Here is a 104,340-nt window from a genome sequence, read left to right as displayed (position 1 = left end):
AAGCATGTAAACGCGATAACTCAAATAAACGCAATGATTTAAATGTATTGAATTCCGCAAGTGCTTTTGGAACTACAAGTGTAGTTCTGTGTTAAATTTTGAATTTCATCGGTTAGTAAAACTGCGTCTAAAACACAAATTCAATTTTTGATACCATTAGCTGCATGCCAGTGAATAATGAATAGCTGCATGGCAGTGAATAATCACCAAAAACTTTTGCCTAGGATCACAAGGTAGAATCAGTAAAAATGCCAAATTCGCTCCAAAGGTATATAATACTAATTTCATATTTATTCTATACCAATCCCATACAAGGCGTTTACTTGCATAACATCTTTATTAGAGAATATGTGAGAAAATTTTGGAAGATCGCACCCTCTGGTCTTTGATAAATTCATTTTTACCTTCACTAGTAATTCTCATAGGGGATCTTTCGCTGTTCCTTCTCTGAGGTCTGGGACCGCTGGACCTCATGGTAAGGTCTCGGGTTCGGAACCAGAGGATTTCAGGTTTAAGACTGGATTTCACTGAAGAACAGTCATGTAAACGGGTCTGGTGCACGTTAAATTCGTCGGGGACAAACATGCTCTCACTGGTGTGGTGTGGAAGCTTGGACAGGGGGATGCCATATCAGGTGTCCCGAAATGGCCCTAATATTGCTTTACAACGGGACGTTAATATAACTAAACTAAACTAAAACCAAGGAGGTCTAAAAATAAGAGGAAAGGGCAGTGGTAAATAAATTTTGTTACTGAAACCCTAATATTATTTTTGGTAACTGCATATTAACCGCACACTAGCGATAAATCTTTAAAAATGTCATTTTTATTTCAACTAGCTATCCATCTTCAAGAAGACAAAGATTTCATGCCATGAAATGATATTAATTCGAATTATACAAACTTGTAGGTAGAAGAAAAGATTTTGACTATGCCGATGACATGCAGTTCAGCCTACAGTTCTCCCATAGTATTTTTACAGAATTTCCTCCACTAAAGTCCGTAAAGTCACTGGGTTCGTTTGTAGTGGGTGTATGGTGTCACACAGTCAACAAATCTCAGTAACAAACGACGACTTTATTAGCACGAAGTCACGAATACACAGACAACAGTTACACATCCGAGACGAACAAATGCAATACACAGCAGGGCTTCTAGCAAACAGCAGTACGCAAGTAGCGCAACAACGATAAGCAGCTCAATGCGCTCAGGGAGAGAAACCGTTCTACTATTAACCAAAATTGAACTCAAAGATTGACTCCAGCTCGGTCTCATGGCCTTTTTTAGCTCCCAGGACACGACAGAGAAGGTTCTCGAAAAATACGGTATATCTCGCCTCAATCGCCAAAATTCTTGAAGATTCCAATATTATCTATTTTATCGCTAAAGTTACAAAATTCGTCGCCAAATCAAAACAATCATCAAAATATTCATCTCTTCCTCCAGAGAACGTTAATGTTATCGAAGACGAAAACCAAGACACAACGGTACTGGAAATAAAAAAAATTGGCCTTCCTCCTGATGATTTTGGACAGTCATCTATACGAAACACTTCTTTTTTCAGTTGAAAGAGACGACCACCTACATATTTTCATCACTATGTTTTTGAGTTGATTTCGATTTGGGGGGGGGGTGAATGTAGTGATACATATATTATATTTGTTGTAGCAACACTTATTTATGTAACGACTTTTGGCATCACTGTGTGTTGTTTGCTAACGATCGGTTGCTAACGTTGCATTCTTGTCGATTAAAGCCGAGTTATGGCTCTTACAATGTTAATCTACTATTACACATATCAAATTCTAAGTAAACCATATCCAACTTTACTTTAGTGAATACTATTTTTAAAATTTGATAATTATTTGCATTTTAGAAAATTTTTGGATAAAAAATATTTTTTAAAATTCAATTACCGACTATGTTAAATTCTAAGTGTACTTTTTGGAAAAGCTATACATATTTTAAATAAATTTAATTGTCATAGAAAAAATTAAATCTTCAATGTGCATACTAAGTACTAAAAACATACTGAGAAATCTATTACTTATTTTACTACTATTTATTTATACTATTGTTTATATTACAAAAATTGCGATCTGTATTAAATAAAAACTGTAATCGATTTTGTACGCAGTACATTAATATTGAAATATTCAATTATGCTTTTAATCCAGTTTTAGAAGATTAGTATAACCTGCGTGGTGTACAAGGAAAGAAATGAACATTTTTAAATAGAAAACGCAAGCGATTAGTCTTAAAATATTATGCATAAATCGTATCTCGTTTATAACAATTGATTTGTTGGAAATATAAAAATAAAATGTTCACACTGCAACGATGACGTTTAAAAAAAATGTTTTTCAGCAGTAACTTTGACATTTAATTAATTTCAGTCATGTTCCATATTCTAAAAAAATCGCAATGAAAGTCTGTATTTGTAATGTCTCTTATAAGTAACTGATTATAAAATTAGTGAAGTTTTGTTTAATTTACCAGATAAAAATAGAAAATTTCATTTAATTTATTTAGTATCGTGATATTTAATACCATGATAGTTTTCCCGTTAGTATCGTGATAGTTTTCCCTGGAAAATCAGTGAATTACCAATATAGGAAGAAAATGAAATAAAACTGTGATACAAAGTCATATCTAGGATATTGACAAAGACAAAACCGCAAAAGAGCAACCTGTTTACTTCGGAGAGGAAAGACAACCCATTAAAACTATGGGTGGTTGGAATTGGACGGGTTATTTTTAACAAACGCAATTAAAAGAAGGGTAAGGCAGTTTTGAGTTTTGCTCATCGAGGGCCGTAGTTAGAAGAGTTTTTCAGAGTTTGGATTCTGTAACCTAAAGGTTAATGTTAAATATAAGAGTTTGCAGTATTGTGAGTGAAAAAATAAATAAAAAGAGCCATGGATTCCAATCAACCCGAAATCACAAACGAACAATTCCCCATGTTGACATTACATGATCGAAAGTTAAACCGGCTGACCTACGGAAGATGAAAGAAAAGGTCAGAACCAGGATGTTGAGACTCTATCTGAATTTCATTTCATTCAGTCGTTTCTCCACTAATAAGATTCAAAGATGTGGGATCGCAATGTGAAATAATCCACTCGCTGTTAATCTGACTCCATTTTATTCTCTCTTGAATCTACAATTCTATTTACATGTTCTATATATACAGTTATACTCTGTTTCACCCTAACTTGGCAGTAGTGTATATTCTAGGCATGCCGAATCGCAGTCGTCATCAGGGGAACAGGGTTACTTTAAAGTACAAAGTTACTAGAAATGCAGATCGCTGGCGAAACTTTATCTCGCAAATTTTTCGCCAAATAGTAAATATTTATTTACTTTATCATATTATCACTTTATCATATTATCACTTATATTATCCTTATTTTCATTATTTTTTCAATATTATTGACCAATTATTTTAATAAATCATTAAAGTTATTTCATTTCGTTTCACCGTTTCTCAAAAGAATACAATATATCTTTCAATATTCTGTAAAGCGTAGTTCGGCTAATGTTTTTCGAAAAGATATCTTTATCATCGTTCACATCTTTTAAAACTTTATCTAATGTTGGGATCTCATTTCTGCGAAAAAAATGCATGGATTTTTCGTCAAATACAGAATAATGTAAAATCATCATATTTTACAAGACCTGAATGTTTATCTACTGAGCCAGGTCGCTTCTTTCCAGGGGTACTTAAAGGATGCCTTTATTTCTTTTTTCAAAGGGAAAACTGTTCATTGCGAAACATCTTTAAGATGCGAAACTTTATCGACGATTTGATTGATAGAATCTTAAGGGTTTTCTCGGAGTCGAGAATAAACATTTAATATGTTGTTTATTATATGTTTTTGTTGGTTTCACTCGTCTTGAAGGTGTGCACAGCGTAGTCGGTGAAAATACTTTCTCTTTTTCAAACATTTTAGAAGTTGATAGAAATGACGAATCGAATAAATATTCACCAAACAAAACTAATAACTACTAATGCGATTAATAGGATCAAAAATATCAGCTGCTAAAAAAGCGAGAATAAAAAATTACGAAAGATGATAATGGTTGCGAACTGAATGAAGTTGAGTTGGCGGAGACGTAAAAGAAAAGCGCGCCAAATATTGACCTTGAAGACCGGTTCTAGCTAAAGTGGAATTCATTATGTCAATCTAGTTTTATTCGTTCGCTTTATTTACAAAATACTTAACATATAAGCACTTCTAACTTGAGAATAATTTTAAATACATATTGATAAAAAAAGGATTTCTGTAATTTATAATGTTATTTGATAAATTTCTGTGCATTTTAACTATTTTAAAGTCGGAATTGATGGAGAACTCCTTTCTAACGCGGAGCGTCACATTTTCTACCTTTTACAATACTGCCAAGTTAGGGTGAAACAGAGTATAGTTGTTTGCTTTGCATAGTTGCCATATACAAAAACATACATTGGTTTCGCGAGCAATTAATTCTGATTTTAGAGTTTTTAAAGCAAGTTATAGCTCTAGTATGATTAAAGTTAAAACTAGTTTTTAGCCAAAGGCGCTCGTAACACAGGAAATATTCTTCTGCTCAGAGCATCCATTCTCCCATCCATTTAAAGAAAGTTAAAGAATTGATTTGGGACTAAATAAAATCAATTACTTTTACTTTTTTTTAGAGTAGCAGTGTCCATTATTACTAATTTCATGTTGAGAAGTCAATTTTTGGGCGAATTTTTTTCCTCTTTTTTTTTTCAGAAGCGCAATTCTCAGTAAAAAATATTCAGAAAATTTGATATTTGACTTAGTAATTATGTTTCAGGTATATAGTTTTTTTTAATCGGTACGAAATCGTCTTATTTTAAATCATTACACTATAAATTTTATTTTCGTTATGAAATATTTTTAAGATATTTTTGTCTGCTATAAGTTAAGAATTTCAAAGCATTCCATTTGCACAAAATAATTTCCAAATGTCTTATGAATCTAATGTATCATAAAAGAATTTCAAAGCCATTATTTTGTTTTTAATCTCTATATGTTAATATACAAAATCCTAATGCAACTTTTTTCCGTGCATTCTTGTATAAAAGAATTTTTTTTTTTTTTTCATTTCAGATTCATTTTGAATTTCTTTATAAACATTATGAAATAATAGAAATAATTCATGTGCTTGAAAATTCACATATCTGTTTAAACTTATAAACGAAACCAAAAATGACAGAATGCGTGAATTTTATTCCAACAACAGCGCCTTTACTCATATCACTGGTCTTAGACTATTTCAGGTCCCTTCTCCCAACAGATGCTCTCTGCAAATTCCAAGTTTTTTCGACAGTAATTGGTTATCAATCATTGATATGCCGTTTCGTCAACTAATTTTGTAGGAACTCAGAAGGATTGAACTCGTTGGAAAACGTTCAACCAATCATATAAAACATTTGCCAGTAAATCTATACTTATATAAAGCCCAATATGTGTGTGTGTGTTTTGGCTCTCTACAGGCCAGGCCATTTGATCTACAGCTACCAAATTTGGTACATGTATACCTTAGAGGTCGGGAATGTGCACCTGGGGTCCCTTTTTTGAATTTTTAATTAGAATTTTAATTATTAATTGAAAACTAACTTTCCCTCCAAAAAATCTTCCATTTTCCCCACCGCCAAATGAGCAAGGCTTCATTTTTTTTGTTTTGTTTTTTCCAACAGTAATGAGGTTAGGGTTAAAATTTTTCGCCCGATTATTTCAAACGATTCTGTTTATTTTCTTAATGTTTTATGCATTTAAAATTAAACATTGTTAATTAATCCATGTTTCAGATTCATTCTGAAGTACCTTTGAATTAAAATAACACAGAATAAAGAAAATTAAAAATGCCTAATCTGCATAGCGTTACCCCAACTGGCGTTGAAAATTCACGCATGCGCATTGTGTTCTGATTGTTGACAACGGATTCAACGGATTCGGACTTGATTTAAATTATTTTTAGGTTAGTTGTGTGCTTTTGTAATTAAATTGTATTTATGTTAGTTATATATATTTTTTGTATATGCTTATAGTTTTAAGTACATCGTTTTTTAAGTAGTTTTTTTAAACCTGTTTTCGACCGATTATTTTAAACGATTCATTTTATTTTCTTAGTGTTTGATGTATTTAAAATTAAACATTGTTAATTAATCGATCTGTTCATGATGAATCTGAGAAAATTTTGTTGACAAATTCTTGAGATATTACATAAATTAAAAAAGATATTCTTTAGTGCCCATAAAGTTTAGACGCTCAATGACTCTATTATCTGTTATTATATTATAAAAAAATGCTTTGTTCAGTAAAAAATATTATTATATTAATTGAAAATTAATTCTTTCCACTTTAATTTAAAGCATAAATTCTAGGAGAGCTAACAGAAAATTAGAGAGATACATATTACGTTATGACTGAAGGCCTTTATAATATTATGAGTGAATGATATGACTATCAAAATTTGTAGTTTTAAAATATTTTGATGAAGAATCTATTAAATTAGAAATTGCGTAAAATATTTAATTATTACAATTTAAACGAACATTAAGATTGGCGAACCAGCTGGTCGTAAAAGGCGGCTAGTAAATAAATAAATAAAAAATAAATACCTCGATATTTTGTGTTTTTTATGTTAGTCATCAGGAATGATTTAATTTATTTTTTGCTTAAGATATAAAAAAGATTTTTAGTTTTTTGTAGTCAAAAAAATGAAGAGAAAAACTTTTTTCCTATTAATTTTTTTATTAAACGTTTATTGACGCTGACTAAATTGGATATTTGAGGGGTAGGAATATCTTAGATGATATTCTTTTCTTTTTTTGTTGTTGTTAAGTTAAATTAAAGAAAATTATTATTATTTTTATTTGAATAGCTTTCAGTTTTTAGTAATCCGCATAGGAACAACAAATAGTATAGACAATATTAACGAATTTAACTCATCGGACTTTTTAAAGTTTTCTTAATACTATACAAGAACCAAATCTAGGAAATGCTTATATTATTTAAATTATGTATTAAATTAGGGTAATTTTATGTCCTATGCAAATCATATAAGTGTAACTTACGGGCTCGGTTCGAGTTTTACACTCTTAATGAAAAAGATAAACCATAGATAGTGTCATTTTTACGAATTCCGCTATAAAATTGTTTATAATTTTATAGTCCGGAAAAAAATATCCTGCAGAAGACATTTTTTTTCCCTTGAAATTTCTGTAGATGCACTGAGACTCATGGGAATTACTTTCCAATGGATTACCTTGTTAAAGGATAAAATACACAAAGATAAGAGGTGACTTTTATAAATTGCGATCTTTAAAACCTTTATAATTATAATATCTATATAAGCGAAATAATGTATTAATTTTACTGTTATTTTTTTTTTATTTCCTAAAAGTATATAGTATTGCGGGACACAAACATCGTATTTATCTATGTCCTATAAGATACCGGTTTTTCAAACGTTTTCTATGAAACATGCTAAAAATTTTACAATAGACATTTTTTTAAAAATGCAGAATTTATTTTAATATATCAGAATATTAATTTGAAGGTATTTTAGTCTCGATAATAAATATTTTATAATTAATGGAGTTTTATGATTTTGTAATATAGTTTACGTGCGTTTCTTTTATTAAAACTTTCTCTGAAAAAATAAAATACAATTTCAATAAAAAATAATATGTAGACAATACAATCTAGAATATACATGATTGGCATTCGAAAGCCTGGTTGCAACTCTTTTTCAGCAATTTATCATCTTTTATTTTCAGAAATTTCGATTCGATTTTTTTAAATCTTTAGTTTAGATTGATTGAGACTCAGTAAACATTACTAGTAATTTCTTGAAATATTTTTTTTGCAAATTTATGCGATTATATTTTCGAGTCTAATGACTGCAGTTCTTTTTTATAATCTTCTTGAACACTGTAGACAGAGGAAACAAAGCAGAAAAAATTTTATACTAAATTGGTAATTTATTTAACTTCATTTAAATTAAAAATATTCTAAAGAAAATCAGTTTATTTCAAAAAGAATAAATAAGTATTTATATTCCGAAATCCACGAAATTTAATAAACGAAACATTTTTTCTTTATCACTTTGTCAAACATAATATTGATGATATGTAAACAAAAGTATTGACATATGCTTGATGCTTGACATTTAGATTTTCTATTATACTTTAAAAAAATATTTACATTTGAAGAAAATTCTGTGCATCACTCAAGAGATTTTTAAAAATCCATGAAGAGAAATTCATCATTGGCAATTTATTTAAAATGTCTCTTTTATTTTTTAAAAAAAATGTAAAATAAGCTATAAATCGGTTTTTAAAAAATTGGACAATCATTCAGAGCAGCTGAATTCTCTTGCTAACCAGGCACAGAAAACTTAATTATGCGAATATCAAATCGTTTCAATTATGGAAAAATAGTAATCTTGGTGTTTATATCCATTTAAGAATATCACTTATGAAATTTTTTTAGAGCATTGAATATCTGCAGAAAGTTGTTTAAAAAAAACAATAAATATTTTTCTGTGGCGACTTGAGTGCGAAAGAAATCTTGTTTTCGTGCAATGATCTTGTGATTGGATAAGGAGAGTTCGTACATGACTCTTTGTGAAATGGGAAACTCTTTGCATGTGATCAATAGGTTCTGCCGCCCGCCACAACTATTTGTGGGAGGTCTGTTCCAGGAACGTCCATCAATGTGTAAGGGACTTTCCTTATGCATGATTGAATTCTTGTCAATGTGTAAGGGACTTTCCTTATGCATGATTGAATTCTTGTTTGAGAGCTTCCATTGGACAGATCACATCGATTGTTACTTTCTATCGTGTTCCAAGACTTATAATCGAAATATTGACCAGTAAGATCGTATCAATCACACCCCTCTTTGAAAAGTATTGATCACTGGTATTTGTGACTTTTTGATATTCGTTACGTAATAACTGTTGGTAAAATATTCGTCATCCCTGCTCTATATAACTATAATATTGGTTCAAGATGAAATAGATTATATGAAATAGTAATTTTCTAATATATATATATATATATATATATATATATATATATATATATATATATATATATATATATATATATATATATATATATATATATATATATATATATATATATATATATATATATAAGATTTTTTAAATGTTTAGATTTCATAAAAATTTTCATTACTTGTTATTTTGCATATGAGCTCCATTACCTCTAAAATTTTTTCCAACCCCGTTTGGCATCCAAGTTGGTTTGTTTGTGAAATGAATTCATGTCGTTTATATTCCGCAAAAACCGATCATCGGTGAATTCAGTTTTGTTTTTCGAAGTAATGGCTAATTGTGAAATTTTTTAACTGTGTTGAGGAAAATAATTTTTTGGGTAATTTCTTACATTTGCGGTTATTATACTAACTAATTTAATGGCTGATTCACGCGACTTCGAAGCTTCAAAGGAAATTTTATATGTTAGCTTTAATCAAACTGCAACGTATGTCTTGCTTTTATTATAATGCCAATGTGTTTATAGTTTTATGAAAGTGTGCAAATCATTGTATAAAAATGTTGTTTTTGTTGATATGCCTTTTATTTGCATTTTTTGTTTGGTAAATTTAAAATTTGAAAATTTTGAAAACCTTCCTCAAAAAACCAAAAAAGTTTTATATTCGAGTAAAAAAATCGATAAAATTAAGATTAATTTGTATATGAAATCATTTCAATGAAAGCTTTCAATTAAATACTTTACATTTTAATATAATGGGTCATCAAATTATAAATACTTAACGAATTGGAAAACATGACACAGTGTGAGTCAATTTACTTTTTCAACCGAATTTTGACAATTTAAGAAATATGATATTTTATATATAATTTATATACTGTTTAAAAATAAAAATTGTAAATATTTGTATTAGACATTAAAACAAAATGACGTAAAAATCATAGTCAAACAATATAGTTTATGCGAGATGTAAAATGAGAAAGAGAGGCGCATGAATATTGATTCTCTGGTTATGATGTATAATCCAATTCAGAAGAAGCAAAAGTCACAAATCGTTATTTTTTTTTTTTTTTTTGAGATTTTTTATATTATTTTAAAGGATTAATAGAAAAATTTTAAGTGAGTAAAAAAGACTATATATTATAATTTTAGATTCGTAAAATTTTTAAGCTATTAACATTAGGAATTAAAATATAGGAGATTTTAGAAGGCAAAAGATCTTCGATTTTTGATATTTTTAAATAATTATTTTGATGTTATTAGGAATGCTAATAGTTAAAATATTTGTAGTTCAGACAGTGAACCCTCTATTTTGTTTATCATGATAGTATATTTTACTAAAAATTTTTTATTTAAACTGCTTTCTTTTATTTTTAAAAATTGTTATTTAATTATTATTATCGTCATCATTATGTTTTATTATATTAAAATATACTTATATAAATAAAATGTAATGGAATCTTTAAATGATATTTTTATTAGGCAAATATTATTTAAAGATTCCATTTATATTGATTTATCTTTATTATTATTGATGAAATCTAAATTACTATCTCTTCCTTGATATCTCCTCTTGTAAAGATTATTGAATTTAATTTCCCATCAACAAGAATAAAAATAATTTGTTCAATTAATTAGTTATAACTAAGGGTTAAGTAATGGCATCCAAAATTTTGCATTGTTTTATTCTCTTATTTGGTTATATACATTGTTAAAGCTAAATTATTTTAATACTAATATAGTAAATATAATGTTGTTAATAACAGTGTAATTTCAAAGCTTGCAGTAATATTAAAGCTAGAGATTTAATCTCATTTTAATGGCATAATTCATGTTTTTATGCATGTGATAACTATTGAAAGAATTCCATGAAATTGAACAGTGCTTATCCTAAATGTAGAATTCCAATATTTTTTTAATAAATTCTGTTAAACTGTATTGATTATTTATCGATATATAAAGATTTTTTGGTTGCACTTAATAACATATAAATATTGGTGAGTTGCTTTTGAATAATAAGTCTAAAATGTATCTTTTATTCATGTTTTCTTTTTACTTATTCATAATTGAAGGAAATAGTAAACCTTAAAAATCTTATTTTGTGTTTAATAAGTCATATGAGATTAGATACAGCCATTTTCATGCTATAGTACTGAATGCATGAAATTTTTTTTGAAAGTTTAGAAAGGATTAGTTTAGTCATAAATCAATATGATGTTTAAACTAATTTTATTGCACTATATGTTGAATCCAAATATATTTTGATATTTAATGTAATTCAGATTTTAAGATTTAATTATTTGGAAATCCAATATTTGTGTAGTAACTATGTAAATGATTAATCATAAAAAGAAATCCAAAAGATGTCATGTTTATTAAAGCCAGTGTTGCTAATGTTGTCATGTTAAATATTGACTATGTTCACTAATAATATGCAGTTAAACCTAACCAATGGCATGTAATCATGCCAAAAATTCACTTATACATCTAGTTAATATAAAAGTACTGGAAATCGTAATAAGTGAATTTTTCATTGTACTTGGATTTATAGCAGAAGAGTTTGTAAAATGTATAGCTATAAATCTCATTTCATAATTTTAATAAAAGTGGTAATTTTATACATTTGGTTCTTATGTTGAAAATTATGTTGTATTTTGTTATAATAGATTATATTAGCAATTAAAAATTCTATGTCGGTATCTTTATTATTTTCAAATTAAAATATCATGGCATTAAAAAAAAATGTAAATCTATGCATATCTCACCATTTTTAATTTCTTTCAATTTGATACAATAATTAATCAGCTCTCTTTCTTACTTCAAAAGTTAAAAAGTTATTTCTCATTTTTAACTGCTAAAGATGTCTTGACTGTACATGTATATATTTTAGTTTTCCATTTATTAACATAATTATTTTATTTATTCCAGGATTACATACATTGATAAATATTTATGTGCTTCTTATTTTATTCTATGATGAAAATCGGATACAGATTTAAGTAATTGTTAATCGCATTCTGTAACAGCAATTGAAAATCTGGTTACAAGTTAATTAAAAAAATTAAATTTTATGCTGCATTGAGTATAGATTTAAACTGTGCTGAAACTTACCTTTGTGTGGCAAATGATGTTTAGTTGGCAAATGTTTTTCTCTTCGTAATGGACCTGAAAAGCTAATTTTTAAAAAATAATTCTGAGAAAACAGTTTTTTTTTTTTAAATCTTTTGTCTTGATTTCATTGTTTTATATATCATGAGAAACAATGTAGCATACAAAATTGGAAGGCAAGAAAAAGAGGCTGTGAGAAAGTGTTCAGGGCTTACACAATTTTAGAAAAGGAATTACTGAGTCAGTGTTTTGATTTTGTGTGAAAAAGAATAGCCTGCTGAACACAAAAATTTAAGTTACAGTGAAGACCAAGTTCGACAAATCAGGAAATTATTTTTAGACTGTAAGTTAATTAGAAATTATTACATACATATGTATATATACATATATATTATACGTCTTTGTGCAACTCTAATTTCTTTTAATACGCCTGATTAAGCAAAAGTTTGTCCTAATCCTCTCGTATCACTCTGTACGAGTTTTTATTATGCAGTAGATATTTCTATTTGATTCTACATAGTTCTACTTTTGGTTTTAAATGCATATATTCAGTTTTAATTTTTTAAATCTTATTTTCAGTGGACTCAATATTGGATCTAAAACTGGATATACTTCATATGATTTAAATACTACTAATGAAGTAATCCCTACATTTGATTCTCCAAGTAAGTTTTACTTCTTATTTATTATTTTTTTATGTTTAAAATGCTATTTTAATTTTTTGTTCTTATTTTGAATATTAAATTTTTATTATTAGCTAATAATTTATTTTTAACATTTCTATTTTTAATCTTAATATTTACTTAATTTCTTTTACTTTTGATCTTCTATATTATGTCATTAGTATTACCTAGTTTTTTTTTTTTTTTTTTTCAAAAATTGTAAATTTATTTATAATGGCAATGTAGGAATGTCGAAGAAAATTGTTTATAGACGTGATAACTGCATGCACACTTTGAGCATCTGTACGGATGTAATAAATATATTCTGAGTACTATTGTACTAATTAATTTTACATTTCTTAATTCATTGTATAAATATTTGCTGTTATAAAATTTTCTTGTATAAATTTTAAATTTTTTAAAGAACTTCATTATGAAGATTTCAGTTTAATAATTTCAGTTTTTTCCTTCAAATGCAAATGTTTTATATCGCATTATCATAGATTCAAGGTTTTAATTCTTCAAAAATGAATTTCGTGGAACAAGAGATCATTACGAAGTGCTGCCCATCTGTAAACATAGGCAAAAACTACCTGTGCATATTTTAATCACTAATCACTCCTCTTTCTTGCTTCAGACACCTTTTTGAAATAGGTTCGAATTTTTAGTCTACTCCCTTCAATTTTTCTACTCTTGCTTATTCTGGACTATGAAGTGCTATTTTCGGAAAAGAAAGATAGAAAAAAAAATCAGCATTGTGTTATACTAGTATTTTAAGGTGATAAAATTATAATTTTGGTAAGATACATCTAAAATGTGATTATCGCAGTAAACAAGTTTAAAATATATTGAATAAATATTAATTTTCTACTGGAACAAAAGTAATTAGTTTTATTGTTAGAGATAGTATTGTTATCCTCAGGCTTCGCTGTATTAATACCTACACATAAAGCCTTGAATTTTGTTGAGTTGAGCCTTAAGTATTCAAATATACTTCTTGGCCTTAACATCTTATTTTAGATGCTGGCTGCATTAATATCTCAGTAATAAGGTTTGCCCTTGAAGTTTGTTCTGTATTTTGAAATTGTTTGTAGATTGCTTGTTCGCATGAATAATCTTATTTTTAGATATAAATTTAAAAAATATATATTTTAGCATTTGTTTAAGATAAATGATATTTAATGTAATTTGAAAATAGTGAAATTGATTTTATATTTTCTTTGCTGAATTATATGTGTGTGTATTATTTCAAGGCATTTACACAAAATCTATATTCAGACATGAAGATAACTTTTCATATAGAATGAGGAATAGAACATTTATGATGTGTGTGATGATCTATGTTCATTTGCATTCTAGCTGTATCTTTTCTAGTACTCTTCTTTACTTTTATGACTGAAGCTTGGTGGTTCTTCTTCCTTTAAAAAAAGTACTCAGGTTTAATTTTTTATGCTCGCTAATTTCTAAAAGGATTAATTATTAAAATTTGAATTATCTTTAAGGTGATGGTTTGCAGAATGAGGCATTGCAGAGGTTGGTAAAAGACCTGGTAGCATTGCAAAAAGTGAAAAAACCATTGTTTAGATAGGTGAACAATGAATATGAAGCAATGCAGAAGAATAAAGAATCGTTAAGAAATAGGGATATAGAAAATATTTTAAAGCCAAGTAAAATATACTGGTCTTTAGGTAAAATGGTCATGAACAATACTTTAATTCACCACTTTTCAAAAAAATTAAATGATTGTATTCTAGACAAAGATTTATCTGATTTTCCAACTTATTAATGCTTAGTATTAAAACAGAAATAATTATGATAATGATAAAAAATAAAAAGAATATTAATTATGAACTTTAAATACAGTTAACTATAACTTATTATTTAATATTTTCTAAATAATATGTATTGTTCTTTACCTTGAACTTTATAATGAAAACATCATTGCTATGACCTGCAGTGGGAAATATAGTGCTATTTTGACTTCTGCTTTGAGAATTGTACATTTCCATATTGTTAAAATATGTTGCTGGTACAAAAGCTAGACAAGAACAATTTTGATTTTTTGAAAAACAAAAAAATTGTTCAATGATAGATAAAATTCTTTTTCATATTTTTTCAATCATTTTATGAACAAAAAAAGTGAGATGTGTTGAGATGCTGAACTGCAAGAACTTTGATTCAATTTGATATTAAAGGTGTAAAAAAAAAAAATCTGGTGATTTGCGCATGATAAATATTACATGAATATTTATTGATATTCAAACAAGGAATTTCTTCTCCCTTTACAGGAGCATATCTTATTTGAAGTGGAATTTCATAATTTTATTTATTTCTATAATTCTGGTAATCAAGCTATGTACCAAATTTCATCTTTAGAGTTTTTGATTTTGAGTTAATTTCATATATACTTGTTCACATCCATACATATTTTCTTCTGCCGATTTGACCATTTTGTTTAAAAGAAATCTACACTTTCAGTGTAAAAAGCCATATAGCAAATTACATTCTTCTAGCATATTATATCTTTGAATTCACAGACAAATGAAAATTGAAAAATTATTCGTTTAGACTCGGAGATTTAGTACACAGGAATTCATTTAAAGTTTGATATAGGATATTTTGAATTGCAAAATTTTCTGTACATCGCATACAAAAGAAATAGAAGAATTGCATCTCAGATCTTCAGTTGGAATTTAAATTTAAAAACTGAAGACAAGATATTATAGACATTGCATTTTTTTTTTTTTTTAAATCTCTTGTAAGGACACTGTTACATAAAGGTTGAAATTACTCATAATTTAAAATTCATCAATTATTCTATGTTGTATTTCGATGCAATTAACTGTTAGTGACAGTTTGATCTTTCTGGAAAATTGTGCCAGATATCTAATAAGAATATTAGCCCTTAAACATTTTGATGTTAGGAATTACTATTCGAATGCAAAAAGTAGCATTGCTATAGACAGAATTGAAGGAAGGAATCCTTTATAACCAGAATTTCCATTGTCCTTTCTATTGTCCATTATATTTACTGAAAAAGGTCAAAATGTTTTTGTTTGTTTTTTTTTTAAAGAGAAGAGGAAACCAATTTGGGATTGAGTTTGTTTATTATTATTATTTTTGTTTCATTATTTTTTTTTATCCTTTTTGTCAATTATTTCAGGAATAAGGAAAAGCTGTTATGTGAATTCTGTCAGTCAATCTTTTCTTATTGTATAGTTTAGAAGGGTGAGGAGGGGCAACACAGCTAGCTGTCAAAGAATCTTTAGCAGACCCAGCAGGTGGAGATATGACTTCACATTACTTGGCTCCAAAACTGAAATGTTTTTTTAATATGTGGTGAAATAGTATTTATGTAATTCTTACAAAGAGATTTCAGAGTTGTTTTGAGAATTAATCCTAGACAGTAAGATTTTTACAAGAAAATTCTCATGTAAGCCGACAAAATGCTCTTAATTGCATTTAGCATTGCTCCATGCATTTTTGTTTATTTTAAATGTCTAGTTGATCTCAATATGTATAGTCTATTGTTTGAAGAAGTCTTCAACAATCTTTGCCAAGGAAGCATTAAATAAATATGCAAGCAAAGTGAATGGATTTATGCGCTCAATTTTAGAATTAAAAAATGGTGATTAAAAACAGATATGTGGTATCATAATGCAATAATCTGAGAAAAAAAATTCTAAACCAAGATTTTTTTCACAGAAACTTATTTACATCATTATAAACAAAATAACAAAAATTTCTAACATTCTGCTGTACACATTTTGTGTTTGGTGGAGTGACGAAAATTGCAGCATAATAGTCGGGGTATGAATGAACGGCCAAGGACTTTAAAGCTGAAAAAAAGAAATATTTTTTAACTAATGTTTGATTGCTTTAATTTCTTAATTAGGATTCATATGATTTTTAAAATTTTCCTCTTCTAGTGAGGTGAGCTGCAGCTATTATGTAAAAAAAAAAAGAAAAAGTAAAATGGTATTTTTTGTAAAAAAAAAAAAAAAATGGAGCTATAATTTTAAAACATATTTGTTAAAACTATAGAGCATAAAATTTGTATAAAAGGAATGCTAGTATTGTATATTTTGTTGCAGAAGTACTAGTTCTTATTAAATTTCTTTAATTTCCAGTTAGGGAAAAAAAAATTTTTTTTCAAGACAATGCATCAAGAATGTAATTGTAATATTGTAAGTGAAAACATTTGTTTTTTTTAAATGTATATCTGTTTCTTAGTGCACCATTACCGGAGCAGAAATGTGGTGGGAAAGTTTGGATATAACATTCCAGCTAAGATTATTTCCTATTCATTAAAGCTATATTAAATAAATTCAGTAAATTCGAAACTTTTTTAAAAATTTGAATAAAAAGACAAAAAGTAAGTTACCACACATGAAATTTTGATTTGATTAGGTATTATAATTGCATATCAAGTTCTCAAAAAAAAAAAAAAAAAAAAACGGTACATGTTATTGGATTGGTTGTGATTTGAATAAATCAGGTATTCTTCAAATTCTGCATTTTTAACTCCAGAATTTCTGGATTTGTTAATTGTAAAAATATTCCTCACTTTTTGTTTAACATCAAAAATAGTGTGAAGGAATTAATTGGAATGGAAATGTTTTGACTTTTCCTTAACTTTGGAATCCTTAAACTTTGGAAAGTAGGCAATGAAAAATGAATTATTTCCATTAATAAAAATGCTTCTTTTTTTTTCTTTTTCTTTTTTCCTTTTTTTAAATACATAAAAAAAAAGAAATTCTCGAGACATTAATAAGAAGTACTTAAGGAATTTTTTCAATGAAACTTAAATATCTTACCAAATTCTGTATATATGAATATTGTTTGCCGTTGTGTACCTTCCACACTTATTAATAAACAGGTTACTTATCTAATATGTGAAGGAGGATTACAATAATACTGTCTACATTTAAATCCGTCTGTGATCACATTGAGCTTTTCACACTTAATAAAAATGCTTAAAACTATAAATTCTAAGATTTTGATCCCACTCTACCCTAGAGAAAGAGTTTTTAGCTTCAAAAGCCACAATTTGTAATAGCGGAAAAAAGGATTCTTTTACATACATATTGGTATAAATTTTTACTTGTGTAAGGACTCCTCTTAGATACAGCATAAATATTTGAAAAAAAAAATTATATAGACATCCTCTTTTTTTTTTCTGTAACTTTATGTACATGTAATAATTGATAAAATATAGCTTAATGAAGACTTTGGAAAAAGAATTTTTAAGTAATAAAAAGAGCTAATGTATACAAGCTAAGCAGATTTCATTATACTTGGATTGTTGTTGCCGTCCCACTGTCAAAAAGTCTACAGAATCTTTCTGATAGTTTAAAGACAAATGAAATATCGGCATGCATCTATTAAGAAAGTATTTTTTAAACTAAAGAGGAAAAAAACGTTAATTTTTTTTATTAATAAATTATTTTTTAAGCTCCCCTTCCCACACACTGACAAATGCTCACTTTTTTCTCTCTCTCTCTCTCTCTCTCTCTCTTTTGAAATATCAGAATGCTACAAATAGGAGTGAAGGAATGAATGTCATTAATCTGTGATTATTGACAATATTACCTACTTGTCAGATTGATGTAAGAGAACCAAATCTTATAGTGGTTCATTATTTTATGTAGCTAGTTTAGATTGCTGCTTCATAATTTGGAAAAAATATTGTATATATTTTTTCTTATTTTAGAATGATATTAATAATAAGCATTTTGTTTTGCTTAATATATTTTTATTTTTAGTATTATTATTAGATATTATATTTTTACATAAAAACTTATACAAATTGTTTTCAAACTTTGTTTTGTTCTTGTTTCCCCAGCTGATATTAAAGATGTACGCATTGTTGAAAGAGTCTTTAGTACAAGTCTAATTGCATATGTGCAACTCGAAAAACCTAGAACTTTGGTTTTGATTCATCATGTGAAAGGCCTTGTCATTATTGAGAAATCATTTCCAAATACAATTCTGTCTGTCCGAATGAATAGAACAGTAAGTATTTAATCTAGTTTTTAAAACATTACATTTAGACATTAATAATTGACTTTTCTGCTTCCAACTGCACAAAAACAATGTTGTTATGCGTATACTTGCTGCTTTAATTTTTTGTTACTAAAGAAGATATAGATATTACCATAGGTCCACCAGTTTGTCAAGAGCTGCACTAGAAGATTTTGTTTGAAATCCCTGATCAGAATCAATCAATTTTATTATTATTATTACCTTAAGAAACTTAAATTTATATTGTTAGGAAATTCTCAAAGTGGGTCAAGGACAATGGTGAGGCAAATAAATCTCCTGCTTTGAGTGAATAATTAGAATCATCTCCAAACTTTGCAGCAAAATAATTCTTGCCTTACTTGGGTGTAAAAGTAAATGCATTACAATACTGTGCAATTTAATTGGGACAAACACAAGAAGTTTCATCTTTGTTGTTTAATTAATAGAGGTTCACTTACATGCACGATATAGTAATCTAGTAGCAAATGTGTTCTCCTGTAGGTTTAATGAGATCTTGTACGCATTTTAATATGGATTCCACTAATTTATAACATCCATTTTTGATGTCATGAAAATGAAACCAAACTTTTGTGATATTCTCAATCACATTTCTCTTAGTTTTACCATCAATTTTACTCGCATATTTCTTAACAGTGCTCCAGAAATTTTTGATGAGATTTACATCTGGGGAATTACCAGGCCAATCCAAAACTGTTAATGCCTTTTCTTGAAAAAAATTCTTTACCACCTTGAAATATGGTTTGGAGCAATATCTTGTTGAAAGACACGAACACCACCAGCAAACATTTGCATCAGAGGCACAATTTTTCCTTCTAGTATTGAAATGTATTTTTTAGAGTTCATCATCCCTTCAATTGGTACTAAGCTGACAGGTCCTACAGTTGTAAAATGACTCCAAAATATCTGCTTCTGAGGGGCTTAACTTTTTGAATAAGATATTGTTCTCTGATGGGTTTTCCAGCACTTTGTCTTACAATTATTGATTGAATCCCTTGCACAAAAAAATGTTTTGTCACTGAATACAACCTTCTTCCAGAGTCTTGTGCAGTCCAGAATTGATATTTCCTGGCCCAATACAAACGTTTTCTCTTCATTGCAGGTGTAAACAACTGTTTTTTTTTTTTTTTTTTTTTCTTTTTCTTTTTCTTTACTGGTTTCCTACTCATTCCCCTGCTTCGAAAGCCTTCGTCATATTGTTGATGAATCAGTGCTCACACCAGTAGCTAATAATTCTCTCTGAAAATCTGTACTTGTTTTGAGAGGGTGCATTTTACTATTTTTTACAAGAAATTTGTCAGTCTGAGGTGTTTTATTGCGTTTGTATCCACATTTACTCTTTCGTTTTGGAGACACTGTCCCAAACTTAATTTGCTGATTAATAATCCTTGAAACGCTCAGTTTTCTTACTCCAGCTGCTGCAGCAATATCCCTCACTGTTATTGAAGTGTGCTGACTGAGGATACCAATCCTAGTCTTTTTCCTGGGAGTGATTATATAAATTTCTTTAATGTGCATTAGAACTAGACAATTCACACATTCAACCTCCTGCAACAACTGAAATACAACTGATGGTAAAATGCTCTACATCTGATGATCACATGGTCAAACAAGTATAGACTAGTCAAGAACAACCCTTTTTTTGTAAGAAAATGCAGTTGAAACCGGTTTGAGGCAAAAAAGTCCCGAGAAATGAAGAAATTTATAAAAATGGAGTGTGTCCCAATAAATTTTCACAGTACTGTATTTTTTTGTAATAACATTTGCATATATATATATAATATAATATATGCACTAGATATGATTTATAATGACAATTTATTAGAATTTATATAAGGTCTAATGATAATTTTTTCTTTCAATATCCTGAGATGATAGTTGAAAAAGTATATAACAACTACAAATAAAGTTTTGTCCCTCTCTTTATCTGAAAACTAATGATATTGAATTAACATATCAGCTTGGCATTTCATTCATTATCAATATGTTTTGTATTAATACTTAAAATGAGATTTTCAAAAATAATTATTAATTTTAAAAACATACTTTATAATTTCCCCCTCCCCAAAATATTATTAAATCTTGATTAGTATGCTGATTTGTAAAATGTTTATTTTTTTTCTGAATGTATTAGTTTAAAGCCTTAATATCAGATTTTTTATATGAATATTAAATATAGAATTTCTTAAGAACACTGATCTCTTTAGCATACTGTTATCTTTAATGTGATAATTATGTTGTATTATAAGATATCTTTGGTTCATATATCTCTCTCTATTTATATATTACAGAATGTAGTTGTATGCCTGGAAGATAGAATATTCATTATAAGCATTAAAAATTTGACACAAACTATACATGAGATTACAAATACCCAGACAAATGAAAAAGGCTTGATAGCTTTAACCTATGGTGAAGAAAAAAAGCCTTCATTCCTTGCCTATCCTGGGAGCTCAACAATTGGAAATGTTCAGATTTTTGACACCATAGGAATGGTAAGTGTTTAAGATTTTTAAAAAATATTGAAAATCAGTTTTTAATATAAGCTTGTTGATACCCTTCCCCCCCCCCATATTTTGCACATCATCTGCCAAAAAAGTTGTAGAAGTTTTTTTTAAAAAAATACTTAATTTAAAAAATATATATATCAAACTTTCTTTGTTCTAGACTGTTATAAATAAGAAATTATTCCCATATTTGTTTGCAGTGTTTTTATAAAAGTCATTTTACTCTATTAAACTGCACACCTCTTCAGTTCTTTCACTCATTTAAAAATATAATTACATCTATTTGTGTACAACTCAATTTGTGTACACAGATGGAACTGCTTAAAAAAATAAGGCATGTAATTAATTAATAAACAATTTATTCAAAGGTAATATTAGTCTTGATTATATGGGATTTGAATTAATTCTTGAAGCCTTTCATTGAAATTAAATAAAAAATTATCTATTTTTTTATTATATTTATATATAATTGTAATACATATATCCTATTTAGTTTCCTTAATAATTGCAACTTTCGATATTTACTGATATTGGATATTTTTTTAATTTTTGAATAATATAATTATTTTTCTTTTCTTGTATTACAAAGCTGAGAAAAGCACTAAAGTTCCGAGATCAGAAACCAGTTATGTGTCCAATGAATTAAAAAGATTTTATATGCAACTTTCAAAATCTCATTCCTGAAATTGTTCTTATAAAATCTCGCTTTCTATTTCTGTTGTCTATATTTGTAAAGGCAAAGATTTTATTATTTTTTCATATTTCAATATTCTTTATTTTAATGAAATGTGCCAGAATTGATTTGTTTAGTATAAATATATTTTTGTGTTTAAAAGATTTTACATGTCTTGGTTCCATATTTGTCTCTTCTAAAAAAAGTGGTGCCATTGGTTATAATTTTGAGTTTGATTTAGATTATTGAAATAGAGAACAGTGGTCTAAATATTGCCGCATTGAAAAGAGACAATTAACTCTCCATGGCCCAATGGTCATAGCACTAATCTCTTAATCAAGAGATCGTAAGTGTGAATCCCGCTAGAGACAATGCAATTCACAGTCTGTGTAAATATTTAATTCCTTGATATTATGTTTTCCTTTATTTCATGTTCTGGAAGATTCTGGACATTTCTTTAGTTTACCAGACAAGTGTTCTGAACTTTTATTATTGTCTCCAGAAAAGTATTCTGGAACTTTCCCTGCTAGTATAAAAGCAGAAGATCTGTCAGTCACTGTGTTCTCAGTTCAGAGTTGGGTTAATAAATTGGTTTATCTCTACTTCTTATGTGTGTCATTGAGTTCCACACTAAAGAACCTACGTGACAATATAACTGTGACAAAGTTTGTTCATATTTATTTTTTTTAAATTAATTGCAAAGTAATTTGCATAAAACAATTATAATATTTAATCAACATATTTGACACCAAATAAATTAAGAGGAAATTTAAGTTTAACACAATGCTTATGAACTATATCAATCAAGTTTTATCTGAATTTCTCAAAACTATGAGAAAAATTCTGATTGAATTAATCTTTACAGAGAAGTTTATTTAAATATTATGCTTTTTTTTATATCTGAGGGTATTAGTGTAGAAAATTTCTATAATTATAACAGTCTATCCATGGTATTTTAATATTTTTACAGCATGCAAAGATAACTATTCCTGCTCATAATTCTGCACTAGCTGCTCTTGCTTTTGACGAAAGTGGGGAAAAAATAGCTACAGCATCGATTAAAGTAAGTGATTAGCATTTAATGTTAAGTTTGAATTGTATGAAAAGTGGTTTTCTTTTAAAAATTCTTATATGGAGTTTATACTATATCATAACTTTAAAGATTATATGATGCTGAGTAATTTATTTAAGCTTTTAAGTTCAGTAATCTTACTGATGTTATCTATATGTCAACAACCTAACATTGTGAATAATTGTTCTGAAACAAACCTGAAGCCCCATTCTCATAGCTCGTGTGCACCTTGCATCTGATGCATTTTACCGTCTTTCCGCTCATTTGTGGTTTCGATTGATATTTGATGCCTTCATTTTACTGACAGTTTGTAGGAAGTTCCTGACTGACGTTCACAAGCGAGAGTAGTCCCACAATGGGTCAAATAGCAGATTTATGACCATTTCTATAAAGGCAATGGGCCTGGAAACGAGGCTTTAGAGTTTCTGGGCTTATCTACATATTTTGTTCAGTGCTCAAACTTATTCCGACTATGAAATCACATCTTAGATATCATAAAATCATGTCATGTATATAACAGTCTAATATGCGAATTTGGCATACATGGATTTTTGTTTGGTTCTCATGTTCCCCAGTTATGAATCCATGAAACTTCTTTCATCTGAGGGCATTGAGTGAATGTATGTATATGGAATCTGTCTTTTCTTCTAGCGCTCATAATGTGGGTGAATATTATTTTGTTTTTATGCTTACACAATTCTTATTATAGTGCTGGTTCCTTTGTTGCATAATCATACTAAGAAAATTTGAATTTCACTAGGTTATTGATTAAATGTGTAAGTGGATGGTTTAGGAGATTAATTATTTTCATAAGATTAATACTTAATTTATATTTATATTTGTTAACAAAATTATTATTACTTGAAATGGGTAGACAAATTTACTTCCTTAGCATGTATACATATATATATTTTTTTAAATATGCATGCTTATTTTTTTATCATTTTATTCATAAAAATCATTGATATCTATTTTTAAAAAGTACTCAAAATCAATGTATATATCTTGTCTTTTTAGGGAACTGTGATACGCATATTTTCAGTTGCTAAAGGAGAACAATTGTACGAATTTCGCCGTGGTGTCAAAAGGTAAATTCTTTGAGATTAAATAGAATGCTACTAATTTTTATTTATAAAGATATTAATTTCACTTTGTTCGAGTTTATTTTTGATGTTAAAAATATCCATTTTGCAATTACATTTTAAAGCAATAAAACTGGCATCTTATACTCGTATGTTTCTCCATACAATGTTTGATGATGATGTTTTCAATTGTAATAAGCTACAATTAAAGCAACAAAAGTGGTATCTTTACAATATTCAAATTTTTCTCCATTTTGGATTATCTTCATTAATAGTAAGTCTTAATATAATACCCGGCATAATAACACAGTAAAACAAAGGTGTAAAGTTATCTTCATTGTGAGCAGTCTTAGTAGCTCTGTAGAATAGAGAGAAATAAAGTACTAATAATAGTTTCAACAATAGAATATTTGAGTTAAATTTCATGCTGAACACAATATTTCATTTGTGAAACATTCATAATGTGTGTAAAAAATATTTAAAAAGTTAAATAAAATAATAAATGTGAAAGCAATGTGTTTGTCATTAAATAAATTAAGAACTTTTAAGATGACATTGTTTCAACATTGTGAAATATCTTGATTACCAAAATTGGAACTAAATAAAATAGCAGATTAAAATTTTGATACTTTTAACCTATTTCCATGTCATCTATTCTACATTTCTCCCACATATAGTTTATTCTGATTATCTTGATAAATTAACAGGAATTTATGAAGACAAGGTTCAAAGAGAATATAGATTTTTAAGTAGATTCTTATAGGAAGACTACCTATTGCAATTATTCTCATGACGGAACTTCGGGAAATTTTCTGCAGTTCTTCACTGATCATAATCCTTAAAACCCCAAACCACCCTTCGTTCAAAATTTTATATATGTAATATGCATATAACGCTCTGGTCATAAGTAAATTTGTGTGGATTTTAACCAGCTTAGAATATGTTGTTAGAAGTGTAAAAAAAGCTTAGAGTTCGTAAATGGACCAGCTAGCTTAAAAGATGCAGAAATGGTGGGGAGTTGGAATTTTCATTTCGCTATAAGTTTCTTAATATTAAAGATAGAAAAATAAATCAAATTAGCAACTCATTAAGATGAACAACTTTTGTATTTAAAGTTTTTCAGTAATTGCAAGATTTTAGAAGTTAGGGGCTAAAATGTAATTTTCAAGCTCTAATTTTGGCTCTTTCTGTTATTAACAATTTGTCTTACCAGTTTTAAAAAAAGAAATAAAATGTCTACTTTCCTTTTATTTCCATAGTTTAAATGTACGTGGAGTCAAGATTAAAAGCTTGAATAAAGCTATTGTAATTAAATAAAAATTAAAGGAAAAGAAACATTTAATAGTAACATAACATAAAAATGATCAACTTTAAAATTTCCAGATGCTACATTTATATATATATATATATGGTTCTTTATATATATTTTTATATACCAAAGATTCATATAAAAGTTCTGTATTTTGTAATTATAATAAAGTCTGTAATTTATAACTATTTTGTATGGCATTGGTGAATGCCATGCAAGGTACCTGTGACCTTATCCAAGGTCTATAATTTTATGCAGGGAGTCAGGGAAAAATTATTTGGAATGTAACGAAAATGTTCTGAAGACGCCATTACCGCTGGTTTTTGTCTAAGGATTGAAAGGAATTTGAAAATAGGTGAAAAGGAATCTACTTTTTCCTTCTAGCTTGCAAACAGGAATTTAAAAAAAAAAATTTCACCAGACATAGGTAACATAATCATGTTTTAACTCACCAAAATATATAATCTTTTTTTTTTTCTTTTCTTTTTTTTTTTTTTTTTTTTTTGTTTGCTTACTTAAACCAAAAAGTATTTATGTAACTTGGGTTGAAGGTGTCAGTAAACACACTTTTTTTATTCTAATAAAGATGGCTTTTTTTCCCCTTCCATTTATTAAGCAAAGTTTCTCTGTTACTAATGTTATTTCAATAAAAGTACTGGCAACTTAAATGTGCTCTATGTATTTCATTATAAATCATAATCGTTGAAAATTTTAAGATATATTTATAATGAATATTTAAATGTATTTTTAGGTGTGCTGAAATCAATTGCCTTTCTTTTTGTAAAAATCCGGAATTGCTGTGTGTCTCAAGTAACACAGAAACCATCCATATTTTTAAATTGACTCCTTCTGATGTTCCTCAGTAAGATTTTTTTTTTTTTTTTTTTTTTTTGCCACATCATTGTATTAATTAAAATGCATAGTTATAAATAAATATTTTTGTATTTTTCCTCCTTTGCAACTGCACATTTCCATATTATTCCATTTATTATTATTATTATTATATTTTAAATAACATAATATACATGTTATGCATATAAAAATATTTTAAACATATTTCTTGAATCCCATTCTTATATAAAATAGCTAGCTAAAAAAAAGGAGGGGGGTCTGAATTTTAGCTAAAAAATTAAGAAAAATGCTAGCATTTTCCCTTATTATCTTCAGAGCTATTTTTGTACCAACATAAAACAATTTTATATTGCTTTAAAATTCATAAGTTAATATTTTAGGTATGCTTATTTTATTTCTTGCAATTTTCTCTCTTTTTAAAAATTTTTTTTACAATTAATCTTTTAAGGCTTTAATTATTGCATTTATAGATGTGCATTGCAATGATGTTAAATAATATTTTGTTCACATTATTGCTGATTAAGATATAATAAATTATTATTAGTTTTAATTGTTATAAAAAATCTTAAAAAATAGTAGAAAACAGATGACACAACTATAAAGCATTATCATGCTACAATGTTTCAAATTAGAGGATTAAATCTCCTGTGGCCTTTGTGGTTCCACTCCAAATATTTTTTTTTAAAAATTTAAGGAATTTTTCACTACTAAATTCTTTTGCAGATTAATAATTCATGTATTAATTGATACCTTTTTTTTAATAAAGTAAAGAAATAGGGTTTCCCCCTCACTTTCTATAAATTTATTTATTCTGCTCTGTTTTCTAAGGATCCTAATTTTTGTTATATATTTTAATGATGTGTGAATTTATAGAAATTTCTATTAATAACATTTTGAAATTATCTCCACTGCTCAAGAAATTTTAGAGAGAACAATGCATTGATATCTTAATAAAACTTGCTTTCCCAATTTTAAACTTCTAAAGCTTATAAAGCTTCTTAAAAATTTATCCTCTGTGTAATATTAAGAGAAATTGCATCTTAATGCAAAGAGTATTCAAGTTAACAAAAGTAGCTATTATTGATATGATGTTGCACTATTTTTTAAATTTTTTTTACCCTTGCTCTTAAAATAAAATGTCTTATGTCTAATGGATGATATGCAAAATAAAATGCCTTCTGCATGCATATGTTTAAAAAATATTGTTCCTTTTCAAAACAAAAAAATTGCTGTTTTTTTTTCCTTCTTACTAAAGAAAAAATAGTTTATTCATATATATTTGAGAAATAGTTATAGTAGCCTGCATCTTTTCTTATTTAACAGTAAAAATTTTAAAATTTGTAATCTTAGATAGTTTTATTTTCTACTTAAATATTGTGCTCTATTTAATTTGCAGGCCAGCAGAGGAAGAAGAAACAGAAGGTTGGATGGAGATGTTTAATCGATTAGTCACCCAATCTGCTAAACTTCTTCCTACCCAAATGTCCGGCGTTCTAACTCAACAGAGATCTTTTGCTCATGTACATTTACCCTTTGTCTCCAAGTCCACTATTAGTGCCATTTCCTTGTAAGTATCTCTCAACTTCATGGCGCTATAGTTTCATTTTCACCTCTTACTTGTGTGTTCCAATCCTGAAGATCATGTCTTTTCTAGGACTAGATAAATCTGATTCTCTTGAATACTTTTGGATGCATCTAACATTTAAAAGATACATCTGAAAATTAGTTTTTCTTAATGTATTAAACTTGACATTTTTAAAACAATTTTCTTCAACAGCATCAGCAACATTCCTTATGTAGTGGTGACATCACTCGAAGGTTTTTTGTACATATATGACATTAATATGGATACTGGTGGACCTTGTCAATTAGTTAAACAATACAGGTGAGTTTCTTCTAGGTTTTATAAATAAATGATATATTTGGTAAAAGATTTAGTTTTAATTTTTTTAAAAAATGAAAAAAATGTGGTACAACATTTAACCATCTGTAATTAAATAACCAGAAAAATGAAATATGATTTATTTTAGCTGATATGAAGTAGATTTCATTAATATTTAGTATGAGTATTTAGAAAGCCCATATTGTCCTGTTTCATTTTATCTACTGATTTAATATATTGAAGATAAAATGTGCAGATATTAGTGTTAGATATTTATTATTTAATAGAATTAATAAGACGATGCAATAATACTATGAAGTTAAATAGGCTGCAGTAATAAAAATTTAAAAAGAAAAATAAACATATTATAATTGGCATTGTTAAATTGGTATGATACGATTCAGGTGCCCCTTTTTTATTATTATTATTAAAGATGGACTACAGAAAATGATGATTGGAGAAATCTGAAATATACGCTTAATGTTAAAAAAATTGATGTGAATGTATGTAATATGAAATAAAACAATATAATATAAAATGGAGCATACACACACACACACAAAATTATTTCTTGAAAAAGGAAAAATGGATTAAAATCATTTTAAAATTATAGTAACTAACTGAACAGTAATATTTGGAATTATGATCTGAATATTCATTTAATAATAAGATGCAAAAATGCATAATAATGAGAGAAGTCTTGCATTCTAAGTATTTATACAGTACACTCCCGAATATCTGTCCTAATGTAGCATAGATTTTATGCTGTTTAGTTAACACAAAATTTGACATATTTAACACAGTAAGAAACAAGATTTTTATAAACTCAAAGCAGTATAGACTGAATTTTACCGACAGATGTCTAACTTTTCTAAAACCACCAAAATCAACTGTCACTAGGAAATATTCATAAGTGATCTTTTGAAAATGGACTGAACTAATTTAAACTCCTAATATATTTTCATTGATTTAGAAATATATTTAGAATATTGTTAGAATGTTAGATTTATGTAAAAACATTCAAAAAACACTTTTTCTAAAGATGTGTTTGGGGTTACTAATAAGTTGAAGTATCTTGTTGTTTGTTGAATACAAAGAATTTGTTTCATATTCTAAAAAATTAGGAGGGGTCAAAAGGACTCACTTTAGAATAAATTTATATTATGAATGGGCATTTTATATTTTTAAATACATATTTCAAAAACTTCATGGGCTGTAAAGTTAGTTAAAATTTATACTGTTTCAAATCGGTTTGCTCATTAGAATGTCTTATGAATCTATAAAGAAAAATATGTTATTAGAATAAAAAATATTAATGATTTCCACTTATTTGAAAAATGAACAAAAGAAAGTAAAAAATAAAAATCATTGCAACTGCAAATTTTTTTAAGGGGAAAATAAATATGGTAGTGCTTGATTCCAAAAGATATGTTATTCTTCAATATTGAATTCGTATTGAGAGATTATTAATCTATTTTTTGTTAATTTCTTTTTTAAAAAAACTTAAAAATTAAGAGCTATTGTTATTTTAATATGCTTTAATTTTAAAATCGCAAAACCTTTGAATGAAAATACTAGTCATTTCATAATGTTGAATTAGAGCACTATATTACTTATTTATTATACCTGTGTTTAATTTAACAATTTTTGGATTTGTAGGTTGGAAGGACCTCCTCCTAAGACTCATCGTTCACCCGATAACAACCATAAAAAATATGCTAATTTGGATAGTCAGAAAATCCAAGAGCATTCATTAGAATTGGATGACAAACTACAACTTGGCAATGGTAAGACAGATATACTTATGAATAGTTTTGTTTAGTTTTTCATTCATAAGTAATGGAATTTTGTTTTTCTCAGTAGTCCTTTTTTTTCCCCCCTTTCCCTTTTTTTGTTTTCATTGCTGAAAAAACAGTAACAGGTTCTGGTATTTTAAAAAGTCTTTCCTTCAAATGATATTGCATAGGTGCGACTAATTTCAAACCTATGTACATGCTTGTTGATTCTTGAGAAGTTTCAATAAAAATTATATTTAGGTTTTGCAAACCTTCAATTTTTGTGTTGTCAGAATGCCAGCTTTCCCCCTCTGATGCTGCATATAGTTAGTTATATATAGTGTCTTAAAAAGTGGAACAAGTGTTTAAATTTCTTAAATATTGTAATTAGACATATACTTCCAGATACAAAGTTTCATTTAAAAAAGTGAATAATTACAAAAAAATTCTTTGGCTTTTGTAGAGATTGATATTCAAAGGTTATGAAAGCAAATTTTTATACGACCTTCTCAGTAAAAAAGTACTTATAAATAAAATGCTTCTACACTCATTTATAAATGGGCATGCTGCTAATTTCAAAATTTGAGATATAAAAAAAAAAAGGCATATTTATTGACAGAGACCATTTTTCCCAACCTTATATTTTCATTTGAATGAATCCTTCATTGTTAATTTCAGTTTATTCACACATCACAATAAGTTTTTAAAAGAGAAAATCGGAATGATACATTTTTTATCTCGTGTAGAATTTAAAAAAAGATTACATCTGACTTCTTATAACGATCCTGGGAATTCAAAAAACAACATTCATTAGATATTAATCGGAAAGTATTTAATTATTAATCAAAGTGATCATAAAATTTCTTCAAAATGAGCACCTTTAATGTTTATACAAAGTTTGCATTCTTCTGATACTTGCATATATATGATCCAGTTCTTCACTTATGACAACAAGTCCATTTTCGATTTATTGGTAAAAGTTCTCTACATTTATGAGGGGCTCATTAAAATAAGCATGGCTCCATAGATCAAGAGACATCAAGTCAGATGATCTAGATACAATTTCAATGGGTGTTTTTAAGTCGGTCCACCTACTAAAGAATTCTGCATCCAACAGTTACAACTTAGTTGATATTTTATGATAAGTACTGTCTTAATTGCAACCACACTTGTGGAAATGATACCAAAGCCAATTCACCTGTTTATTCAGACATTGTCCCATTCAAAAGTTACTGAATGTATCGGACGCCATTCTGCTTACTGGAATAAAATATAAAGCCAGTTTTTGAAAATGCATTTGAAATGCACATTGCAGGGAATAAATGATGAATCTCTCATACGAAGGATGAATTTTATTTTTTTAAGAGATTGCTTTGATAATGATACAATCAAAAAGATATTCATTTTCACATTGTATTTCTCATAAAATTTCATAGATTCTACCCTATGATCATATTTTATTTGTAACTCACAAAATCCGGATATTTATGATCTAAATATGGCAAAAATCTATTTCTTATAGTTATATATGAATCTATTGTGATATTCCTTATAGATATGTTATGTTTCATGATTTTATAGTGAGAATGTATGTAGTGGAACATGAATGTTTTGGGACCAAAAAATAATTATCTTGTAGAATGCAAATTATCATGTATATGCTAATTAATTAATTTTAATACAAAATTAATTTTTCAAGTCATCAGATTTTGTAATTCAGAATTTATTAAAACTACTTATTTTATTTGTTAAAGACCTTATTATGTCGTTTTCCTTTATTAACATTTTTTTTAAGTCAGCAGTAAAAAAAAAAAAATTTTAAAGTTATTATATTGATAAAATGCAATATTATAAATTGTAACATGCAGACATTTCTTTGGCGACACACTTTATTAAAGGGATTTTAACACAATTATTTTCTATTTTTATTCAAGAGAACACTAATATTTTTATTATATAAACTGAAACTTCATTTCAGTTGGAGTCGTTTTGATCATTCAGTGTGTTAAAGAGATGCTATTTATAACTTACAATAGCTATAAATAAATAATAACATTACGATATATTGAAAAATATCATTATGTGTTGGACGATATATTGCGATGATGAAGTTCAGTCATCACCCAGCCCTGTTCTTAACTTACTGCAGTTATAGCAAAAAATAAATTTACATTTTTGTGTGAGATCTGTTTGCAGTCAAAAATCGCTTTATTAAATAATAAGATTTGTTTGACTTATTACAGTTTCTCCTGGCCCTTCTTCCAATGTACATAAGTTGAGCCAGGCATTACAAGGTATAATATATAATTATTGATATTCTTTAATTTTTTTCTCTCATTACTTAATATTTATGAATATATTGCATGAAATATTTTTATAATCAAAACTTATAAGGAAGTGAATCTAAATATAGTCACAAATATTTAAATATAAATATAATTAATCTTTCATTTCCTTTATATAACATTTTAATAAGTTCACCATGTGTTATTGTAACTGCAACCAATAATTAGCAAAAAGAAGTAATCTTTCATTATTATGTATTTTAAAAAATCTCTATCAAAAATGTTTTCATATAATCGCATTCTATTTAACATTCATACGGTAGCTCGTAAACTGAATTTGCCAATCCAAATATTTTTAGAGTAATAAAATAATCACATGATATTGTTTTATGCATCATTCTTGAAAGATCTTAATTATTATTAAAAAATAACCGCTTATTAAATTTTTAATTATAATTGGAATTTTTCCAAATTTGTCTTGAAAATGTTGACGTTATTTTTTTCCCTTTTAATTCTGACTTTTGCATTCTTAATTTGAATAAAAGAATTTGCAATTTAAATTGAGTAACCTGATATATCTATCGTTCTTTTCAGATGAAAATTTGGAATCTAATACTACTGAAGGTTGTTCCGAAAGTTTTCCTAAATGCGATGGCCCTGACACAGACACATCTCAACAGCACCCGGATTATGGAAATATTAATGGTTGCAATGGTGTTTTTGAATCTTGTGACTATTTTAGTACTGTAAATTACAGTAATGACTCTAATGATGCATTACCCCCGATACTTACGCAAGTTGAGCCATGAATTTATACTGCTTTTTCTACTTCACTTCATTGGTGACTTTATAACTTATGATGATCAGTAAAATTGACAAGTTACTGTTCTGTTCTTTTTTCATTTTGTTTCAGTTTTTAACAAAACACCTTTCATTGCTTTTTGTTTAAAATACTTGTCTTTTTTATATGCATTTTATAGTAAATAAAACTGTAATTACCTAGTAATAATTTCATAATATGCTATTAGTAGTTTTTTAGTGATTATATAAGCCTTCTACTTAAATCATTTAAAGAAATTGGTTGGTAGCAAAAAATCAATGAAAATATACTCTGTTAATTTGATAACCACTGTTGAGAGTGTACATGACTTTTTTAAATTTATTCACTGCCAAATAAGAACAAAAAAAACATTTACAGACCCATTAATATAGATGCAATATAAAAAAAGGATTCAGTTGTTTTCTAAATTCATACATCATTGATAGTTGAAATTTTTAATGTGACTGACTAGTTCACTAAGGTTACTGTAAGAAAAAATTTCAGTAAAATTTTTTATACATTGCTTGGTTTTAATGGTAAAGTGTTTCAAAATTGTTTTCCCCCTTATTATGTGTTTAAATTTTGAGACATAAATGTTTATTACTATTTTAGAAATCTTGCCCTTATTTTGTTCATTATCCTATTGCACCTGAATAAATCACATTGTCATCTCATCTAAAATTTGAGCTTTAATGCAAAATGGTTAATGCAAATGATTAAATACCATTTTACCCAATAACTTGCTTATTGAATTGATCCATGCTTTTATAATTATTGAAAGCACTCAATTTTTTTTTCATAGTAAAAATTTCATTATTTTTATAATACCTTAAGACAACTTCTATTTAATGATTCACCAAAATATTTTTTGCACTAAAATAACAGAACAAAACTTCAAGCTTGAAAACCAGTAATATGTTTTCATACATCCAGTTATATTACAGAAAAGAGTAGAAATGTACAAAATGTTTAAAAAAAAAAAATTATAATTTCTTAATTATTAAATGAATTCTTATCTGTAATTACCATAGTTAAAAAGAATTATTTTTTCAATAAAATCTACTAAAAATGCAAAAAAAAAAAAAAAAAAAAAAAAAAGCAACATCCAGGATAAAATATTTATTGTAAAAATGAAAGCAATTTGAATTTTATCAAGATGAAAGTTATTGTCATAAAATACATGAAAAACATCAAAAAGTTTCTAAAATTAGAAGAAAAAAATTGTATTGCAACTAAATTGATATTATAGAAAACACTTTTTAATTTTCAATTTGTGTAAAATTATTTTTGCTTATCATTTCAGTGGTTATTGTAGGGAAAATGTCAAAATCTCGCTTAATTTTTAAATGACTAAAACTTTTAAAGAAAAACGCACAGTGGTGAATATTCTGTTACTTCAAACTGTATTTAGGCCACATTTAGTAGTTATAGGGTAGACAGTCTGGCTTGTGGATTCCCAACAAACACACATTTTTCGTTATTGTAGCGATTCTGGACAGAGAGAGAAAGAGTATATAATTTAGTATTAACTTATTAAAAACAATTATTAAAAGGAAATTATATGTATTATATGAGGTTACAGTAGAGGTTTGATGAAAAATAAAAACTTGTATTCAGAATGTAAAATTAAGGTTAACTCTTCCAAAAGTTTTTAAAAATTTAATTTTAAAACACTGAGTGTGAGAATAAACTTTTTCTGTCATGTATAAATCATTTGTAATGAATATAAATTTTCTAATATTGAAATATAATAATATTTGACGAAACTTTTCTGAAGAATTTATGATGAACAGATGAAACAATTCATAGAATATACAGCTTTGTGTATCTTTCTTCAACTAGGAATTTCATTTGATTATACATGTTATATTCTATGAGAGATATGTCAGAACTATTATTTAACAGAAGTTTTTAAGATTGTAGTTTCTTTAATACTTTAATAAAATTTGTCAATATTGACAACTAAATCAATTTAAATTAATGATGGGAAAAAATTTATTCAAATCATTCAAATAATTTTATTTCACTAAAAAAATTTGTTTTATTGTCAAAAAAAACTTTTTTTTTTTTTTTTCTTTTTTTTATTTCCATACAAAATTTTTATCCATATCTATACAAATTGGTCTGTAAATAATTTTTCAAATAATAATTGGATATCACATTAGACTTTCAGTTAGTGAAAAGACCATGTCTGAGAAAGAGTTAAAAATTAATATAGATCTTAATGAAATTAGTCACTGGCATGCACAACTTGGTAATAATAAGTGCATATATAGCATATTCAAGTTATAATACTCTTAAAAACGTTAAAGTTGGCATTCCTTTTTTTAAAAAATTATCTTTTGAATATTATGTTTTTTATGAAATATTATAATGCATATATTTTTTCAGATGATATTTTTATGATTTAAAATGTTTAAATCATTATTCTTGAAAAATATGAAAATATTTTGGTGCTTGAAGTATAATATGTACATTATTTATGATTTATAAAATATTGAATATTAATTTTTCAGTGTAAGATAAGAATTACTAAAATTAGATTACAAAAAAAGAAAATGCTGCAAGATTTTTTTTTTTTTATACATAAATCTCAAATTAAAATATTTGAGAAGCTTTTATAATATTGTCTATGTCTATATGTCTGATTAATCGAAAGTAATTTTGTGTAACCGTTTTATGTATTGTTTCTAGTATTATAGCTCTAAAATTAGTTTCTCTTTAACTAATTTTTGTGTCTTTTTATTTTATGTAATTAAATCTAAATTTCAACATATAATTGAATTACTTTGCTTCTTTTTATAAATATCTTTCTATTCATTGGCTTATAGTATATTATAATTTTTCATTCATAACTGTAATACGTGCTTTGAATTATTTTCTATTAACTAAGCAAAAATTTGTTAATTGTAAAATTTGTTAACTGTTTTTATTGCAAAATAATATACATAGCTTTTGTCTCATAAGATCTTTATATATATATTGGAAAGAGAAAGCACTTTATTTATAAATTTATCTTGCATATTTAGAAAGTGGAAACTTCACATAGCTTAACATTGTAATGATACTATTTTTATTATTAAAAAGCATTATAATCTTAAATTTGAAAATATTTATTCAAAGGAACTTGAATAACATAAAGTATGAATGTTATGAAATTATAAAACTTTCTTGAAACAAAAATGTTAAAATAACAATATGAACCCAACATACCTTTTTTCATCAAGGAATTGTAGGATTTATTTTGTAGTACATCTGTCTACAAAAAATCTGTCAAAAATGGTTGTTATATTACATTCAGAATTTTCATAGCATTCATCTTTGTGACAGAAATGTGAAATAGATCTCTTTGCATTCCAAAGGTATGTTTTTGGTAGATATTTGAAAAAATACAGCTTGATTTGGGATTCTGTATATTTTTTCTACATCTGTGTGGTATATAATTACTATTCCTAAGTATCTCATTCTGCAACAGCAAAGCAATTACTTTGAAATATATATTGTGCTAATGTGGAATTTATTTTTTATACCTTGATAAGCATTGTCTGTAAAATACTATTTCTTGTTGACATATTTGGTTTGGAAATGGTTGGGAAGTTATGAATATCTTCACATTAAATTTGTATATACAAGATTGCTTAATTTTTCACAAGTGTGAATTAAATGAATTTTTAATGAAGCGAAATTTGCACTTAAAAAAATGCTAAGAGCTTTTGTAAATGGAATCTTAATAAACTATGAATATTTTGGAGAAAAAAAAGTTTTACCCCCGTCCCTTATTATGTTTTTTTTTTTTTTTTTTTTTTTTTTTTGACATTATAGAATTTGTCAAAAAGCATATGAAGATTAATTTATTACTTAAATCCTTCAATTATTTTCTTTAAACCAGTTTAGTTTTATTAATGCCCTATTTTGAAGATATGAAGAATAAATTATTTTAGGATGTAAAGTCGCAGAGGAAAAAAAAAAAGGATCCACCACAGCTTTATTTTGGCATTGTTCATTGTACAATCGTAAAAAAATAACTTAATGTACTTTTAAAGATTTTTGAAGTAACAATTTCGTAAGGGGTTGTTTATATATTGAAATAAAAGCAAACTTCAAAATTTCCAGTGGCATTCCAGTCTATTTTTCTCATCAAATTTTAAACTACATCAAAAGTTATTCCCCGAAACCAAGTTTCATTAGTTTAGGTCTTTTCATTTCAAAATAAAGAGTTAACAAAATTTTAACCTTTTATTCATATCTTAAAAACTTAAAGATATTGGTCTAAACTCTTTCTTTTATGAAAATGTAAGTATTCTACACATTTTGCAAATATATTTAATATGAAAAAGTAATTTTTAATATGTGTAAAATAAAAACAAAATTAGAATTGATAATTTTTTAAAATTGCAACATACTTAAATTTTGGCAAAAACATTTTATGGAGTCATGCAAGTTTCAGCTCATTCTTATGCACTGATTTCCCATTGCATTAAGTTTTCTCTACTTCTAAAATAATCTGCATTCACAAAATTCAAAACATTGACAGATTTTTATGGTCTTGAAATGCTGTGATCATGCATTTGTTGAAGCCAATATTGTTTTCTACTTGTTGTAATATAAAAATATATTTAAAAATTCATCAGTGGCAAAAACTGTGAAATAAAAGTTTAAAAAAAATTCCATTCTATTATATTTTATTAACCATCACCACTTTTAAGCATAGTGAAAAATCTGTCCTTGTAATAAGCTAGAAATTTTATTCGTCAGCTCATATAATGTCACTTGCAGAAAGTAACAAATTCTTTAAAAAATGGAAATTTTATTTCTTAATAAATATTTTGTAGCATTTAACTTTTTAATCCTACAAACATTCTGATGATTAGGAACTCCATGTTTCCTAACTCATGTTTAAGTGTACAATATTTATTTCACAAGTCTCAAATTTCATAAGATTAATCTACTGTAATTATAATTATTGTATATAATAACATATGGAATAAAAAAATTCAGGCATCAAAATGTTATTTATTAAGCATTTAATAATGCTATTCTGTAATAATATATTATAATTGTAATTCTTCTTATGGATTTTAATAATCTATTTAATACAGTTAAGTATTAAATTCTTCAATGCCATTTTAATTAAAGTTTGTTTCCTTTAAGCAAATAGGTTCTAATATGAATTTTCAATTTTCATTCAAATTGGATCTTAATAATAATTTAAATATTTAAATGCAATTAAGATAACATCAATATTAATTAAGAAAAGCAAACCATTTTTTTCCTCCAATATAAATGAAAAGTTGTCATTTGCATTTAATTGAAAGAAGAGCATTGCAAATGATATTTAATTTATTCAAATGTTTAAAATGCAGAAATGACTTCCAGATTTTGCCAAATTATACAATCTTTTGGTATTTATTCAAAGCTTTTTAATAATATAAACTTTATAACAAGACTAGATTTGTATATTATTTTTATATTTATACTTTGATATTATTTATTTTGTGATAAATATTAAGTTGTTTTATAGCAATATAAGTATTACCTATGATTGCTTCAATGTGTAATATTTCATTTTTACTTCATCGTATAAGTATAGAGAAGATTATGTTAATCATTAAACAAAAAATCATACTCAAAATTTTGATTACTCTTCCTTTTGGACCTTTTAAAAAACATTTTTGCCAATATGTCAGTTACAAAGATAACTAAAAAAAACGCTTTGAAGTAGACAAATGCAACTTCATACACGATCTTTTCAACAAATGTGCAGATTTCTATTGTATGTTGAGCAAATTCTGTTCGGAGGAAGTCTGTCTATCCGGTTGTTTGAGTACAAATGGATTCAATAATTACAAAACTCAAAGATCTATATAATTAAAATTTGGTACACAGGTTTGACATCTGAAATAGTTTCGCATAAAATTTTTCAATCAAATCCGAGAAGCAGTTGATCTTTTGTCTGTCCGTACTTTGATGCATGTAAATACAATGATTCAAATGAATGAAGTTTATTATATTGTCTTGCGACTATAATTATAGTTAAACTTTGTTGTGAATTGGTCTGCAAAAATACACCCAAAACACATATTCTCAATTTGGATTCGGTAAAAATGTTAGATTCATGTCAAAGGTCTGTGCTTTGTAATTATCACCAGATCTTAATTTATAACTACTTTGCATGGTGTTAGTAAATGTTGTTCAATATATTCTTGGCCGTATCCAAGGCCAACACTTTAAAATGGGGATCTGGATTAATTGGAAGTTATGCCATAACGTTTGGGAAAGCCTGTTCCCATTTGGTTTTTGTCTAACGAACAAAAGGAATTTGAAAATAGTAACTTGGATGAAGAGGAATCTATCTTCGTCTTCTAACTTGCTGTGAGGAATTATTTATTTTGACTGTACATCATAATTTCAAATTGTGACCAGAGGTTGTGCTAATATACCTTTATTATGTTAGTAATAATTATTGCATAAATATATGTCCTGCATATAGATTTGAATTACTTTAAAATTTATCCTATACTTTTAAGAAATTTATATCTTTTTTAGATATTCGCATAGTCTTCAACTGGTATGATGGATTGGGACTAATGTAAATTGCAATTACGGATTTTAAATATATATTCCACTTTACATATCTGTTTTGAAAGTGGAATCAATTAAAATAAAATAATACCATTATTTTACTGAAATAAAATTTTAAAAATTCATCTTTATTTGTTAATGAGATACATATTATTTGTTTTATAGTATTGATTTGCTCACACCATATTTTTGTTTTACATTCCTCTACATATCTGAATTAAATATATTTTTACACTTTTAAATGGTAATTAACAATTCATAAATGTTATACTACAAAATAGAATGTTATCTAAATAGGCAATAGAAAAAAAATCAATCAAGCAGTTAACATTTCATCTAAAATCCACTTCATCTCATAAATATTACTTCTGCACTCATAACTTCACCTTAGAATCGGAATATACCGAGTGGTTAAAAATAAATCTCTATTTGAAGCTGTCTGCAGCTTGAAGGAAAAATACGAATGACATAATAAAAATAGTTGAAACAATCACCAATAGATGGCACTGCCAGTTTCAAATGCCTTTGTAATCATCAATAAAATCAAGGAGCCATCATTTCTGCGAGTAACGTGATACGAGATTCCTCTTAGTTTGCAACATTTGCTTGAACTTGTGCATGCGTAATCACATTATCTGTAACATTTTTCAATAAATTAGGAACACCATCCAGTTACATTTTCATTCTTTATTCTTGTATTGCACATTATACATTCAAACTCCATCTGGCGGCAATTGTTTGATTATTCCATTCTTCTTCACCCTTGTTGATAAGTGTACTGATTATTTCTTTTGATTATTCCTTCAACAGCTCCAAACAGATACTTATTTTATAACCACCCTGTATACAAATTTGTTTTTTTACACTTTTAATGTGATCGGTTTAATGGTAATATAAATTAAAATTTAAAAACAACCATATAATAAATTATACTATGATAAAATAAATTTATTTCTCAACAACTGTACACCAATTTCCTTCATCATGATAGGAAGATACAATTTTCCCACCACATTTCAAAACAAGAGATTCTAGTTCTCCTTGCTTAAATACGTGGTAATATCTATGAACTTTTTGATTATTTTGTGAATCCTTCGATACTTTAGTCCATGGAACTAGGATATCTTGTTGTCTAAACCCAGTCCTATTTTTATGGACAGGTAAACAAGCTGAGTCACAAACTTTGATTGACTCAGTATCTTTTTGTGAAATATCATTGCTCATTTCTGACTGTTGCTTAATGTATTTTGAAATACCCTGTTCAAAGGCCCAAACATATATCAAAGCTTTTCCTTTTGGAGTCAAAACTCGCAGAATTTCTTCAATGGCTTTCAGTCTTCTTGCCTACAAAATTAATAAACTATATTTGATCACTTTAAAAAAAAAAACTAAACTTCACTTATATCAGATTCTCCATATTTATCTCGGAATCAAAAATTAATCGATCTACGATTAAAGAAAAGGCAAAATTCATGTTTTAATTTAATTATGTAAGTGGAATGATTTTTAGATTTCTAAGAAGTTTATAAATATCTGTTTATTTTGAAAATGAAATTGGTTATTCCTTTTGACATTTTCATTTAAAAAGTACCGTTATTTGTAATGTTCACAAAATTACAATATGGGTGTACCATACTATTTTTTAAAACTAAATACCATTTGTAAAGAAAAAAAAGTTTTTAAACAAAGCACATTTTAAGTTAAATATATGTTAATCAATTAGAAAAAATTACTTCAGTTGACATATGATGTATCACAGCAATGCAAATCACAAAATCAATTGATTCACTCCTGAATGGCAATGCCAAACAATCTGCTACTACAGCTTCGACATTTCTCTTGGAGCAAAGCTGAATTAAGTTGTAGGAAGCATCACATCCTATCTATATATATATATAAAAAAAATGGTGAGTTAGTTACTGACTGAAGTCCTTAAATACATATAAAATATTAAATGGTAGAAACAGATCTAATTGATCTATACAATGTTTCAAAAGTCTTAGTAATGATGAGCATTAATCTCCATATGATATGAGGTTGTAAAAAAGCAATATTGTGAAACAATTAAATGTAAGAATAATACAAAAAAAAGGAAAAAAAAACTTATGAATTTAAAGAATAAATTGTAAGCCTCATCAACATAACTATCTTTGTAAATTTAAATGTCTCATATGGCAGTATTGTAAAAGAAATCCTAGTAAAAAGATTCTAATCAGAATTGATGGTACTGTTATACTAGATATGACACATCAGGACAAAATGCATGCATGGAAAATTCGGTGAGTGTGCTGCCACTCTATGGAACCAATCGGAATAGGAAAATGCTTTTTAGCACTTTGAATCTTGAGCTAGTATCATTCTATAAAATTATTTTTTATTAATTAAATATATTCTATCACCTTTTAAAATTTTTACAAATAGCAATGTAACAATTAGATGGCTTTGCAAAATGCTAGTGGCCCTGGCTTGAGATTATACAGTTTACATAGATACATAAGCATTTCTATTATCCAATCATGTAAGGTGAAAAGATGGTAAAATAAATGGCTAAAATTATTTTGATGTTTTATAATATTTTTTGTTATTACATTTATTTCATTAGAATTCCATCAAAAAATTATGATCCGAACTAAATAAAGGTATGAACTTGCACATTATATATTTATATCATCCATGAAAGATAGTTCAGAAATGATAAAAGATTTGATTTTTGAAACAATAATTCCCTATCAAAATGTAATATTTTCAACTGAAGCAATTCAAAACCCTGAATTTATATTCAGGGTATCTGAAATTAAAAATTAGAATGCTGCATTATAAGAATAAATTATAATATATGTGAACTCCCTCAAATATCTCAAACTCTTAAGCTATTCTAAAACTTTACATGAATTGAAGGCAGATTATGTCAGTTGCCCATTAACAATCTCTGAAGCATAAAAAAGACTTGAGAACAATGCATTTCATTTTTGACAAAATTCAACTGATTTATGCCTTTTGGTAAATACACTGGAATTCAGCTAATTCAAAACTTTGTTGGCAAAAATAAGAATTCAAATTTTTAAAAATTGGATCTAGAAAAAATATAGCAGTGAAAGCAACAACTTTTAGGCTAAAATTATTAGCAAAGATTCATTTTAAATTTTTGTATTTAATTTAATTATATATATATCTTGTAAATAAAATAAGTAATTTTAACAAATAAGCAATGTGCAGACTAAAGTTATTTATCCTACTCCCCCCCCCTTTCTTTTTTCTTATTTTTCATTTCAAATCAACCAAAATAATTCAAATTATATATGCTTTATATTATTACTGGAAAATATATGTAAAAATGCAAGAATTAGCCAAGTTCCACTGTATTTGCCTAGTTCTTAAAATAATCTTATGCTTTTCTAAAATCATATCAAATAATAAAATTGAATTAGAATAAACTGTATACTTCAAAACATCCTGAAGTGAGTTTCAAATTTTTTCCATTTCCACATCCAACATCTAATACAACACGGCCAGGGGGAATATCTTTCAAAAAAGAAGCAACTTTAGGCCATGGTTTGTACCTTGTGTTACTAAAATGATTAGCAATCACTTCATACACCTATCAAATAAATTAATGATGCAGTGGTTTAATAAAAAAAGGATTTGCTAGAAAGATATCTTATTAAATTCATTTTTCATATAGATGATTCAGTCTCAAAAGAAACCAGTGCCATATTAAAAATATTTATTGTTAACTATGATATTCAAAGAAATTCTTTAGTTATAAAAACAATGGAATGTCACAGCATCAATTTATTTCATTTGTGTTTTAAGTAGAATAAAATATCAATGTTACATTTGAGTATAAATTTTGTTTTCTCATTATTGTCAATTTTTAATTCAAGTTGATTTTATTTTTTAAATTTAATATTAAATAGGAATATTGTTTCACTTTTTATTTTTATTTTATATATATAATTTTTTGGATTAATCAAGGTTTAATATTCAAATTTCCAAAAATTATTTCTGCTTCAAAAAGTAAAATATGTTGAAGCATTTATTTATAAAGCTTACCTCATTTACATATTTATTTTCTAATTCTTGGGCCTTTTCATCATTTACAACATCTTTAAGATCTGACCTGTAAAAAAAAATAAAAGCTTCTTTTAATGAATTAAAACCATGAAGAAAATCATTTAGTATGCAAATCTAGAAAGCACTAAAAAATGGGAAATAGCAACATCATGGAGAAGAAATAAAACAGAAAAATTCTATTAAGTATGGTAAATGATTTAACAAAAAAAAAAAAAAAAAAAAATAGAGAAATTTTCAATTGGTGAAAATGCTTAGATTGTGGTTTCAATCAGCAATTCATCATATTTTTGTTTCATAGGACAGAAGTCACTTTATTATTTTTTTCTGCAATTTCTTTATTTTGTATCATTTAAATTTTACTGTTAATAGATCACTGTTTGCTTCCATCTGATTTTAAAGTTAAGTTTTAATTTGAGTGTCCATGAACAGTATGCATAGAGAAGATCTTAACGCAAAAGAACAAAAATCAGCAAGAGAAAGAATTGTGTAATGGACAGCAAGACAAAGCCAAGAGAATAAAAATTAATTATAGGATAGCAACTTTTTTATGCCAGATTGTAGAAAAAATTTAATAAGCTGTGGTCTATAGATTCATAATATTCTCATTTCAATTGGCTAATATTTTCTTATAGCAATATTTTTATTTGTAATTGGTATTGCATTTTTTTTTCATCTGTTAATGGTTTCTATTTGTTTCAAGCTGATTTTGCTGATTAGTTTTAATTTTTATGTTTATGAATATGACAGACAGAGAAAATATCACTGCAAGGAAACAAAATTTTTAATATAACTATATATATATGCATTTAAAGCTATTACAAATAATATATAATTATATGTGTGTGTGTGTCTATGTATGTATGTATAAAAATTCTTAAGCCAATGTACACACGATTTTCTTCTAAAACTTTTTTTAGTTAATATGTGATAATCATATACAAGACATTGTAACAGGATAATAGTCGCTAAACAAGCACATCTTCTAATGAACAAGGAAGTAGCATAAAATGAGGAAATATCCAAGTGCTGGATTTTTTTTAATCAACATTTTCTTCATAATAAAAGTATTAATTCAATACAGAGAATAGACTTTACAAACCTATTCAAGATTCAGCATAACAAAGATATACTTTACAGATTTTTGGTATATTTAAATGACTGAAAAAGAAAAACACCATTTTGGATGTAAAACATCAAGCGAGAATGCCTTTTATCAGGTCTAACAAACCTTCAAATTGAAAAATTTTAATGAACATTAACAAAAATTTTATTTAATTTATAATATAAAATATTTGACAGTAAATATTCCATTCAATAATTCCTCTATGATTACATAAGTTCATTTAATTTGGGAATAAAATAGTATAAATGTTATAAAACAAAATATTTTTATTTCATTAATATCAATATTAAAAATTGCATTCATAATATTGATTGAATAAAATACAGCATTTTAATCCTGCTATTATGAATTAATTTCGAAAAAATATTTTTAATTATCAAAAATTCCTTGAAACTCAACAAATTTCTTTACTTTTTAGAATTAAAATTAAAAATTTTAGTTTCAAAAGTAAAATTTCTAGTTAGCTTTTTTTTTTTTTTTTTTTTTTTTTTGTAATCTTTACAATGATTGTGATGCTTGAGTACTGAATTATTTCCTTAGATCTTATTTAATAAAGTAAGGTATTCAATCAATATTTTATTTTACAATGGTTTTTCTGAAATATAGTTGAAAAGTATAATCCAGTTAAATATCCAAAACAATTTTAGAGTGAAAAGAATCAAATTAATAATTCAATACAATTTTTATGCAACCAACTGCTGACAGCAATTTGAAAAAAATAGATAATGAAATGCTTATTATTAAAAAAAAAATTAACTTGATTTAATATTTTTATATCCCTTATATTTTTATTTTTAAAATTCAAATTTAACATTCCATATTTTATTATTTAGATAAAATTAATTCAATTTAAGAAAATTCCAACTTTAGTGAAAGGAAAATACAGGGTGATTCAAATTAAAGTATCCCCATTTGGGGCGCCCTGGCGTGAGAATCAATCGACATAACACCTTCGTATTTGGAGGATATACATTTCAGGCCATAGGATATTGATTGGTGCAATAAAAAAAAATAGTTTAAAAAAAGGCCGTTAGGTGAAATATGGCGCTGCGATCGGTTTAAGGTAATGATTATGAAACATGACACCAACAATAAAGGACAGAATACTAGGTAAAAATGTAATAAACTTTACTACACAACACAAACTTTTTTTACTACAGAAATTACAATGATAGTAATAAATGAAAGACAGCAAACAAAAATTTCACAGATGGTTTTTAATGTGACTACCTTGCTTCGAGCTAACATGTTACACTGTGTTATAACATTATTCACAGAGACATGTAACAGATCGGGTTCGATGCTGTGTATGTGCAAGAGGATCTGATTCTACAAGTCTGCCAGATTTCCTATGTTTCCTCGATAAAAGTAATCTTTGAGGTAACCACAAAGCCAAAAATCACAAGGAGTTGTCTGGTGAACGTGGAGCTATCATTTAGGAAATGAACGACTTATGCGATCCTCAGCAAAATGATTCACAGCAATTGTTGAACTACACATGCTATGTGAGGAGGAGCACCATCCTGTTAAAATAATATTGTAGTGAGGTAATCACGCTGTTGGAATTCTGGAATGACAAATATTTGTAACATATCTCAATAACGTGCTGAGGTTATGGAACAGGTTGTTTATCCCTGTGGAGTGATTTTCTCAAAGAAAAATGGCCCAATCAAAAAGACGGCAGTAAAGCGATCCAAACAGTAACATGCGGTGAATGTAAGGGCATTTGTTGAACTGGTGATGATTCACAGTGGGTCAGATATGGCAGTTTTCGGTTTCATTGTTCTACACATGAGAAGGTGAACCTCATCAGTCCATAGGATGTTCCACAGCCAATTCTGTTCCAACTCCATCCATGCCAAGAAAGATAAAGCGAACGTTTCACGTACATCGTTATCGGCTCGTTTTAATTCTTGCAAGCGATGGATCTTATACGGATAGACTTCGAGTGCTATCCGCATGCACCTCCAAATTGTAGTGTATGGCAACTCCAGATGCCTTGATACGGCGCGAGTACTGGATGTCCCTGCTGTGTTCGAATAGGCTCGCTCAACGAGAGAGGTTGCGACGTCTTCAATCACCTGCGGTATCCGTGTTTTATGTCCACGGCTTGTTTTTAACAACAAAGCTGCCTGTTTCCGCGAAACGTTTGATCATTCGCTACAGAGTACAAGGTGCTTCTGGACTCGTACGTAAAAAGTTCTGCCCTCCGTATAAGCGAAACGCTTTGGCAGTTTTATTGCTGTTTTGGTAAAATAACTTTAGCAGAAACTCACGCTCTGGGAAAGAGATAACCATAGTCGTGGCCTCAGAATATTCGGAACCTGTATGCCCGGCTTTTTATCCGTTAAGAACGACCTTTTGTTCGCCTATTATGTTCTCCAATGCAGCTTGTATTGCTGAATATCCGAATTTTCATCCAGCTAGCGAAAGTTGTGCGATAGTGATGCAATAATGTGGTTTATTACAGATACCTCGTATTCTGTCCTCTATTGTTGGTGCCTTGTTTCATATTCATTACCTTAAACCGATCGCAGCACCACATTCCACCTAGCGGACTTTTTTGAACCAATTTATTATTGGACCAATCAATTTTCCATGGCCTGAAATGTATCCTCCAAATATGAAGGCGTTACGTCGACTGGTTCTCTCGTCAGAGTAACCCAAACGGGAATACTTTAATTTGAATCACAATGCATTAATTTGTAATATTTTTAGTTGAATTCAACAATATACAGAGTATTTTTAAAATATTATTTTTGGGGATTTATAAATACTTTTAATATGTAAAATGTGTGTTCATATGTATTTTTTCAATTGATATGAATGATTAAGTGAAGAATTGCTCCACATTTTTTTTTTTATATACTCTAGAATAATCTGATAAGTTTTCATTTTCAAAATATTTGGCACAATTTTTTATAGAATTTTCTTTTGATACATGAATGGAAGATTCTAAAAAAATTTCATGCTTACATATTCGCTTTTTCAGAATCGCATTGTTCTGGAAATCCTAAAAATAAACCAAACATTAATCATATAATGTAATACAACCTGAAAAACAAGAAAATTTATCATTAAAACAGTATTTATGGATAGTTTGTACAATGTTTTGTTGCAGGTAATTCATTTCGATAGTAATATTATTCTAGTGCATAATAGTATCTTAATACTAGAGAAAGAGTTTCATAAAATTAATCAATTTTCATTTTATACATGTATAATTTTATAAAAAGAGTATCTATTAATGGTGTTTCAATTGATTCATATTCAGTGGTGAAACTTTATATTAATTGTTTTCATCACTCGTGCTACAGCATGATTAACAAGATGCATGGATCCCACAGAGGATCCCTAATTCAAAATTTTACAATTAAAAAGATACCTTTTATTGTCCTAGTATCCAAAACACAGAAATAAATAAATAATTAAAAGTCTACAAATTTTAGGGAACTTGCAGATTTATAAATAATATCCATTTTTAAAAAAGCAACTACATTATTAAACTTTCCTGATGGTATTTTTCATCATTCTTATCAATCGAGTTAGTGAATATAAAATAAATGAACTTTACTTGAGTGACTAAACACTCCATGGTAGAAGAGAGGCTATGGTAACGAGCAATATTATTAATTCCCCATTCCTTGGACCAAACATTGGATTTTTGAAGAAGCAATAAATATTTTTCCAAAAAATGAAAGCTTAAAAGAATGCCTTTTATTTAAATGCAAACCACCTCCTTTTAAATTACAGAATCTTGTATAATCGACGAAAAGAATGATCAAGAATTTAAAAAATAAAATATTGTTAATCCATAATATTAATTAAATCTTTTAAGGGACACTCTCTATACATTACCTGGGATCCATACAGACTAATTATTTTTTAAATCATTAGGCTCAAATGCAGAACTATTTCAATGGACATACTGATACATTAACCCTAAAATTTTCCATGTTGTCAACTTGTTTCTGATTAGGTGTTCAGTTTTTTTTTTTTTTTCCATGTAATGAAATCAGTTGATTGAGTCAGTTATAGAATTCATTCTTTTTTAATGAAATTTTATTTTTGCTCAACTTACCACAATGACAAGCTCCTTCCCTGATGAGTCTAAAAGTGAGTGACACTCGAGTAGTTCGCGCACAGAGAGTGAGTGAGCATTTTTCACCATCATCTGAAGGAATGACATCTGTTTTTCTTGGAGTTATACTGAAAATAAAAACACAGTAAAATGTGCTGATAAATTTATATATATATTTCACATTTTATTTTATGTCTCCTTTTACCACTGTCTAAAAATAGTATATACATTTTTGAAAACCATTCAAGATTAATCAATAAAATAAATATTTATCCTAATTTGATCTGACAATGGCTCTTAATCAAGTAGTAGTTAATAAATATTTGAATTCAATTAAATAGAAAGTTTTAATCTGAAAAATATTTTACATAAAATGTCATCATATATTGAAATAATTTTTAATAAAATAAATACCCACTGTACTTACAAGATTTTCTTGAAGTAAATATTCCAGAGCATGGAAAACATAACAAAGTAAAGAAAATAATTTCTATATGATTCTCCATATCAATATGAACAAATTTTGTTGAGAGAGATGCTTACTAGCGAACTTAATGATTTCAAGAAACCTTAAGCAATGCCAGATCCCATTTCAAATTAACATACCTATGTTTTAAATTATTTTCGTCGTCTAAAAATTCACAAAAATATTTTATTTGGTTTATAGTAATCAATTGTCAGAAATTTCAGTTTTATCAATCATCCTTCAAAGGCAGCAGTTTTACTTCAATGAAATTACAATTACTTTAAATGAAATAAATTACTTCATCAAACAGTTTTGATTCTAAATAATTAATATAAAAATCAACTAATTCAAATAAGTTGAAAATATAATTAATATAATTAAACCATTATAATTTGGGCAACCCAGTTGATAACCAAAGTTAATTAATATTAAATATATTCTACCCATGTTTCCATTGATAGCGACTTTCTCCTAACATTATAAGGGCACTTCTTCTAGGAAGTAGAACTGGGATACTTCTTTTATCAGGTCCATAAAAATCCATAACCACCTGTAAAAAAAAGCAATTATATTTCAAATTTGTATATGCAATCAACATTATAATAATAAAATTAATTCATTTTTAACCATACATGGGAAGGAAAATATGGAAGCCATAATCAAGTATTCATTCTTCAACAGAAAAATTCTACTTAGCAAGCTGAATTATTTTTTTTTAATATCTACATCATGGTGCAACTTTATAAATTCAAATCTGGCCAATGATTTTTGACATTTCAGACAAAAATAATAATATGAGTTCTATATAAATACTTTTGTTAAAGTAAAATATAATTCAATATTTTATTACATACTAAGCATTGTTCATATTTTTGTCTAGATTTCACATCTATAGAGAAATTAATAAGAAATTTTATATTTTACTTTTTTTTTTTACATTAGTGTATATACCTGACATTGACCAAGATTTCATGAATGATATTTTTAATGTACAAATTACTTTTGTATGAAATGATAAACAAAATCTTCTTATTGTCTGGAACATTTTTTTTCATTAAAATATAAATATCAATCGAAAAATTTTAGAAAACCACTAATAACCAAATTTTCTCCATAAATTATGAATATAACATTAGTACTAGAAATTTTAAAATATATATATAAAAAAAAATTAAGAAGCAGAGCCTCATAGTTGCTTGGCTAACAAGTACATATATTATATTTCAAAATCGTCTAAAATTTTTTAAACATTGCAACAAATGAAGGAAAAATTGTACAGCAATGAAATTGGTATTGTTGAAAGGGTAAAATTTTGAATTTTAACAAGGTAGTGACCGAAATGGGAAATTTCTAAAAATATATAAAATCAGCAATAAATAGTAGACAAGAACATTTCCTGACAAGCATGCACATAATCAGTGGTTTTGAATTATCATTTCTCTACATTTGAAACCTAATGTCACCAAAATGACCATTGCAACAACTGCCAGAAATAGCTTTCTTTCGAGAGTATGGTGACTTTTTAGAACTTTATTATGATAAGAAAAGTGATAAGCTAATAAATATTGTTAAGGTAACCCTAATGAAATTTTTGGAAAGACCTGCTTTTGCTTTTCAAAGAATAGAGAGAGATAATAATTTTGGTTCAACCTGCTCTCAACTCACAACCTTGCCATGATGCCATGTCATTGTTAAATATCCTAGTGTTACTTTCTCATGGCAACAATGTTGAGAGCGAATTTTCAATCTATGAAATTTATTTGTTAGAGAATATAAAAAAACAGTATGAAGAGTTGTTTATGACAATATTTAAGCAAATAGTAGAATAAGTAATTTTGGTGTGTCAACACAATTGATTTTATGTGGGAAGAAACTGAACCAAATATTAAGATTACAAAGAGAAGAAATGAAAGAAAGAAAAAGAATTAAGTGAAAATTTGGAAAGAAAAAAGGGAAGCAGAATATCAGCTCAAAAAATTAAATAAATAAAAAAAAATTAATGAATTTTTGAGATAGATTCTTAAAAAGAGATTCTAAGAATTGAGAAAGAAATTGCAATTCTTAAAATTTTGTAAAAAGAAGCTTTTAAAACTTTTTAATTCACTTAAAGTAGGACAGATTATTTTAAATATAGTATTTTTTTAATACTTCAAACATTGATATTCCAATTTTTTAATTTAATAATGGATTATTATTTGTAAATTTTTCATTTTATTTGTAATAGGAAAGCAATTGCTGTTTTGGCACTAAAGTTATTATCTTAAAATAATATTTTACATCTAGCATTATTTGCTATAATAAATTGATTTTAAAAAAGGCTATATCTATACTTATAATAAAGCTCAACGTGTGTGTGCGCGCTATACAGGTCAGACCGTTTAACCTACAGCAACCAAATTTGGTACATGTATACCTTGGAGGTCAGGAATGTGCACCTTTTTAGTTAGAATTTTAATTATTAATTAAAAATTAACTTTCCTGCCAAAAAAACTCCACCATTTCCCTCCCTCCATTTCTCCACCGCCAAATGAGTAAGGCTTTAGTTTTTTTTCTACACGCTAATGAGGTTAGGCTTAACATTTTTCAACTAATTATTTCAAACGATTCTGTTTATTTTCTTAATGTTTGATGCATTTAAAATTAAGCATTATTAATTAATCGATCTTTCAGATTCATTCTGAAGTACTTTTGAATTAAAATAAAACAGAATAAAGGAAATTAAAAATTTCTAATCTGCATGGCGTTACCATAACTAGCATTGAAAATTCACGCATACGCATTGTGTTGATTGTTGACAGCTGTTTTCAACAGATGCGGACTTGATTTAAATTATTTTTAGTTTAGTTGTATGCTTTTGAAATTAAATTGTATTTATGTTAGTTATGTATTTTTTGTATATGCTTATAGTTTTAAGTACATCGTTTTTTAAATCTGTTATCGACCAATTATTTTAAAAGATTCTGTTCATTTTCTTAGTGTTTGATGCATTTAAAATTAAACATTGTTAATTAATCGATCTGCTCATTATGAATCTGAGAAAATTTTGTTGAAAAATTCTTGATATATTACATAAATTAAGAAAATTAGAGATATACAAATTACGTTATGACTGAAGATTTTTATAATATTATGAGTGAATTAAATGACTATCAAAATTTGGAGTTTTAAAATATTTTGATGCAGAAGCTATTAAAGTAGGAATTGCATAAAATATTTAATTATTAAAATTTTAACGATTATTAAGATTGGCGAACCAGCTGATCGTCAAAGGCGGCTGGTTCATTTATAAAGACATAAATTTTCAATTAAAGAACGTAATTCCTTATGCTTTGTTAAAGAAAAATTATTTTAAGTAATATTTTGGCAGTTTCTCTTATTTAAATCTATGCTAAAATATATATTATTATGTGCACATAATCATACTATTTTATATGTATACTGCAATATGCATTTCTAGTACTTATGCAAAGAGTACTAATTAGTTATTAAACTATTAGAGAAAAGATCATAATAACCTTGATGGTGTAATATAATTTAACTTGTATTGTAAGAAATGTTTCTAAAGTTTCTTAGAATTTTTATGCAATAATATATTTTGTTAAAATTTCCAGTATTTTCTCATATAAAAAAGTAATACACAATTTTAATATTTTTTTAGGATGTTCATTCCATTTTTTTAAAAAATAAATTTCATGAAAATAAAAAAAAATTTTCACATTATACAAGTGTTTTTAATAATGTATGCTGTACACATAGAGTGATTTTGAATAAGTAGAAAGCCAGGAAACTAACCATAAGTCAGAGAAATGTTCCAAGTTTAGACAAGGAAAAGCCAGGGAAATTTTTTTCACAGTTTTTGTAATTGCCTTGTTTAAGATGAGATAATTTCCTTTGAAATTATTTCAGAGAAAATTTCTACTTATTTGAATTCTTAATTAATCTATGTACCTTAAAAAGTTGACAGTATTTTTTTCTCTTTCCTTATGTAATAAGTGTTCAAAATTTTTTGAGCATCTCCAATTTTTTAGGAGGAGATATAGGGCACACACATACATACATAGCCACAATGACTTTTATTTATATTAAGATGCAGTAAAGAGACAGTACAGACTAAAGAAAAAGTGATGTAAATGACAAGAAATTTTAATAGTGAGAAACTACTTGCATAAGGAAAAAGAGATAAATGTTTGACAAAAACATATTATTATTGCAGACTTTTTTGCTTGTATTCCTAATACTTAATATAAATGTCAGATATAAATTAAATTGTTGATAGTATTCTGTTTTGGTACTTTTATTTACCCATTTTCTAACAATTGGTAGATATAAATTAAATTGTTGATAGTATTCTGTTTTGGTACTTTTATTTACCCATTTTCTAACAATTGGTAGGTATAAGAGTAATAATATAAATAGTAGATATATGTTAACATTTTGGATAATATATGTTTTTAATTTGATTATCTTTTATGGTATGGGTATGAAATTAAATATAATACAACAAATATTTCTTTGCTTCTTGAAACATTAAAATTTTTATAACTAGTATTATATTTACAATATAAACAAACATTTATTCTAGATGACAACACAATGACTGTTTCCTACAAAAACAAGGCCCATAACAAGGGCTTTTTTGGGGGGGTCCCCCCATTTAACAAACCAGCATGAAAATATTTGTCCATAACATAGTTGACATATAAAACAACAGAGACAAAACAACTTAAAACTACATCCTTCAAGACCTCAACACTTATGAAAGTATATATAATGCTGTATAAAAAAATTCAAGTGTGGCAATGAAAATAATTGTGCTGGTGACATTCGATTGTAATGGGATATTACTGAGGATTATAATTTGCCACTAATTATAGTTTTTGTCATCTACTAATTTCTTCCTCCTCCCCCAAAAAATACTGAATTGTAGCCAACATAAAAAAAAAAAATATTGATATATTTTATAGTAATTTTAAAAACCTTAATAACACTTTCAAAGAAAAATAAATACTATCACCATTTATGCATTAATATCTTATAAAAAATGTAATATAGTAAAAAATGTAATGTAATTTGCATAAGAATGACAAAGTTTTTTTTTTTTTTTTTTTTTGCAGTATATTGTATTATTAAAACATAAGTAACCCAAAATGAATAAATAAAATATTTAGTTAAGAAATGTAATATAATTGTATAACATTTTAAGAAAGATGTTTGAAGGCTAGATTTCAGTTTTCTCAAATGTACAGAAAGAACTGGTTCTTCATTATGTTTAGATATATTCAAAATTAAATCATATATCCAAGAAACTTGTATTACATTCATGGTAGCAAACTTACAATGGTTACTTATTGGTAGCAAATAAGTATTATTAAGAAAAGAGCAATAATTTTCTGGAAATTTGTGCAACATTTTGAATCAGAAAATAAAATCAAATGATCTATATGATGTAAACTGTGAGCAAAACGTTATCATACCTGTGAACATAAACTTATAGATACAATTCCATCCTCAAAGGCAGAATGAGTATCAATATGTGGTGGTATACCTATCAGATAGAAATTTGAAAACATTAAGTAAAATATTGTGAAATTTTTAAAATCAATATATTAAAGTAGCAACAATTATTATTAACAAAATTGCTTACCTTGACCAGGAAGGTAATGATTTACAGTTAATTGGTCAGGAATTCTCGGTAAATAACCTAATGCAACAATTTTCTCTAAATATGGAATACAAATGTCAGGGACTTTTTCATCCAAACATCTATTTTTATCCACATTATTGCTTCCATATATAAATTCATAACCATAATGTTTTACTTTTCTATGCTTTAAAACAGCTTTCTCTATAAAATAAACAAATATATTTTAGAATTATCATTCATTGGCAATTCAAAATCAATTATAACAAGAAATATTTGAAACATCCTTGAAAAGACATGACTTGAACAAATACATTAATTGTGCATTTTTAATATAAATTAAATTCACTACTACAATGAAATATAGAATCATGATAAAATGCCATTAATAAATACGTGCATAACAGAAAAGCACTGAAAGAATAAAAAATATATATAATGAAATAAGGAATTTTTAGTGATTCAGTTTAACATTAAATATCATGTACATTTTATTTTTATTTTCAGCTTCAAGAGAATTAAAAAAAAAACATCTTTTTGGCAAACTGGTAGACAAAAGCAGATTGGTTTTAATCTGTGTGACTGTTTTTTTATTCTTTTTAATTCTTAGACAAAAACCAAGAAGAATGTCTTCCTGAAACATTTCTGCATATCCTCCAACTATTCCTCCTCCCCTCCAAAAAACTATGGTCTTTGGATAAAGCTGTGAAAGCATGCATAATGTTCACCATTACCTTGCAAGGTTATTACAAAATACAGATCTAGTGATAGTTATAAAATACAGATGTTTGGCATAAATCTAGCATTTTTACTAAATCTGCTTTGTGAAATGTGTTTTGGATGCCTTTTTGCAGACTGATACCCACCAAAATTTCCCATAAAACTACAATTGTAGTCACAAGACAACATACCAAGTTTCATTGATTTAAGCTATTGCGTTTATGAAATAACATATTTACATTCATGAGAAAGTACAGATCAATAGATGAATTAATTGGAGGATAAAAATCACTTTTTAGCCCCTAACTTCAAAACAGTAGCAGCTATTGAAAATTCCGAGTACAAAAGTTGTTCGTCTTAATGAGATGGCTAATTTAATTAATTTTTCTATCTTGAATATTAAGGAAGTTATAGCAAAATAAAAATTCCCTCCCCCTTTGAATTAGACAGCCTGTCTACAAACTCATCTGATTTTTTTACATTTCTTAGGACATATTCCAAGCCAGTTAAAATCCAAACAAAAATTACTCTAGTTATCTTGCTAATAAAATAACATGGACAAATCATTATACATAGAAAGAAACTTTAGAATTAAAGGTTTAGACAGTTTTGGAACTGCAGAAATTTTTTTGAAGTCTGGCCATGAAAAACATTGAAATAGGTAGTCTTCCTATAAGTAATCTGCCTAAAAAGCCTCTAATTCTTAAGGAATTTTAATAAATTTACAAAGCAGTTTTTTCTTTTATATGTTTTTAATTAAAAATCAAGGTTACTACTTTAATACTATATTTAATGAGAGTTTTCACAAGCAATTTGCATTTTATAATTGCTGCTGAAAGCAATTATAAACAGTATTTGAAAAGTGCTTTTCATAATTTAAAAAAAAAAAATACCCCCCCCCCTACTGCTGTAAACATGCATTTAGAATCAAAATTTCAGAAAACAGAAACATTAAGGATATATAAATGTATTCTTTGAAAACTGTTAAGACAAATAAAAAGCCTAATCTGTTATATTAAAAACAAAAATTTATTTAAACTTTAAATCTAGCAATTTTTTTAAAAATATTTTTATAATTTACACAATTACTTAGCATACCCTGATATCTGTAAATAGCAGGCCTGTTAGATGATTTCTAATATAGAAAACCAGAGTTATTAATAGGTAAAGATCATATAAGGGCAGATGCTGCAAAATTAATCTGCATTTAGCAGTTTCCAAATTTATGACGGCCAGCATTTGCATCCCTTATTTTATATGTGTTAAAAGCAGCAAAAAGTGCATTCCATCATTTGTAATATAATTTAAAATATTATCTACAAGTAAAAATAAAAAAAATATATAAATTAAAGAAAGAAAGTGCATATTTTATGTATAAGAAAATATATAAAATATGAATCATACTACCTGAAACATCTTCAAAAGTTATGGCTGCAAGAAGAGCTTTCTCTTCTTCTTCATTTATAAAATTTTCTATTATCACAAGCCCTGGTGGCATTGAATTTTCTGTACAGTTTAGTAAAGGGACATCTGTATCTACAGTACAAAAACAGAGCTAAGCTTTATTACTTAGATTTTTTAAAAAAAATATTAAAACAAAAGCTATAAATTCAAAAGGTCTGAAGAACTATATTCTCTCAATAAAAAGAATAAAAATTAATTGCAATCCTTATATTAATAAAATCAATGACAAAATGAATAATTTAATTAAAAGAATCAGTGAAATAAAAGAAAAAGTAAAAATGCATTTCTCTTGGTTCATTTTAAATAATTTTTAATGCATAATTTTACTAAAAACATTATATTGTTACAAATCTGTAATTTTGCTACCCGGCACAAATAGTGCCCTCCTGGAAAAACCGTTCCATCCAGTAGGAACCAAGATACACCCTGATTGGTCTGGAAGATTCTAGTCCTGCCTCCCGGAACTATAAAAGACAGGCACTCTGTGTATCGTCAGAAGTAGTGTGTGGAGAGTAGTCAGAGTCGTCGACAAGTAACAGAACTAGAGAATTAGACAGCAAGCAAGCTGTTGAACTAGTGATTAAATGCGCTGCATGATTACTATTGATTAGCGGTATTCGTAGAAAAAAAATTTTTTAACAATATATATATATATATATTCCTAACATAAATTAAAGCATTCTTGAAAAATATGAAACTTCTATATTAGAAATATAACCAAAATGTGTAATTTGCCCAATGTACCAACTACCTGTTGTCCTAAAATTTGTGACAAATATAATTTTTTTTCTTGTGATTAACACTAGTAGAAAAATGAAATTGTGTGCCAGCAATTAAACAAAGCTACTGATAGAGTGGGGGGAAAAAACCTGATGCTTACTGGATATGTAAGACATATAGAAAATATGCCCAGTTTGTAATTTTTTCCCATTTAAGCTATTAAAAACATTTTCTGCTTCTTTGGCATGACTAAAAATCAGAAAGGCATATGGTTCTCCAGGAAGTAGGACAATGTTTTCTATACATCCATATGGCTTGAATATATCCATCAAAAATACTCTATCAAGTCCACAGCCTAATCCACCATTACCAATAAAAAGGCTCTAAAAGTGAGAAAAGTAATCAACATATTTAATAAGAAAAAATATATCATTTATACCAATATTTTATAAATTTAAATAGAATGAAATGAAAATGTGTGCTCAAATTTTAATGCAACTAAATTACTATTATGATTCTTTATTAATAATTTATTTTGGAAACTAATTACCATAAAAAAATTTCTAAAAGATTTTTTGTCAGTATTAGCATATGATATAGCAAATGAAATTTAAGATTGTGAAATCATCTATATTTAACATTTTAAATGACAAATGGTGAATAAAAATGAAAAGTTGAAGTAAAAAAGTTTTGGGTGTGCATATTAAATAAATAGAATATGCATAATATATTTGCATATTATTAAAAATTTATTTTAATTATAACTTTTAATTTAGTTAATTCTTATATATTTAATTATAACCTATAAATATATGCATAAAAGCACATTTACAATACCCATGTAAAGCATTTGGAATTATAGATCTCTTATAAAATCAATGAAAACACATTATTTCTGAGCAACCATGTTAAATAAAAGTTTAACATAATAAAAAAAAAATAACTGCTTTTACATACTTTTGTTTAATATACTTTGTTTCATATTTGTAAAGACGCAATTGATTTTTCCTCTTATTCTCTAATGTGCAAGAATTTTGCAAACTTACATGCACTTGATGACAATATAATATTTTAATACTTTTTAAAAATTCCCTTTTTATTACTTTAATAAAACCTAGTTTATTAAAAGCTGTTTCGTTATGGATTTATTTCATAATATCACAGCTAAAATATTTTTTTTATTTGAACAAAAAATTCATGAAGATTACTACTTTGAGTAATTTTTCTTTACATAAACTTTAGATAGGATCGCAGAATAAACTATCTTCAATTCTTTTCCAGAGTTCTACAGAAACTTTGTTACATCACTTATTACAATGTATCTTAATGAAATGCATCATTTTATACATGACTAGTATGTATAAATATTACTGAAGAACCCATGTCCAGGCTTTATAAAATTGTGCTCTCTGATCTAGAATAATTTAGTACTACACTAAAAAAAAACTAAGAATATATACACAAAGTGCTCTTTATACCCCCCTCCCTTAACTTCTGAATGACAGAATATATAGTCATAAAAGAAGTATCTATTTATAATGAAATACCTATGCTTTACATGGTGAGGTTGCTTACAGTATCACCTGGTAGAAAAAATTGAAGTGTTCCTATCTCAGAAACAGTAGAAGATTAGGCAAATATATGAATTACAAAGTTACAGAACATTTTTGATTAGTACAAAAAGGCATCTGGTACATACTAATACTTAGAATAGAGCACTCAAAATGAAAATTTGTTAGGTCATGATTTTTGAAACTGTGTTCTTTGCCATCTACAATACAGATTTGGATCTTTTGAATATTCTTTAGCATATCAGTTAATGCACAAGCTCAAGCAACAGTAATGTCATAAAAAAAATTCTGCAATGTTAGCAAAAAGGTCACATTTTGTTTGAATTGTTCCAGCAAGAAAAAAATAGATTAAGATTTTTTCCTCCTCTTCTTCTTGTTAAAAAAAAATGTCATTTTATCCATGTCTTCTCATATCATTATTTTAGAAAATGTGAACAAACAAATATGCATTACAGGCATTCTGTTCTTAGTATTAATTTGCAGAAGTTATCTTTTTGCTTTAAAGCAATAATGTCCTACAACTTTGAAATTAATATTTCACCTTTATCTTGCATTATTTTTTAGTTAAGAACACTAAATCCAAATTTTTCTGCCAAGGAACATTGTAAGCTGTCTCATTGAATAGCTATTTTACCATACCTAAACATTATATATAGACACCATGGAACACTACATATACATATAGATACTATGACTATAGCTGTCATGGTTCTGAAGTTAAGGGATTTAAATGGACATACATCCTAACTGAAATACTTATTTAATAAAATGATACTAGAGTTTTAAAAAAAAGTTGCTTGTTTTCTGACTAATACTATCAAATTTTGCAAACTGATTTTCATTGCATCAATATTCTTATATTGATAAGTTTATCTAATATTATAAATCAATGTTATTAAACATAAACCATCAAGACAATTTTATTTTTGATATATTTAAAATTATAACTAAATATATTTTTGTTTCAAATTAAAATAAAATCTATTCTAATAAATCTTTAGGCACTTTTGAAACAATGGTACCTTGAATTGCAGCCTATCAGTCCTTTGGATAAGATGAATCACAATAAACCTTAACTTAATTTGTTCAGTTAGCTTTAAAAAAAACAAAAAAACAGCTACAGGATCTTTTGCTATGTTTTTAAAAAATTCTTAAATGGAAACAAATTGCCTCCATGTACATATATCACTTTAATAGCTTCTACTACTGCTTTTCTCTAGTAGAATACCTAGTTAATTAAAATACTATTGTCATAGGAAAAAATAATGATTTTACTATATATCTCTTTACAAGATAAATTATATCTTTCAAGATTTTATTTTATGCCAAATAGAAATGAATTTTAAAAAATTAAAGAAATATAAAATCAAATAGTAAAAGAAGGGATGACAAAACACAAATACATGCTGTATTTTTTAAATTTATATTTCAGAACTTACATTTGTAGCTTCTTTTGAAGTCTGAATACCTCGATGCTTATAAAGAATGTCTTCACAATGCTTTGTCTTACGGGCTATTTTTTTCTTCAATCTTTCTTCCATGACTGAAGTTCATAAACATTTATTATTAGCATATATGTTTAATATATTACTGTCCAATCAAGGAAATTTTTTTCAAAATAATATGAAAGAAAGATAATGGTTAAAAATTTAATTAAGTATCTAATAAATTCTAATATTAATCTCCAAATCAAGATACAAAATTATTCTTTTAAAATAAAAAATTCTTATTTATTAATTACATTCCAGGAATTAATCAACAGACATGTTATGCTTACTTCAACTAGAAATTAACCATAAAAAAATCACCAAAGGTCTCATGTTTATTTCAACTAGACATTAACTGCCAAAAAAATCATAAATCTCATGCTAATCTAATGACTATGTTCATCACTGATAGTGTGAAGCCTAAAGTTGAGCAATGGAAGGCAATTAATATATAAGTATCAAATAATCCTAATTTTTTTCACAAATATTGATATTTGTGTATTAATTGTATGTTGCTGATGAAATTTTGGCTTCATTGCATGTTATCAATAAACTTTAGGCCTAACTGCATATTAATGACATATAATCTGATTTTAGATATAATTAACATGATATCTAAAGTGAGTTCTTGGTGATTAGCTACCGATTGCAGTTAATACACAAATATTAAAAATTTATTCTATACACAAAAATAAAATAAAAAATGCTTTAATCTTCACATACTGAAAGAAGAAAATAAAAATCACAATCTCTTACTTCAATGATGATGTAGATTAATTACGTTTTTTAACTGCTATGTAAGTACAAAGTAAATAAATAATTTTCAAAAATAAAATTGATTTCTTTAAGTTACTATTGCTGATTTGTTTTATATTCTACAAATATATTATGAGCTAATTAAATATTTCAAACCAACTTAATCATAAATTATAATAATTTCACAATAGCAATGTTTACAGCAAGTTAATGATTACAATAAAAAGACAATATGCCACAGAATTTTATAGAAAAAAAATAAAACTTATGATAGTGGTATTTTGAAAATTGATCCGTATTAGCACATAATGCTAAACATAGAACATCTTTACAATATTTCAGGCATTACAAAAAAACATACAATATCATGAAAATGACATATAATATCTTATTCTAAAAGGAATTTGTGGGAAGATCTGATTAAATTATAAATTTCTTAATCTGAAATTTCCTTAATTTTTTACTTTTAATGCAAAAAAAATTACTTTTTGAGTATTGTATGTAATAATAAATTTTAAAAAAACAATACATATTTTTTAATAAATAATTTATAACTGTCGATAAAACAAAATATATCTTTAACGTTTACTTACTTTAAAAAAAAAATAATCTGAAGCGGCTGATTGACTGAAATAAGCTAACTGCAAAATTTTGCAACTTTCTGAATTTTGTAATTTGGAACGATGAATTTAGGAAATGTAGCAATAAAGAGATTAAAATCCTTTGTTTTCAAATGTACAGAATAAGCAAATTCGTCAACATACATACAATGATTAGGAAGTTCTATCCATTAGCAGTTTCAATATATACAGACACACACAAAATATCTCAAAACTCAAAATGAAAACAAACACAACGTGCAACGACAGAAATGCTAGACAGTAGTCATTAGCCTGTTTTACCTCAAATTCTAATTGAGTTCGAATAGACTTCACAAATAATAAAGAAAAATGCATAAAAATTAAAAAATATTTGTTAGCGATCAATTATTATTACGGATTAATAGTCAAAATTTGAATATTACTAAAGTTCTCTTCGAATTCAAATGTTCAGAAAGGTAAAAATAAATAATAAATTTTGACGCAGGAGAGAAACAACTAAATGCTCTATTTAGAAATTTTATTCGAAAAATAAAAATAATTGTTTTCTTATCAATTATTGAATCTTTTTTTAGAACAATAGCTTTGTTAAAGTTCTTTCAAACATGAATTTAATATCACCCATTAGAACTATAGTATCAGCTACTAAAAATACAATCAATGTTAGCGTTGGTGCTAAATTGCGTCCTGGTAACTAATTTTAAATATGTAACAACTTAAAATAATATGAAGTAAAATAAAAGTATTTTGCCTTTAACGCATGAAGTGCTTACTATTTTACTTTTATAGTGTTTTTCACTTATTTTATACTCCATTATTTAATTATTTTTTAATTAATTTTCTAGCGCTTCCTCTTTTATTTTTCGAGCGGTTCTTCCGCCGTGGAGTAAGTCAAAATACAAGGCAACGGCGCCGACCTCCAGGTCTTAAAAGAGTGGATGGTGAGTTTGTTAGAAGAGGTGAAAGACTACTGGACCAGTTTTATTTGAATTTCCACCCTGGTTTAAATGTAAGTCATTATTTATTATATAATTTTGGTATTGAGTGGCCTATATTGGCATTCTGAATTTTAACATATTCATGGTATGAAGAATTCTATTGTGGTTCAGAAGCGTAGATAGGGTTGCACATCGGGTAGGTCATGGTGACCCAAACATGCTAAAAAATGCAAAAATTAAATTCATTATAGAATTTAAGACTCTTTTCTTGTTTTAAAATACTTAATATATTATCCATTTATTGTTCTGAATTATTGAAATTGTTAGTATTTCCCAAATCAGACACAATGTGATTTCTTTTTAATTTGTATTTTTTAAAAAACTGCAAAAAAGTTTCTTTTCCCTTCGCTCTTAAATTTAATTTTATTTTACCAATTGATTTTCAATCCCAGTATTGAAATTATCTTTAATTTTACATTTTATTGTGAAAATATTTTATTAAAACTTTTCAATCAATTAAAAGATATTTTTCATAGAAAAATCATTAAAAAAAATTGTGATATGTTTAACCTTAACATCTTTCTCATATATATAAATATATATATATGTAACAAATTTGAATCCTGTCAGCTCTTTAATATGTAAACATTATTTTATGTGAAGCATGATGCAGTTTGAAGACAATGAAGAGACTTTTTATCTTTTTAAATTCTTTTTAATCCATAGGGAAAGCACAATTATTTACAAGCAAAGACGAGGACATTGCGTATCCCCCACAACGCGTTGCAAAAGCAGAAGTGAGGAAGAAGGGTCGAAATAAATTATCCCTCGCCTTATATAACCTTAGATTTTGATAGGGAAAATATTTCCTCATAGTACTAATATATGACGAGATTTCGATAGGGATTTTCGTTACACGCGCGGAGAAGGCAGGTGAAACACAGGGAGATTTTAAAAAAGTATTTGCCTCTTCACGCACAGTGTGGGAAAGTTAGATTTTAGCTGATTCAGCAATTTAACAAAGCTTCTCTTGAATTAATTAAGTAGAGACAGTGTAATTGGATCACAAAATAAGAGAATATTTTTAGAATGAGTTTACTATGGGCTAAATTAAGGTAAAATCTTGGAAATTAATTAAATTGAAATTAAAAGTTTAAAATATCATTACATATATATATATTAACCAAATTTTTGTAGCTTAATCTTTGTAATTTGAAAATTCACCTTATGTATTATTTTTGTTCGTTCTTTTTATAAAAATCCCAAAAAATTTTACAAAGAAAATATTTATTTTTAAAATGATGTTTGATTATTACTACAACTGAATGATTTTTTTTAAATGCTGTCAAAACTTATTCAAACTTATTTCAAACTTCTGTATTTTTTTTAACTAACTCTCTTTGATTCTCTGTGTTCTCTTTCAACTCTTTTAAAATAAAAATAATGCAAATTAAATTACTAGATAATAACTTTTATTTACAATATTCAATTATCTTAAAAGTAAAGTGGACAGAAATATCTGTAAAGGTGTGAATTCAAGAAAAAGAAGTACAGAACAGAAATTCTTATCAGAAAAATGAAATAAATAAATAATAATAAAGTTTTGTGATAAACAATTAAGTCTAGTAAAAGGCAAATATCAAAAGAAGCTCAGAGAAAATATCTGGCAGTTCTGTCAAATTGCATAGAAATATTCATCTGGAAGTGTGAGGACCTAAGTCTCAAAAATTTCTTCCACATTTGATTCTTGTGCACAATATAAAACTGTCTATTGTACCAATATAATTGATGCTCAGAAACAACTGTAAAATCCAATTAAGTCATATCAAGGAAAGACCTATAAAAAAACTTGTAATATGGCCAGTATATGTCATGAAGGTCCATGGAGCATTAAAGAAATATTTACAAAACATGCTGGTGAGATATATTTACAATGAAGTGCTGATTTTCCCTCTGTATCTGCTGTCTTATATAATTTTAAACCTGTTTTAAAGAATACACGACTAAAAGTGTCTTTGAGAAAATTATATGCTATTGATTTCTTACTTTTATAAATATTTTGAATATAGGAATCAATCAGGATTTTTTTTTCTATCATGCTATTTGATGTACATATTTTTCAGGTTTTTTTTAGAACATTGTTTTTGTTAAATTTTTTTATATATATTTATCACATTCTTACAATAAATAAACATAGAAAAACCAACTGCCCACACAATTCAGAAATTAAATTGAGTTTTAAGGTTGAATTTAAATGACTAGAAAATAATTAATTAAAAATACAAATAAATTGAATTTATATTTTATGTGCATATATTCTTTCTTTTTTACAGGTTAACATCATTGAGAAAAATACATTAGTGGCTATGCGAGAGGGACGAGTGATGATAACATGTGAAAAAATTAACCCAAAAAGAGGAAACTATGTAGTTGACAAATATTATGGGAAAATGTCTGCACCTGTTGTTTATAAAAGATTCATTCATGTCATACCATTTCCTCAAAGTCAAAAATTTAAATTAGTAGAATTGATATGAATGGGATTTTTATATTTGTGTTTAAACTTGTATATAGATTTGTTGAGTAAAGTGTTCTCATAGTTTTTAAAACTATGATAATTTCACAATCATTGCTTTGTATTTCATTTTCTTTTCTATGTGAAAATACCATAGAGCTTATATGAAAATGGAGGGAGCTAGTCATATGTTTCTTATTGAAACAAGTGTACCCAACAAGAGTCACATGACATAGGGAAAATCTGAGAGTAAGAATGCTTTTTTGGCGACATATCGCAAATCTTGACATACTCAAAATGTGTCACACAACCTTTTGCTTCCCAGCACTGGGTCCGATTGATTTTCATTCCCTGAACAGTTTATTTTTTTCTTTTCTTGTTTTGAGATTATCATTCTACTAAGCAAACTGGTTTCGAAAATAATTTTTCTTTTTCATAACATCAATAGCTGAGTTTGTTGATTTAAATCATCTTTAGTTTTTTACTTTGTTTACCTAAAAACATCCCGTAATTTTACATTACATGTTCAAATACTTCTATTATTATCTCAAACAAATAAGAAAACTTTTATAAAAACAGATTATAAATATTATCTAAGTTTCCCCCCCCCTAAATATTTTAAAAAATGCATTCATTTTATAATTATTTTTCTTTCTAAAATTTAAATTATAATCCAAGAATTAGGAAAATAAGTAATTATTTTTGTATAAAAAAAATGAAAAAGATATTAATTAAAACTGTTAAAATATTTTGAAATAATTTAGAAAACAAAGAAATACTACCCCAGGATTGAACCCGGGTCTCATGAGTGCTACGCCAGAGTCCTAACCACTGTACTATTTGAGTGCTTGTTCACTATAACACATTATTAGTATATAAGCTATCTTGAAAGTTTCAAGATTGGTTATTGAGCCTTAATATTTTTATGAATGAACATTCTAAATATATACTACCAGTATACAAAATCTCATCCCGGTCTCACTTTTAAACCTCATGCCTTCCCTTTGTTAGTGTCAATTTTAAGTATTTTACTTCTGGTTTATAATTTTGCTGGTAACTTTGCTAACTACCTCAGAAACAAAAGTAAATCATTTTTGCAATCTTAAATGTGTTGACTTTAATATAAAATAATAAAGAAATTCGAAATTTTTATGAAAACCGTGATTTTAAGGTATTACATACCACAAGTTATTAAATATTGACATTCAGACAAAATTTTTATCTGTAAATATAGCATTTATTTCTTTAATAATTTCTTATCTATAGAATATCCACTTGTTTCATTTTAGATCTTAATTAAAATTTATAAAAAATGCAATTATTATTAGCACATTTATAAAATTTTACTGTATAACATTTTTAATAAAACATACATTTTTGCTTCACTATTTCATTCATAATGATGATTTAATATTGTTCACAGTATAATACGATTTGAATATTTATGGTAAAAAAGAAACAATATTTTGGAAATAATTAGAAAATTTATTTGCATAAAATAAATACACAATTATTAATCAGTCAATAATGTTTATATATACACTTATATTGTTGAGAAAAAAATCATGCCAAGTGCATGCAAAACATTCAAGATTAAAATAAAGCGATTAGCAAAATATAATGCAGTTTAAATGAAGCTTAATAACAAGTTAACTAAATTAAATACAATAACTAAACCAAACTCTGAAATATTATTCAGTTATAAAATCAAAATCATTGAGTGATCCAAGTTACAAAATTTTAAACTGACTTAAAATGGATATAAATAGAATATGTTTATTGTACATAGCTGTGAAATGATACAGGACTATCCTTAGAAGATTTTTCTCATCTAACTGTACAGCAAAAGTTAATCATGGTTTAAATAAGCTTTTAAATTAAGCAGTTAAAAGCTAGAAATAATCTGCCATTAAAATATAATGAAAAATGCTGTTACAGTGAATACAAATTCTCTCCCGAAGTAACGTGATTTTATCTTCTCCTACACCAAAATAGGGTTGCAATCCGTCTATCACTATTTCAACTCTATGGAAAATACATGTTTAGAAATCATAATATTCTAAGAATTATATTGATTCAATGATTTTTGAGAACAATATAGAAAGAAACTACAAATAAAAAAGTCCCAAATTTATTTTTTTTAAAAAGGCAATATAAGCTATATAAATTATTTAATAATTAAATAAATAATCTACTAGAAATAATGGATAATTTGTGTGTTTTTGATGTTCTATAGGCAAGACCATTTCACCTAGAGTTACCAAATTTGAACCAAATGTATTTTGGAGAGTGGAGATTTACACTAATTTTTTATAGTTTTTAATTAATTAAAAATTTAATATGGTTTTGGAATTTTTCCATAATATCTTCTAAAATATTTTTGCACAATTTAATTTGCAAAAAATTATCTTTATATTCATAAAAATGTAATGTTCATGCTAATTTTTTTTCCCTTAATTGTGACAGATTTTTAAAAACATTCCTTTGCAAAATATTCAATAGTACTTTCGATTGTAGATATCAACAACATTTTCTATTGTTAAAAGGAAATTCAAACTATTTTATTGCTTCATCAAATATTTAATTACATATATTTCTTCCATTGTTGATGTTGACCATTACCTGCATTGTTCACATTAGGAATAAGAAAGTGAAGCTACATTATTACAAAAGACAACTTGAATTAAAATATGTGTCAACTGAAAAGCTACATTTGTAATGACACAATGTATCATAAGATTTGATTTCATTTGAAAGATTTCTGTACACAATCAATACTAGAATAGATATAAAACTAATGAAATAAAGTGATTTTAAGGTTTATCATACTTTGAAATTTAAAAGTACTTTGCTAGGAAAATTATGAATATCAAGCTATGTATAAAAGATTTAATGGAAATCAAACACAATCTATATTCCAAGCAAGCTAGATAGTTGCCAAAGGTGACATACATAATCAAGTGTTCATTGTTGCCTGTATAAAAAATAAATGAAAATGAGAACCTGCCATCTCACATTGATTACTCCCACCTTAACTCTTTGGTGCAAAATGAAGGAGAATATCACGAATAAAATAAAATTTTAGAAAATAATTTTGTTTATTTCAAAAGTTAAGTTGAAGACAAAACAAACATGCTCATACTCTCACTTTAAAAATAAAAGATATATTCAACAAAACTGAAGTATAAGTATCCTTTTTTTATTTTACACAAAATGTTCTAAAATGGAAATTTTTACAAAGAGTTGCCAGTACATTTTTCTACTCCTTTATTATTTTTACTTAGTTAATTGTATTTAAACTTTTGTCATGTTCTTATAATCAATAAGAACATGATAGAAGTTTAAATTCGATAAGGAAAGAAATACCATAAAACTTTTATTTCTTTTAAATGTGCATTTCAATTTAAGCTCTCATATCAATTTTATACTCACAGCACTAATAAAGAATTGCAGCATTAATCCTAGGTGGAAAGGATAGAAAGACGAAATAGTGCATTTGTTCATTTATTTAATATCAAATGTGAAGAGAGGGGGCGAAAAAATATATTGCAGAGTTTATGTAAATGAATATTCCAACTCATAAGGCATTAAGGAAATCTAATTAACCAGTGAAAATGGTTTCCATAACTTACTTGCATTCTGTCTAATAAAGATGCTATCCTAGAGAATGCCTTGCGCAGTTGCGTACAATAGTTAAGAAATGTTCACCTTTGTTGTGAATTTAGCATTTTTATTGAATCCATCATGTGAGCCTCGGCGAATTTTTCGGTATAATATATCCGAAAATCGAATTTGTGTTTTAAACATGTTTTTCCCAACTGACTGAAACAAAAAAAGAAAGAAAAAGACACAGAACTACACTTATAATCATAAAATCACATGCCAGATTTGATATATTTAAATCACTGCGTTTTTGAGGTATCGCATTTACGTGATTCTGAAAGTACAGACCGACAAATGGTCGACCCCTTGTTTTATCGATCTCAAAATTTGACAGGTGTCTTCACTAACGATATTAAATCCGTGCACATAGTTTTATCCATCTAGTTCTCTTCGTTTTGTAATCGTGTTTGTTAACTTATATTCGAGCAGCCAGATTTCCTTTGAAAGGATTTGGTTCAAAATTTGATAGAAATTTACAAATTTGGAGTAAAGACAATATACTAAATTTCACTTATCAGAAAGTGTTATTGAGTTATATTTGCCAATGACAGACATAATGCCAGAAACGTGTTTATTGAACAGGGAGAGGTTTGAAACATGGCAATTTGCCAAAATGTCTTTTCAAGTTCGAATTTTTTGACGATTACAATACTTTCTCTATATTTCATTTACAAGAAAGTAAAAATAACAGTTACAGCTTTAAATTCGACACAATTATAAGTGTTCAGTGGAAGCAGATGTTTGTTCCACTGCTAACAACTGACATTGAGAAACTTAATATGCACAGTCTTTCAAAGCATTACAATGGGCTTGCTTAAAAATTTGTAAAATAAATTACTGTATCGTTTCGCTATCCTTCGTGTTTCTAGAAGGACTTGATCTAAATACTTACAATATATTGAATTTAAGCTTTAAGTGATATTTTTGACTTTCAAGAACAAGTTTATACATTATTATGTTTTCTTTTGATAACCTTTTAAAGTTGAGATATTGTTTTATGTACACATACTATTTTAATCTCAAAACTATTTATTCTTTGTATTTCATTTGTTCAGTTTTAGAATGTAGACAGAAAATCATTTATATTTTCTTCACACAATTTTAGAAAACATTAAAATTTGTGTCCGAATTAGGTTAAGTGTAACCTCGGCAGATCTTTTTGTAGCACAGGTGATGGCAGGGATTTTCCGATGGAAGAGGGGAGAGGCAAGACTTTAGTGATATGCGATGCGCGAGGATAGAACCTGGGACCTTGTGAATCGCAGTCCAGTAACATAACCATGATACAAAAGCGTACGCTCGTGTAGCGGAGTTATTAACTGGCTTATATGCTATTCACCACAGTACTCTCCCTCCAGGGAGTCGGAGGTGAGACGAACGATATGGCTGTTGAGTGGTGATGTATTGAGCTATTGTCTAAATGGGCCTGTACCCAGTTGAGTAACGAGTGTGTGTGAGTGGTTGTTGCGTCAAGTGAGTCTGACGACTTTGGGTTGCTGCGTCAAGTGAATCTGACGACTTCGGGTTGCTGCGTCAAGTGAGGCTGACGACTTTGGTTGCGGGTAAATGGCACCACAACAGCTGTACGAAGATTGAAGGCTCATCGTCCGAGGTCACCAATGAACAGGTTTGCGATGCGCGATTACAGAACCACCTGGGACTTGTGGAGCGCAGTCCAGTAACATAACCAGTATACAAAAGCGTACGCTCATGTAGCCTACTTGTTAACTGGCTTATATGTTATTCACCACAAGACATTTCCTAAGGTGAACAAGCAACATTTCTTTAAGTTACAATATTTCATTTCATATTTAGACAAAACTAAGTAAGTATTTAATTATTAATTTAATTATAATAAATGACTGCTTCCAATCATTGGATATTTTTATGGTGTCGGAAATTATTGAATAGATGCCATTTGAAAAGAAATCGAAATATACTTCTTAAATTCAAGTCTAGGACCAAAAGTCTCTTATGGTATACATAAATGAGAGTTGTGTTCGAGACCGACAGTTACTGTATTCTATTCCGTCTTTTTTTCTTGGTAAATAATGCAGGGAGCATACTAACATCAGATCCTGTATCGATGAGAAAAGAAATATATGATGACCTGTTCTTGATAAATAAGCAGATTCTAGTGTAGATTTGCGTGCCCCTTCGATTGGCGACAAATTTCAGCAATGAAGCACTACTTCTGGTTTCCACAATGTTTTGTTTTCATTGACATTACTGTTGGATTACCGAATTGGATCTTGGTGTCAAAAAAATTGCAAAAAAAAAATCAAGGGGCACTCAGTTGTAAACTTTTACCAATAAGCGGCAGGAAATATGAGATAGCGAGAAGGAAGTAGTTTTTAGTCTTCGCTGGACAAATTTTTTGAAAAATTGCATGGGGGAATGCATTTCCTTGCTTTCTCCTGGTATTTCCTATGACACCAAACGGCCCTTTATCCAAATTAGGCATTTCTTTTTTTATTTTCCCTTCATTTTGAAGAAATCCTTCAATTTTTCTTAATAGCATGACATGAAAGATTAAAATACACACATTGATAAATTATTAAACCATTTACTCTTTTAGATTCAAATATATCAAAATATATATTTTTGTATAAAACTCCCCGTTTTCTGACAAATTTGATCTTTTCATCATCATTATGATTTAAATATAATTTTTGGAAATCTTGATTGTATGATACGAGAAGCTACATGAATTTTCAGTCTTTTCGTGCGAACAGATTAGGAAGATGTAATTTGAGAATCCTCAAAGAATTTTATAAAAAGAAAGAAAGAAACTAATTGCGGTTTTAAGTAATTTGAGAGCATGCCTTAAAAGTTTTGTCTCACACCAGGCACTCTAAAAACTATACATATCAAGCATCTATCTGAGAGCTTGAATATAGACTTCGGGCATACTGAAGTTACTTCTAATTCAGTATGTCAGAGAAATGGTGAGATTGGAATAATCAATGTTTCTCGAGGAGATAAAGACTTATATGAGTTCTTTCAAAAACCGATTACGAAATTTTATGATATATATATATATATATATATATATATATATATATATATATATATATATATATATAGCTTTAGGAACTTTTTCACATACTTTTCCCAATGCTCATAATTATGATGACACGAATTTTTAAATTAAATTCAGTATCCTTTTTTTTTTCTATTCATTTTTTTTTTGTTTTGATTTTGTAAGCATTTCATTTCAATACAATTTGCTCTGGTCTATTGCTGATTCCAAAACAACGATCTGAGGATGCTACCACTTATAAAAGAATAGTCTTTGACCTTCTTGTACTTTATGAATCACATGGGAAAATAAATGTGTTCCTAATACAGTTGCTAGGGGATGGGAAATAAATAAGGAATCTGAATAAAAATTTTACAAAATCATTTTAGACACGTAGAAACATTTTTTCTTCTAAAAAAATAACTTCAAAAAATATTTTATGAAAAAAAATTTGATTTATTTCTTCATTTCTCTAATTTATTATTTCAGAAAGTTTTCATATATTTATATGTTTCAATATTTTTAACAATTTTTAGGCAAGTCACAGCTGAAATTGAAAGGAAGAAGATATCTTCAGTTAATTTGCTTTTAAATCCGACCAATCGTGACTTCGTTATTGTCCTGAACTCCTTTTGATTTTCCATTGCGGAGGTAGTCTGTTGGAAAAGTGTTGTGAAAATTTGGTTTTCCAATACTAAATTATTTATTCTAATATTCTCTGAAACAGGTATTTTATCTTGTAATATAATTAGTTCTGTTTTGTAACATTATTTCAAATAATACCTCTAATTTCAAAATACAGCAATGTTTTCATTAAGAGATCAGTTGCCATAATGTTAAGTGTTAACTTATTGACGTATAAGATTGAAATATCTTTTAACTACTGTCTGATAAACAGCACTAAAGTTATTTTCTTTATAACGCAGTTGCTTTCTTTTCTTACACACACTTTGCGTGCTTTTTTTTGTCTTGAATTTAGGAGACTGATAAATTCCATTGGTTAATAAAAGGCTTGATGGTGATTATTGAAAATTTTCTTTCAGATTTACCATGTATGCACAAAGCAGACTGACAAAATTCAAGAATAAGGGCAGAGACCAAGAAGTAAGGAAATTTTGCCTGGGTTTAAGCTGTTTTTAAAATATATTCAATGAAATATTAAAATATATTCAATAAAAATTTATCTCTAGGCAATGCGTCGTCGGCGAACGGAAGTAAATGTTGAACTAAGAAAACAGAAAAAGGATGACAGTTTGTCGAAACGTAGGAATGTTGATGCATTTGATGATGAACCAGTCAGCCCTCTCCAGCCTCAGAATAAGGTGAGTTTTATTAAAATATTTGCACCACACATTTAAAAGCCATCTCAATTCTTCATTTTTGTAATGGTCAGATTCTAAATTTTATTATGATTTTATATAATTTTTTATATCCTGAAATGAGTTTTTTTCATGTGCATTTTTAAATAAGTTTATTCTTATATAAAAATGGTTAATTGTTTTTGTTAGGAAATAAATATTTATGGGATGATTCCTAGATGTGTAGCATTATTGAAGGATCTTAAAACTGTATATTTTTGGGGACCTTATAAGCAGCTTATCATAAGGCCTTAAAAGTGCTCATTTTTGTCCAGGTGCATATATAATGTATTTTGATGGAAGAAAAAAAATCATTTTACCTTGCTAAATTCTACCAAATTATGCGATTTGCTTGCATTGTTCGATCTTTGAATGCCTTAACAGATCTTGATAAATTTGGAGGACAATGTTAAAGGTTTTATCTTGGTTTAGGTAAATATTGATGGCATGGCAGAAATAGAACCCTTTCATTTATTTGATACATCTTTCATTTCCTTTTTCTTGCCTAGTTAGGGTTAAGATTATTTTTTTTAAGAATAACTTATATATTATAAAACTGTGCAAGTAAAGAATTGTTGCCATCAAAAATTTCGAGTTTTAAGCCGAATTTCCACTATTTAAGCCTCTGAACTTTTGGAAATGTCTGTTTGAGAACACAATAACTCAGAAATGATTTTAGCTAGAATATCTAACAAGTTTGCACATTTCTCTAAAATTTTGAATGAAATCCATTTCCAAGATTATTTTTGTCTATTTATCCCAGTACAAGTGAACATAACTTCAAAATGCAATGAGTTACATCAGTAAAATTTGGCATACAGGTTTAGTATCTACAGTATAGGTGTATATCAAATTTTGAGCCAGATTCTTAAATGAATTAACTGTCAGTTTGTTTATTTATTTGCATATGAAACTGTAATAAAAAAAAAAGAAATTGCAATAACTTATAAATGAAATTTGGCAAGGTATCATCTTGGTAAATACTTGTAGCTTTCAGTCTTCTCCAATGTTCTAAATTTTGAGTCTAGTAGGAGTTATGATCGTATCTTTATTAGGGAAATACTCTATTATACTAGATCTTAGAAGCATTTTCCGGCTGATTTTGTATATGTTGCCCAGAAGCTTTTTTTAAATGAAATTTTGAAAGAGAATTTCACATGCTCAATAGTTAATGCTCGCATGCATAAAATGATGCTAGTTTCATTTTTCTAAAAATGTATTGTATTTTACAATTATTTCAAGTTAGTGCAGTATAAGTAGCAACAAATTATTGCAAATCTTGCATTCTACAAAAGGAATATCCAATAAAGTTGTGCTTTTCAAATGTAATCATCAGTAACTTGTTTTAAAAACATTAGATTCCCTTTATTATTTATTTGTAAGAAATATTTTGTCAGAATAAGTATAAAAAGATGTTCTGCATTAAAAGCAGAAAGGATAAAAAGATGAAATGAAGATGCTGTTCTCATGGAATTTATATATTTCTAGGTCGAATCATCTTTATTTAATTGTAAGAATTTTAATGTTTGGAAAATGAAATTTTCTTTTATCCTTTATTTGAAAACTTTAAAAAAGAAAAAAAAAAATCTTAGAAGAAAATCTTTTTTTTTTTTTTTTTTTCATGAACAAGCATCTGTAGAAAAGGTATTCAGCATTAATTAAAATATTGAAGTGGGAAATTTAGAAAATATAATTTAATCTATGATCAACATTTAGTTTACACAAAGTGATCTTGCAGAATCGCTTGGTAAACATTGCTAAAGAATTGAAAACGCTTGCAACATCAACTTTTAAAACATATTGCTTATTTTTTAGAAGGATCTCTTGGCACTTTTAACATTACCAACGAGATATCTCATCTTTCAGATGCTTCCAGTTACAGGTTTCTGTGGGCTAAAATTTGTCTCTTATGCCAGTTTAGATAGGTTGAACTTTCTAATACCTATCTGAAGAATACCTTTACTTTTTTCATCATAAATTTTAGCCCACAGAAACCTGTAATTGGAAGTATCTGAAAGACAGGATATTTCCTAGGTAGTGTTGAAAGTGTTAATTGCTTGATCTTCTTATGAAAAAAGAAATTCCTTAGGAATTGCTCTTGTTCTACAAACCAGAAACTTTTTACTATTGACAAAATCTAATGAGTTGGGAAAAGCTATTAACGAGAAATTTGAACAAATTGAAAGTTTTTTAAAAATAATTAAAGAAACTTTTATTTGTATACTTAATAAAATTAGCATGATTTTTGCATTCTAAATTTATTTGTTTTTATTTATTTTTTACAAAATTGAAATGTTGATATAGTAGTGATAGAACTTTTCCCCTTTTAATACTAATGAAATGTAATTAAATAATTTAAGATATACAATTAAAGTCTTTTAATCAATTTTCAGAATGAAACTTGCATTAAAAAAAATTTAAATAACTTAGTTACAGTATTCATGAAAAGCATTCACTAATAACTAGAAGTCTTTATCTTAGTATAAAATTGGACACTTATTTAGTTAATGCCCAACTTAATTTATTTCAATAAACTTGTAATTCTGTAATTAAAAAATATTACTTTAAAATGTATTCGTATTCTTTCTCTAAAGGTCCTTAAAGTATAAAGCAATTATTTTAAAGATAAAATTTGTCTATGCACCTTGAATTCCTGAAATAGCTCTTTCATTAGTACAGTATGGGTCAATCTGATATTTTTTTCCTACATCAGGGCAGGAAAAGTATTGTATTAACCTTACAGGTGTTAAATTCCTGCTTCGTTAGTATTTTTATTTTTGTTTGCAAATCATTACAAATTTTTTATCAGTAAGAGATTCAATGAAAATAAGCAAAATCTTAAATCATCTGGCTTTTTAATCAAGCGTTTTTCTTGGTTATACTTAAAAATGAATTTTTCATATTTAAGTGATAACATGTAAAATTTGGTATTCGATTAACATAATGATTGATAAATGTATAAACCTGATGACAAACTTTTTAAAATTTTAAACCTTTTTTTTTTTTTTTTTTCCCTGTTCTATTATTTATCTTTCCTCTGATGGATAATTTGATCACTTGTGAGGGAAATAATGCATTCTTTCGCATATTTCTTAAAACCAAGCCCTTTAGTCATGGAAAATGTATGTGAAAAAAATGAAAATATAAAAAACATTTTCAGTGTAATTTGTTGCATTTTTAAGACCAAGACTTATAAGAATTAGGCAAAAACATCCGACTAGCCATAATTTGAAAGACAAGTTTTAAAATATAATCTGGAAAATCCTATAATGGATATATTTATAATTGATAAACCTAAAATCAAAGCTTGTTTGTATAATTTAAAAAACTTAAATATAAATTCTGCTTCTCTTGAAAATAGTTTACTCATCTCTAAAAAGTAACTAATATCTGTTTCTTCCATTCCCACCTTTGAAATTAAACATTTTGGTTGCATTTGAAGTTTGGATTTAGTTGATGCTTAGCCAAGTAAAAGACATTTTTGAGCAATGATTAACTCAAACTATGATAAACTTTATTTTATTTATACAAATAAGAATATTAATGTTAATTATTTTAAGAGTTTATGCTTGTATTATTAAATTTGAAACTGTCATGTGGCAATAGAAAGGATATTTGTTAAGGATTGCATTTCTTTATTGTTTTTTCAAGCTAGGATACTTGAACTACATGGAAAGCCTATTCTTACTAAGATCTGTGATTTACAAGTATAAATTTGTGCATATACAGATAAATTCATGCATCATTGAAAGTTCTGTTTAAAAGCTTGTTTTAAATTTAAATTATTTAACATAAAATATATTTAAAAGAAATGTAGAAAATATGCATATAGTAATATTGAAGGATTCTGTGATCTGCATATTATTGATGAATTTCAACTATGAAAGCACTGCTGTTGGCATGTAATTAATACAAAAATTCATAAATGCAATGTATTTTAAACTTCATAATACGAGATATTATTTAATTATATATATATATAATATAATATCTTCATATCTAATATAAAAATTATCAATTCTGATAAGTGAAAATATCAAATAATAGGAATATAAATGTTTTTTATGTAAAGTGTTTCAAATGTTAGTTTTAATTTTGATACCTAGAGTAATTTATTCTTTCATCCTGAGTGCATAGACCCAGTTATGCAACAAATCGGCTTTTAAGACACTGTGCTGATGTATGAGTAGAAGCTCAACATCTATCAACCATTGAAACACCATAAATAAGCCAACTCTTTAAGGGTCAGTTGAACCAATAAATATTGATAATAAGACAGTATTTAAATTTATGAGGGAAAATACAATAGTTGGGAGGAGATTGGGTTTGAATTTTAAAGTCAAGGCTGGATGAACTAACAAGGAAAAGTTTGGGGGATAGCAAATTAAAAAATACTGGTTTTAACTGCATGTTATTATCAACATAGTCAGATTTTAGTTATGACTAACATGACATTTTCAATTAATTGCTGACATAGGATTAGTACACAAGTACCAATTAAAAAAGATTCAAAGAGTTTAAAATGCGAAGGATTAAAAAAATATTCAATTGAATAATAAAATGATTGCCTTAAGAAATTTTAACAAAAATGGGAGGGGTGAGAAGTGCATTGTAAAAAATGTATAATTCTTTTAAATGTTTTGCAGTGTATTGTATTTCAAGATTTGAAAAATTAAGATAGTATTTTTAATCCATAAAAGTCAAAAGCTTCAGTAACAATTAATCCACCTTCTTGAGATTTTGTGCAATGGTGGTCCTTATGATATCCAAATTTTGTCCGTTGATCTAGTTAATTCCCTTCCTGTTCTCGCTTATTAGTGTAATCATGGAGGACAAAATAAACTAATTAAAATACTAAAATAAAGATGCATGGTGACATTCGCTTTCGAGAATAGCTAAAAACTTCAAGCTAATTAGACATATTAATTATTTGATTGTTAAGATGGATGACAATCAACGTTGCCTTTTTAATAACTGGCAACTACTTAAAAATGATTTAAAATACACACATTTCTGGCAATGATTTTTCAATTCAATTCTATACTGAACTGAGTACCAGATAATCTTTATTTAAATTAATGATATAGTTGTTTTACTTTTTTCATTATTAAAATAATTAGTATAAATAAACTTAAAATAAACAAAGGTATTTTTGTTTTTTTAGCAACAAACTCCTGGCATGTCTCTTGAAGAAATTGTAGCTGGAGTTCAAAATCCTGATCCTCAAGTTCGCTTGGTGGCTACACAGAATGCTCGTAAAATCCTTTCTCGTGAAAAGAATCCTCCTATTGATGATATGATAGCAAGTGGAGTAATTCCTTATCTTGTTTCTTTTCTGCAAGATCATGGAAAGTGAGTTTTCTTTTTAAATTTCTGATTATTTTTGTTCAGAATGGCTGAAAATGTTATGATTTTATTTTGTAGGAATTTAAAGTATTATTTTTAGATTAATAATGATTATTAATGATCATGCAAGCACTTTTAAAATACCTGTAATATGTAGATAACAGGGTGCATGGTGTCATGAAATGTGCTTAATTTTGGGGCGGGGGGAAGCATATAAAAAAAGGCTTAAATTTCTCAAGAAGTGTAAAGATAGTAAAATTTAAAACTGCTTCAAGCCTTGTTTTATATTTTGTTTCTCCAGCCTTGCTTTACTTTAAAACAAACATCTATTTAATTTTCCTTAACTTATTGTTTATATATTGAATCTAATACATTTTTCATTGTTAATTCCTAATTGTTCCAGATAGTAATATTCTTTACTTCTAAATATTCTAATTGGCTGATATTTAACTTTTAGCTTTTCTACATGCTTGATTTTTATTATTCAACTCATCATGCACTGTTTGGTTATCATTCACCATCATAAAACATTGCCTCTCTGATACAAAATTATGAATAGTATGTTGTATAAGCATTTTATTCTTCTGTTGCTGCTGTTTTAGTTGAAACTTCCAAATTAATATATATTTATCAATCTATTTATTCTTAGAGAGCCTTCAAACCATAAATTTTTAATTCTCCCAAGAACTTCAGATTTTTCTTGTTTTCTATATGTTTAAATTAATTTCTCTACCATTATACTTGTTTAAATTTCTAGAGAAATTTTTTCTTTTTCATATGATAATCTGAATATGTAGTTAGTGACTTTATACCAAATTTTTAAGGGATGCTGACTTTTATATAATTATAATCTAATCAGTTTAGAAGTATATGGTTCATTCTTCTAATATGGAGTGTTTTTTAATGAAATATCATGGAATCAGGATAAAGTTATTCATTAATAAAAAAAATAAATTGTCAATTTTTAATCTTTCCATCTGTTAGATTTGTATTTTTAGTTTTAAAGTAAAATGTTTTTATTTCATTATTTATTGAATTAGAAAAGTAGTGGTGTGATCTAAGGAAAAGCATGAAGTGTAAGTCCTTACATTTAATACTGTTTAATCTGAAGGAAGAAATCTGGGAGGGATAATCAAAGTTATTAAGAAGAAAAAAAATTAATAATGAAGATAAATGTTTTATTAGTCGAAATGAAAACTCTTGCCTGTATTATTTAGTGTGCCTCTTCAGTTTGAAGCTTGTTGGGCATTAACCAATATAGCATCTGGCAATTCTGCACAAACATCTACAGTTGTAAATGCTGGTGCTATCCCACTTTTCATAGAACTTCTGTCTTCCCCACATGCAACTATTGCTGAACAGGCTGTCTGGGCTATTGGTAACATAGCAGGTTAGTAAATATTAATTTTTAAAAACTGGTGTTTGAGAACTATATTCTTGTAACCTTTATCAAGGGGATGATTTTATCAAAGCTTACAATTGAATGCATAATCATTTTAATGTATTATGACAAAGTGCATAACGTCATGAAAAGTACTAAAATTTTCGCAAGAAATTAAAAGAACTTTTTGTGTTGAATATAATTCCTTGCGTCTCACTGCACTTTATTTCATATGAGTTGATATTTAGATATGCTAAATCTGTGATTCTCTTCTGTTTTTATAAAAATGTATAGATATTGCTTTGATATGCATTCTGTATAAAGAGAAGCCTTGGGTTTTCCAGTTACAACTGTAAAATAAAATATATAATGCATTAATTTTACTAAAAAAAATTCATATGAATCTTGAAATTCCTAAATAGTAATTAAAGTTTGTCTGCCGCCTCTGCCTTCATTTTTTTCAAATACTGTAAAGTAAATGAGGTGCTAATCTCAACGACTAATATGATTTGTCAATTTGAAGCATTCTGATTGGCTAGCTGTGCTTCTACTAATGCAAGTCATAATTTTGCTTCTATTTTTTTTCCGCTCTTTAAAATTATATTCCATTATAACTAGCACATCAGCGCTATATGCATATTTTCTTGTATCTTGAATATATGTACAAGGGAAAACACGTGCATCCCCTCTCCCAGATTTGAATGGCAACCCTGAAAACTAATGTTTTTTGCTACTAAGACTTTCTAAATATGGGGGGGGGGAAGAATTATAAAAAAAAAATTATTATTTACAAATTGCTGTTTTTTTGTATTGCAAGGATATTTATAAAAATTTTTAATAAAAATTACTATGTCGGTGTATTTTAATGTGGATGCTCTCGGTACAGAATGTCATCCATATTACAATTCTCCCCAGATATTGTCAGCTATTTTTTCTGCTATAGGATCACAATAGATACATTATCTATGATCTTAACTTTGAGTGTATCAGTATCTTCAACTGATGCTGTCAGCAATGGTTGAATTGAATTTTTAGAACCAAGGATCACATGGGACATTTTATTATATTGATTGATTTGATGTAAATCAAATGCAAGATTATTAATTCTACATTAGTTATCTATTAGACTAATAAAAAATTTAATATACCATATTAAAAAAATTTACATTATTCAATGGTTCTTTTGTAATCAGGGGAAAACTTTATAATGTATTAGATTTAAATTGACATTGTACCTTCTAACCCCTTTTTTTAAATATATATTTGGGATTATATTTTAATTGTTTTATGTAAGCTTATATGCTATAACTATAATACATACACACATAAAATTCAATTTATTGTAAAAAAATTTTAATAAAAATGTAACTTTCTTGATTTTTTTTTTTTCAATATTTTTAGCAAAAAAAAAAAGCTTTCTTAATTTATTGTATAAAATTGAGTAAAAATTTCCGTCTTCTGCTTATCTTGTTTCGTGATTATTTTTTTTTAATTACAAAATACACACACATGCAAAAAAACTCAAATTCATTAATTTTGAGTTTAAACTTTTTTTACATTTAGTATTAGTAGTATTCATCTTAGAGAATTTCATATTTTTGTTTCAATTGCTAAAAACTTTTGAAAAATATATATAAATAAAAGTGCAGCATGGAGAAATATCATTTTAAACTTTTTAGATTTTACAAAATGTTAATTGCTTCTTTCAATTCTGTTTACCATACAAAAAAATGCAAGAATTTTGATAGTAAAATATTCCTGTGTAATGAATATAAGAAAAAAAAATCAGTATTTCATAAATCTTATTTTAAAAAGTACACACCTAATAGAAGAATTGTAAATGAAATCGGCTCTTTTAACAGTGTGCACATATTTATACCTTACTTTTCATTGTTTTAAAGCTTTAAATCGTAGAAAAATAAAGCGGGGAGGACTACTCTAATTTGAAACTTTTAAGAATAAAATAACTTGGTTGAAATCATTCTGTAAATTTAAATATAAATACCTTATATTTTAATAATTGTCATGTTATATATTATAAATCGATATTTATCAAACGTTTTCTAGCATGATCCGAGAAGTGGGTATGGCAACATTCTTTATATCATTGAGTAAAAATTGTGCCAATAGAAAATGCAACTTTGGAATTTTTGATGCCTGTCATTTGAGTTAATAAAAAATCTGTTTCACTGGGGTTTTTTGATGGGGAAGTTTTTCTCCTTAAGCAAGGGCAGGCATTTTCTTGGATCCTTTCCGAGAGTTATGTTAAATATTTCGTAAAATTTTGACAGGAAGCTAAAAATTGGTATAGAAGTTTATTTGACATAAGTGCTTTTTAAGATATTAGATTTGCCATTCGTATCCGGAATTCATTGGGAATTAGAGTTGCTAATATCCTGAGTGGCTTAATTTTGAATTAATGCTAAGAATGTGCAAACCCCTTGTTTAATCCAAAATAAAAGTTTTAGCGTTGAAGAATAATTTTATGTTTTATTTATGTACTGTGATTTTGTATTTAAGTTTGGAATTTCTGATTTATCATATAAATTAATATTTTTGTTATATAAAAAATTTATTGGATTTGTGATTGGCAGATAACAAGTCATCTGATTTATGACATTTGGGATTTGTTTTACCAATATTGTTTGAAATATTGAATTAAAATTATTATTACATCATACTATTTATGTTGACATTAAAATGGTGATGAAAAATAAAGCTTTAATTAACAGACAAAATGAGTTCAAAATTTATAAATAACATTTTAGATATACTAATGAATAGCTTCCTATTTTGTTTGTTTTTCGAGTAATTGATATTTTTTGGCTCTTGGCTTATAATCTTCTGAAAGTTAAGCAATGCATGTGTTAAGCCAGCATTCATTTTTTATAAATAGTAATGGGATGTCTAGCTATATTAGATAGAGGGAGGGGGGAATGCAAAGAAAAGCTGAGCTTAAATTATTCATGATCATTTAAATTTAAAAAAAAATTAATGATCACTGCAATATTTTTCATAATCAATTGTTTGTAGCATTATCCAGAATAAAATCTAGATCTACCATTATAGTCAGTCTAAAGTAGGCAGCATTAAAAATATTTTTACAAATGCTCTTAATTCATAAAGATTAAGCAACTTGAAATGTTAGAAAAGTTCTTTTAGTGGTTTTAGAAATATTTTATTTGATTACAATTTTTTTTGATTTCATGTTTTAACTAATGGTAAAATATTTAATTTGAAAATAAGTTTTTAACATTTTTAAAACAGTTTTGTTTTCATTTAGCTTTATTGTTTAGTGGGAGAGAAATACTATGCTTTAGAAAACAGACTAACCTGAGGGCAGAGTTAACAAACAAAAAGCAAATCCGTCTAGCTTATTATAAATATATCTTAAAAAAGAACCATTTGAAATATTTTTTATGCTGTTTAATCTTTTTTACAACAAGGTATAGAGTGAGATTCAAGTAATTCATGTCATTGTAACATATGTACCAAAAAACTGGAAAATGAATTTTATTTGAAACACTCAAGTGAAAATTTTATTCTTTATGTGTTTGACTTCAAACTTTATGAATGATTTTTATTAAAACATATTGGGAAAACATTTTATAATTTTTATTTTTAAAATTATTTTATTTAGGTGATGGACCTCAACTAAGAGACTTTGTTCTTAAATATAATGTAATTCCTGCTTTAAAGAATTTGCTTACACCTGAAATATCAGTATGTATATTTTTTCTTTTAATATCGAATTTAAATTAAACAACCAATATAAAATTTGTACAATTTTACAATCAACATAAAAATTTTTACTTATTGCAGTATTTTTTTATATTTAACTAAATTATGAAGCAGTTGAGGATTTAATGAAAGAAAGTCTGCTATCCATAGTTAATAGGTTTTATCTTTGGCAGGTGCAATTTCGACGCAACATTACATGGACTTTGTCAAATCTGTGTCGTAATAAGAATCCTCCACCACCTTTTGAAGCTGTAAAACAGCTTATACCAACTTTTGCTGAACTTATTCATCATCCTGGTAAGAATCCTTTTAAATCAAATGCTTTTAAATTGTTAATTTTAATAGTAAATGTGGACAATTAACTCGTAGGCATTTCTACAATGAATGTGTTTAACTTCATGAACTGAAGTCGTTCCTTTATTTTTTACTTCTGGGCTTAAATATGTCCAATCTCCTTTTAATTTAGATAATAAGAGTTCCACTTTATTTAATCCCTTTTTTTAAATATGATGTATGATATCACTATAATTTGAAATATTAATTGTATTGTAAATCTTCATTTGCTCTTTTTTTAATATAATTTTTAGGGTAAAGAAGTTTTTACTTGCTTAAGTTAATTTTGTTTTTGTTATACCTGTGTGGCACAACTCCTGGCGGGGCATGTCGAAATGAGGATGAGATGCTTCCGGCATGGTGGTTGGATCTCACCACCCTGGAGGGTACACTAATAGGTGTAGGATCCCATCGATGATGGGACATACTTCCTTCGGGGAGGGTTGTACCGTGGCCGGTGACGGCTCTTAGGACTCGACCACAGTTCCCACTAATGTTACTGTTGCGGCCGTCCAGTCATTCAATTTATGGTTTTAAATCTGGGTCGGAGAGTTAGATGGTTGACTTGACTTACCTGTTTGGCACGATGACCAAAAATCATTAGAGAATTCTGGTTGGAGGGAAATTTATTGTAAATTGGTAATTTTTATCGAAAAAAATAATTGGCTGGTATTTTTTCATAAGTAAAATGAAATATTGTTGGAAACTAATGAAAATCGGACTTTTACTGATAAGACTATGGAAGGAGAAAGGTTAACCACATCTGCACTCATGTCCAAAATTAAGGTCACAAAAATGTTTTCCAAAGTAATTCTAAATAGCTACCAGTAAAATTTAAACAAATTATATTTTGTATATTGTGAAGGACTGGTAACACGGTATTAACCTTTGTTGTGGGGAAAAAATGTTGTTTAGCATTAGTTTTTGAGGAACTACTGAAATTAGACCGTTTAGGCATCTGGAATTTTTGCCTGCAATTTTGTGAATATTGCATTAAAACAAAATATTTAACCTGTTTCCAGTGAGAATGAGTTCTCATAATCTTTTAGACGATTCCTTGAGATGGAGAGCCGTTGACAGGCTTGAAGCAGGGCAGTCTCATGCGGAAGTGGCTCTATGGTTACAAGTGGAAACGAAAGTGATATTCAGGTTGCAGAATCAATTCCAAACAAGCGGTACTGTAACCGGGAAGGCCGGCCAAGGCTGTCATAGAGCAACAACGCCTGCAGAGGATCGCTATTTGGCATTAAGCGTATGACGGCATAGGCTGACAACTGCTCCTCAACTTGCTTGTGACCTTGCTGCTGCATCTGGAATAAAAATTTCCAGGCAAACAGTATACAGGCGTCTAGCAGAGAGGGCTCTTTATGCCAGGTAACCAGTTGAATGCGCCCCTTTGACTGCATCCACAGAAAAGCTCGGTTGTTCTTGTGCCGAACACATCAGTCTTGGGCACAGCAAGAATGGGGGCGTGTTCTTTTCAGTGATGAGTTGAGATTTACCACACAGAGTGACACTCGTCGAATCTTCATCTCAAAAGAGCTAGGAGCTCGCAATCATCCGTTCTGCGTAAAAGAAATCAACAGATTTGGTGGAAGAGGAATCTTTGGGGTGTCATAATGTTGGGCATTTGTACACCACTGCACGTCTTCGATGCTGGTACTGTCAGTGCTCATCGCTATAGGGATGAGATCCTTGAAGCCTATGTGAGGTTGTTCCGGGGTGCTTTTGGTCCAGACTTCATGTTTATGGACGATAACGCACGTCCACACAGAGCCCTGATTGTTGATGATTTTCTTGAGGAAGAAGATATTCGACATATGAACTGGCCCTCGAGGTCTCCGGATCCCAATCTTATTGAACATGTTTGAGATGGTCTCGGAAGTGACATTGTACAGCGTAACCCCCCTCCTAACACCCACCAAGAGTTAAAAGCCGTGCTTTTGGAAGAATGGGCTTTGTTGCCCCAAGCATTTATTGACACCCTCATAAACAGTATGAAAGCTCGTTGTGAAGCCTATATAGCAGTGCACGGTGGCCATACTCCATATCAGACAGGCTTTCCCCGAGATAAAGGCTTTATCTCTGATTTATAATGTAACACTTTTTGATATAACCTGTTTCTAAATTAACAATTGAAATCTTTTCCAGGTTGTTATGTGCCCATGTTCTTTCTTCCATTGTAGTATATCTCTGTGCCAAATTTTCGTGGCAACACAGTGAATAGTTTTTCATTTTTTGCAGATTTTATTTGTGACCTTAATTTTGGACATGAGTGTAATTTATCGCATATATAAATATATAGAATTTTCATCAGAAGTTTTTTTTTCAGAACAGGTTATCGATATAATTATTGAAAATGTTTTTGTACTATAGGAAAAGGCGACCTAACTAAAGCCCTGTTACTGTTGTGATTTTAAATTTTAATCTATTTGATTTATTTAATAACATAACAGCCCCTCCCCCTCTTTCAAATGTCACATTGACAGTACCACGTGTTACAAGAGCAAAAGTATGAATTTTGGGTATTAATATTCAAAACTGGTTGTAAAATATTGATCCACTATTATAATTATAAAACAATTTCTTTTAATTAAGTATTTAAAAAAATTTTTTCATTATTTTTTATCGAATTATGAAATACTGGACATTGCTATTATTTTTTTAAAACATTTTTTTAAAAAATATGGAACATGGACTACTAAATTCTTTATATTACTAATATTTTCTTTCAACATTTTTTTATTTTGTTTGAAATTTCCCATACATTCAAACAAGATTCTCTAATTTAAAAATAATATTGAACATGAGAAATTTTACACATGCCTCTTGTAATTTTTTAAATTTATACCTCTAAAAAATTTTTCTTTGTATGTAATAAAGAAAAAATTGACGAGGACCAATTTTCCACTTTTTCTTTCCCTCTATTTCCCTCTTTCCCTTATATTTAGTTTGCCAAACGGTTTGATTTCATTGGAGAATTTTTATTTGATGCAAAGATTTCATTTTGTATGTAAAGCCGTTTTTTTTTTTTTTTTTTTTTTTTTCCCCTCTCTTCTGCTAATAAAAATTGTTCATTTCTGATTGGTGTATTGATAAACAGTATGGATACAGGAGATTCTACTGGAGGGAAACAAATTATTTCCTTCTTAAGCACTGTGCCAATATATTTTTGTACTTCAGTCCTAAATTTTGCGTGATTTACAGTTAGAGTATGATATGTAATTTATATCCACTTCTTTGATATATACATTTTGTCTTGTTAAATTCTAGATAATGATTTTTATGTAAATAAAAACCTTTATATCCACTTCTTTGATATGTACATTTTGTCTTGTTAAATTCTAGATAATAATTTTTATGTAAATAAAAACCTTCTTTTAATATGGTTTTATTACCAATAACATTAAATTTTCTTTTTTTACTTTTTCCTCTCCTTAGAATTGCATTGTATTATAACTAGCACATTTCCTCGTATCTTGAATATACATACAGGGAAAACAGGGATTTCTTCTGTTTTGAGTAGCTTACTTTAATTTCACTATTTTGGGATATTTTTAATTATGCTCTTAACCATCTGAAGATACTGGCTTATGTTTTAAATTTAATTTTGAAGATTTTAAAGGTTTTGAATTTTACACGGGTAGAATTTATAGAAATTTTGGGAGCTTAAAATTATGCAAACAGTTATCTACAGGTGATGTTCTGATCTTTTTGCAGATACTGAAGTGGTGACTGATACGCTGTGGGCAATATCATACCTGACTGATGGTAGCAATGAAAAAATACAGGAAGTGATCAATTCTGGAGTTGTCCCTCGCCTGTGTGAACTTCTGGAAGTGCGTGAAACTTCTGTTATTACACCTGCACTGCGTTCCATTGGAAATATTGTGACAGGTGATGATAAGCAAACACAGACTGTGATTGATGGTGGTGCATTACCTTTTTTGAGACGATTAATGACTCATTCTAAGCCTAACATTGTAAAGGTACATTATATTATTTTTATAATTATTTAACCAATTTCTGTTAACGAGTTTTAATAATGATGAAATTTTGTAAATTTATTTGCCCTTATTATAACCTTTTATTTTTACAATGTAATTATTAATTTATTTAAAATTTAAAATCATACTTGTTGCTACTTAATAGCAAATGTACGGAATAGGTTTTTCCGATATATTACAGAGCAAATATATGCTTTAAAAATTGCTATTTTCAAAATAATGCTGTAGATTTCAATAGAGTATAATTTTGATGTCAATATTCATTGCACTTAGTAATTAAATTGTTTTTGGCTGATTTAACAAATTTTGCATAAAATGTTTCTGATATAAGTACGCTACTATGTATTTTCACCTTTTTAAGCTTAAAAGGGTTATCTAATAAATGAAGCGTATAATTCAAAAGAGGAAATGAATTTCATTTTTGAAAATTAACTGTTGGGTCTTTTGCAACATTTTTTTCGTTAGAGCCGAGAAAAAATATAAAGAGAATAGTTAGAGAATATTTTATAAGATATCCCTTTACATTTTTGTAAAGCGTTCATTTTTCAAAAAGCAGTTTCTTTTTTATAAATTAGAAGTTAATTTTCTATGGTTCAACCTAAATCTAATTAATCTTGGTTAATTAGGTTGATATGAATTGTCTTAGTCTGCTATTTCCATTTTATTTTGAGCACAAAAAATTGTTAAATGAAATTTTATTCTTCTTTTCCTGGTTAAAAATCATTTATTTTAGTAATTTTTTATAGCTGTAATATTAAACAGGAAAGTCTTTTTGAATGCCTTTCATTGTTTTATAGTCCATGTATTTTCTGTAGGCGATTCCAGGTCACATTTTCTACCTCGTTACAACTGGTTGTCTGCCTCGCAACGCTGAGGCAGATAACTGTCATTTTTTTTACACAGCTGTTAAGGTATTCCAAAGGTAAGGCATTCCCAAAACGTGCTGGCATGGGGGGGGGGAACAAGCTTTGTTGAAACCATGGCAACAGAGAAGGATAAAGAGTGAAGAGTAGGGAACACGAGTATCCTTGAAACGCCTACAGAAATTACAGACTATAATATCAGATAATGAATACTATATGCCGATCAAAAGCTGTTTGGAATTGTGTGTTAATGATTTGACTTTTTTCCCTATAATATTAATTTTCTGGGTTTTGAAAAAAAAAAGTAAATTAAATTTATATTGTTTATTTGAATAAATTTTTGTTTGCGATGAACAGCTAACTATATTTGAAAAATGCTGATTTGAAATTCTTTTTTTTAGGAAGCTTGTTGGGCTGTTTCTAATATCTGTGCTGGAAATGTACATCAGATTCAAGCAGTTACTGATAATGGCTTAATGGGTCCAATTATAGATGTATTGAATCAGGTAAATTTTTTTAATATAAATATGGAATGCAATATTAATATAAGAAATGTTGAAAAAAAGTATTCAATGAAATTTCAATTGCATGGGTTTTGATTTTTAATTCACCTATTTAATTTTATATATTTGTCCTTACATTGAACTTTCTATGTGTTAAATAAAACATTAAACTACATAGAATTTCTTCTTATTTTTAAAGGAAAATTTTCTTAATCATTAAAATTTAAATGCTTATAAAAATAAACTTGTCCTTTACAGTCATTCTGACCTGTTTGTGATAGAATTCTGTTCCTATATATTGGTGTAATATCGGAACACTTTAAGGTTTTTTTAGGGCTTCTTAAATTAGAATGATTATTTTGCAGTATTATTTGGTACTGTCAAGTTTACCTGTCTTTGAATATAAAGTTTTCTCTTTTTAACTGATATTCAATACAGCAACTTCTTTGTATGATTCCTTTCTGTATTTTTGATATGTAAATTATTAAACTGGATTCCCCTTGTTATTAAAAATTCTTAAATTTTATTTTACTAAACTAGGAACCTGAAAAAGGTGCTTGAATTGTTTTATTGCAGTAAGAACCTTGAAAAGTTTTGGAAGGGAGGAGGGTAAGAAAAAGTACATTTATATGCAGTAGTTGTGGCTGACAGAATCACATAAGTTGTATTCATATGGAGTGTTTAGCTAAATGGCACTACATATTCTCAGGATTTGGTTCTACCCAGTTTCATTTTTGGGAGAGATTCATATTGTCACAAAATTACTTGTGAATCAGTAGAATCAGCTGTACTTTTTGGCTTGAGCTTGGGAAACTTTCAAAATTCTGAATACAGGGGTGTTTGTGCTCCGGGGAAACTCTGGAATTCCGGGGATTTTGAACTTCGGTCTCCGGAATTTCCGGGGATCGTCGTTCAAAAGGAAGTAGGAATAATAATGAATTATTTATTTTGATCTGGGTAATTTTGTTTGCTTTTAAAGCAGAAAACGCAAGGTCAGTGTGTGTGGTGAAAACTTTTCCTTTCTTTCTCCAAAGGCAGTGATAATGCGTGAAAAGGGGGAAAAAACTTCTTTTTTGTTCTTTCCTTATTGCGAGTTATGACTCATTCCCCCGGTTCTCGGACATTCTCTTCTGGATTCTTTTCGGCAAGTAGGCGCGGCAGAAAAAAAAAGGGTCGACTTCGTTCGACCAGATGTGCGATCACGTGACTCTGGGTTCAAAGGTCTTATCTCTCCTGGCGTGGCGCCAATAAGTAGAGAAGGGGGATTTTTCGCCGTATTAGCTATTTGTCATTGATCGCTTCGCAACTTTTTTTTCTCCGCTGTGTAAAATTTTCGTTTCATTTATTGATGCACGTGTAAATTTTTCGTTTCGCTTATTGAAATATTTTTTTTATTTATGTACGCAAGAGAATTTCATTTAGAAATTTCAGCATATGAAACAGAAATTACCCCTTAAAAATTCATATCTAATTAGTTTTACAGCATTAGATCCAGAGCTAAGAGGTAAAACCAGTACAATATTAGCTTTTGAAAAATTATCATCTTTTATGTCCCATATTTTTAGTGATAATGAAAAGTCAAAAGTAGAAGCTGAAATAAGGTTATACCAGAGTGATATTGATATCACCAAAGAAATGCTCTACACATCTGATGAAAGTGGAAATCAAGTCAAGTGTACAATTGATAAATATTGGTCTAAAGTTTTTAATTTAAAAGATGATTTCACAAATGATTATAAGTATCCTACATTGGCTAAATTGGTCAAAGCCTGCCTTAGCTGCTTCCATGGCCCATTATTGGAAAGTGCATTCAACTTAATGGATACACTTGTCACTGACTATAAACCTCTCTTAAGATTGATTCCCTAGATGCAGTGCAGACTATTAAATATGATTTAATGGCTTCTAAAGAAACCTCATGTGAAAAATATGGCTCAAAAAATCCAATGACTGATCCAATTCACAAAGATCTCTTACTGAATATGAACAGAAGTTGGAAAACATATCAAGAGGACTTAAAAACATGTATTTCAGATGAGTCACCTATAAAAGTCTCTGAAAAACCTTCTACATTAGCAGAAAAGCAAACTGCTTCTACCTCTGCATGTACAGTTCTCGAGGAAATTTCTTCAACTGTAAATGAGGAAAATAAAAGTCAACCTTCCTGCAATTATGAAGTTCACCACAAAAGAAAGACAAGCCCACAAACATCAGAAAATAAAAAAAAAAAAAAAAAAAAAAAAAAAGCAGCAGAAATTAGATAATTTTTTTTTAAAAGAATTAATTCAGGTAATTTAAAATATTTGCATAAAATGTAGTAGTTTATATGTTTGAAAATTTATGGTTATTAATTTTGCAAAAAAAGTAATTCATTGAACTTTTATAATTAGGTCATTCAATACTTCATAATTGTAATTTTTCATTTCTCCCCTCCCCCTTCTCGAAACTCCAAAATGCCGGTAGTAAGTCCGTAAAAGTTTCAGGGGATTTTTTGGGGTCCCACAAACACCCCTGTGAATATAAGTGGCAACGTTGTGTAAAGGTTTTATTCATAACTCATTAGAGTAGCTAAATGAAGAAAATTATATATAACTTATTAATCTTGAAAACTGCGAATCACGAACTGCAAAATTTTTAAATAAAATATTTTTAATAGTTTTTTTGGTGGTGGTGGGGGGTTCAATAGGTTTTTTGGTGTATTGCCTAAAAAATTTAAGAATTTTCAGATCATTTTTCCTGATTTTACTTTTTCGAGAATTCCTTGTTTTTGGCGTTTAAGAGATATATTTTCATTTTAATAAATAAATTAAACTATGCAAAAAGTTAATAACGAATTTATCATAGCGCATGGCCCGTCGCGCGCTCTACCAAGGGGCACTGTGGATAGCTTTGTGTCAGGAGCATTCACGGAGAAAAAATTACTGACACAATTGTTTTGTTTAAAAAATCTTAAAAATACAAAAAAAAAAATAAAAAAATATAAAATTTGTGGAAACGGAAAGTGTAGGACATGTCCTTTGGCAGATAAGGAACAGATCAAAAATGAAAACTCAAAATTACAAACATTCTGTAAAAACAAAAATTTGATTTATCTCCTTAATTGTTCAGAATGTAATTTAAAATATATTGGCCAAACTAGCACCGAGCTTAATTTAAGAATTAACAATCACAGATCCGATATAAAAAACTTCATAAAAAATAGGACCACTGACTTCGAACTGGAGCATTTTCAAAACCATAACTTTAACAATATTAATATCTACATTCTAGAAGACAATATTAACGAATTAAACAAAAGATTAGATCTGGAAAACATTTATATTTGCAACCTGAAAACTTTATTTCCTTATGGTCTCAATAGTAAATTAAATGGGGAAGGTTATGCAGATTTAAACAATAATTGCATTTATAACAAATTTAACATTTTTAAAAATTTTCTAAATAAAGATAACTTTTCTAAAAGATTTAAAAGAGGTAAAGGGAAAGGAGGCAATTTTCAAATTATATTTGAGGAATTTCAAAATTACTGTAATCTGGAACACAATAGTGAAAACATTCACAGAATTAGGAAATACATTTTTGGTCTTAGAAATAATAAAATGAATTGGTTTTTAAATAATAAATTCGGGGAATTAGAGTTTAAAAATTCGTACACTAAATGTATTATTCTAGATCTTATTAAATGTAAACTTAACATTGGAAAAAACGATTTACTTTTTAATAATAAAAATAATGTTTACAAAGAATACTGTGTGATTAAATTCTTGGATATTTACTTCGAATATCTAAAATTACCCAAAATTATACATAATAATAATATATTTTTTCCTCTTGCAGATAAAACTAATGTATCAATAGCGTTTAGTTACACTTCAACTTTAAAGAAAAAAATTTGTAATTATAATTACTATAGCAAAAATTTAGATAAAATAAATAAAACAGATTGTTACTGTAACAAGGAAAAATATAAAGATTTTATAGATATTGATAAAGGTCATATTATTACAGGTAATTTAAAAATTATTGAATCCAACTCTTTAAGAGATTTGATGGGAAGAGGAACAAAATTTAGATTAAGAGAAAAAATAAACCATAACAAAATTTTGATTTCTATTGGTAATGATTTGGATGTTTTTATTGCCAAATTATCTAGAAAATACCACTGGCCTGCGGAAGGTTTCGGGGAATGGAAAGTGAGAATTTTAAAGGAAATTAAAATAAAATTGAATACTGATTTTGACAGATCTAAAGAACGTGGGATTTATTTTAGTAAAACATTAAAAAATGAAATAAAAAATTTAAAAGAAAAATTTGTTATTACAGTAATAGATAAATCAGCAAATAATTTCTGTTTAATTTGTAAATATTATTATAAAGAACTTTTAATTAATGAATATAACTCTAATGCAACTTATATGTTAAAGAACACCGGAAAAAAGGAATTAGATAAAAGAATGCTTGCTTTTGCAAAAAAAACCAAAACTAAGACTTGCTCTCTTAACTATCCTTATTTATTCCCAACAGTTAAATTTCATAAAAATCCATTAAAATTCAGATTCGTAACCTGTAGCACTGGTAGTTATAATTACTATACGGGTAAACATTTCTTTAAATACTTAAAAATTATCCTGGACAAAATAAAAAATGAAGACAACTTTATTATTTCTAGTAACAAAGAAGTATTGGATTTTCTTAAAGATAACAACATTAATAAACTTAATACTTTTGATTTCGAAAATTTATACACTAATCTACCTCATGAAAAATTAATAAAGGTCTGCACTTTTATATATGACGAATATTTAAATGAAAATATCATTCCTAAAAATAACTGGCTTGAGTTATGTAATTTTAATATTACTGAAAATTACGTGTTTAATGGTATTAATTTTTATAAACAAGTCAAGGGCATTCCAATGGGGACAGCTTTCTCAAGTGCTTTAGCTAATATTTTCCTGCATTACTATGAGAAAAAAATAATTAAATATAATTTAATAAACGGGTGGAGATATATTGATGACCTACTTTTGATTAACTTCGACAATACTAATATTATTACTAATTGCTATCCAAAAGATTTAATTCTAAAAGATACAAATATAAATCAACTTGAGGCTACCTTTCTGGATTTAAAAATCGAAATTGCTAATGATAAAACAATAGTTGGTATATACGATAAAAGGGATGATTTCAACTTTAAAATAACAAAACTATGTAACTACCATTCCAATCTAAACTCTAAAATTTTCAAAAATCTAATTTTCTCACAAGTTAACAGGATCAAAAGGGTTTGCAATAATAAAAATTCTTATATTGAAGCATCAAATATCCTCCTTAAAAATTTAATTAAAAATGATTTTCCTAGAAATTACTGTAATGTCAATTTTTTAATTAAACAAGGTATGGTTTGGGATTAATCTTTTGGCTTAAATAAAAATAGAAATTTACTTGCATATTGGATCACTCAATAGATGGCGCTGGGTGCCTACCTCTGTTTACATAATTTAACCGTTAACTTTCAAAAACAGGAAATAACAATCGATTGTTTAAAGTTTCATTCACTGTTGGAAGGTATGTTCTGGCCTTTTTGTTTTTAATTTTAATTTTAATGCTGTTTTTGTTTTTATTGTTATTGTTTTCATTGTATTTTTACTTTGTGGTTTTTTTCTAATTTGTTATTTTGTATTTCCTTTCTGTTAAAATGGTATATCTCTTGAGCATAATTTCGGGGGATTTTCGGGTCACGAGGAATCATTATTAGACTTAATGTCTGTATGTCCTCACAGAAAAAATCCCTTTATTTGAATCCCTGCCTGAGGGTGACCCTTGAAAAAGTCTTCAGGCCGGATTCTTTTTTAATATTTTTTAATAATTTTTTTGGTTTAATTTTTATTTGATTTTGTTTTTCCTATTAACTTGATTCTAATACTTTTGTTTTATTAATCTTGAATATATATTTGACAATAAATGCAATGGAATATATTGCTAGATATTCCATTGCATTTCTGTCAGGTTTACTTATTTGAAAATAATAAACTATGCTATCAAGTTAAGCAGAAAGAATGCAGTTTTGAGTTTGTTAAGAATTCTAAAAACTAGTTATTTAAAATGCACACATTAAGATAATTATAGATTACTTATTTTCCAAAATACTGTTCTCTACATACCCTGACTCATAAATGAGCACTCACTTGTAATTTATGTGAAATTAGCATCTAGTGTTGAACATGTGGTAGCTAACAGGATATTGAGATTGGGATCAAAATTCACTTTGAGATTCGGCATTACAAAATAAGCATATTTGGTATCTGTAGCAATCTTTACTTAAGCATCTGGAAGTATTTGAGCAAAAGTGATCTTGCATTTGAATATTAATAATCGAAATGTTTTATTTAAATTTATTACTTCCATTTTTGTCTAAATTATGTTACATTATGGCTTTTGAATTTTCATTGGAAAAATCTTTTTTATTTTTTTTTATTCAATAAGTTAAAATTATCATTGTTCAAAAGATTTTATATTGTATTCTTAAAATGTATGCTTTTTGTTTCTGTTATGGCATATACTTGATAATACCTGAATTAGGAAAAATATTTCGTTTCCATAATAACATGTATATGACCATGAAAAAATATTTTACATTTGAGTGGTCTATCTACTTTTATTTTATGTAGAATTATATAATTAAATACTCAAAATTAGTCAACTTATATACAGATGTTCGTTTTTTTTTTTTTTTAAATATAAATGTGACATTACATGCATGTAGATATTTACTTAGTATTTAAATTCCTTCCTTTACTTTCTGGAAAATGTCTCTTATCATTAAAATGAGTGCAGCTGTATTTCATATTTTAAATTTAATTATATTTGGTAAAACAGAAAAAAATTTTTTTTGTGGAATTCAATTTAATAAGTTGTCAAAGGCATGAGACAGCTTATTGAAACATAACATGCAATTCCCAAGAACAGCTGAAGACATTTTGGGAGTTCAGTATGCTTTCTTTTTGCACATAGAAGTGGATATCCATTTTTTCCTTGGAAATATTGATTTAACCATTTTCGAATTCAGATTTTAATATTTTTGACATTGATTTTCTTTTATATAAGACTTCTACAATATTTTCAGTATCTAATCCCTTTTTTAAAAATAAATTTATATTTTATTGTATTAACAATACTTACACTTCAATTTATTTTTACACTGTTCATTATTTTATGAAGTTTAGATTTTTTTTATTTCAAGTTTTTACCATGCCTGTAGAGTGTCAAGCAAAAGTGAAATGACATTTTGTGTATCCCCTTTCTGCTATGCATGCCTTTTTTTTTTTTTTTTAAATCTTTATTCAAAAAATTTTGATATAGCTTTTGAAATCAATTAAACACTTTCAATATTATCTGTATTTTAATTTGAATGTTGATTTATTTATTAGTATAAATGAAGTATATAAACAATGTTTTATAGTTTCTTTTTCAATATTTGCATTATATCTAGGGTCATTTAAAATGTTGCTAAACTTGTTGGAAAATAATTGTGTGTATTTATTTTGACAGGGAGATTTTAAATGTCAAAAGGAAGCTGCTTGGGCAGCATGCAACTACACTTCTGGTGGAAACATAGAACAAATAACATTTTTAGTACGTTCTGGTGTTATTCCTCCTTTGTGTGATTTACTTACCATAAAGGATCCTAAAGTTCTTGTAGTTGTTTTGGATGCTATCTCAAACATTTTAGCTGTAAGTACATAGTATTTCTTAAAGAAGAAAAAAATTAGTTATGCTTTTTCAGAATATAATTTACAGAGCATTAATTTTTCCATGAATATATTTGCAGGCTGCAAGTAAAATAAATGCACTTGAAAGTGTTTGCTCTTTCATAGAACAGTGGGATGGACTTGATAAAATAGAAAATTTGCAGCACCATGAAAATGCTGAGGTTTACAAGACTGCTTATACAATAATTGATACATACTTTTCTGGAGAGGTTAGTTATTATAAAATTGATTTTCTTAGAATATTTTATAAGTTAAACTTGAAACATAATAATTTAAAAGTTATCTTTGTTTTAATTTTTCCTTCTTTACTTATTATCGCTTTTTATTGCAGATGTTTTCATTTTATAGCACACTTGAATAGAATGTAAGAAAATATTATATTATTGTGAAATGTTTTGCATTAGACTAAATTTCAATTGTTTGTATGGTGTTAGTCTCCTTAAAGTCAAATGATTATTATGCTCACTATTAAGCAGTTAAACATTAAATCTCCTGAAGCATTATATTAATTTTTAAAGCTTTCTATTTATTAGATAAAAATTAGTATTCAGCTTAATTAAATCAAAGAATTAACAATGTTTTATTTCTTGAATTTTTATGAAAATATATATCAGGAGGGGGAGCTGAAAGTAATATTGTCTTTCACATGCTAATATCATTATCATGACCTAATAATTTATCATTTATTTGGGCATTGTTTACTTCAAAGTTGTGCTAAAGACATTTTAAGATTAAAATTACTTATTTGTTTGCCGATAATTAAACTTTAAAGTTCTATTTTGCAATTTTTGATTAAATTATCAATAAAATTCCAGAAAAGATTCATATTTGATATTGTATGCTTTTTTGAATTTTACAACGGTGATAATACAACAGTTACTACAAAAAGCATTAGGTGGTTATAATTTCCGAAGGTGGTTTTCTTAATTAAAGTCTGGTTATTTTGATCTTTTCAATTTGCATTGATCACAACAATCAACTTCAGACAATGTGTTAAGGACAGAAATGGAATCGTATTTGTGTTGGGTAATTGAGGAACTATCAAATACTCTAAACAAATCTTGGTTGACCATCGAAGAATATTTGTAGCAGACTAGTAAAAATCCTCTGTTCAAAGAACCATTTATACCCGATTCAACTTCTTGCTTCGATGCCACAATATAAAAATATTTGTTGATTGTTTGATCACGGTAAAGGAAAAATGATCCCTCTATAATAATCTTAAATATATAAGGTAGTGTCTCTGTCTGAATGAATTGTCTTGAAGTACTACTAAATCTAGTGGCATCAAAAAGGCATTTTTGTATGTTTGGTAAAGGATTTGCAGAATTCTTCATTTTGATGTCTGAACAAACTGGGTGACAAACCTTTTTATTGTGAATAATTAGATCATTACCAACAGGAAAAATGTTATTCTGCAGCACATTAATGCAGGACTGCATTAAATAACAAACCCTGGAAAAAAATAGTTAATTGGAATGGTAAGTACTGTCTCACTTAATAGTACAACATCATATTTCCATGTTTTCCTATCTCTACAACACTTTGTGTGACAAAAATATATGGATGACATCTAAAATTCTATTTCTGGATATTCTACTTTGAAACTAAATGATTTTTATTAATCTGTCTTTGAAAATTTGCACACTAGACAATAAAGATATTGATCCCAATCATGATTACACCGTTGATTTTTTAAAAAGTTTCATTTTAAAACAAGAAACATTACTTTTCAGTTCCCCTAATATGTAAATATGAATTTCTGCTTCTGAATGGGAAAATGTCTCTACTTTTAAAAGCCAAAATATTGCTCTCTTAAAAAGTAGTTCCGTTGTTCCTTATGCAGAAACTTTAGAATGAATAGCTGTTAAAAATATTTTATCTGCATTATTTTATTTACCTTAGATTTTATTCTACTTAATACCTTAACATGAATCACTTACTGATAAAAAGAAATATGATAACAATCTAAACATCTAGGCCTGCAATAATAATAAGAAATTTTAATGGCATTGAATAATTTTCTTTGTGGATTAATTTTATAAGTCTGTCAACAGTGGATTGTTTCCTGACAAAGCAGTGTTTTCTGTACCTGGTTTTGCAGCATCTTATTGCATGTGGAATGTATCTCATTGTGTCATCTTTGGGTTATTAATTTATTTACATCAAATAAGTTTTTTTTCCAGTGTATTGAAACAATTCCTTTTATTACATTACATATAACAGATGTATAGAAAAAAACAAATGAAAATTCTGATTGAAAATCAAAGAAATAAATACCAACAATTATAATCAGTGGCCGAATCATCAGGAAATTTTTAGTAACACTCGCTGTTAGTTTGCTTGGTTACCTGTCGAGAATAGTTTTATGTCCGACTTTCCATTATTTTCTCCCAGTAAACAAGTTTTTTATTTATTTTCCCTCTTTCTAATCTGATGAAATGTTAGATATATTTTCGTATTTCAACAATCTGAATTTTGCATTTCAGGATGAAGCTGATGAACAGCTTGCACCAGAAGTGGATGAGTCTGGCAATTACCAGTTTTCTGAAAATGCCTCTGCTCCAAATGGTGGATTTTCTTTTTAATATGCATTTTCATAATGGATTTTAAACTGCTGTTTATTATTTAAAGTTCAAAAGGTTTGAAAAATTGAAAAGATAAAAATTTTTGTACAGTTGAACATTCCCAAATTGCATTTGTAACATTTTGTTTTTTATTGTGAATAAAGTAACTTTTCTGAATGTGTTGATTAATCTTGTTCTTTACACCCTCAGCATGTGTTTGATAAGTGCATTGAATTACAAAATTTTAATTCTGAAATTAAAACTGCAATTTAAAACATGCTGCCATGAAAATATTTAGTAATTTTAAATCCTAAACATCTCAAATGCCCTTTTATTATTGTAGGATTACAAATAACGTGTATTCCAAATGGGCTGTGTCCTCCATTCAAGATGTTAAGTAGATTTGTAGTTCCTTTTCTTCCCTCCAAAAGAATTGCAAGTCGATATATTTTTGCAAAAAGCTCCCGATTGCCTTGTTTGCCTATTTTTTTAATATCTATAGTAAAAACATCATCTGTATATATTTTAACATTGGAGATTTTGATTGTTTTTAAACATTACTGAAAGAAAGTATAATTTCGTATTTATTTCTACCTTTGAGTTACTGTAAAATTCCTTTAGAAAATTATTTTGATATGAAAACATATAAGCATCCTTAATTTGAATGCATTTTTCTATATATCGAAATACTTCTATAAGAAAAAAATTAAATAATTTTTTTATGGGATTATTAAGGTATATCGGCAAACCAAATGGAAGATAAGCGATCAACAATTTCGTTGATTGGCTGCAAAACTCACTCCAGTTTCGCCCTTCTCAATTCTTTGCTTTACTCGATCTCTTATTATGTTCCCCATCCCATTATGTTATATCCCATCAAGCTCAATGTTATGTTTCAGATTGAATTTCGAAAGCTGTCATAATGCAGTTGTAAAAACAGGGTGAAATTTGGGGAAAATATCCAGAAAGATCAAAACGATTGATTGAAATAGTGATATGAAATTATCTTGGAAAATATTATCGGCAAAAAAAATAGTTTTGATCCATTAATGAGCAATATTGTAAAAAACAAGAGAAGAATACAAGATTACATTACCAAGTAATAATTACCCCCTGTGGTGGAATTTATCCTGTCATAATGTCAAGAAGCATTTGTTTCATAAAAAAAAGTCTGAAATGTAGCGACATTTCCGTTTCAAATTGGAACAAGCTGCAAAACTTCTTTATCACATTTAAAAAGGGGAAATTATTAGGGACAAAATGTTTGCTGCATATTCCGAAACCTCGTATGCTCTACTCTATGCTAAATAAAGCATATGATGATTCAAATCAAGAAATGAATTCTACAAACCTCGTCGTTTTTAACCATCGATACATTTCGAATCCACTTCAGCAAAGTAACCTCTTTGCCGATTTTTTTTTTTTGTTCGATAATAGTGTGAAGCATGAGCCGATTCCTTCCGAATTTTTGAGCCATTCAAATACCACCTTTAACTTGTCTTTAGGAAGTTAGATAAGCTATCCGAAAAATAAGATAAAATTCTTTACGAGGAAACGATGATATCCCAGCAAATTGATTCAAATATTTAAAAATTACAGACTTCTTGAAAAATCGAGGTCATTTTCATTAAGTGTTTTCAACCTTTTGTGTCCGAAATCAGTGAAAACATTCGTTTATCATCCCAGTTCCAAACCTAAGTAAAGATAAAACGAAGATCAACTCCTGCAGATCAATCGCTCTAACATCAGTCTTTTCAAAAAAAATTTGCGAAGATAATGGCACTATGCATTATTCAACATCTCAACTTTTTATAAATGGCTTCCTTTCTTTAAGGAGCGATCCACTCGCCGTTTGTAGAATTCACATGGCCATTTCTAAAGCACAACAAGAAAAGAATTGGTGTTAGTTTGGATATTAAAAGCGCATATGATTCTATTTGTATTGATGGGCTTTATTAAAATGTCTACAGCTAGATATTTCGAGAAATATTCCAAAATTCATTCACAAGCGGAACATTTCAAGTTTATTGGAGAAATATCTTTTCTAATACCAGAATTATCCATAAAGGTCTTCCTTAAGGTAGCGTTTTATCGCCAATTCTCGTTGTTTGCTAAATGGTTGATTCTTTTTTGAAACCCTTGATGGACTCCTCTATTTTTGCTGACGTTATTTTTTGCTCTTATTCTTCATTGGAGTTTATCAAAAAAAATTCCAAAATATTATTTTGGATAACGACTATAGTTGATGTAATGACTGGAAACTCAATATTTGTCCAGAAAAATGTTCTATAGCCGATCATTCAAACGGAAACTCCATTACGTACCTCGGGTTACTTATGCAGGTTTTCCACTGCTTTTGAAACAACTATTAAATATTTAACTTTTTCCAAAACAAATGAAAATGGGATTAACTTAAAAAACCTGCGCACCAAAACCCTTAGGACCCAGAACAAAGGATCTTATCAATATCTGCAATGACACTATCTGTAGTTTATTTTTTTATAGTGCACATTACTAATAAACTTTCTAAAACTCTGTTCAAAGCCTGCAATACCATTTAAACAACTCTCGAGAATTGCTCTTGGTCTTCCTGAATGGAAATCTTTGGGATAAATTGAAAAGATTGGCTTCTGAATTTTTTATCAGCAAATCGCAAGTGATACTCTGTCACCTATATGTGATAAAAAAAAAAATCTAAACTCGGAATCAGATTGATTAAAAAAAGAAGAAATAGCTATTGTCAGCATGCTTCAAGAATTGGGCATTTCTTCTAGCCAAATGATATTATCCTTTACTGATCCTTCCATTTGCCGGAATGAAATTTTCAAAATATTCCTTTCCGAAATCAATTTCTAAAATAAAGCACAACCTACTTCTACACCCAAATTCTCAACAAAAAATTTCGTTATTTTGTCATCGCTACAAATGCATCTAAATAGCGATTTATTAATTCTTTCGCAGGCCTTTCAATCGTTTAGATATCCTATTAATTCCATCTTTACAGCAGACGCTTTAACAATCTATCTAGCTACTGATAAGCTCGCAATTCCTGAATAAATATTCTTTTGTTAATAGATAATTTTTTTATCCTTCAAGCCTTGGAAAATTTATTTTTCAAATCTCCTAGAGTTATTCATAGAATTTTTTTTAAAAAACAAATCTAATTAGAACATATCTCAATCAAAAAATCGTATTGGTATGTGCTCCAGTGCATTCAAATATTACTCGGAATGAAATGGCGGATTATTTCGCAAAAACGATCCCAAAATTCGTGCCCTTATTTTGAGTGGATTGTTGTTGAAAATTTAATTTCTTATCAAAAAACTTCGCTTCAAAATATGCTCCAAATTTATCAAAACAGTAAGTTCCAAGAAGCTCCAGGTGATATTCCATCCATTCTTCCCCTTATCACAAGACTTAAAAAAAGAGAGAGAAGATTCGACAGCACGTCTAATGACCCGAATGATCACCACCCCAGCTCTACTGAATAAATTTGGATATTTATAATAATCTTGACTGTCTCATGTAATCGAGGTTTAGTTTAGTTATATAATGTTCCGTTTTTAAAGCAACACCAGGGCTATTTTGGGACGGACCTCGAAATTCTGAATCGCAGACGGGGACGATACCTGAGCTGCCACTTCCCTCTCCAAGCTTCCACGCCACACCAGCAGGAAGGTGTTTGGCCCGGCGGATTGAGCGTGCACCAGACCGCTTATGCGGTGGTTCTTCAGTGGAGTCGGGTCTCGAACTTGAGGCACTTCGATTCCGAAGCCGAGATCTTACCACCAGGCAACCGTGACCCCTTGTTATCCAGAAAATGACACTAAACATATTCTTGTGCAATCTTTGAAGTATTCAATTAAAAAAAAAAAACTTTCGAAGCAAGCTCACTTTTTATCATCAATGTAATGTCTTGATCTAGACTGATCAAATTACGAA

General features: G+C 27.6%; 4 protein-coding genes across 9 annotated transcripts; 3 read left to right on the top strand and 1 right to left on the bottom strand.

The window, feature by feature from the left end:
• The first annotated feature begins 9,289 nt into the window (after positions 1 to 9,289).
• Positions 9,290 to 33,171, top strand: LOC129975727 (WD repeat domain phosphoinositide-interacting protein 2-like). 2 transcript variants are annotated; one of them, XM_056088903.1, is made up of 12 exons: positions 9,290 to 9,522; positions 12,721 to 12,806; positions 18,649 to 18,818; positions 21,137 to 21,340; positions 22,996 to 23,088; positions 24,115 to 24,185; positions 26,240 to 26,350; positions 27,737 to 27,907; positions 28,118 to 28,225; positions 29,882 to 30,009; positions 32,241 to 32,291; positions 32,877 to 33,171. In XM_056088903.1, exons 1-12 carry the CDS (start codon positions 9,455 to 9,457, stop codon positions 33,089 to 33,091), a joined length of 1,476 nt encoding a protein of 491 aa, XP_055944878.1. In that variant the 5' UTR covers positions 9,290 to 9,454; the 3' UTR covers positions 33,092 to 33,171. The 2 variants fall into 2 exon arrangements, with proteins under 2 accessions (XP_055944878.1, XP_055944880.1); XM_056088905.1 differs by having other exon boundaries at positions 9,294 to 9,414.
• Positions 33,172 to 40,611: 7,440 nt separating this feature from the next.
• On the bottom strand, positions 40,612 to 62,663 carry LOC129976238 (alkylated DNA repair protein alkB homolog 8-like). 4 transcript variants are annotated; one of them, XM_056089716.1, is made up of 13 exons: positions 62,552 to 62,663; positions 60,984 to 61,087; positions 58,134 to 58,356; positions 57,197 to 57,325; positions 55,073 to 55,273; positions 54,903 to 54,973; positions 49,872 to 49,978; positions 48,963 to 49,090; positions 47,858 to 47,894; positions 43,738 to 43,804; positions 43,127 to 43,282; positions 41,418 to 41,567; positions 40,612 to 41,028 (listed from the first exon to the last, which is right to left on the bottom strand). In XM_056089716.1, exons 2-13 carry the CDS (start codon positions 61,083 to 61,085, stop codon positions 40,633 to 40,635), a joined length of 1,767 nt encoding a protein of 588 aa, XP_055945691.1. In that variant the 5' UTR covers positions 61,086 to 61,087; positions 62,552 to 62,663; the 3' UTR covers positions 40,612 to 40,632. The 4 variants fall into 4 exon arrangements, with proteins under 4 accessions (XP_055945691.1, XP_055945689.1, XP_055945692.1 ...); XM_056089714.1 differs by having other exon boundaries at positions 62,381 to 62,638; XM_056089717.1 differs by having other exon boundaries at positions 62,556 to 62,622.
• A 238-nt stretch (positions 62,664 to 62,901) lies between these two features.
• LOC129975944 (39S ribosomal protein L27, mitochondrial-like) lies at positions 62,902 to 65,953 on the top strand. Its single transcript, XM_056089243.1, has 3 exons — positions 62,902 to 63,076; positions 63,232 to 63,395; positions 65,658 to 65,953. Exons 1-3 carry the CDS (start codon positions 62,992 to 62,994, stop codon positions 65,859 to 65,861), a joined length of 453 nt encoding a protein of 150 aa, XP_055945218.1. The 5' UTR covers positions 62,902 to 62,991; the 3' UTR covers positions 65,862 to 65,953.
• Positions 65,954 to 73,105: 7,152 nt separating this feature from the next.
• LOC129976030 (importin subunit alpha-1-like) lies at positions 73,106 to 100,575 on the top strand. Of its 2 annotated transcripts, none has more exons than XM_056089367.1 (12): positions 73,106 to 73,251; positions 73,568 to 73,628; positions 73,715 to 73,846; positions 79,047 to 79,234; positions 80,446 to 80,618; positions 84,250 to 84,332; positions 84,524 to 84,647; positions 88,404 to 88,672; positions 89,955 to 90,059; positions 97,611 to 97,793; positions 97,891 to 98,040; positions 100,321 to 100,575. In XM_056089367.1, the coding sequence occupies exons 2-12, from the start codon at positions 73,575 to 73,577 to the stop codon at positions 100,417 to 100,419; spliced, it is 1,560 nt and encodes a 519-aa protein (XP_055945342.1). In that variant the 5' UTR covers positions 73,106 to 73,251; positions 73,568 to 73,574; the 3' UTR covers positions 100,420 to 100,575. The 2 variants fall into 2 exon arrangements, with proteins under 2 accessions (XP_055945342.1, XP_055945343.1); XM_056089368.1 differs by having other exon boundaries at positions 73,128 to 73,263.
• The last annotated feature ends 3,765 nt before the right edge of the window (positions 100,576 to 104,340 follow it).

Source organism: Argiope bruennichi, chromosome 7, assembly GCF_947563725.1.
Source record: "Argiope bruennichi chromosome 7, qqArgBrue1.1, whole genome shotgun sequence".
NCBI lineage: Eukaryota > Metazoa > Arthropoda > Arachnida > Araneae > Araneidae > Argiope > Argiope bruennichi.
The sequence above is the reverse complement of the archived record's forward strand: the minus strand, read 5'-3'. Positions and strand labels throughout refer to the sequence as shown.

What these genes read in the sequence shown, in the direction of transcription:
- LOC129976238 (XM_056089716.1), bottom strand. Translation starts at nt 61,085, where the DNA reads ATGGAAGAAAGATTGAAGAAAAAAATAGCCCGTAAGACAAAGCATTGT. An exon ending in CGCTATCAATGGAAACATGG is followed by an intron (nt 49,091 to 49,871) that starts GTAGAATATATT and finishes TTTTATTTTCAG; the next exon opens with TATAACTCCAAGAAAAACAG. An exon ending in GGAAGGAGCTTGTCATTGTG is followed by an intron (nt 47,895 to 48,962) that starts GTAAGTTGAGCA and finishes GTTTATTTTTAG; the next exon opens with GATTTCCAGAACAATGCGAT.
- LOC129975727 (XM_056088903.1), top strand. Translation starts at nt 9,455, where the DNA reads ATGGCTGATTCACGCGACTTCGAAGCTTCAAAGGAAATTTTATATGTT. An exon ending in AGCTTTAATCAAACTGCAAC is followed by an intron (nt 9,523 to 12,720) that starts GTATGTCTTGCT and finishes TCTTATTTTCAG; the next exon opens with TGGACTCAATATTGGATCTA. An exon ending in TTTTTGACACCATAGGAATG is followed by an intron (nt 21,341 to 22,995) that starts GTAAGTGTTTAA and finishes ATATTTTTACAG; the next exon opens with CATGCAAAGATAACTATTCC.
- LOC129976030 (XM_056089367.1), top strand. Translation starts at nt 73,575, where the DNA reads ATGTATGCACAAAGCAGACTGACAAAATTCAAGAATAAGGGCAGAGAC. An exon ending in CTAAGCCTAACATTGTAAAG is followed by an intron (nt 88,673 to 89,954) that starts GTACATTATATT and finishes TCTTTTTTTTAG; the next exon opens with GAAGCTTGTTGGGCTGTTTC. An exon ending in CTATCTCAAACATTTTAGCT is followed by an intron (nt 97,794 to 97,890) that starts GTAAGTACATAG and finishes ATATATTTGCAG; the next exon opens with GCTGCAAGTAAAATAAATGC.
- LOC129975944 (XM_056089243.1), top strand. Translation starts at nt 62,992, where the DNA reads ATGAATTTAATATCACCCATTAGAACTATAGTATCAGCTACTAAAAAT. An exon ending in TGGTGCTAAATTGCGTCCTG is followed by an intron (nt 63,077 to 63,231) that starts GTAACTAATTTT and finishes TTAATTTTCTAG; the next exon opens with CGCTTCCTCTTTTATTTTTC. An exon ending in ATTTCCACCCTGGTTTAAAT is followed by an intron (nt 63,396 to 65,657) that starts GTAAGTCATTAT and finishes TCTTTTTTACAG; the next exon opens with GTTAACATCATTGAGAAAAA.